Source organism: Anolis sagrei, chromosome 12, assembly GCF_037176765.1.
Source record: "Anolis sagrei isolate rAnoSag1 chromosome 12, rAnoSag1.mat, whole genome shotgun sequence".
Taxonomy (NCBI): domain Eukaryota; kingdom Metazoa; phylum Chordata; class Lepidosauria; order Squamata; family Dactyloidae; genus Anolis; species Anolis sagrei.
The window spans coordinates 10873643-11017821 of record NC_090032.1 but is presented as its reverse complement, the minus strand read 5'-3'; the positions used below and the strand labels follow the sequence as shown (position 1 = coordinate 11017821).

General features: G+C 44.1%; 3 protein-coding genes across 3 annotated transcripts; 2 read left to right on the top strand and 1 right to left on the bottom strand.

The window, feature by feature from the left end:
* The first annotated feature begins 41748 nt into the window (after positions 1-41748).
* Positions 41749-60098, top strand: LOC132764528 (lysosomal acid glucosylceramidase-like). The gene is made up of 9 exons (XM_067472672.1): positions 41749-41899; positions 45191-45337; positions 47439-47575; positions 52061-52233; positions 53481-53721; positions 56119-56343; positions 58018-58181; positions 59517-59642; positions 59745-60098. The coding sequence occupies exons 1-9, from the start codon at positions 41749-41751 to the stop codon at positions 59848-59850; spliced, it is 1470 nt and encodes a 489-aa protein (XP_067328773.1). The 3' UTR covers positions 59851-60098.
* A 7981-nt stretch (positions 60099-68079) lies between these two features.
* On the top strand, positions 68080-74630 carry LOC132764508 (C-reactive protein-like). The gene is made up of 2 exons (XM_060758537.2): positions 68080-68143; positions 74005-74630. Exons 1-2 carry the CDS (start codon positions 68080-68082, stop codon positions 74628-74630), a joined length of 690 nt encoding a protein of 229 aa, XP_060614520.2.
* An 8291-nt stretch (positions 74631-82921) lies between these two features.
* On the bottom strand, positions 82922-130957 carry SYVN1 (synoviolin 1). The gene is made up of 16 exons (XM_060758211.2): positions 130792-130957; positions 116462-116617; positions 114919-115011; positions 112821-112973; positions 110705-110753; positions 108738-108841; positions 104846-104972; positions 104607-104706; positions 100787-100852; positions 100398-100514; positions 97720-97886; positions 96310-96462; positions 95989-96108; positions 93369-93555; positions 90560-90720; positions 82922-87898 (listed from the first exon to the last, which is right to left on the bottom strand). Exons 2-16 carry the CDS (start codon positions 116591-116593, stop codon positions 87741-87743), a joined length of 1887 nt encoding a protein of 628 aa, XP_060614194.2. The 5' UTR covers positions 116594-116617; positions 130792-130957; the 3' UTR covers positions 82922-87740.
* Positions 130958-144179: the final 13222 nt, after the last annotated feature.

Below are 144179 nucleotides of genomic sequence, written 5' to 3'. Positions count from 1 at the left end.
CATGAGGTCACGAAGAGTCGGAGACGACTGAACGAATGAACAACAACAACAACAACAAAAACAGTAGAAACAGCAGTGGTTCCATACAACATATAACAATTGACTTAACACATTATCCATAAATTGCCAATAAGCAATTACAATGCACAATTATTACAAAAAACAACCGTACCCAATCTTCTCATCATCCAAGCGTAGTCCAGGTTCGTCGTCCATTGTTCCATTCCTATGTTCCATTACCAGATTGCACTAAATTACTCAAACGCCTGCACAAACATCCAAGTCTTCACCTTTTTGCGGAATACCATTAGAGATGGTGCTAGTCTAATGTCCGTAGGAAGGGCGTTCCACAGCCGAGGAGCCACCACCGAGAAGGCCCTATCTCTCGTCCCTGCCAGCCGAGCTTGAGAAGCAGGCGGGATCGAGAGCAGGGTCTCCCCGGAAGATCTCAAAGTCCTGGTGGGTTCATAGGCAGAGATGTGGTCAGATAGGTAGCTTGGGCCGGAACCATTTAGGGCTTTAAAGGCCAACGCCAGGACTTTGAATTCAGCCCGGTAGCAGATGGAGCCAGTGGAGTTGGCGCAACAGGGGGGTTGTATGCTCCCTGCGCTCCGCTCCCGTTAGAATCATGGCTGCCGAGCGTTGGACTAGTTGGAGCTTCCGAGCTGTCTTCAAAGGCAACCCCACGTAGAGAGCGTTGCAGTAGTCTAAACGGGATGTAACCAGAGCGTGGACTACCGTGGCCAAGTCAGACTTCCCAAGATGCTTTAGATGCTCTTAAGTCTTAAGGGTTGAAGCCTTTGTATAGGAGAAGCTTGTACACGTCCTGTACATTGACTTTCCTTGCTGAGACTGACTGAAAATGGCTCCCTTCCCTTCTCAATTGTCCTGAACAGGGGGCGGAACCAAACTTAACGATGATGGACAGGGGGCCTGCCCTATAACTGCAAACTTTAACAGGAAGCCACCCTTCTACAGAATCCCAAGCCTTGGGCTGCAAGCAAACACTTAATACAAAACAAATAAAGTGGGAGCTTCTGGTACAGCTGTACCAGCACAACCATCATCCTCGGACTACGAAGGATCGCCTAAGTAAGTAAACTGGTGCTTGGCCGCTGTGTTGGACTGGATGAGGGCTAACAAATTGAAATTGAATCAAGACAGAGGCACTCCTGGTCAGTCGAAAGGCCGAACAGGGCATAGGGTTACAGCCTGTGTTGGATGGGGTCACACTCCCCCTGAAGACGCAGGTTCGCAGCTTGGGTGTGATCCTGGATTCATCGCTGAGCCTGGAGCCCCAGGTCTCGGTGGTGACCAGGGAAGCATTTGCACAGCTTAGGCTCATGCGCCAGCTGCGCCCGTACCTCAGGAAGTCTGACTTGGCCACGGTAGTCCACGCTCTGGTTACATCCCGCATAGATTACTGCAACGCGCTCTACGTGGGGCTGCCCTTGAAGACTGCCCGGAAGCTTCAGATGGTCCAGCGTTCGGCAGCCAGGTTGTTAACAGGAGCGGCACTCAGGGAGCATACCACTCCTCTGTTGAGCCAGCTCCACTGGCTGCCAATCTGCTACCGGGCACAATTCAAGGTGCTGGCGTTAGCCTACAAAGCCCTAAACGGTTCCGGCCCCACTTACCTCTCCGAACGCATCTCCTCCTATGAGCCGACACGGACATTAAGATCTTCCGGGGAGGCCCTGCTCTCGGTCCCGCCTGCGTCACAGGCACGGTTGGCGGGGATGAGAGACAGGGCCTTCTCGGTGGTGGCCCCTCAGCTATGGAATGCCCTACCCATTGACATCAGACAGGCTCCTTCGCTGCTGGCATTTCGGAAGAAGGTTAAGACCTGGCTCTATGAGCAAGCCTTTGGCTAAACAGTGCAATTGAACATAGGAAGACGGTAAAATTGAACATAGGAATGACACAAGGATTATGAGAATGGATTTTGCTCTGTTATCAAGGCGTCATGAATTGATAATAATTGTGGATTTTACTATTGTGTATGATGTGTTTTTAACTGTTTATTGTTGTGATAACCTGCATTGTGTAAACCGCATTGAGTCGCCTAATTAGGCTGAAAAACGCGGTATAGAAATAAAGCAAATAAATAAATAAATAAATAAGCTACCGCCCAGTCTCCAACCTTCCGTTTCTGGGCAAGGTGGTTGAGAGGGCAGTAACGGAATAGTTGCAGCAGTTCCTAAATGACACAGCCGGACCTGATCCCTTCTAGTCCGGCTTCCTATAGTGGGCACGGGACGGAGACTGTGCTACTTGCCATCACAGATCAGCTTATCTGCCAGATGGATCAAGGCTCCATTATTTGCTTTGTATTAAACGTTTGCTTGCAGTCCAAGGTTCCTGGGATTCTGCAGATAGGTTGTGACGGCGCGAGTGGCGCCACCTATTTATAGAACTGTTAGTTGTAAGACTTAAACTGTTGTATCATGCTTAACCCTGCCCCTTTTTACACTGCTTGTGTACAGTTGTATGGATTGGTTGCTTGTAGCTGTCAATCAGTACTGTTTGGCTCCACCTCTTCCTGCAAGAGGGGAGAACTTCCTTTTCTTTTCATTCTGCCTTCAGAGATCATACCACATGGACGTGAGTAAAAGACTTCATACCAAAGGACCCTGATTTAAGTTACCTCTTAGTACCAGTTCTGAGGTTTTTTACCCTGGGGATTCATGCTTTATGTCCAGATCATCCTGGATAACATTGAGGAGACCCCAGCGCCTTCATACCAGTTCTTTTGACAACAGAGGAAGATCCTGAATCTTCAAGACATAGGCCATCTGAACTGGGGTTGTGGTTTGCTCCGGCATTCACAGCCATTGAGGAAAGAGGAAACCTGGTGAGGCTTCTCAGCTTCAAACCCCTTGGACCCAGGACTAATTGAGACTGTAAAGTATGTTTTCCTTCACCCTCTGAAGTTTTCCAGCTCATTGCTTTAAAGAAATGACTTTGTGTTCAATAAAACTCATTTTGAGCATTTTACAGTGTTTTGGGTTTCTGGGAGTTCCAGTTTCCTAAAGGAGGGCAAGAAGCAATCCCTTGGGGGGAAAGTGCCACGTCCATCCCTCCTTCATTAACACTAATAGCCCCCAAGCGCGACGGCACATAGGTGGCTTCTTTTGGTTGCAGTCATAGGATAAGTCACCTGTCCATCATCGTTAAGTTTTGGTTCCGGCCTCTGCTCAGGGTAATTGGGAAGGGATGGGTCTCAGCAAGGAAAGCTAATGTACAGGACGTGTGCAAGCTCCCCCTGTACAAAAGCTTCAACCCTTTAGACTTTCCGGGGGGGGGGGGGGGGGACAGTCATAAGAGTCTCCAAAGATTTCCAGGAAAACAGCCCTAAAGACCAAAGAACTCCAGCTGGAGAATATCTAAGCCTTTACTGGTAGGTCCACTCGGTGCTTCGAGATGCAGTTCGACCCGGTAGCGGAGCCCACATCAGTGAGAGTTAGATTACAGTCAGCCTGGGAGAAGTTAAAAAGGGGATTTTCCTTTAAAGTAAAGAAGAAGCTATTGAAGGCTGTCTTCAATACTCTGAGAACTTCTCCTTGGGCCCCCTGGCTTCCCGCTGGGCAAAGGTTGCACGTCCTGTTCTAAAGGAAATTCTTTACAGGTCCAGCACGTGACAGAACAACCACTATGGTGATTGCGTTGACGTGAGTACTGTGCGTCATTGGGCGAGTAAGTTTAAAGATGTTGAGGTGGGAACATCTGACTTGCATGACAAACAAAGAGTTGGACGTCCTGTGACAGCAACCACTGAGTTTCAGAAGCAAAAGGTTGACAGATTGATTCAGGACGATCGTCGTATCACTCAGAGAGAAATTTCAAGCATTTCACAAGAACGCGTGGGTCACATTATTGCTTTGCTTGGCTATTGGAAGATCTGTGAGACGCTGCTTGCGGAAACAGAGTGTCGACTTCTTCCGTTATGGCTTCAGAAAACTTGTTCATAGTTGGCAGAAATGTATCCAATTGTCTGGTGATTATGTGGAAAAGTGACTAGGTAAAGGTAAAGGTAGTCCCCTGACATTAAGTCCAGTCATGTCTGACTCTGGGGTGTGGTGCTCATCTCCATTTCTAAGCCGAAGAGCCAGCGTTGTCCGTAGACACCTCCAAGGTCATGTGGCCGGCATGACTGCATGGAGCACTGTTACCTTCCCGCCGGAGCGGTACCTATTGATCTACTCACATTTGCATGTTTTCAAACTGCTAGGTTGGCAGAAGCTAGGGCTGACAGCGGAAGCTCACGCCGCTCCCCGGAATCAAACCTGTGACCTTTCGATCAACAAGCTCAGCAGCTCAGTGCTTTAACCCACTGCGCCAAGAGCACATTCTAAGGATTATTTCTGTGTTTGACTGAGGGGTTCCACAGGGCTCAATTTTGTCTCCCATGTTGTTTAACATCTACATGAAGCCGCTGGGAGAGATCATCCGGAGTTTCGGAGTGCGATGTCATCTGTACGCGGATGATGTCCAACTCTGTCACTCCTTTCCACCTGCTACTAAGGAGGCTGTTCAGGTCCTGAACCGGTGCTTGGCCGCTGTGACGGTCTGGATGAGGGCGAACACATTGAAATTGAATCCAGACAAGACAGAGGTACTCCTGGTCAGTCGCAAGGCCGAACAGGGCATAGGGTTACAGCCTGTGTTGGATGGGGTCGCACTCCCCCTGAAGATGCAGGTTCGCAGTTTGGGTGTGATCCTGGACTCATCGCTGAGCCTGGAACCCCAGGTTTCGGCGGTGACCAGGGGAGCATTTGCACAGTTAAAACTTGTGCGCCAACTGCACCCGTACCTTGGGAAGTCTGACTTGGCCACGGTAGTCCACGCTCTGGTTACATCCCGTCTAGACTACTGCAACGCTCTCTACGTGGGGTTGCCTTTGAAGACGGCTCGGAAGCTCCAGCTAGTCCAACGCTCAGCAGCCATGATACTAACTGGAGCGGAGCGCAGGGAGCATACAACTCCTCTGCTGCACCAGCTCCACTGGCTGCCGATTTGCTACCGGGCTCAATTCAAAGTGCTGGCGTTGGCCTATAAAGCCCTAAACGGTTCTGGCCCAAGTTACCTATCCGAACGTATCTCTGCCTATCAGCCCGCCAGGACCCTAAGATCTTCTGGGGAGGCCCTGCTCTCTATCCCGCCTGCTTCACAGCTGCGGCTGGCGGGGACGAGAGACAGGGCCTTTTCTGTGGTGGCCCCCCAACTGTGGAACGCCCTTCCTATGGAGGTAAGATCAGCCCCCTCGCTAATGGTGTTCCGAAGAAGATTAAAAACTTAGATGTTTGAACGGGCATTCGGTTAAACAGTGCAATCATAGAATCATAGAATCAAAGAGTTGGAAGAGACCTCCTGGGCCATCCAGTCCAACCCCATTCTGCCAAGAAGCAGGAATATTGCATTCAAATCACCCCTGATAGATGGCCATCCAGCCTCTGTTTAAAAGCTTCCAAAGAAGGAGCCTCCACCACACTCCGGGGCAGAGAGTTCCACTGCTGAACGGCTCTCACAGTCAGGAAGTTCTTCCTCGTGTTCAGATGGAATCTCCTCTCTTGCAGTTTGAAGCCATTGTTCCGCGTCCTAGTCTCCAAGGAAGCAGAAAGGAAGCTTGCTCCCTCCTCCCTGTGGCTTCCTCTCACATATTTATACATGGCTATCATATCCCCTCTCAGCCTTCTTCAGGCTAAACATGCCCAGCTCCTTAAGCCGCTCCTCATAGGGCTTGTTCTCCAGACTTTTTATCATTTTAGTCGCTCTCCTCTGGACACATTCCAGCTTGTCAATATCTCTCTTGAATTGTGGTGCCCAGAATTGGACACAATATTCCAGGTGTGGTCTAACCAAAGCGGAATAGAGCATGGGGAGCATTACTTCCTTAGATCTAGACACTAGGCTCCTATTGATGCAGGCCAAAATCCCATTGGCTTTTTTTGCCGCCACATCACATTGTTGGCTCATGTTTAACTTGTTGTCCACGAGGACTCCAAGATCTTTTTCACACGTACTGCTCTCGAGCCAGGCATTGTCCCCCATTCTGTATCTTTGCATTTCGTTTTTTTCTGCCAAAGTGGAGTATCTTGCATTTGTCCCTGTTGAACTTCATTTTGTTAGTTTTGGCCCATCTCTCTAATCTGTCAAGATCGTTTTGAATTCTGCTCCTGTCCTCTGGACTATTGGCTATCCCTCCCAATTTGGTGTCGTCTGCAAACTTGATGATCCTGCCTTCTAGCCCTTCATCTAAGTCATGAATAAAGATGTTGAACAGGACCGGGCCCAGGATGGAACCCTGCGGCACTCCACTTGTCACTTCTTTCCAAGATGAAGAGGAAGCATTAGTGAGCACTCTCTGTGTTCGTCCACTTAACCAATTACAGATCCACCTCACCGTAGTTTTGCCCAGCCCACATTGGACTAGTTTCCTTGCCAGAAGGTCATGGGGGACCTTGTCGAAGGCCTTCCTGAAATCCAGGTACGCTTCATCCACGGCATTCCCCGCATCTACCCAGCTTGTAACTCTATCGAAGAAAGAGATCAGATTACTCTGGCATGACTTGTTTTTGATAAATCACAATGAATGTGATGATTACAGGAATGGAAATTTGGATGACGGATTGGATCACGACTCTAGTTATGAGATGCATTGTGTTGTCTATTGTTGTGTCAATATTGTATATTATGCTTTTATGGTTTTAAATTGTATATCGTTGATTGATTCTTATCCTTGTTGTGAACCACGTTGAGTCGCCTGTTGGGCTGAGAAACTGCGGTATACAAGTAAATAAATAAATAAATAAATAAATTCCCATCCAAAGCCAAGTAACGAAAGTGGAGGTGATATCGAGCTCTTTTGGGGGGTCTCCCAGCGGGAGAGATCCCTTAGGACAGCTCAAAAGGGTCCTCGAACCTCAGTGAGGCCAGCGGAAGCCAATCCAAAGAATATAAAAATATTTAAAATTAATCTCACCAGAGGCAGAAGAAGTTCAGTGACCGAGGCGTTTATTTTGCGATTCAGCTGAAAAGGATGCGATTGTAGTGATCATTCACATACAAGCATAATTTTACAGAATTTCCAAGCATTCTTATAGTGTGCAGACAAAGGAAAACAGTTTCAAAATTCCCGCCCGCCCTCTGCCGGCCGGCTGCGCGCTGATTGGCTGGCCACGGAACAGCTGGGAGGAGGCTTGGCGGCACGCCCCACCTCTGAACCAATCAGCGGGCTCCGCCGCCTCTGGGAGGCCAATCAGTGCCTTCCTAGCGCCTCTGAAGATGGACCAATCGGCAGCTAGGAGGCGGGACGAAGCTTGACAATGACTGAGGAAATGATGAGCCTAGGGGCATCCGCCAGCTGGAATGTGAGGCCTTTGTCCTCACTGGCGGGGTGTCAGATAGGGGAACAATGAGTTTCCTGGTCTGTGATGGGATTTGGAGGAAATATGAAAAGGCTTTGTCGATATCGGACCTCGGGGGGGGGGGGGTGTCAACGATACCTGGGTGATTTAATCAATCTTTTCTTTCTGAGTTTCTGTTGGCCCCCTCCCCTCACTGGTCTGCTCCGAGGGCCAGGGTTGGGGGAAACAACAGCATGGTCCATGCAAGTGAAACAATCAGGAAGGGTTTCGGGAGAACAAAGGAGTTTCTCCCCAAGACAGTAATCCCCAGGTCACATCCTTATGGGGCAAGGGTCAGCGGGAAAGGCGGGAAACGGGAACACAGTATACACTATATGATATCTCATTACATACATTTCATAAAACAATCCCATCCCCACCCCAAGCAAAGTTTATTAAAATAATTGATTTTTTATTATTTAAACAAAACGGGAACTTCATGATCCCTCAATGAAGGTGCGCGGAAACGGAGGCCGCCTGCACTCCAAGGCAGACCTTATCGGGAGGTTTGTGTCCAAGGATAATAAACAGTCCGAAGTGCGGAGCAGAAAGTCAATAGGAGAGGGCAAAAAGGAGTCCAAGGATAATTTCCGGGTTGAAATGGTGACAGTGTCCATTATCTGTCCTTTGGGAAACTATGTCTCTCCCGCCAGAGACTAGGGGCCCACGTCTGGCTGCCTTCCCAGGGTCTCCTATGGGTGACCACAGTGGGTCCCCGGTTGCTGGATCCAGGCAGGAGCGAGCAGCGCTGAGGAGAAACGGGCTGTCTTGGAAGAGACTGGTCAAATTGGCAAACAACTGATTTCTGTCAAATAAAATACTTGAAACAAAATCAATTTATTCTCGGGTGTAGAAGTCCAAAATGAGAAAAGGGAGATAGCAGTTAGGCTTAGGATTAGTAGCAGAAAAATACAAAATTGGAACGGCGGCGATCCGCCATTTTATGAGTTTTCGCGGATGCGAGGGTCCAAAATGGTGGTTTCCGTATCCGTGGTCTGGGCGGACGCAGATTCGGGGTCCGGGGGGCGCCCGGAGGCGCCTCCCGCGGGCTCACAGCTCTCCGGAGCCCGGAAAAAGGTTTATTTCAGTGTTGTTTTAGTCTGAGCCAGGGAAAGATACAAAAGTATCAAGCGGAGAGATTAAAAGTTGCAAGTTTCAAGTATCTTTATTAGGGGGATGATACAAAGTAGGGAGAGGGGAAAGCAAAAGGAAAGTTGCAGGCATTCCTGGCTTTGAGCTGGCTGCTGGGGCACACTCCATCTGTTGGTCCCCAAAACTTGACCCAGGAACTGCGGAACTCTCCGCTGCGGCTCACACCAACGTGAAGGCGGGGCTCCCTGCCGCGCTCGGGCTCAGAGGCATTACTTTTCATTCAACCCTCGTAAATGATAAACCACGGTTCACCATTATCTTGGTATCTGTATACTGAAAAGGGATGACTATAGATGCAATGCAAATGCAATCCAGATCCATGTCTTCTTTGGCCTTTTCTGGCAAGTTGTTCCTGCTTAAGTGAGCTTCTACCTGACTGGTAAACGGAGCTAATTATGGGTCTCTGGGTCCCTTTAGGGCAAAGGCGTGGGAAGCATCGCCAAAATTAAGTCAACAGGAATTTGAACACAAAGTGCCAAAGGAATGCTTTCTTCTAAGTTGGTTTAAAGCTGTGTTTGATACAATACAGGAGTTGGAAGGGACCCCAAGGGTCATCCAGTACAACCCCATTCTGCCAGGCAACAGGGCACCATCAAAACCTTCCCAACAGATAGCCATGCAGTCTCTGATTAAGAACCTCAGAAGAAGGAGACTCTATGAAACTCCAAGGTAGCATACTTCACTGCCGAAGAGCTCTTGCCATTAGCCAGTTAGCTAGCTGTGTTTCGGGCAGCTAATTTGACCCATAGTAATAATAGGGAAGTAATGCTACGCCTCTGTTCTGCTTTGGTTAGACCACACCTGGAATATTGTGTCCAATTCTGGGAACCACAATTCAAGAGAGATATTGACAAGCTGGAATGTGTCCAGAGGAAAGCGACTAAAATGATAAAAGGTCTGGAGAACAAGCCCTATGAGGAGCGGCTTAAGGAGCTGGGCATGTTTAGCCTGAAGAAGAGAAGGCTGAGAGGGGATATGATAGCCATGTATAAATATGTGAGAGGAAGCCACAGGGAGGAGGGAGCAAGCTTGTTTTCTGCTTCCCTGGAGACTAGGACACGGAACAATGGCTTCAAACTACAAGAGAGGAGATTCCATCTGAACATGAGGAAGAACTTCCTGTCTGTGAGAGCCGTTCAGCAGTGGAACTCTCTGCCCCGGAGTGTGGTGGAGGCTCCTTCTTTGGAAGCTTTTAAACAGAGGCTGGATGGCCATCTGTCAGGGGTGATTTGAATGCAATATTCCTGCTTCTTGGCAGAATGGGGTTGGACTGGATGGCTCATGAGGTCTCTTCCAACTCTTTGATTCTATGATTCTATGATTCTAGATTGGCAGAAGCTGAGGCTAACAGTGTAATTTAATGCTTTGAATTCTTCTTTGGTCATTTCTCCCTTTTTCCACTTCTTGTTTCTACTTAATGTGAATGTGGCAGTTTTTTTATATGTGTATTTGTAATATATACAAGGAGTCAATTTAGTTATTTTCATATTACCACAATCAGTGGATTTTGGTCTCCACAGTTTCAAGGGAACCAATTTTTCCTTTTTGGTTGGACTGGATGGGTGATTTTGGTTGTTGTCCAGTTTCCCAGAGGCTTCTGGGAAATCAAAGGAGGTGTATGTGTGCCCAGCTTCTGCCAGCCTAGCAGTTAAAAACATGCAAATGTTAGTAGATCAATAGATACCGCTTGGGTGGGAAGGGAACAGCGCACCATGCTGTGACTGTGAGAGCCGTTCAGCAGTGGAACTCTCTGCCCCGGAGTGTGGTGGAGGCTCCTTCTTTGGAAGCTTTTAAACAGAGGCTGGATGGCCATCTGTCAGGGGTGATTTGAATGCAATATTCCTGCTTCTTGGCAGAATGGGGTTGGACTGGATGGCCCATGAGGTCTCTTCCAACTCTTTGATTCTATGATTCTATAACAGTGGGCCTCCTGGTGGCACAGCGGGTTAAACTGCTGAGCTGCTGAATTTGCTTACTGAAAGGTCAGCAGTTCAAATTTAGGGAGCGGGGTGAGCTCCCGCTGTTAGGTCTAGCTTCTGCCAACCTAGAAGTTAGAAAACATGCAAATTTGTGTAGATTAACAGGTACCGCTCCGGCGGGAAGGTAACGGTGCTCCATGCAGTCATGCTGGCCACATGACCTTGAAGGCATCTGCGGACAATGCCGGCTCTTTGGCTTAGAAATGGAGATGAGTACCACCTCTCCAAAGTCGGACTCAACTAGACTTAATGCCAAGGGGAAATCTTTACCTAATAGTAATAATAATTGTCGAAGGCTTTCATGGCCGGAATCACTGGGTTGTTATAGGTTTTTTTGGGCTATGTGGCCATGGTCTAGAGGCATTCTCTCCTGACGTTTTGCCTGCATCTATGATGAGCATCCTCAGAGGTAGTGAGGTCTGTTGGAACTAGGAAAAAGGGTTTATATGACCATATATATGTGTGTGTGTGTGTGTGTGTGACCAGGGTGGGACAAAGGACTCTTGTCTGCTGGAGCTAGGTGTGAATGTTTCAACTGACCACCTTGATTAGCATATAATGGCCTGACAGTGCCTGGAACAAACTTTTGTTGAGAGGTGATTTTTCGTCTGCGACCATCTGCGCAGGGTTCCATACTTCGCACTTAAACAACGCAACTGTTCAATCCTAAGGCTTCCCACCAAAATGGAATTGTAGAGGAGAGTCTACTGAATAAGCCAGTACCTGCCGCATACCAGTATTGCTATCTGTTGAGGAGTTACAAAGCTGGAGGCATTACTTATCATTCAACCTTCGTATGATAATGCTGAAGTAGTGCTGCCACTTCATATTTTTCGTCTGCGACCATCTGCGCAGGGTTTCATACTTCGCACTTAAACAACGCAACTGTTCAATGCTAAGGCTTCCCACTAAAGGGAACTGTAGAGGAGAGTCTACTGAACAGCCAATACCTGCCGCATACCAGTACTGCCATCTGTGGAGGAGTTACAAAGCTGGAGGCATTACCTTTCATTCAACCCTCGTATGATAATGCTGAATTAGTGCAGCCACTTCATATTTTTCGTCTGTGACCATCTGCTCAGGGTTCCATACTTTGCACTTAAACAACACAACTGTTCAATGCTAAGGCTTCCCGCCAAAGGGAACTGTAGAGGTCTACTGAATAAGCCAGTACCTGCCACAAAGCAGCACTGCCATCTGTTGAGGAGTTACAAAGCTGGAGGCATTACTTTTCATTCAACTCTTGTATGATAATGCTGAATTAGTGCTGCCACTTCATACTTTTCGTCTCCAACCATCTGGGGAGGGTTCCATACTTCACACTTAAACAACACAACCGTTCAATGCTAAGGCTTCCTGCCAAATGGAACTGTAGAGGAGAGTCTACTGAATTAGCCAGTACCTGCTGCATACCAGCAGAGGTGGCCCTAGGTAATTTTCAATGGTAAGCAAACTGTATTTTGGTGCCTCCCCCCAACCAATCAGTGATATATATATTTTCTGTTTGTTGTGGGAGTTCTGTGTGCCATATTTGGTTCAATTCCATCATTAGTGGAGTTCAGAATGCACTTTGATTGTAGGTGAACTATACATCCCAGTAACTACAACTCGCATATGTCAAGGTGTATTTTCCCCCAAGAGCACCTCAAGAGCGCTCCTGGGCAAAATCAACTATACTGCAAATGCTTACTTTGCGTAATGGTTGAGCCGCCCCTGCATACCAGGACTGCCATCTATTGAGGCAGCAGGAGGCATTACTTTTCATTCACCCCTTGTATGATAATGCTGAATTAGTGCTGCCACTTCATATTTTTTGTCTGCGACCATCTGGGCAGGGTTCGATACTTCGCACTTAAACAACACAACCATTCAATGCTAAGGCTTCACACCAAATGGAATTGTAGAGGAGAGTCTACTGAATTAGCCAGTACCTGCTGCATACATTGCTTAAGTTGCATTGGCCGACCATCTGCACAGGGTTCCGTACCTTCCACTTTAACAACACAACCGTTCAATGCTAAGGCTTCCCGCCAAAATGGAACTGTAGAGGAGAGTCTACAGAACAAGCCAGTACCTGTCGCATACCAGTACTGCCATCTGTTGAGGAGTTACAAAGGTGGAGGCATTACTTTTCATTCAACCCTCATATTTCAAACAGAGAAGCGGTGAGGCCTCAAGCCTTTGGATGGAAGAATCTCTGTTTCCATCACGCTACGTAGTGTAATCATATCAGACCTGAATGGTGTTGGCAAAATTTCAATTTCAAGGTCGGACTGTGACGTCGCTTCGGGTTTCTCTCCCTTTCTGCTCTGAAATTAATTCAAATGGCAAAGAACCTTCGCCCAGCGCTTAGAAATGCCATCATTCTGGCTCAGCCAGAAAGACCATTCCATTCCTGCCTCCTCCTATGATCTGATTCCTCCCCATATACAGATATCTCCAGAATCCATCTTTGTCAGCGAGGAATCGAGGGTCAGAGATGTCTCCTTATTAACTCCTTGAGCTCTAGCAACGTCTCCGGGGTTTCCGGACTGTTTTCTTGGATGGCGCAGGTGATAACAGCCTTGGAGAGGTGATAACAGCCATCAGGTGAGTAGGATGCTGGATTTTCCCTGAACCGGAGTCTGCCATGCAAATAACTTGGCAGGCCTTCAAGGAGATAAAATATTATTTCAATCTTTTGGAATGATGAATGAGATAGTGTTGAGCCACCTTTAGAGATCTACTTCCTGTAAAATGGATGCAATGAAGCAGACAGATGTTTGTTTATCGTGTCAGGAGCAAGCCAAACAGTTGTACTGCAATGTATTGTCGAAGGCTTTCATGGCTGGAATCTCTAGGTTCTTGTGGGTTTTTTCGGGCTATATGGCCATGTTCTAGAGCAGGGGTAGGGAACCTTCGGCCCTCCAGGTGTGGTGGACTTCAACTCCCACAATTCCTTGAGGCTCGTGTAAGCCTTTGGGGCGCATGCCGAGCCTCAAGGAATTGTGGGAGTTGAAGTCCACCACACCTGGAGGGCCGAAGGTTCCCTACCCCTGTTCTAGAGGCATTTTTCCTGACGTTTCGCCTGCATCTATGGCAAGCATCCTCAGAGGTAGTGAGGTCTGTTGGAATTGGGACAATGGGTTTATATATCTGTGGAATGACTAGGGTGGGGCAAAGAGCTCTTCTCTGCTGAAGCTAGGTGTGAATGTTTCAGCTGACCACCTTCATTAGCATTTGAAAGCCTGGCTGAGCCTGGGAAAATCTTTTGTTGAGAGGTGTTAAGATGTGCCTGGTTGTTTCCTCTCTGCTGTTCCTGGACCATCTTAACAGCATCCACCCAAAAATCCAGTTCACAATGGAAAAAGAAAATGAAAGAAGACTGCCCTTTCTGGAGAACAAGCCCTACGAGGAGCAGCTTAGGGAACTGGGCATGTTTAGCCTGAAGAAGAGAAGGCTGAGAGGAGATATGATAGCCATGTATAAATATGTGAGAGGAAGTCACAGGGAGGAGGGAGCAAGCTTCTTTTCTGCTTCCCTGGAGACTAGGACGCGGAACAATGGCTTCAAACTATAAGAAAGGAGATTCCATCTGAACATTAGGAAGAACTTCCTGACTGTGAGAGCCGTTCAGCAGTGGAACTCTCTGCCCAGGAGTGTGGTGGAGGCTCCTTCCTTGGAAGCTTTTATGCAGAGGCTGGATGGCCATCTGTCAGGGGTGATTTGAATGCAATATTCCTGCTTCTTGGCAGGGGGTTGGACTGGATGGCCCATGAGATCTCTTCCAACTCTTTGATTCTATGATTCGATGATTCTATGATTCTATGTCCTAGTCATCCGCAAACCAGATCAACAATTGGGTCACACCGTCTACAGAAAACCCACACACACAGATAGATATCTACATCAAAACTCCATCCATCACCCAAGTCAAAAAAGAAGCACCATTAAAGCCTTGGCAGACCGTGCAAAAAGAATCTGCGAAGCCCACCTTCTCCTCCAAGAGGAACTGAACCACCTCAACTGGGCTCTCCAGGCCAATGGAGACTCCACCTCAGACATCAAAAGAGCTGCAAGACAACCAAGAACAAGCCACGAGAGTCAAGGTGGAGATCCACCCAGAGGAAAAGTGTTCCTGCCAGACATCAAGGGAACCACTGACCGCATAGGGAAGCTGATGAGGAAACACAACATACACACAATCTACAAACCCACCAAGAAAATCCAACAAATGCTACGTTCAGCAAAGGACAAGAGGGATCCTCTCACCTCTGCAGGAGTCTACCGTATACCATGCAGCTGTGGACACGTCTACATAGGGACCACCAAACGCAGCGTTGCCCAGACATGCATCAAGGAACATGAAAGGCACTGCAGACTCCTTCAACCAGAGAAGTCAGCCATAGCAGAGCACCTGAGGAACCAGCCTGGACACAGCATATTATTTGAGAACACAGAAATGCTGGACCACACCAACAACCACCATGTCAGACTACACAGAGAAGCCATTGAAATCCACAAGCATGTGGACAATTTCAACAGAAAGGAAGAGACCATGAAAATGAACAAAATCTGGCTACCAGTATTAAAAAACTCTAAAATTACAACAACAAAACAACAGAGAGGAAACAACCAGGCACAGATTAACACCTCTCAACAAAACATTTTCCCAGGCTCAGCCAGTAGGCTTGGGCGGTTTCGTTCGTTAATTTCGTAATTCGTTATTAATTCGTATTTAAATTAGCTTATGATCCAATATTGAGCCATGCAGGAATAGTGTGGGGAGTAAATTAGATTCGAAACAATTTTTTTCAATTTATTTCGTAATTATTTTGTTATTATTTCGTAATTATTTCGTAATTATTTCATAATTATTTTCGCATGTCTGGTGCAAGTTTTATAGTTGTTGTTTGTTTTATCACACCGACAGTCAACAACAGAGGGAGAGGGAAGCTTCAGAAGTTCCCCCTGTCCCATTTGGAGGTTTTTTTTAGCATATTGCACAATCGCATCCGCCATTAACGAATCGATTCGTAATTTTACAAAATTTCGTATATTTCGAAATTTTTAAAAGGAAAATTTCAGAATTATTTAAAAAACGAAACGGAAGGGCCCCCTAAAAACGAAACGAGTTTAGAACCAAATTTTTCCGTGGTTACCCAAGCCTATCAGCCAGGCCTTCAAATGCTAATGAAGGTGATCAGCTGAAACATTCACACCTAGCTTCAGCAGAGAAGAGCTCTTTTCCCCACTCCAGTCATTCCACAGATATATAAACCCATTTTCCTATTTCCAACAGACCTCACTACCTCTGAGGATGCTTGCCATAGATGCAGGCGAAACGTCAGGAGAGAATGCCTCTAGAACATGGCCATATAGCCCAAAAAAACCTCCAAGAACCTAGTTGTACTGCATTTTAAACAAACAAACAAACAAACAAAACACAAATTTTGCCAACTTGGTAGTTGATTAAATGTCCTTTGACCAGTATCTGGCCACTTGGAGTGCCTCTGGTGTTGCCGCAAGAAGATCCTCCATTGTGCATGTGGCAGGGCTCAGGGTGCATTGCAGCAGGTGGTCAGTGGTTTGCTCTTTGCACTTTGTAGCCCCCATTTCTGAAGGTTGGCTCTGCATCTCGTGGTGCCAGAGCGCAGTCTGTTCAGCGCCTTCCAAGTCGCCCAGTCTTCTGTGTGTCCAAGGGGGAGTCTCTCATTTGTCCATGAAAAAAATGTCCAAAGGTTGGCTCTGCATCTCGTGGTGCCAGAGCGCAGTCTGTTCAGCGCCTTCCAAGTCGCCCAGTCTTCTGTGTGTCCAAGGGGGAGTCTCTCATTTGTCCATGAAAAAAATGTCCAAAGATAAGGATCTTTTCATGATTGCTGATTGCTTTTCCAGAGGCAGGGCAGCTTCCTTGTAGATTTCCCCCAAGGAGTGGTGAAGGGGGCAAAGGGGTCAGGGCAAGGTCAAATACATGAAGGGAAGTATGGAAATACAGGAGAAAATATGAAAATATAGAAGTCATAACACAGAGAGTAAACTCAACTAACTTCCCCCAGTGTCCATAGCAGAGGCTGGGTGGCCATCTGTCAGGAGGGTTTTGATTGTGTCTTCCTGAATAGTAGAGGATTAAACTGCATGGCCCTTGGTCACCTATATTGTTATAGAGCAGGAATTTAGAGGTCTTTGCCAGGAGGCAGAGACCAATCAGACTCATCAAAGAGTTCATTACCCTGGCAAGACAGAGAGAAGCACCCAATCCCTGATTTTCCCCAATAAAAGGTCTCACCAAGTTGAAGGAAGTGCCACCGAGTTTTATTAGTGATTCAGCTGAAAAGGATGCAGAGCGGCAATCATTCGCCAAGCAGAGCATGTGGTTACAGAAGTAAAGGCCATTTTTATAGAAAATACAGAGTTGTGAGTTTCAAAATTCCCGCTCCCCCCTCCCGCCCAGCTCGAAAGGGATTGGCTGATGCGCAAACAGCTGGGAGGAGGCTTGGCCATCCCCCATGCATCAGAGCCAATCACAGGGCTTTCGCGGTGAGCCAGAGCCAATCAGGAGGCTCCTGCTGCCTTGACACTCCAGCGAATCAGAAGGGAGGGAGGCGGGATGAAGGGAGACAATGCATTCTGGAGTGGATTATGGAGTTTTAATGTCCTTAGGCTTATCGAGTCTGGAGATCGGCCTGCTAGAGAAGCCACTTTATTGTCCTGAGACGGGTCTGTGATAAGCAGTGATGGCTTAATCCAAGTTTTCCTCTTACAATCAGATAGGGCACAAAGGGGAAACTTTTGTGAATGTCCTTAGTGGGAAGATTGGAAAGAAAAGCGGCTTGGAGGAAAAGAGGACTTTCCTAAGGTCATATTCCCCCCATTGTTATATGATTAAAAAGTCTGCCAAACGGAAATCCTAAAGGATTGCAAAGAATGTTCAAAGAAGGATTTTTTCATGATTGCTGGTTGCTTTTCCAGAGGCAGGTTTAACCCGTATTATCCAGCCTGGCGTCCTTGCCCTTAGCAAAACTATAAGTTACTATCTCTTATGGGGGGGGGGGGGGTCATGTTCGACTTCGTTCCTATGTGTACAGATAGATAGAGGTCCTCTAATGAACTTCAATAGACCCGAAAGAAACTAAAAGTAACAATATAGTTGATTTGAAGTAGATACTATGCTATAAGCCACTTTTTATGATATGCAATACATAAAAGTACTATTCCATCTCTTGCAAATATGTAAATAAATAGTTCTTCCTTCTTATGTTACAGTTGGGATTAAATATATTATATGTTTCACTTACTAAATGAATAACAAAAAATATGGTATTTGTAACATATAGTTTCTAAGCCCTTTTCTATCTCCGGTTACTCCAGTTTGTTAATGTTATGATTATAAATGATGCTGTATTCATCCTCCTCTTCCTCCTCCTCTTCTTCTACTTCTCAGTTTCCTTCTTCCTCCTTTTTCTTCCTCTTCCTCCTCTGTCTTCTTTCTCCTTCTCCCTCTTCACCTTGTTCCCCTTCATCCTCTCCTCCTCCTCCTCCATCTTCTTTCTCCTTCTCCTCTCCTTCTCCTTCTCCTTGTTCCCCTTCATCCTCTTCTCTTCCTCCTCTGTTTTCTTTCTCCTTCTCTTCTTCTCCTTCTCCTTCTCCTCTTCTTCTCCTTCTCCTTGTTCGCCTTCATCCTCTTCTCCTCCTCCATCTTCTTTCTCCTTCTCCTCTTCTTCTCCTTGTTCCCCTTCATCCTCTCCTCCTCCTCCTCCTCTTCCATCTTCTTTCTCCTCCTTCTCCTCTTCTTCTCCTTCTCCTTCTCCTCTTCTTCTCCTTCTCCTTGTTCGCCTTCATCCTCTTCTCCTCCTCCATCTTCTTTCTCCTTCTCCTCTTCTTCTCCTTGTTCCCCTTCATCCTCTCCTCCTCCTCCTCCTCTTCCATCTTCTTTCTCCTCCTTCTCCTCTTCTTCTCCTTCTCCTTGTTCCCCTTCATCCTCTCCTCCTCCTCCTCCTCCTCCATCTTCTTTCTCCTTCTCCTTCTCCTCTCCTTCTGCTTCTCCTTGTTCCCCTTCATCCTCTCCTCCTCCATCTTCTTTCTCCTTCTCCTTCTCCTCTTCTTCTCCTTCTCCTTGTTCCCCTTCATCCTCTCCTCCTCCTCCTCCATCTTCTTTCTCCTTCTCCTTCCCTTCTTCTCCTTCTCCTTGTTCCCCTTCATCCTCTTCTCCTCCACCACCTTCTTTCTCCTTCTCCTTCTCCTCTTCTTCTCCTTCTCCTTCTTCCCCTTCATCCTCTTCTCCTCCTCTGTTTTCTTTCTCCTTCTCTTCTTCTCCCTCTCCTTGTTCCCCTTCATCCTCTTCTCCTCCTCCATCTTCTTTCTCCTTCTCCTTCTCCTCTTCTTCTCCTTCTCCTTGTTCCCCTTCATCCTCTTCTCCCCCTCCTCTGTTTTCTTTCTCCTTCTCTTCTTCTCCTTCTCCTTGTTCCCCTTCATCCTCTCCTCCTCCTCCATGTTCTTTCTCCTTCTCCTCTTCTTCTCCTTCTCCTTGTTCCCCTTCATCCTCTTCTCCTCCTCCTCTGTTTTCTTTCTCCTTCTCTTCTTCTCCTTCTCCTTTTTCCCCTTCATCATCTCCTCCTCTTCCTCCATCTTCTTTCTCCTTCTCCTTCTCCTCTTCTTCTCCTTCTCCTTGTTCCCTTCATCCTCTCCTCCTCCATCTTCTTTCTCCTTCTCCTTGTTCCCCTTCATCCTCTCCTCCTCCTCCATCTTCTTTCTCCTTCTCCTTCTCCTTCTCCTCTCCTTCTCCTTCTCCTTGTTCCCCTTCATCCTCTCCTCCTCCTCCTCCATCTTCTTTCTCCTTCTCCTTCTCCTCTCCTTCTCCTTCTCCTTGTTCCCCTTCATCCTCTCCTCCTCCTCTGTTTTCTTTCTCCTTCTCTTCTCCTTCTCCTTGTTCTCCTTCATCCTCTCCTCCTCCTCCATCTTCAGCTTCTCCTATTTCTTCCTTCTCTTTTCCTTCTTCGTGTTCCTCTTCATCCTTTTGATGGATGTTCACGTTTCTTATGTCAAGATAATTTTAATTGTTTAACTACTGATGTAATTTAGGTCCTATGTTTATAATTTGTTGTTTGATGTCGTGTAATTTTGGGATTTGGGTTGGGTCGCTTAATGTAGTTATGTTTATGACTGTCTTAAGGCCTTGAATGTTTACCTTTGTGTATTTGTTTGTTGGGATCCGTCCTGAGTCTCCTTGGGGAGAAAGAGCGGAATAAACAAGGGTTGAATGAAAAGTAATGCCTCCACTGTCATAACTCCTCAACAGATGGCAGTACTGGTATGCGGCAGGTACTGGCTTGTTCAGTAGACTCTCCTCTACAATTCCATCTGGCGGGAAGCCTTAGCATTGAATGGTTGTGTTGTTTAAGTGTAAAGTATGGAACCCTGCGCAGATGGTTGCAGACGAAAAATATGAAGTGGCAGCACTAATTCAGCATTATCATATGAGGGTGGAATGAAAAGTAATGCCTCCAACTTCGTAACTCCTCAACAGATGGCAGTACTGGTATGCGGCAGGTACTGGCTTGTTCTGTAGACTCTCCTCTACAGTTCCATTTTGGTGGGAAGCCTTAGCATTGAATGGTTGTGTTGTTTAAGTGTGAAGTATGGAACCCTGCGCAGACGGTCGCAGATGAAAAATATGAAGTGGCAGCACTAATTCAGCATTATCATATGGGGGTGGAATGAAAAGTAATGCCTCCAACTTCGTAACTCCTCAACAGATGGCGGTACTGGTATGCGGCAGGTACTGGCTTGTTCAGTACACTCTCCTCTACAGTTCCATTTTGGCAGGAAGCCTTAGCATTGAATGGTTGTGTTGTTTAAGTGTGAAGTATGGAACCCTGCGCAGACGGTCGCAGATGAAAAATATGAAGTGGCAGCACTAATTCAGCATTATCATACGAGGGTTGGATGAAAAGTAATGCCTCCAGCTTTGTAACTCCTCAACAGATGGCAGTACTGCAATGCGGCAGGTACTGGCTTGTTCTGTAGACTCTCCTCTACAGTTCCATTTTGGTGGGAAGCCTTAGCATTGAATGGTTGTGTTGTTTAAGTGTGAAGTATGGAACCCTGCGCAGACGGTCGCAGATGAAAAATATGAAGTGGCAGCACTAATTCAGCATTATCATACGAGGGTTGAATGAAAAGTAATGCCTCCAGCTTTGTAACTCCTCAACAGATGGCAGTACTGCAATGCGGCAGGTACTGCCTTGTTCAGTAGACTCTACAGTTCCATTTTGACGGGAAGCCTTAGCAATGGTTGTGTTGTTAAAGTGTGAAGTATGGAACCCTCAAGCAACATGTAGTCATTGAATTCTTGACCGCAGAAGGTGTCACCCCAAAGGAGATTCATCAGATAATGCAAGATGTTTATGGTGATTGTGGTGATGTGAGTACTGTGTATTTCGTTGGGAGAAAAAGTTGAAAGATGTTGAGGTGGGAACATATGACTTGTGTTACAAACAAAGAGTTGGATGTCCTGTAACAGCAACCACAGAGTTTCACAAGCAAAAGTTTGACAGATTGATTCAGGACGATTGTCGTATCACTCAGAGAGTAATTTCAAACATAATCGGCATTTCACAAGAACGTGTGGGTCACATTATTGCTTTGCTTGGGTATCGGAAGATCTGTGCATGATGGGTATCCTGGATGAGAGAACTGTGAAACGCTGGCTGCGGAAACAAGAGTGTCGACTTCTCCCGTGACAGCTTCATAAAACTTGTTCATCTTTGGCAGAAATGTATCCAATTGTCTGGTGATTATTGATTCTGGACAATCGTATCACTCAGAGAGAAATTTCAACCATAGTCGGCATTTCCCAAAAACGTGTGGGTCACATTATTGCTCTGCTTGGCTATCAGAAGATCTGTGCACAATGAGTTGCGGAAACAGTGTCGACTTCTTCCGTGATGGCTTCAGAAAACTTGTTGGCAGAAATGTATCCAATTGTCTGGTGATTATGTGGAAAAAATGAATAGTGGTAGTTAAAAAGCCCGTTCTAAGGATTATTTCTGTGTTTGATTTATTAAAATATTCCCATCCAAACCCAAATAACAAAGGTGGAGGCATTACTTTTCATTCAATCCTCGCAAATGAAGATTATTGTGGTATTGTCGAAGGCGTTCACAGAGAAGCCCCATGACCAATTGAACATATTGCAAGGATTAGAGGGAATGGACCTTGATTTTGGGATTTATAGTTCCCTTACATCCTGAGAAATTGTGACCCCCACCGACAATGGACTGGGACCAAGGTTGGCACAGAGAAGCCCCATGACCGACTGAACATACTGCAGGGATTAGTGGGAATGGACCTTGATTTTGTGAGTTATCGTTCACCTACATCCTGAGAAACTGTGACCTCTACTCACAATGGACTGGGACCAAGGTTGGCACAGAGAAGCCCCATGACCAACTGAACATACTGCAGGGGTTAATTAAAATGGACCTTGATTTTGGGAGTTGTAGTTCATCTTCATCCATAAAGCACTGAGCCCAACCAACGTCAGATCTGGACCAAACTTGGCACACAGACTGAACATGGCCAACTGTACACACAGGCCTGGTTTGGGGGTGATTGACCTCAGATCTGGGAGTTGTAGTTCACCCTTATCCAGAGAGCCCTGGCCAATCTGGACCAAACTTAACTGCTATTACCTAACATCCCAAAACAAACAATGCCTTCTAATAACCCAGGCACTGTTGGGTCCACAAGCTAGCTTACAAATAAAAACAAGTTCAGACTATTGAAAATATGATTTGGGACAAAACAATAAATAGAAAACTGTGTCTTAGTGCAGCGTAGGCAATCGCTTCATTCCTGTTTGCAGTGCCATGTTTGAATCATCACCTCATTTGACTCATTGACTCAAGGGTGGCAACTCATTACAGAGGCTAATAAGATGCAGATTTGCGGTTACGGATTAACCAGGGAAAAGCAGCAGGTGGAGATGAGGCTGGACCTGCTTCTACTGTACAGGTTGCAGCAGCATAACTTCCTTTTTTCAAAACTTAATAAAACCCATTGTATGAATCAGAATTTTTTAAATAATGTAGGCGCATACCTAAAGTTTTGTTTTACGTAGCTTTGAAGATCAAATTAGGTAAGTTCTCCATACACTGAGTAAACTGATGTCGGGCATTTGTCATGACACTTGCCAGCATCGCAGGCGTTCTGTTGGCGATTTCTTCCTGGATGTTGGTATTCCAATCTTGTAGAGTCCTTGGACGGTTCACATAAACACCGGATTTCCAAAAAACCCCATAGAAAAAAAATCACAAGGGGCCAAATCTGGAGAGCGGGCTGGCCACTCCAAATCCCCCTGAATTGAGATGAGGCTGCAGCTGGAGGTCAGCTGTGACCAACAGTGCTGGGAAGTGTTCCCTCAAAACAGCTACCGATTCTCTTGAAGTGTGTGCAGTTGCACCATCTTGTTGGAATCAAATGTCCCCTAAGTCCAACCCATCTAGCTGTGGGGAAAAAAATCCTGTAACATGTTTACACCCCGGTCCGAATTCAATGTCACTGCGACAACATTTTCCTCAAAGAACCAGGGACCAAGAATCATAGAATCATAGAATCATAGAATCATAGAATCATAGAATCATAGAGTTGGAAGAGACCTCCTGGGCCATCCAGTCCAACCCCATTCTGCCAAGAAGCAGGAACATCGCATTCAAATAACCCCCAACAGATGGCCATCCAGCCTCTGTTTAAAAGCTTCCAAAGAAGGAGCCTCCACCACACTCCGGGGCAGAGAGTTCCACTGCTGAACGGCTCTCACAGTCAGGAAGTTCTTCCTAATGTTCAGATGGAATCTCCTCTCTTGTAGTTTGAAGCCATTGTTCCATTGCGTCCTAGTCTCCAGGGAAGCAGAAAACAAGCTTGCTCCCTCCTCCCTGTGACTTCCTCTCACATATTTATACATGGCTATCATATCCCCTCTCAGCCTTCTCTTCTTCAGGCTTAACATGCCCAGCTCCTTAAGCCGTTCCTCATAGGGCTTGTTCTCCAGACCTTTTATCATTTTAGTCGCTCTCCTCTGGACACATTCCAGCTTGTCAATATCTCTCTTCAATTGTGAGGCCCAGAATTGGACACAATATTCCAGATGTGGTCTAACCAAAGCGGAATAGAGGAGTATCATTACTTCCTTAGATCTAGACACTATGCTCCTCTTGATGCAGGCCAAAATCCCATTGGCTTTTTTTGCCGCCACATCACATTGTTGGCTCATGTTTAACTTGTTGTCCACAAGGACTCCAAGATCTTTTTCACACGTACTGCTCTCAAGCCAGGCATTGTCCCCCATTCTGTATCTTTGCATTTCGTTTTTCCTGCCAAAGTGGAGTATCTTGCATTTGTCACTGTTGAACTTCATTTTGTTAGTTTTGGCCATTCATCTCTCTAATCTGTCAAGGTCATTTTGAATCCTGCTCCTGTCCTCTGGAGTATTGGCTATCCCTCCCAATTTGATGTCGTCTGCAAACTTGATGATCCTGCCTTCTAGCCCTTCATCTAAGTCATTAATAAAGATCCTGATCAGGACCGGGCCCCGGACGGAACCCTGCTTGTGGCACTCCACTCATCACTTCTTTCCAAGATGAAGAGGAAGCCTTGGGGAGAATCACCCTCTGGGTTCGTCCTTTTAACCAATTCCAGATCCACCTCACTGTAGTTTTGCCTAGCCCACATTGGACTCGTTTCCTTGCCAGAAGGTCATGGGGGACCTTGTCGAAGGCCTTCCTGAAATACAGGTACGCTACATCCACGGCATTCCCCGCATCTACCCAGCTTGTAGCTCTATCAAAGAAAGAGATCAGATTAGTCTGGCATGACTTGTTTTTTATAAATCCATGTTGACTACTAGCAATGACCGCTTTTGTTTCTAAGTGTTTGCAGACCACTTCCTTAACAATCTTTTCCAGAATCTTTTCCAGAATTCCAGCAAATGGCACACCACACTGGGATTTGAGGTGAATGCAAAGGCCTTGGATGCCATTCTCGAGGATTGTTGTCAGCCCAGTAGCGCATGTTTTGTTTGTTGACGGATCCACACAAATGAAATTGGGCTTCATCACTAAAAAAAAAAATAGCATCCTCAGGAACGACTTCAGGAAGAACCTCACACGCGTTCCTCCCTCCGAGAATTAAAATCACGTTCAGAAAGTTCCTGCACAATCGTCATCTTGTAGGGATGGAAATGAAGATCATCATGAAGAATTCTCCTCACAGAGCGATTGGAAAGTCCAAGGGCAGACACATGTTTGCGCGCAGAACGCCATGGTGATTGCAACGCTGAAGCTCTCGCTGCCTCAATGTTCTCAGGTGATCTCATGGGCCGAGGGGCATGCATATTCAGTAGCAAAGCACAAGGGCAGATGCCTTCACTGTGTCTGGTTGTGATCCCCAGGTTGTGCCAGTCAGCTTTCCTATTGCCATGTATCATGTTCTGCAGTTGTTGGTGGTTGGTGGTGGTAGGCCTAGCAGTTGGTGATGGAAGGGTTAATGTAAGTCTAAGTTCTAAAGGTTGAGTAATCTGTAAGTAAGAGTTCGTGAGTGAAAGCAATTAAGGGTGGAGGTATGCAAGAGATAGGCTGCAGCTGAGTGTTTCTTGGGAGTGATCTTTGGGAGAAAAGTATTTCTCGTATTTTGGTGGTAGATGCTGCTGGTTCCCCCCCCCCCCCCCCAGTTTATGGATTTTTGGTATCCTGACCTGTCTCCTGGATTCTTGGAATCCTGGAACCTTGAATCTCTGGACTGGCTGAGTGCTATGTTTATGTTTTATATTTTGGACTATTAAAACAGACAGAAAGTAAGTGCTGTTTTAATTACATTGTTTAGCACAAACGGGGAGTTTGTTTGGTTCATCTCTACCTGAATACGGCAGAGTCCTGTCATCGTGACACCTATGATATTATTTCTAGCACCCATTTTTGCTTGATATTAAAGCAGTGCTTTACTTATAAGTCAGAGCACAGTCCGGAGTGACCTCCGGGTATTGGGTGTGCTGCAATGCTCCAATGGGATTCCTTCCCAGGTAATCCTCAGAGCTCAAGATGCTAGTCTGTTCTTAAGATAAAAAGCACATGTCTGCATTTTGGGTGGATTACGAATCAGCTGGTTTTCCCTGTCATGGGCAGTAAGAGCACCTAAAGCTTTGGAGAGCTTCTGTTCAACCATTTCATAGCTCCCTGCTTGAGTGGTGATGGCACGATCGTCAGCATAGATGAAACTCTCTGGCTGATCATTTGTGGATGGAGCAAGTACGGATCTGGCCAAAGTGGTCCACGCCTTAGTCACCTCTAGACTGGATTACTGCAATGCACTCTATGTGGGGCTGCCCTTGAAAACGGCCCGGAAATTTCAGATGATCCAACAGGCGGTAGCCAGGTTGTTAACTGGGGTTCCTTACAGGGAGCGGTCATCCCTCCTGTTCAAGGAGCTCCACTGGCTGCCATTCATCTACTGGACCCAATTCAAGGTGCAGGTTCTTACCTACAAAGCCCTGAATGGTTTGGGACCTGCCTACCTGCATGACCACATCTCTATATATGAGCCCACACGATCCCTTCGATCATCCGGAGAGGCCCTGCTCTCGATCCCACCAGCATCGCAGGCACGATTGGTGGGGACAAGAGAGAGGGCCTTTTCGGTGGTGGCCCCTCAACTCTGGAACTCACTCCCTAAAGACATCAGACAGGCCCCAACTCTGGCAGTCTTCAGGAGGAGCTTGAAGATGTGGCTGTTCCAGTGTGCCTTCCTGGAATAATGACCCTATAGCACTTTGTCCTCCAAAGCACTTTACATTTCTTTAGATCTGCTCGTATGCCCTTCCACAAACATCAGTATTTATTTTATTTATTTATTTACTTTACTTGTATACCGCAGTTTCTCAGCCCGTAGGTGACTCAACGCGGTTCACAACAAGAGCAAAAATTCAATCCTAACAACATACACTATTTAAAAACAATTAACAGCGTAGTATACTAAGTAATTACACATCAGTAAACAACACATTAACATCTCGTAACTAGAATCGTGATCCAATTCGTCATCCGTAATTCCGTTTTCCTATATTCATTGTATTCATTGCAATGTTTATCCGTACGCCTGTTCAAATAGCCAGGTTTTCAGTTTTCTTCGAAACACCATTAACGAGGGGGCTGATCTAATGTCCATGGGGAGGGTGTTCCACAGCCGAGGGGCCACCACCGAGAAGGCCCTGTCCCTCGTCCCTGCCAGCCGTGCCTGTGATGCAGGCGGGATCGAGAGCAGGCCCTCCTCAGAAGATCTTAGAGTCCTGGTGGGTTCATAGGCGGAGATACATTCGGATAGGTAACTTGGGCCCGAACTGTTTAGGGCTTTATAGGCCAACGCCAGCACTTTGAATTGAGCCCGGCAGCAAATTGGTAGCCAGTGGAGCTGGCGCAGCAGAGGAGTTGTATGCTCCCTGCGCTCTGCTCCTGTTAGTATCATGGCTGCCGAGCGTTTAACCAGTTGGAGCTTCCGGGCCGTTTTCAAAGGCAACCCCACGTAGAGAGCGTTGCAGTAGTCTAAACGGGATGTAACCAGAGCATGGACTACCGTGGCCAAGTCAGACTTCCCAAGGTACTCAAGATGCCCAAATGTGCTCACTGGTAGAGTTTGGAGAAAATAGACCTTGCCATTTGGTAGTTGTAATTGTTGGGATTTATAGTTCACCCACAATGAAATAGTATTCTGAACCCCACCCATAGGATTGGACCAAACTTTCCACACAGAACCCCCATAATCAACAGAAAATACTATGTTTTCTAATGGTCTTTGGCGACCCCTCTAACACCCCCTCACGACCCCCACAGGGGTCCCGACCCCCAGGTTGAGAAACACTGTGTTAGTGTCTTGGCAAATTGACCAAGACTTAACCCCTTTGTGCAGCCTGGTACCCTTGCCCTTTGCAGAACTATAAGTTACCATTCTGTTTTCTCCACCTGCTTCTCTGACTCTGGAACTCAACAAAAAAGCTCTTGTTTTGTAGCAGATTTCTAATGAAGCGGATGACGTGGAAATCCTTTGTATACATTATACATTTTTCTCAGGAGGAGGCGGTGATTTACAGTGCCATAGGCTGCTGACAGGTCTATGAAGACACCTCCTGTAATCTGCTGTCTTTCAAAACCATCTTCTATGTGCTGAGTCAGGTTCAGAGTGACACTAGATAAGAATCCAACTCATTTAAGATTTAAAATCCCATAATCAATTAGATAATAATCTGTCTAGGAAGGAGGCCAGGTACCATTTGTGGTCATGGAGAGGCTTCATCAAAGCTTAGGTACAATTGCTGATACTCAGCGATAACACTGTTTCTCAATGTGAAGGCTTTTGGGTTGTCTACACCAGGGACAGAGGCGGTCCTAGGTAATTTTCAACGGTAAGCAAACAGTATTTTGCCCCCCCCCCCCCCCACCACCAATCATTGATATATATTTTCTGTTCGTCGTGGGAGTTCTGTGTGCCATATTTGGTTCAATTCCATCATTGGTGGAGTTCGGAATGCTCTTTTGATTGTAGGTGAACTATACATCCCAGTAACTACACTTGCCGCACTTGCTCCCTTGCCTGGACCGCTTTGGGTCCAGAGGCATGCCTGAAGACCCCGGCGTGTGCACCAAAAGTCACCTCTTCTCCTGACTTTCTCTTCAGCCATTGGGACCAAGAGAGAGAGAGAGAGAGAGAGAGAGAGGTGATGCCCACCTTTCCTGAAGGTAGGTGCAAAAACAAAGGAGGGAGCGGAGGTGGGAGATACTTCCAGCCGGAGGTGCTCTCTCTCTCTCTCTCTTGGTCCCAATGGCTGAAGAGAAAGTCAAGAGAAGAGGCAACTTTTGGTGCGCACACTGGGGTCTTCAGACATGCCTCCGGACCCGAAGCGGGCCAGGCGCGAAGCCCACCCACGGATTGAGGAGAGGAGAGGAGGCGGGTGGAGGGCCGGGGGATCAGGAAAGGGAGCCAGTCATGGGGAAGGGATCGAACGCAGAGAATGACTGAGTGCCAGCTCTGCTCGCACACCCGGTGGTCGGGTGGAGCAGGAACGAGAGGGGCCAGGCGAGGCTCAAGGGCCCGGCCCCTTTGGGAAGAGGATCGCCCAGCAGCGAGGCAAGAAAGCCGAGGCTCCCCCCGGACTGTTAGGGTTGTTGTGAGCTGAGGGGGCGCTCCTCAAGTGGCGGTCGAGGGGCATTTACAGAGGTGCCTCTGCGCCCCTGGCAAAAAAAAAGTGTTCTGCGACCGCTTACTTCGCATAATGGACGGGCCGCCCCAGACCAGGGAAATAATCCAGAGTAATCTGCACCAGATTTGTCCCATTGACTCGTAATACATCACACTGGCCCAATAAAAGGTAAAGGTTTCTCCTGACATTAAGTCTAGTTGTGTCCGACTCTGTGGGATGTTGCCCCACTCCATTTCTAAGCTGAAGAGCCGGCGTTGTCCATAGACACCACCAAGGTCACATGGCGAACATGACTGCATATTAATGTGGTGATTGTCTGGTTTCGCTACCCTAGAACATGCAATATATCATTGTCCTTCTTTAGGGGTCCCTTTCAAATCTATGATACTATATCTCTCTGTGTGTGAATCTATATCTATGGCTGGATGGCTCTTTGTCAGGAGGGCTTTGATTACGTTTTCTTGCCCTGATGAAGGGAGTTGGACTGGATGGCCGTAAGTATTTTCTGTTGGTCATGGGGGTTCTGTGTGGGAAGTTTGCCCCAATTCTGTCATTGGTGGGGTTCAGAATACTCTTTGATTGTAGGCGAACTATAAATCCCAGTAACTACAACTCCCAAATGTTAAGGTCTATTTTCCCCAAAACTCCATATGTGTTCGTATTTGGGTATATGGAATAGTCGTGCCAAGCTTGGTCCAGATCCATCATTGTTTGAGTCCACAGCGCTCTCAGGATGTAGGTGAACTACAACTCCTAAACTCAAGGTCAATGCTCACCAAATCCTTTTAGTGTTTTCTGTTGGTCATTGGAGTCCTGTTATGCCATGTTTGGTTCAATTCCATCGTTGGTGGAGTTCAGAATACTCTTTGATTGTAGGTGAACTATAAATCCCAGTAACTACAACTCCCAAATGTTAAGGTCTATTTCCCCCAAAACACCATATGTGTTCGTATTTGGGTATATGGAATATTCGTGCCAAGTTTGGCCCAGATCCATCCTTTTTTGGGTCCACAGCGCTCTCTGGATGTAGGTGAACTACAACTCCCAAACTCAAGGTCAATGCTCACCAAACCCATCTAGTGTTTTCTGTTGGTCATGGGAGTCCTGTTATGCCACGTTTGGTTCAATTCCATCGTTGGTGGGGTTCAAAATACTCTTTGATTGTAGGTGAACTATAAATCCCAGCAATTACAAAGTCAATTTTTTTGCCTGAAGGACATACATTGGGTTGTTAGGTGTCTTGTGTCCAAATCTGGTGTCAATTTGTCCAGTGGTTTTTGAGTTCTGTTAATCCCACAAACGAACATTACATTTTTATTTATATAGATCGAAGGAGCAGGAAGTGCTCTTAAGGTATACATGAATATATGCAATAATAAGGAAGAACACATCTGCTAGGAGAGGTCACGGTGGTTTGCTTCCGTCTGTTTTTGCTGTGTTAATTGGCGCAAAGTGGCATATAAATAAACATAAGCTTCATCATCACTGTCATCATTGTTTTACACTTTGAATTTTGAACTCAGCTTGCAACACGTGGGATGAACTGAGGACAATTAGGGGATTTGGGAAGAGGGAGGAACTGGGACATTCTATACGCCGCGGAGAAGGTGGGATTGCAGAGGATGAATTGTTTTGCTAAATGGAGGCAGTCTTTGCGAGCTTTGTCTTGAGTTTGTTGCTGGAGAGATTCCATACCATTGAGCTGAAAACTTTATTAGGTGTCACTTCGAAAGTCACCCTTGCCTTTGGGGCAGGCAGGAAGGCCAGGGAGAGAGAAATCCTTCTTTCCCCTTTCTTTCCTTTCCTTTCCTTTCCTTTCCTTTCCTTTCCTTTCTCTCTTCCCTCCCTCCCTCCCTCCCTCCCTCCCTCCCTCCCTCCTTCTTTCCCCTTCCTTTCTTTCCCTTCTTTTTCCTTCCTTCCTTCCTTCCTTCTTTCTTTCTTTCTTTCTTTCTTTCCCTTATTTTCCCTTCTTTCTTTTCTTTTTCCTTCCTTCCTTCCTTCCACCTTCCTTTCTTTCCCTTCTTTTCCCTTCCTTCCTTCCCCTTCCTTTCTTTCCCTTATTTTCCCTTCTTTCCTTCCTTCCTTCTTCCCCTTTCTTTTCTATCCGTTCATTTTCCTTCCTTCCTTATTTCCCCTTTCTTCCTTCCTTATTTCCCCTTCCTTCCTTCCTTCCTTCCTTTTCTATTTCCTTCCTTCTGTCTTCCTTTCTTCCCCTTTCTTTCCCTTTCCTCCTTCCTTCCTTCCTTCCTTCCCCTTCCTTCCCCCTTCCTTCCTTCCTTCCTTCCTTCCTTCCTTCCTTCCTTTCTTCCTTCCTTCCCTTCTTTTCTTTCCCATCTTTTTCCTTCCTTCCTTCTGTCTTTCTTTCTTTCTTTCTTTCTTTCTTTCTTTCCCTTCTTTTCCATCCCTCCTTCCTTCCCCTTCCTTTCTTTCCCTTCTTTTCTTCTTTCTTTCCTTCTTTCCCCTTTCCTTTCCCTTATTTCCTTCCTTCCTTCTTTCCCTTTCTTTTTTATCCCTTCATTTTCCTTCCTTCCTTCCTTTTCTTTTTCCTTCCTTCTGCCTTCATTTCTTCCCCTTTCTTTCCCTTCCTTCCTTCCTTCCTTCCTTCCTTCCTTCCTTCCTTCCTTCCCCTTCCTTTCTTCCCCTTTCTTTTCCCTTCCTTCCTTTCTTCCCCTTCCTTTCTTCCCCTTCTTTTCCCTTCCTTCCTTCCTTGCTTCCTCCCTCCCTCCCTTCCTTCCCCTTTCTTTTCTTTCCCATCTTTTTCCTTCCTTCCTTCTTTCCTTCCTTCTTTCCCTCTTTCTTTCTTTCCCTTCATTTCCCTTCACTTCTTCCTTCCTTCCCCTTCCTTCCTTCCTTTCTTTCCCTTCCTTCCTTCCTTCCTTCCTTCCTTCCTTCCTTCCTTCCTTCCCCTTTCTTTTCTTTCCCATCTTTTTCTTTCTTTCTTTTTTTCTTTCTTTCTTTCTTTCTTTCTTTCTTTCTTTCCTTCCTTCCCTCCTTCCCTTCTTTTCCCTTCCCTTGCCTCCTTCCTTCCTTCCCCTTCCTTTCTTTCCCTTCTTTTCCTTCCAACTTGTTTTGCAGCAGGGGGAGTAAACTGAAGACAATAGGGACATGGGGGGGGGGAAGGAACTGGGACAATTCATAAACAGCAGAGAGGGTGGGACTGCAGAGGATGAATTGTTCCTCCTAAATGGAGACAGACTTTGGTGGCTTTTTGACCTTCTCATCCCAGAGGCTGCTTTGCCTTGAGTCTGCTGATGGAGAGATTCCATGTCACTGCGTTGAACACTTTATGAGGTGTCACTCCGAAAGTCTCCCTTGCCTTAGGGGCAGGCAGGAAGGCGAGGGTGCAAGAAGTCAGCGTTTCTAAACAGGGAAGAATCCATCCTGGAGGAACCTGTCTGTGCAGATGGTCAAATGGCATGCCGTTGCATCTGTTTTATTTCTATTTATACCACCCTCCTTCCCAGAGGCCTTGGCGGAGTGGCTTGTGGCAGCACCGAAACCCGCAGCACAGCCCTGCAAGGGAGGACCGGCTTGGAAGGTGAGGGACTGCTGCCGATGGACCAGTGGGGCCACATCCAAGGAGGCGCCGCACTCAGTCGAAGAAGGACCTGCTTTGCAATCCAAGGCATTGACCCCTCCAGGTAAGACCAAGAAGGAGGTGCCTGGAACTCTATTTAGATAGCCAATTCTGAACCTTTTTCCAACGAAAGGACTCTTTTATACTATATGATAGCATCAGTGGATTTGTAGTTTGTGATGCACTGCAAGCTTTCTGGCAGACAATTCTTAATATTGTAATTTTTTTTTCACTTGTAAGACATCCACTAATCTCACTAATAGTTATTATCCATATAAATAAAAATGTAATGTTCGTTTGTGGGATTACCATAACTCAAAAACCACGGGACGAATTGCCGCCAAATTTGGCCACAAGACACCTACTAACCCAAGGAGTGACCATCACTCAAAAAAATTGTTGTTGTTATTTGGGAGTTGTAGTTGCTGGGATTTATAGTTTGCCTACAATCAAAGGGCATTCTGACCTCCACCAATGGCAGGGGGTTGGACTAGATGGCCCATGTGGTCTCTTCCTTTCTCTACCCTTCTTTATCTTTCTTCCCTTCCCTTCCCTCATACCTTTTTCTCTTTCCATTCTCTTCTCTCCTTCCCTCCTTTTTCTTTCTCATCCCCCCTTATCCTTCTTTTCCTTCCTTACTCCCTTCTTTCCTTCCTCGCTCCCTTCCTTTGTTCCTTTATTCCTTCCTTTATTCTTTTCTTCCTTCCATCCATCCATTCAATTCCCTTCCTTCTCTCCTTTTTCTTTCTTTTCCTCCATCGCTTACCCTTCTTCTTTCCTTCCTTCCTCCCCCTCTCTCTTCCTTCTTTCCTTTACTCCTTCCTTCCTTATTTGCTTTATTCTTTCCATCCTTCCTTCCTCCCTTCTTTCCTTTATTCCTTCCTCTCTTCCTTCTTTGCTTTATTCTTCCTTCCTTCCTTTCAATTCTATTCCTTCTTTCCCTCCTTTTTCTTTCTCTTCCTCCCTTTTCCTTCTTTTCCTTCCTTCCTCCCTTCTTTCCTTCCCCGCCCCTTTCTTTCATTCCTTCATTCCTTTGTTCCTTTATTCTTTTCTTCCTTCCATCCATCCTTTCAATTCCCTTCCCTCCTCTCCTTTTTCTTTCTTTTCCTCCATCGCAAATAAGGAAGGAAGGAGTAAAGGAAAGAAGGAAGAGAGAGGGGGACCTCTCTCTTCCTTCTTTCCTTTACTCCTTCCTTCCTTATTTGCTTTATTCTTTCCATCCTCCCTCCCTCCCTTCCTCCCTTCTTTCCTTTATTCCTTCTTCTCTTCCTTCTTTGCTTTATTCTTCCTTCCTTTCAATTCTCTTCCTTCTTTCCCTCCTTTTTCTTTCTCTTTCTCCCTCCCTTACCCTTCTTTTTTCTTTCCTACCTTCCTCTTTTCCTTCCTTCCTTCTTTCCTTCCTTCCTTTCTTCCTCTCTCTCTTCCTTCTTTCCTTCCTTCCTTCTTTGCTTTATTCTTTCCATCCTTCCTCCCTCCCTCCTTTCCTTTATTCCTTCCTATCTTCCTTCTTTCCTTTATTCTTCCTTACTTTCAATTCTCTTCCTTCTTTCCCTCCTTTTTCTTTCTCTTTCTCCCCCCATACCCTTCTTTTTTCTTTCCTACCTTCATCTTTTCCTTCCTTCCTTCCTTCCTTCCTTCCTTCCTTCCCTCCCCCCCTCCCTCTTTCTTTCTTTCTTTCCTTCTTCCCTTCCTTTCCCCTTCCTTCCTCTCTTCCCTTCATACATGTCCTGTAGCAGCAACTAATTCACTTTGCTCCCTTCTTTTCCAGTCAAAATGCAGAGGGACACTCCACCCAGCCACAGCTTTGTTTCTTTTCTTTCCTGATTTCTGGGCTCAAAAAAGGCGGCTCTTTTTAGTGTAAGCCTCTTAGTTGGACAATGCCGAGTCCGTGTGCCAAGTTTGGTCCAGCTCCATCAAGCCACGGAGGAGCCTTTGTGGTACAAACTAACCCACCAACACACATACATACTTCAACCTTTATATACCTAGATGGCGAATGGGTGGTTGCTCTGATCCATTGACCAGGGGTTCTCACCATGTTCTCCCTTCCGGATTCAGGTCTGCAGATTCCCTTGGGCTTTGACACCAAAACATGAGAGCTGCAATGCAGATGGCGGGAGCTGGCCTTGGGGTGCTTTCCCTTCTTGTCTGGACAATTGCAGAGACAACAAGTAAGTGACTACATCACCCATTGCTTTGCATGGAGAGCAGACGTCAGCGTTTCACTATTTTTTCCATGTCAGGACTACTTAAGAAACTGCAAGTCACTTCTGGTGTCAGAGAATTGGCCATCTGCAAGGACAGCTCCTGCGCAATGCAGGAGACACCCGGGTGTTTTGATGTTTTTTGCCATTCTTGTGGGAGGCTTCCCTCATATCCCTCCATGGGGAGCTGGAGCTGACAGAGGGAGCTCATCCATATTCCAAAAACCTGGGATTTACATGACAAGCAGTACCAGAGTGTGGACAAGGTGGCAAACATTATGAATGTTGAAGAGCACATTATTATTATTATTATTATTATTATTATTATTATTATTATTATTATTATTGGCTTCTCCTAATGACTAAGCACAGAAAGGGTTATTTCAGCCCACCATTTGTTTTCATCTTGGTGTCTCCATTGACTTTGTTTTCCTGGACTTCCTTGCTTAAGCTTACCAATAAAACCCAGGAAATGAGGCGGCTGTGGTTGCAATAAAAATGTCACTCCGCCCTCCCGTTCATTCCTATTCCTCTGACTGCTGCCACCTTCTTTGCAGAAGCCCAGCCTCTTAAGGTGTTTCCCTAACTAGGTGGCCCGTTTGAGAGGAAATGTGTCAGCAAGGAAGAAGGGCAAGAAAAGGACACAGTGTCGCCAGGATCATGTGTTTGGATGGATGCAGATCTAGGACAACTGGTAGAAAAACATGAGGAAGTCGGTGTCACCTCCTGACTCTACATCAGAGCTGTCCAAACTTTTCATGATCATGGGACACAGCAATTCAGTTTTACTAGTAAACTCCATCCATCTATCATCCATCTCTCTATCATCCATCCTCTATCCATCCATCCATCCATCCATCCATTCTCCAATCCATCCACCAATCTATTATTCATCTGTGTCTGTATATTAGCCATCTATCATCCATCTATCCATTATCCATCATTTATCTATCCATCAATCTTCATCCATCCATCCTCTACTCATCCTCCCATCCATCATCTGTCCATCCATCATCCATCCATTCATCCATCAACCATACATCACCCATCCATTTATCATCCATCTGCCTATCTACTGCCATCCATTAGCCATCCTCCATCCATGCATACATCTAGCATCTATTATCCACCACCCAACCTCATCTATGCTCCCATCTTTCCACCCGTTATCCATCTATCCATCAATTCATCTGTCTATCTATTACCACCCATCATCCATCCACCCATCCAACCTCATCTATCCTCCCATCTTTCTACCCATTATCCATCTATCCATCCATCCATTCATCTATCATCCATCTGTCTATCTATTAGCAACACATCATCCATCCATCCATCCATCCTCATCCATCCTCATCCACCCTCCCATCTCCCCAACCATTATCCATCTATCCATCCATTCATCTATCATCCATCTATCTATTAGCCACCCATCATCCATCCATCCATCCATCCACCCATCCAACCTCATCTATTCTCCCATCTTTCCACCCATTATCCATCTATCCATCCATTCATCTATCATCCATTTGTCTATTAGCCATCCATCCATCCATCCATCTATCTATTCATCCAACCATCCAACCAACCTCATCTATCCTATCTTTCCACTCGTTATCCATCCATCCATTCATCTATCATCCATCTGTCTATCTATTAGCCACCCATCATCCATCCATCCATCCATCCACCCAACCTCATCTATCCTCCCATCTTTCCACCCATTCTCCATCTATCCATCCATTCATCTATCATCTATATGTCCATCTATTAGCCACCCGTCATCCACCCATCCAACCTCATCTATCCTCCCATCTTTCCACCCATGACCCATCTATCCATCCATTCATCTATCATCCGCCTATCTATCCTCCCATCTTTCCACCCATTATCCATCTATCCATCCATTCATCTGCCCATCTATTAGCCACCCATCATCCATCCATGCATCCATCCAACCATCCAACCTCATCTATCCTCCCATCTTTCCACCCATGATCCATCTATCCATCCATTCATCTATCATCCACCTATCTATCCTTCCATCTTTCCATCTATTATTCATCTATCCATCCATTCATCTTCCATCTATTAGCCACCCATCATCCATCCATCCATCCAACCATCCAACCTCATCCATCCTCTCATCTTCCCAACCATTATCCATCTATCCATCCATTCATCTATCATCCATCAATCTATTAGCCACCCATTATCCATCCATTCACCCAACCTCATCTATCCTCCCATCTTTCCACCCATTATTCATCTATCCATCCATTCATCTATCATCCATTTGTCTATCTATTAGCCACCCATCATCCATCCATCCATCCATCTATCCATCCATCCAACCATCCAACCAACCTCATCTATCCTCCTATCTTTCCACTCGTTATCCATCCATCTATCATCCATCTGTCCATCTATTAGCCACCCATCATCCATCCATCCATTCATCATCTATCCATCCGTCATGCATTCAAACATTCATTCATCCATCCATTTATCAGTTTATCCATTCATCAACCATACATCACTCATCCATGATAATCCATCTGTCTGTTTATCAACCATCCATTAGCCATCCTTCCATCACCCATCCATCTAGCATCTATCTAATATCCATCCATCCATCCCCATCCATCCATCTCCATCCATCCCCATCCATCCTCCCATCTATTCACCCATTATCCACCTATCAATCTATTCATCCAACCATCATCCATCCATCCATCTATCAACAATTCCCTCTATCAGTCATCTATCAACCATCCATTTATTCATCCGTTCATCCATCCATCAACCATCCTTCACCCATCCATGTATCATCCATCGGTCTGTCTATCAGCCATCCATTAGCCATCCTCCCACCTATCCATCTATCTATCCATCCATTCATCCATCCAACCAACCATCATCCATCCATCTATCATCCATCTCTCCCATCCATCATCCATCTATTCATCAGTTCATCCATCTATCAACCATCCTTCACCCATCCATCTATCATCCATCTGTCTGTCTATCAGCCATCCTTTAGCCATCCTCCTACCATCCATGTATCTAGCATCTATCTATTATTCATCCATCCATCCTCATCCATCCTCCCACCTATTTCCCATTATCCATCTATCTATCCATCCAACCATCAGCCATCCTTCTCTCTGTCAGTCTATCAATCATCCATCATCCATCCATCCATCTATTCATCAGTTCATCCATCCAATAACCATCCTTCACCCATTCATCTATCATCCATCCGTCTGTCTATCAGCCATCCATTAGCCATGCTCCCATCATCCATCCATCTAGCATCTATCTATTATTCATCCATCCATCCATCCATCCTCATCCATCCTCCCACCTATCCACCCATTATCCATCTATCTATATATCCATCCATCCATTCATCCAACCATCTATCATCCATCTCTGTCAGTCTATCAATCATCCACCATCCATCCATCCATCCATCCATCCATCCATCCATCCATTTATTCATCAGTTCATCCATCCATCATCCATCAATCTATCATCCATCCATCTATCAGCCATCCATTAGCCATCCTCCTATCATCCATCCATCTAGCATCTATCTATTATTCAGCCATCCATCTTCATTCATCCTCCCATCTATTCACCCATTATTCATCTATCCATCCATTCATCCAACCACCATCCATCCATCTATCATTCATCTCTCATCCATCCATCAACCATCCTTCACCCATTTATTTATTTATTTATTTACTATATTTATATACCATCCCTCTCAGCCTACAGGTGACTCGGGGCGGTTTACAGTCTATCAGCCATCCATTAGCCATCCATCCATCTAGCATGTATCTATTATCTATCCATCTCCATCCATCCATCAATCTTCTCATCCATCCATCTAGAATCTATTATCCATCCATCCATCCTCCCATCTATCCACCCATTATCCATCTATTCATCCATTCATCCAACCAACCAACCAACCATCATCCATCCATCTCTCTGTCTATCATCCATTATCCATCCATCTATATACCTGTAATCCAGAGCTTTCCAAACATTTCATGTGGGTGGCACACTTTGTAGACAGGCATCGTTTTGCAACACACTCATTCAGTTTTACTAGCAAACTGGAAGCTAAACCAGCTCCTTATAAGAGATACGGACACAGAAATTAATTGGGTTGTTGTAGGTTTTTCGGGCTATATGGCCATGTTCTAGAAGCATTCTCTCCTGATGTTTCGCCTGCATCTATGGCAGGCATCTTCAGAGGTTGTGAGGTCTGTTGGAACTAGGAACTAGGAAATTATATATATGTAGAAAGTCCAGGGTGTGAGAAAGAACTCTTGTCTGTTGGAGCTAGGTGTGAATGTTTCAGTTGGCCACTTTGATTAGCAATGCCTGCCATAGATGCAGGTGAAACGTCAGGAGAGAATGCTTCTAGAACATAGCCATATAGCCTGAAAAACCTACAACAACCCAGTGATTCCAGTCATAGAAACCTTCGACAATACAGAAATAAATTGTAATAATGAGATGTAAGGAGGCACAACATAGCTGATGAACACCTTTCAATGATATATTTTTAAAAGGAGATGATTTATTGTTTATTTTGCATAGACTCTGGGGTTTCTCAGTGTTTTCACGTAACAGGTACACTGCAGCAGATACACCAACATGCCATGACACACAGCTTTGCTCCACATCAGGTATGAGTAAACTTGGGTCCTCCAAGTGTTTTGGACTCTAACTCCCAGCATTCATAACAGCCCCAGGCCCCTTCCTTTCCCCCCCGCAGAGAGTTTCATCTATGCTGATGATCGTGCCATTACTGCTCAAGCAGGGAGCTTTGAGATGGTTGAACAGAAGCTCTCCGAAGCGCTACGTGCTCTAACTGCCTATTACAGGGGAAACCAACTGATCCCTCATCCATCTAAAACACAGACATGTGCCTTTCACCTTAAGAACAGACAAGTATCCCGAGCTCTGAGGATTACCTGGGAAGGAATCCCACTGGAGCATTGCAGCGCAACCAAATACCTGGGAGTCACTCTGGAACATGCTCTGACCTACAAGAAGCACTGCCTGAACATCAAGCAAAAAAGTGGGTGCTAGAAACAATATCATACGAAAGCTGACTGGCACAACCTGGGGAGCACAACCAGACACAGTGAAGACATCTGCCCTTGCACTATGCTACTCTGCTGCTGAGTATGCATGCCCAGTGTGGAACACATCTCACCACACTAAAACAGTGGATGTGGCTTTTAATGAGACATGCCGCATTATCACGGGGTGTCTGCACCCTACACCACTGGAGAAATTACACTGTTTAGCCGGTATTGCACCACCTGACATCCGCCGGGAAGTTGCAGCCAATAGTGAAAGGACCAAGGCAGAGACATCTCCAGCTCATTCCCTGTTTGGGTATCAGCCAGCACGTCAACGACTTACATCAATAAATAGTTTTCTTAGATCTACAGAGACACTCGCTGGAACACCTCAGCAAGCGAGAGTTCAAAAGTGGCAGGCTCAAACCCAGCACCTCAATCCGTGGGTGATACCAGATGAGAGACTCCCCTCTGGGCACACAGAAGACTGGGCGACTTGGAAGGTGCTGAACAGACTGCGCTCTGGCACCACGAGATGCAGAGCCAACTTCAAGAAATGGGGCTACAAAGTTAAATCAACGACATGCGAGTGTGGAGAGGAGCAATCCACTGACCACCTGCTGCAATGCAACCTGAGCCCTGCTACATGCACAATGGAGGACCTTCTTGCGGCAACACCAGAGGCACTCCAAGGGGCCAGATACTGGTCAAAGGACATTTAATCAGCTACCAAGCTTGCAAAATTTGTGGGGTTTTTTATCTGTTTGTTTGTTTTGTTCTGTTAGAAATGTAATACAATGTTCTGGTTGCGGATGACACGATAAATAAATATCCCCCGCAGCTGCTTAAGCCTTTGTTTACATTCAGAAGTACAATCCCGGATGAAGCCCCATTTTTCACTTAAGCGGTTGAGGGCGGGGGGGGGGGGGGGAGGAAAGGGCATGAGGCTGTTAGGAATGGTGGGAGTTGAAGTCCAAAACACCTGGAGGGCCCATGTTTGCCCAGGCCTGTCCTACATCCTTCAAAAGAGCCATCCATGGTGCTGAACCATCCCTCTCAAGGAGGTTCAACACTGTGGATACATCCTTCAAAATGCAGAGTGTTGACATGGAAGCCATCTTTAACTGTGCCAGATAATTTCAAGGACCCATCTGCACTGCACGTTTCGTAGCTGCTTGGTACCACTTTGAGATGATTCCATCCTATCACCCCTGGGATATGGAGCATGTGCAGAGTCCACAAAATGCAGACTGTTGACATGGAAGCCATCTTTAACTGTGCCAGATAATTTCAAGGACCCATCTGCACTGCACGTTTTGTTGCCGCTTGGTACCACTTTGAGATGGTTCCATCCTATCACCCCCGGGATATGGAGCATGTGCAGAGTGCCTCCCCTTGTTATAGAGCAGGAATTTAGGGGTCTTTGCCAGGAGGCAAAGACCAATCAGACTCTTTAAAGAGTTCGTTACCCTAGCGAGACAGAGAGAAGGACCCAATCCCAGATTTTTCCCGCTAAAAGGTTTCACCAAGTGGAAGGAAGTGCCACTGAGATGTTTTATTTGCGATTCCGCTGAAAAGGATGCAGAGCAGCAATCATTCGCCAAGCAGAGCACGTGGTTACAGTAATAAAGGCCATTTTATAGAAAATACAGAGTTGCGAGTTTCAAATTCCCACTCCCCCCTCCCGCCCAGCTCGAAGGGGATTGGCTGACGTGCAAACAGCTGGGAGGAGGCTTGGCTGTCCCCCATGCATCAGAGCCAATGGCAGGGCTTTCGTGGGGCACCAGAGCCCATCAGGAGGTTCCTGCTATCTTGACGCTTCAGTGAATCAGAAGGGAGGGAGGCGGGATGAAGGAAGACAATGCATTCTGGAGTGGATTATGGAGTTTTAAGGTCCTTAGGCTTATCGAGGCTGGGGATCGGCCGGCCAGAGTGTCCTTGCCCTTAGCAAACTATAAGTTACTATCTCTAATGGGCGGAGCGGGGGGATCATGTTCGATTTCACCCTGAAAGGGACTAGCTTCTCCACTGAACTCTTTTCCCTCTCCTCTCTCATAGCCAGCCGTCCTTGTGCCCCCCGTTTTTTTGGCACCAAGGCCATGGTCTGCGTCTGCAATGCCACCTACTGTGACACAATGGACCCCGTCTCCATCCCCGATGTTGGCAGCTTTGTCAAATATGAGAGCACCAGGGCTGGGGGACGTTTGGAGCGCAGCGAAGGGGTGATCCATCCAAGCACCTCTGGTTCAGGTAAGCCCCTGGGATGGGGATTTGGAGGGTGGGGGTGGAAGGTAAGCCACTGCAAGAGGGATAGGCAACTCTAGCTTTCTGAGCCCTTGGACTTTCCTTCCTTACGGCACCATGTCTGGTGGCTTCCCAACTAGAAGGTTGCAGAAATAATCCAAATGCAGTGAATAACCAAAAGCCTTCAATAGAAAACTATGAACAGACTAGCCACTGCTAATCCACTTGAAAAGCTAGATATATCCTTAGAGACGAGGCCACTTGAAACAGGAGACTTGAGCTTGATTCCAAACGATGCCTGATCTGAAGATGATTCTCTAAGGGCCCAATTTAAGTTCCAAAACTGGTTTCTACTCCCCCCAGTTTTTGGCCTTAACTGCCGAATTCTTTCTGACCTGTGTAAACATTGGGCCTCTCAAGGGTTCTGGCTGATTTCCAGACGGCGGCTGGTCTTATCTATCTCCTCATTAACTCCACCAGGTGTCGAGCTATCTTGCAAACTCAAGTCTGGAGAAGGGAGTAAACTTTCTTCCCTTGCTCTGACAGAAACATTCTCATGAGAACTTAGCATTTCCCCTGACGCCTCTTGATCAGTGTCTGTAGTAACATTACTGTCCAAAGTGTCTCCATTTTGCACCTCATCCTCATTGATCACATCAGGCCCAGAAACATTAGGAGGGGGAAACACAATCACCAGTTCAGGCTCAAACACCGGCTGGGTCTCAACAGTGTTTTCCTTGAGAGCCTTCCATATCACTTAGCTCTTCATCCAACTCCTTATCTAATGTTGCAGTTTCTGGCCCCTCTGACTGACTTTGAACCCTGCACTTTCTGAGTCAGGTTTTCCCCAGAGAGAACCATCATTTTGTTAGAAACCCTAAATTGGGTCTTCTTAGGTCCACATCATGGGAGCACGTAAGGAAGGAGACAGTCCCCCCCCCCCCCAAAAGATCAAAAAATAAGTTTTATTTTAGTTTCTTCATGAAGAAGACAGACAGCCTGGCAGCATACGCAGATGCTACCCTTCAAGTGACTGCTGCGCCCCTCCTCTGTTTCTGCTGACCTTTATACTCAAGTAATAGGTCATGGAAAGTACTCTCTTTCCAGCCCCCCTCCCTTCACCTTTGGATGGAAAGTACCTTCTTGTACCTGCAGACTCTTCGCTTAACCACAACCTTTGGCTTAACCACAACACAACTCCCTATGTGAGTTTGAACTTTGTATGACCTCTACATGTCACATCTTGATTCTTAAAAACATTTTCTTCCGTGTTGCTCCTTTTCTACAGAGAAAGGGTATATTTCTCTTTTGCTGTTAATTTCATTCAAAGCCCCTTGCTTAGCATTTGCAAATTTTGCTCAAAGACCCTTTCAATTTCTCTGACTTGAATCTTCATCACTTTGTGCCCCAGGGAGACCTATAGAAAATCCCACAATCCTCTCTAAATCATCAGTGAACCCATCAGCCTCATTTAGCCAAAAAATTGAACATTAGTTTTGAGCAAATAGGAATGTCATATCGAGGAGGCTTGTTTTCTGCTGCTCCAACGACTAGAACACAATGGATTCAAATTGCAGGAAAAGTAATTCTACCTAAACATTAGAAAGAACATCCCAATGCTATCTGGGAGTCAGGTGGACTCTTCTTTTCTGAAGCAGAGGCTGGGTGGCCACCTGTCAGGAGGGTTTTGACTGTGTCTTCCTCAATAGTAGAGGATTAAACTGCATAGCCCTTGGTCACCTATATTGTTATAGAGCAGGAATTTAGGGGTCTTTGCCAGGAGGCAGAGACCAATCAGACTCATCAAAGAGTTCGCTACCCTGGCGAGACAGAGAGAAGCATCCAATCCCTGATTTTTCCCAATAAAAGGTCTCACCAAATGGAAGTGCCACCGAGGTTTATTAGTAATTCAGCTGAAAAGGATGCAGAGCAGCAATCATTCGCCAAGCAGAGCATGTGGTTATAGAAATAAAGGCCATTTTTATAGAAAATACAGAGTTATGAGTTTCAAAATTGCCGCTCCCCCCTCCCGCCCAGCTCGAAGGGGATTGGCTGACACGCAAACAGCTGGGAGGAGGCTTGGCCATCCCCCATTCATCAGGGCCAATCACAGGGCTTTCGCGGTGCGCCAGAGCCAATAAGGAGGCTCCTGCTGCCTCGTCACTCCAGCAAATCAGAAGGGAGGGAGGCGGGATGAAGGGAGACAATGCATTCTGGAGTGGATTATGGAGTTTTAATGTCCTTAGGCTTATCGAGTCCGGGGATCGGCCTGCCAGAGAAGCCACTTTATTGTCCTGAGATGGGTCTGTGATAAGCATTGATGGCTTAATCCAGGTTTTCCTCTTACAATCAGATAGGGCACAAAGGGGAAACTTTTGTGAATGTCCTTAGTGGAAAGATTTGAAAGAAAAATGGCTTGGAGGAAAAGAGAACCTTCCTAAGGTCATATTCCCCCCATTGTTATATGATTAAAAAGTCTGCCAAATGGAAATCCTAATGGTGGCCCAACTCTGAAGTCAAAAGGATTTCCTTGATTATTGTCCATGCAAAGAACGTCCAAAGATAAGGGTCTTTTCATGATTGCTGATTGCTTTTCCAGAGGCAGGGCAGCTTCCTTGTAGATTTCCCCCAAGGAAAGGGGAAGGGGGCAAAGGGTCAGGGCAAGGCCAATTACATGAAGGGAAATATAGAAATACAGGAGAAAATATGAAAATATAGAAATCATAACACAGAGAGTAAACCCAACTACCTTCCCCCAGTGTTCATAGTTCGTATTATTCATAGGAAGGTCCATAAAGGGAAAGAGAGTCCCTTGTTTGTGAGATGGGGGACCATCAGGAGCCCAGGTGTGTCTCAGATGGAAAAATTCAAATACTTTTGTGGCATGATTTTCAGTAATAAATTGGTTACCTTCTGCTGTAAACATATGAAAATAGGGTATAAAACCTTGATTAAATGATACACACCTAACTGACCAAGGCTTAACCCTTATTATCCAGCCTGGTGTCCTTGCCCTTAGCAAAACTATAAGTTACTATCTCTTATTTGGGGGGGGGGGAGGGTCATGTTTGACTTCAGTATGATTCTATGAACTTTTTAATGGGTTTTGCTCCACTTGAAAAAGCCAAGGTTCCTTTCCAAAGTCTTAAATAGTGCTGGGATTTATAGTCTCCCCCCCCCCCTTTTTTATAATCCCATCCATTCCTGGAAAGACACACTCAAGAACTTAACAGACATTGAATATCTCAGTGTTCCCCCAAATCTAACCAGCTTCTTCTCTTCTGCTCTCCTTGAAAGGCTTACGATATACGTACAATCCTTTTGTACACTACCAGCGCATCAAAGGTTTTGGCGGGTCCCTCACTGACGCTGCTGCGATCAACATCATGCGCTTGTCTACGGAAGCCCAGGACCACTTGCTCCGCTCTTACTTCTCTGAAGAAGGTAAGAGTGATAGCTTTTGCCTTGCAGCTGTCAAAAGTGTGTCTGGCCAAATGGTCTACCAATAAAACTCTAGCACCAACATATACAGATGTCTAAAGCACTGTATATCATTCTGTATCCCTTAATACCACAACTGGATGCCTCCATTGTGACATTTATGTCACAAGTGTCTGTATATAAAATAAGGATTTTATCTCCCTGATCAGGTGCCCCATCCCACAGTCATCTTCCTTTGAGTGTATCGGCATTAGGATTGGTGACCGGGACAGGATAGGGATTCTGTTAGTGTACCAACCACCCCGCTGCACGACAGTCTCCCTACCTGAGCTAGCAGAAGTGGTCTCGGACTTGGCTTTGAATTCTCAACGGCTTTTAGTCCTGGGAGATTTCAATGTTCATACCGAGCCCCCCCCCCCCCCCCAATTAGGTGCAGCTCAGGACTTCATGGCCACCATGGCAACCATGGGCCTGTCCCAATTAGTATTGGTCCCATCCATAGTGCCAGGTACACATTGGATATGGTTTTATGTCAGGGATGGGATGAAGGTGGCAGGGTGGAGGAGCTGACCATCGCCCCATTGCCATGGACCGATCACCACCTGATCAGGTTTAGACTCACTGTGCCTCTTACCCTCCGCAGGGGTGGTGGATCCATTAGAACGGTCTGCCTCAGGAGACTTATGGAATAAGCGCTCGAAATAATAAATAAATAAATAAATATATCACTCCATATTCCATAACTCAACAGTTGCATGCTTCTTGGGAGCCATGGTGGTGCAATGGATTAACCCCTTGTACTGCTGAACTGTTGGCCTGAAGGTCGGCAGTTTGAATCTGCAAGATGGGGTGAGCTCCTGTCTGTCAGCTCTAGCTCCTGCCAACCTAGCAGTTCGAAAGCACAATGTGAGTAGATAAAGAGGTACTGCTTCAGCAGGAAAAGGCAAAAGACGCTCCAAGCACACACCCAGGAGGTGACAACACAGACTCCTCAGCTTGAAAATGGAGAAAGCACCACCCCAGAGGCAGATATGAGCACTGTCTCCAGAAGCCAGAAATGAAAGGAGAAGCCTCTGCCTTTGCTTGTGTTTGTGTGTCTCATTGTATATTATTGTAAAGGCATTGAATGTTAGCTTATGTATTTAAGTGCTGTAATCCACTCTGAGTTTCCTAGGGGAGAAGTGTGGCATATAAATAGTGTATTGTTGTTGTTGTTCTTGTTCTTGTTGTTATTATTATTATTATTATTATTATTATTGGGTTGTTGTAGGTTTTTTCGGGCTATATGGCCATGGTCTAGAGGCATTCTCTCCTGACGTTTCGCCTGCATCTATGGCAAGCATCCTCAGAGGTAGTGAGGATGCTTGCCATAGATGCAGGCAAAACGTCAGGAGAGAATGCCTCTAGACCATGGCCATATAGCCCGAAAAAACCTACAACAACCCAGTGATTCCGGCCACGAAAGCCTTCGACAATACATTATTATTATTATTATTATTATTATTATTATTATTATTATTAGAAACACAACAAGATGAGTCTACAGCAGAATTGGATCACACGTCAGACACTTCCCAAGTGTCTAGGATTGTGTGATGTATCGGCGAATTATGCAAGCAGATCCCAGTAAGGTGGCCTTTTGCAGCTGGCAGATGGTAATTTTATCAGTGCTGATTGTGCTTAAGTGCAAGCCAAGGTCTTTAGGCACTGCACCCAGTGTGCTGATCACCACTGAGATCACCTTTACCAGAGTCTTGTGGCAGAGTCTTGTGCCAGAGTCTTTGCAGTTCGATCTTTAAATCCTCATATCGTGTCAGATTCTTCTTATTATTATCATTATCATTATTATTATTATTATTATTATTATTATTCTATGGAGGTTGGATGGCGATCTGTCAGGATGGCATTGTCTGTGTTCATGCATGGTAGGGAGTTGGACTGGATGGCCCTTGGGGTCTCTGCCAACTCTATGATTCTATCCATGGTGACATTTATATCACTATATATCCAATAACACAATAGTAGCTGCCATACATCAGAAATGACTTAGAGGCACATAACAACTGTATATCCCTAACCTTTTTGCTTCCCCCTGTATTTACAGGGATTGAGTACAACCTTTTGCGCCTGCCCATGGCATGCTCTGACTTCTCCACCCGAGCGTACAGTTACGCAGACCAGTGTGTGAATGACTACGACTTGAAGTGCTTCAGTCTGGCTTATGAGGACACTGAACTGAGGGTGAGTGATGCCAAGAGGAAAGAGACCTTCTCTCTGGCTCTCTTGTGGATTTCTTGCTTTCATGTCTGGACATGCTGCTGCATCCCTTTGTTATCAAATGGCCCCAAAACCTCCAGACAAGGAGATAATTCAACAGGTTTATTTGAGCAAATCACCCTGCTGGGTGAACAACTGCTGCACAAGACTGAGATGCAGCTCAGTTTTATCATCAATATTGTGAGCTTGTGTAAAGGCTTTTTTCTCCAATTCATGCCTCCTCTCTATCAATTCCTTTTGTTGCAACTGCTGCACAAGACTGAGATGCAGCTCAGTTTTATCATCAATATTGTGAGCTTGTGTAAAGGCTTTTTTCTCCAATTCATGCCTCCTCTCTATCAATTCCTTTTGTTCTCTTATGGCGCCTGCTCTTGGCAGTATTCCTGTGCCCACTTTTCCTCAGTAGCCGATTCCCCCTCCTGTACCTGCTTATAACTAGGCATTTCACTTTTGAACTTTCCCCTTGTCTGAACTCTCTGCTTTGACTGGTAATTTTCCACTCCAGGCCCCTTTGGTAAAATGTTGCCATTATCTTTTGGAAAATGTGAATCTCCATAACCATTTTGGAAATGGGATTCATAATCTTTTTGGACAACCACTGGTCAAGGAAAAGCATGACCAATTAGAAGTCACAAGCTTTTGCCAGTGCTCATGCAAGGCAACTAGGTCTCTCAGCTGTTAAAGGATGTACCTAGATATGCCTTCTCTGGTTTAAAACTGGCTTCTCTGATTTTGGCTGAGGCCAGGAAATTTCTTCCTTCTCTGGTTTAAAACTGGCTTCTCTGGCTTTGGCCGAGGCCAGGGATCAGAAGCTTGGAAAAGCAAGCGGATGAAATTCATTCCTTCTCTGGTTTAAAACTGGCTTCTCTGGCTTTAATACTGGCTTCTCTGGCTTGAGCCGAGGCCAGGAAATTCCTTCCTTCTCTGGTTTAAAACTGGCTTCTCTGGCTTGAGCTGAGGCCAGGAAATTCCTTCCTTCTCTGGTTTAAAACTGGCTTCTCTGGCTTGAGCTGAGGCCAGGAAATTCCTTCCTTCTCTGGTTTAAAACTGTCTTCTCTGGCTTTAAAACTGGCTTCTCTGGCTTGAGCCGAGGCCAGGAAATTCCTTCCTTCTCTGGTTTAAAACTGGCTTCTCTGGCTTGAGCTGAGGCCAGGAAATTCCTTCCTTCTCTGGTTTAAAACTGGCTTCTCTGGCTTGAGCTGAGGCCAGGTAATTCCTTCCTTCTCTGGTTTAAAACTGGCTTCTCTGGCTTTAAAACTGGCTTCTCTGACTTGAGCCGAGGCCAGGAAATTTCTTCCTTCTCTGGTTTAAAACTGTCTTCTCTGGCTTTAAACCTGGCTTCTCTGGCTTGAGCTGAGGCCAGGAAATTCCTTCCTTCTCTGGTTTAAAACTGTCTTCTCTGGTTTAAAACTGGCTTCTCTGGCTTGAGCCGAGGCCAGGAAATTCCTTCCTTCTCTGGTTTAAAACTGTCTTCTCTGGCTTTAAAACTGGCTTCTCTGGCTTGAGCCGAGGCCAGGAAATTCCTTCCTTCTCTGGTTTAAAACTGTCTTCTCTGGCTTTAAAACTGGCTTCTCTGGCTTGAGCCGAGGCCAGGAAATTCCTTCCTTCTCTGGTTTAAAACTGTCTTCTCTGGCTTTAAAACTGGCTTCTCTGGCTTTGGCCGAGGCCAGGAAATTCCTTCCTTCTCTGGTTTAAAACTGGCTTCTCTGGCTTGAGCCGAGGCCAGGAAATTCCTTCCTTCTCTGGTTTAAAACTGTCTTCTCTGGCTTTAAAACTGGCTTCTCTGGCTTTAAAACTGGCTTCTCTGGCTTTGGCCGAGGCCAGGAAATTCCTTCCTTCTCTGGTTTAAAACTGGCTTCTCTGGCTTGAGGTGAGGCCAGGAAATTACTTCCTTCTCTGGTTTAAAACTATCTCCTCTGGTTTAAAACTGGCTTCTCTGGCTTGAGCCGAGGCCAGGAAATTCCTTCCTTCTCTGGTTTAAAACGGTCTTCTCTGGCTTTAAACCTGGCTTCTCTGGCTTTGGCCGAGGCCAGGAAATTCCTTCCTTCTCTGGTTTAAAACTGGCTTCTCTGGCTTGAGCCGAGGCCAGGAAATTCCTTCCTTCTCTGGCTTTAAAACTGGCTTCTCTGGCTTGAGCCGAGGCTAGGTAATTCCTTCCTTCTCTGGTTTAAAACTGTCTTCTCTGGCTTTAAAACTGGCTTCTCTGGCTTTGGCCGAGGCCAGGAAATTCCTTCCTTCTCTGGTTTAAAACTGGCTTCTCTGGCTTGAGGTGAGGCCAGGAAATTACTTCCTTCTCTGGTTTAAAACTATCTCCTCTGGTTTAAAACTGGCTTCTCTGGCTTGAGCCGAGGCCAGGAAATTCCTTCCTTCTCTGGTTTAAAACGGTCTTCTCTGGCTTTAAACCTGGCTTCTCTGGCTTTGGCCGAGGCCAGGAAATTCCTTCCTTCTCTGGTTTAAAACTGGCTTCTCTGGCTTGAGCCGAGGCCAGGAAATTCCTTCCTTCTCTGGCTTTAAAACTGGCTTCTCTGGCTTGAGCCGAGGCTAGGTAATTCCTTCCTTCTCTGGCTTTAAAGCTGGCTTCTCTGGCTTGAGCCAAGGCCAGGTAATTCCTTCCTTCTCTGGCTTTAAAACTGGCTTCTCTGGCTTGAGCCGAGGCTAGGTAATTCCTTCCTTCTCTGGTTTAAAACTGGCTTCTTTGGCTTGAGCCGAGGCCAGGTAATTCCTTCCTTCTCTGGTTTAAAACTGGCTTCTCTGGCTTGAGCTGAGGCCAGGGACTAGAAGCAAGGAAAAGCTGAATCATTTCCGACTCACTTCATGAGTCATAACAAAAATGGTGGAGAAAGCTTCAGAAGGGCATAGAGACTTCCGGTTCTCTTAAAAACCTGAGGCCAGGTAATTCCTTCCTTCTCTGGTTTAAAACTGGCTTCTCTGGCTTTAAAACTGGCTTCTCTGACTTGAGCCGAGGCCAGGAAATTTCTTCCTTCTCTGGTTTAAAACTGTCTTCTCTGGCTTTAAAACTGGCTTCTCTGGCTTGAGCTGAGGCCAGGAAATTCCTTCTCTGGTTTAAAACTGTCTTCTCTGGTTTAAAACTGGCTTCTCTGGCTTGAGCCGAGGCCAGGAAATTCCTTCCTTCTCTGGTTTAAAACTGTCTTCTCTGGCTTTAAAACTGGCTTCTCTGGCTTGAGCTGAGGCCAGGAAATTCCTTCCTTCTCTGGTTTAAAACTGGCTTCTCTGGCTTGAGCTGAGGCCAGGAAATTCCTTCCTTCTCTGGTTTAAAACTGGCTTCTCTGGCTTGAGCTGAGGCCAGGTAATTCCTTCCTTCTCTGGTTTAAAACTGGCTTCTCTGGCTTTAAAACTGGCTTCTCTGACTTGAGCCGAGGCCAGGAAATTTCTTCCTTCTCTGGTTTAAAACTGTCTTCTCTGGCTTTAAAACTGGCTTCTCTGGCTTGAGCCGAGGCCAGGAAATTCCTTCCTTCTCTGGTTTAAAACTGTCTTCTCTGGCTTTAAAACTGGCTTCTCTGGCTTTGGCCGAGGCCAGGAAATTCCTTCCTTCTCTGGTTTAAAACTGGCTTCTCTGGCTTGAGGTGAGGCCAGGAAATTACTTCCTTCTCTGGTTTAAAACTATCTCCTCTGGTTTAAAACTGGCTTCTCTGGCTTGAGCCGAGGCCAGGAAATTCCTTCCTTCTCTGGTTTAAAACGGTCTTCTCTGGCTTTAAACCTGGCTTCTCTGGCTTTGGCCGAGGCCAGGAAATTCCTTCCTTCTCTGGTTTAAAACTGGCTTCTCTGGCTTGAGCCGAGGCCAGGAAATTCCTTCCTTCTCTGGCTTTAAAACTGGCTTCTCTGGCTTGAGCCGAGGCTAGGTAATTCCTTCCTTCTCTGGCTTTAAAGCTGGCTTCTCTGGCTTGAGCCAAGGCCAGGTAATTCCTTCCTTCTCTGGCTTTAAAACTGGCTTCTCTGGCTTGAGCCGAGGCTAGGTAATTCCTTCCTTCTCTGGTTTAAAACTGGCTTCTTTGGCTTGAGCCGAGGCCAGGTAATTCCTTCCTTCTCTGGTTTAAAACTGGCTTCTCTGGCTTGAGCTGAGGCCAGGGACTAGAAGCAAGGAAAAGCTGAATCATTTCCGACTCACTTCATGAGTCATAACAAAAATGGTGGAGAAAGCTTCAGAAGGGCATAGAGACTTCCGGTTCTCTTAAAAACTTCAAAATTGCTTCAAAAAGGTAATTTTTCCGACTTTTTTCCAAACTACGAAGATTCCGACGGTACCTAACTATGCCTAGTAAGCAATTATATAAGTGACAAATAACTAGTGGAGGCTTGAGAAAGTTGCTATTTCCAACGGTCCCTTCATTCATATCGATGGGATGGCCAACTAGTAATGGTTTTGGGTGGGGAGATGAAGTACGCTCATGCCTCTGCAATTGTGATCCATTTGCTGAGCTCTCTTCGTAGATCCCGCTCCTCCACCGCTTCATGGCCACCACGAAGCGGCACCTCTCCCTCATTGGCAGTCCATGGAGCGCTCCCGGCTGGCTGAGGACCAATAACCAAGTGATGGGCAAAGCGCGCCTGAAGGGAGAGCCAGGTGATATCCACCACAAGACCTGGGCCCGCTATTTTGTCAGGTATCGATCTCTTTGTTAGGGAATCAATTGCCCGTTGTCCAAGCCATTGATAAATATGTTAAATGTCAACTGAGTTGGGGGCAGAATATGATTGGGTCGGGGGACTCGTCTGCTACCATTTGGAGAAGGAAATTGTTTTTGTATAATTACTAGGATCATGATAGTGTAAAAATAACTAGTTGTGGCCATAGTGGCACAACGAGTTAAACCGCTGAGCTGCTGAATTTGTTGACCGGAAGTTTTGCAGTTTAATCCACGGGACAGGGTGAGCTCCTGCTGTTAGCACCAGCTCCTGCCAATCTAACAGTTTGAAAACATGCACATGTGAGAAGATCAATAGGTAATGCTTTTGTGAGAAGGTAATAGTGCTCCATGCAATCATGGCAGCCACATGACCTAGGAGGTGTCTACAGACAATGCAGGCTCTTTGGAGTTTTGGAGTTTTGGAGTTCGGAGTTTTGGAGTTCGGTGCCATCTGTACGCAGATGACACCCAACTCTACTACTCCTTTCCTCCTAATTCCAAGGAAGTCTCCCGTGCTCTAAACCAGTGTCTGGCAGCTGTGATGGATTGGATGAGGGCTAACAAGTTGACACTCAATCCAGACAAGACAGAGGTCCTCCTGGTCAGTTGGGGGGGGGGGGGCGATCGGGGCATTGGGTGGTAATCTGTGCTTGGTGGGGTTACACTCCCCCTGAGGACACAGGCCCATAGCTTGGGGGTCCTCCTGGACTTGACGCTGTCACTTGAAGCTCAGGTGTTGGCGGTGGCCAGGAGGGCCTTTGCACAATTCAAACTTTTGCACCAGCTGCGACCATACCTCATGAAGTCTAACTTGGCCAGGGTGGTCCATGCCTTGGTTACATCCAGATTGGACTTCTGCAATGCACTCAACATGGGGCTGCCCTTGAAGACACCCGGAAATTTCAACTAGTTCAACAGGCGGCAGCCAGGCTCCTAACCGGAGCAAACTATAGGGAATGTACAACGCCCCTATTGAAACAGCTCCACTGGCTGCCGATAAGTTGCCGAGCCAAATTCAAGGTGCAGGTGATGACCTATAAAGCCCTAAATGGTTCGGGCTCCGCCTATCTCCGCAATCGCATCTTCCTCCGAACCAGCGTAGATGCTAAGATCCACCGGGGAGGCCCTCATCTTGCTCCCCTCGGAAAGGTAGGGCGGAATACAAATAAAGTGTTGTTGTTGTTGTTAAAGTATACTCTAATCCTTTGCATCTTGGAATCCAGGTTCCTGGACGAATACGCCCGTCACAACGTCACCTTCTGGGCAGTCACGGCTCAGAACGAGCCGTCATCCTCAGTTTTCATTCCCATGAAGAATTTCCCCATGACCCAGTTTAGTCCGGAAACGCAACGGGATTTCATCATCCTGGATCTGGGCCCCGCATTGGCCGCCAGTCGCCATAAGGATGTCCTGCTCATCATTCACGATGACCAAAGGATCCACCTGCCCAATTGGGCCAACGTGGTAGGTGGTCAACCTGAGATCTTGACTGGGTTTACTAAAGATTGGTAGGATTGCCTAGATTACAACTGACCTCACAACCTCTGATGCCTGCCACAGATGTGGGTGAAATGTCACATCTGTGGCGTTACTTAGTTCAGCATTATCAGTCTAGAGATGGACTGATCTCTAGCCGGAATTGTCATGCTTCTGGAGCATGACCATCCAGCCTGGAAAACTCATAGAGATGGACTGATCTCTAGACGGAAGGGTCATGCTTCTGGAGCATGACCATCCAGCCTGGAAAACTCATAGAGATGGACTGATCTCTAGACGGAAGGGTCATGCTTCTGGAGCATGACCATCCAGCCTGGAAAACTCATAGAGATGGACTGATCTCTAGATGGAATGGTCATGCTTCTGGAGCATGACCATTCAGCCTGGAAAACTCATAGAGATGGACTGATCTCTAGACGGAATGGTCATGCTTCTGGAGCATGACCATTCAGCCTGGAAAATTCATAGAGATGGACTGATCTCTAGACGGAATGGACATGCTTCTGGAGCATGACCATCCAGCCTGGAAAACTCATAGAGATGGACTGATCTCTAGCCGGAATTGTCATGCTTCTGGAGCATGACCATCCAGCCTGGAAAACTCATAGAGATGGACTTATCTCTAGACGGAATGGTCATGCTTCTGGAGCATGACCATTCAGCCTGGAAAACTCATAGAGATGGACTGATCTCTAGACGGAATGGTCATGCTTCTGGAGCATGACCATTCAGCCTGGAAAACTCATAGAGATGGACTGATCTCTAGACGGAATGGTCATGCTTCTGGAGCATGACCATTCAGCCTGGAAAATTCATAGAGATGGACTGATCTCTAGACGGAATGGACATGCTTCTGGAGCATGACCATCCAGCCTGGAAAACTCATAGAGATGGACTGATCTCTAGACGGAATGGTCATGCTTCTGGAGCATGACCATCCAGCCTGGAAAACTCATAGAGATGGACTGATCTCTAGACGGAATGGTCATGCTTCTGGAGCATGACCATTCAGCCTGGAAAACTCATAGAGATGGACTGATCTCTAGACGGAATGGACATGCTTCTGGAGCATGACCATCCAGCCTGGAAAACTCATAAAGATGATCTCTAGATGGAATAGTCATGCTTCTGGAGCATGACCATCCAGCCTGGAGAACTCATAGAGATGGACTGATCTCTAGACGGAATGGTCATGCTTCTGGAGCATGACCATCCAGCCTGGAAAACTCATAGAGATGGACTGATCTCTAGACGGAATGGTCATGCTTCTGGAGCATGACCATCCAGCCTGGAAAACTCATAGAGATGGACTGATCTCTAGACGGAATGGTCATGCTTCTGGAGCATGACCATCCAGCCTGGAAAACTCATAAAGATGATCTCTAGACGGAATGGTCATGCTTCTGGAGCATAACCGTCCAGCCTGGAAAACACATAGAGATGGACTGATCTCTAGACGGAATGGTCATGCTTCTGGAGCATGACCATCCAGCCTGGAAAACTCATAGAGATGGACTGATCTCTAGACGGAATGGTCATGCTTCTGGAGCATGACCATCCAGCCTGGAAAACTCATAAAGATGGACTGATCTCTAGACTGAATGGTCCTGCTTCTGGAGCATGACCATCCAGCCTGGAAAACTCATAAAGATGGACTGATCTCTAGATGGAATGGTCATACTTCTGAAGCATGACCATCCAGCCTGGAAAACTCATAGAGATGGACTGATCTCTAGACGGAATGGTCATACTTCTGGAGCATGACCATCCAGCCTGGAAAACTCATAGAGATGGACTGATCTCTAGACGGAAGGGTCATGCTTCTGGAGCATGACCATCCAGCCTGGAAAACTCATAGAGATGGACTGATCTCTAGACGGAATGGTCATGCTTCTGGAGCATGACCATCCAGCCTGGAAAACTCATAGAGATGGACTGATCTCTAGACAGAATGGTCATGCTTCTGGAGCATGACCATCCATCCTGGAAAACTCATAGAGATGGACTGATCTCTAGATGGATTTGTCATGCTTCTGGAGCATGACCATCCAGCCTGGAAAACTCATAGAGATGGACTGATCTCTAGACGGAATGGTCATGCTTCTGGAGCATGACCATCCAGCCTGGAGAACTCATAGAGATGGACCGATTTCTAAACGGAATGGTCATGCTTCTGGAGCATGACCATCCAGCCTGGAAAACTCATAGAGATGGACTGATCTCTAGACTGAATGGTCATGCTTCTGGAGCATGACCATTCAGCCTGGAAAACCCATAGCAACCCAATGATTCCAGCCATGAAAGCCTTCGACAACACAGTGTCTGTATTATGTTGGTCTTTACACATACTCTCTGTTTTTCCAGGTCATTGGGAACAGCAGTGCTGCCAAGTATGTGGCTGGCATTGGGATCCACTGGTACCTAGACAGTGTGACCCCTCCTAAACTCACCTTAGAGGCCACCTACCTCCTCTATCCCAACTTCTTCCTGCTCTACACTGAATCCTGTAATGGCTTCCGGATCTGGGAGCCCAGAGTTGACCTTGGGAGCTGGGAGCGAGGCGTCCGATACTCCCAAAACATCCTGACGGTAAAACCTCCCCCAACTATTTCTGAGGACTGGACCCAGCAGACTTCTGAAACCCTCGTTCCATTCCACCAGGGCTTTCTCCTGCTCCACTTTTGACAATCACACTGACACATTGGGATTTCCATTGTTCCTTATTTCTAAAATGTTATTTCCAAATAGTATGCTGAGAAATACTTATATAGAGCATTGTCCGTTGACTGCAAGAGCCATTGGGGAAAGATGGTCAGATGGTGGTTTAGGACATGTTTTGCAGTGTGGTATCCATGTAGACATGTCCAGTGGGCATGGCCCCAGGGAGAAAATATAGAAAAGTGTCTTATGTGGAATCACACCATGGCTTACCAAGATCAGTATCATCTCTAGACTGATAATGCTGAACTAGGGAAGCCATGATCCAGTTCCAGCCTTGTGTGCCAAAGGTCCAGGTTTTGAACCTTGACATCTTCAGAGTCTAAAAGTTCAGAGGAGAATGTTTCATAGCCCTCTCTGGAAGCTAAAGTCTAGAAGTTCAGAGGAGGGCATGTACTAGCCCTCTTTGGAAGTTCAGAGGAGAATGGTTCATAGCCCTCTCTGGAAGCTAAAGTCTAGAAGTTCAGAGGAGGATGTTTCATAGTCATCTCTGGCAGCTGAGGACTCTAGAAGTTCAGAGAAGGATGTTTCATAGTCATCTCTGGAAGCCGAGGAGTCTAGAAGTTCAGAGGAGAATGTTTCATAGTCATTTCTGGAAGCTGGGAAGTCTAGAAGTTCAGAGGAGGATGTTTCATAGTCATTTCTGGAAGCTGAGGACTCTAGAAATTCAGAGGAAGATGTTTCATAGTAGTCATCTCTGGAAGCTGAGAAGTCTAGAAGTTCAGAAGAGGTTGTTTCACAGTCATCAGTGGAAGCTGAGGAGTCTAGAAGTTCAGAGGAGGTTGTTTCACAGTCATTTCTGGAAGCTGAGGAGTCTAGTAGTTCAGAGGAGGGTGTTTCATAGTCCTCTGGAAGCTGAGAAATCTAGAAGTTCAGAGGAGGTTGTTTCACAGTCATCTCTAGAAGCTGAGGAGTCTAGAAGTTCAGAGGAGGATGTTTCACAGTCATCTCTAGAAGCTGAGAAGTCTAGAAGTTTAGAGGAGGTTGTTTCACATTCATCTCTGGAAGTTGAGGAGTCTAGTAGTTCAGAGAGGGATGTTTCATAGTCATTTCTGGAAGCTGAGAAGTCTAGAAGTTCAGAGGAGGATGTTTCAGAGTCATCTCTGGAAGCTGAGGAGTCTAGAAGTTCAGAGGAGGATGTTTCATAGTCATCTCTGGAAGCTGAGGAGGAGAATGCTTCATAGCCCTCTCTGGAAGTTCAAGAGTCTAGACTCTAGATGTTCAGAGAAGAATGTTTCATAGCCAAGGAGTTTATAAGTCCAGAGAAATATGATTGGATTGACAATCCTACCAGACAGAAACCTGACAGTGAGGGATGATAGACTGCTATTCAATAACATTTCAGAGAGTCACAGTTTCGCACAGGACTAAAAGCTGCCTAAAGGGCATCCAAACATCTAGTACTTCCAATTTTGGGCCCCCTCTTTTCTAGTCCTTCCACACTCAGGAACTCTAGCTAACATGGCCAGTAGTGAAGGCTTTGGGGAGATGTTGTCTGGCAATATCATTACTGCTTGGGCCAACTATTGTCCTTGACTCCTGTAGAACCTCAACAGCTTTATTGTGGGTTGGATTGACTGGAACCTGGTCCTGGATATGGAAGGGGGACCTAACTATGTGAAGAACCACGTGGACAGCCCGATCATCGTGAATCCCCTCCGAGACGAGTTCTATAAGCAGCCCATGTTCTACCACTTGGCTCACTTCAGGTAAGCCAGGATCTATGGGATCTTGGGATGTGTATTTTGGGAAACCTTTGACCCTCTGAGATGTTTTAGCCTACATATCAGCCTCACACATTTAGTATGTGGGATCTGTGGTCCAACATATCAGGCATGAAGAAGACCTCCAGCCCTTGGCATATTGGATTGTTATTGAGCTAGAATTTGGAGGCTCCTGCCCAGGGGAGAGGAGCCCTTAGACCCACCAAAGAGAGTCCGAAACCCTTGGCAAGCGAAAGAGGAGTAAGGCCCAGAATTTTCCCTGATTTTTCCCAAATAAATCTCACCAAGGTTGAAGAAATGGCCACCAAGGCTTTTATTAGCAATTCAGCTGAAAATGATGCAGAGCCGCAATCATTCGCCAGCAGAGCATAAGGAAATACACCAATACAGTCATATTTATAGCAAATTCAAAGTTGTAGAGTTCAAACTTCCCGCCCCGGCTTCCCTGACATTCCCCGCCGTGATTGGGCGACGGGCGAACAGCTGGGAGGCGGCCCTCCTGCCCCCTGGGCTTCAGGACCAATCAGGAAGCTTCAGCGGTGCGTTGGATCCAATGGGAAGGCTCCTGCCGCCTAGTGGCGACAGCGAATCAGGGGAGAGGGAGGTGGGACAATAGAACACAAAGGAATCTGTCAATGAGTTTTGAAAAAATAATGCCATGTGGCTTGCGAGACAAAAAAGGAAGTCTCAAGCAGGGCTGATCTATTGTGTTTTGATTGGAATGAATCAACATGTGTATAGGAAAATCCGGCCAGCAAACATGAGGACAATGAGGGCGAACTGGGGTGAATGTTCCTTAGTGGGAAGTTAGTTAAATCAACCAGTGTGAAGGTGGGGGCTTTTCGAAGGTCCTCTGACCTCCAGGTAAAAAAATGATTAAAGTTTTAATATGTGTCCATAGTTCATAAGGGTAGAAATTCATAAGGGTTTGTCCTTGTAGAGGAAGGGAAATGTTTGTGGGGAGTGATAAAAGCATAAAATTCATAAGAGAAAGTCTCAGAGGTTCCACTGAGCCAGCTAAGGGAGACCCACCACATTGAGATCAACTCTGGTCCTTTGTCCTTGGAAAACTGTAACTCTTTCCAAGGGCTGGAGCCCAGGGACCAATCTGCTCCCTGAAAGCCTCCTGGGGTCTTTGTTGTTGTTAGTGTCTTGGCAAATTGACCAAGACTTAACCCCTATTGTGCAGTCTGGTGCCCTTGCCCTTTGCAGAACTATAAGTTACTATCCCTTATTGGGGTGGAGGGGGGGGATGCTCGCATCTTAGGTGGTAATCTGTTTCTATGCTGAGCGTGACAACTTTTCTCTTTTCTTTCCCAGCAAATTCATCCCTGAAGGCTCCATCCGGGTTGCCTTGACCAGCAATTTTGAAATTACCAGCTGCCAATTGCATAGTTCTGGCTTCCTACGTCCGGACAAGGTTGCCGTAGTAGTTGTGCTTAACAAGTGAGTAAGACAGATTGATAAGGGAAGCTACGACATCTTGTAAGCTCTCCACGCCTGGAAATATATGGTCGCTTAATGGCACAAAACTTTCCTTTCCTTCAGGTGCTCCTGGGATGTGGATTTCAGCATCGCCGATGACCAACTAGGCTACATTGAGGACATTGCTCCAGCCCAATCCATCCAAACCTACCTTTGGAAGAGGCGGTGAGACCAAATTATGGCTTCCCATCAAATCGGGATCCGGTTATGCCCAGAAGAAGAGGGACACCTTCTCCATACCATGAAGATGGGTTGGATGGACAGAGGAGAGTGCTACATTGCTGTCTAACTCAGTGTTTTTCAACCTTCCTAATGCTGTGACCCCTTACTATAGTTCCTCATGTTGTGGTGACCCCCAACCATAACATTATTTTTGTTGCGACTTTGTAACTGTAATTTTCCTACTGTTATGAATCGTAATGTAAATATCTGAAATGCAGATTCATTCACTGGACCAAATTTGACACAAAGACTCGATATACCCAAATCTGGGATTTATAATTCACCTACAATCAAAGAGCATTCTGAACTCCACCGATGATGGAATTGAACCAAACTTGGCACATAGAACTCCCATGACCGACACAAAATAGTGGAAGGGTTTGGTGGGCATTGACCTTGAGTTTTGGAGTTGTAGTTCACCTGCATCCAGAGAGCACTGTGGATTCAAACAATGATGGATCTGGACCAAACTTGGCATGTATACTCAATATATCCAAATGTGAACACTGATGGAGTTTGGGAAAAATATTTATTTTATATATTTATTTACAGCTTTTATATTCCGCCCTTCTCACCTTGCAGGGGACTCACGGCAGATTATAGTGTGCACATATATGGCAAACATTCAACGCCAATTTTTGACATACAAACATACAAACATATACAGAGGCTATTTAACTTTTTCTGGCCGCCAGGGGAGCTGTCGCTTTCATTGTCCATCTGCGACGCTGATGAAGCACTTCCACATTCCCCGCGTGCTTCCTCGCTGGAATGCTTTGCTGGAGTCTTCTTTATGGCCTCATAAATCAGTCAATTTAGCCTCCCCACACTTTAAGATGTTACCTAATTTTCCTACTTGACAGATGCAACTGTCTTTTGGGTTGCGAAGGTCGACAACAGGCTACACACAATTGGTTGGAAACCCACTCCAACCTGGGCTGGCTTCGAACTCATGACCTTTTGGTCAGAGTGATCTTAATGCAGCTGACACTCAGCCAGCTGCGCCACAATCCCATGACCAACAGAAAATAGTGGAAAGGTTTTGGTGGGCATTGACCTTGAGTTTGGGATTTGTAGTTCTTTACATCCAGAGAGCACTATGGATTCAAACAATGATGGATCTGGACCAAACTTGGCACGGATAGTCAATATATCCAAATGTGAACACTGGTGGAGTTTGGGGGAAATAGGCCTTGACATTTCGGAGTTGTAGTTGTGTTGTCGAGCACTTTAGAATGGCTGTGGATAGTGAGATCCAAGCCACTTTGGTTTAGCCTGGTGAGAAAAAAGAAGCCAATATTCCAGAATAAATTACACCAAGTTGAAGCAGAAGCCACCGAGGTATTTATTTCTGTTCCAGCTGGAAAAGGATGACGGCTGCAGTAATCTGCTAAAGAAACCACCATGGTTCCAATACAGAAAACTAAGACAATATATACATTTTTTTTCCATTCAAATTTCCCGTGCCCGCCTCCTGAGCCGGCTTTGCTGTGATTGGCTGTGATGTCAGCGAGCCAGGAGGAGCGGCCGGAAGCTGGTGCAGCTCGTCCAATGGGAGCCCAAGCCCTGCTTTGGCTGCTCAGCCAATGGTGTGCAAGGAGGCATCACAACAGTAAAACAAAGGAAAATAGTAGTGTGGGGGCAGTTAGGAGAAAATAAAGTAATAATAATGGAAAATCATAATAATTTAGAATAAAATAGAAGATTTAAGTTCTTACCTGATCCTTCGAAAAGGGAAAGAACATTTCTAATGAGGGAACTTGCAAGCCTGAGAAAACCTACAGATGGTAATGATCGTCACTGGACCTTGGTCAGTCAGAAGTTGATGTTTAGTTAGATACGAGGGTCAACAAGAGAAATTTGGCAGGACAAAGAGATCAATATTATCGATCCAAGACCTGGAACATCTAAGGTCATATGGTGAGAGAGCGCCATCTTCTGACCACTTAATGTAAATAGCAGGCAATTTCAGAAAATCTTTATCCTAAGTGATTCCTTCATTATCTTCATATTAAGAAATAAGTTATAATGAAGTTAAAAGGCTGAAATTAACTAAAGGAGATTGCCTTGATCAAATCTTATGTTATAAGCATATAAAAGTTGTAATTCAATTAGAGATTTAAGGAATTGACCATATAAGGATCACCTCAGGGTAACGGGTGAATGGTGGGATAAGTTACATAATCCAACAGATGTTTTGGTTCACAACATGGCTGCCAAGACCTGATAAAGATGTCCTTGGCAACTATACATAGAAGCACCTGTTAATGATTGTACTGTGTACAATCATTACAAAGCCTTGGCCTTTGTAAGCCGCATCGAGTCCTTCGGGAGATGCTAGCGGGGTACAAATAAAGATAATAATAATAATAATAATAATAATAATAATAATAATTGTCAGACTCTTTCTGCGTATGTTTGGAAAGGTTGATATTATGCTATAAATATTGAAGCGATTTAGACTTCAGTTGTAACAGTCCTTTGCTCTGTTCACCCTATCTTGCAAAGCCTTGGAAATCGGACATGCTGTCTCTCCATTCTCTTCCTTCTCATAAAGCACTCGAATGAATCTCCGGGTAACGTATTTCTGCAACACGGAAAGTACTCTCTTTCCAGCCCCCTCTTCCTTGACCTTTTGATGGAAAGTACCTTCTTGTACATGCAGACTCTGCACTTAAATCAACAACCTTTGAAGTTAACCACAACACATCCTGTGCAAGAAAGTACCTTCTTCTTGTACCTCTACACGTCACATCTTGTTTCTTAAAAACATTTTCTTCCGCATTGCTCTTTTTCTACAGGGAAAGGGTATATTTCTCTTTTGTTGTTGATTTCATTCAAAGCCCCTTACTTAGTATTTGCAAATTTCACTCAAAGACCCTTTCACTGGTACGGCTGTACCAGGAGCTTCAGCTTCATTTTCTTTCTATTGAGTGTTTGCATATATTCCAAGGTTCCATCCATTTGCAACAAGTTGGCTTCCCTTGGTTTGCATCATAGGGCTAGCCACCTGTCTATCATTGTTAAGTTTTGGTTCCGCCCCTTTCCCCAGGGCCATAGGAAGAGAGGGAGCCATTTTTAGTTCAGTCTTATAGTGGAAAGCTAAGTTACAGGATGTGGATTAGCTCCATCTGTAGAAAAGCTTCACTTCCTACAGCATTCGGGGCAGAAATTCCGAGGGAAAACAGACCCAAAGCTCTGGCTGGGAGCTTACAGCCTCTCAGCTTTACAGCATCTGAGAGAAACAGTCCTAAAGTTTCAGAAGAAAACAGTTCTGCAGACCCAAAGAACTCCAGCTGGAGAATCTACATAGCCTTGACTGGTAGGTCTACTCGGGACCCAAGACACAGATTGGAACCGGTAGTAGAACCCACATCAGCAAAACTTAGACAGTAGATTGCCTGGGAGGGGTTAATAAAGGGTTTTCCTTGTTAAAGAAAGAAATAGTTCTCCAAGCAAGGTGCCTGTCCATTTTGGGGCAAGTTAAGAAGCATTTGTTTAATCTGTTGAAGATCCAAGAAGTGTTTGTTGTTTTATTGAAGACCTAAGCAATAATAAAGGACTTTGTTAAACATCTCAAGCCTTCTAAAGACTGTGTATGGGAAAATCCTTGAAGGCCTCTCACCCTAGGCACCCCAACTCCCCACTGGGCACAAAGAGCACGTCCTGTTTAAAAAATCATTCCCTTTTGTTTGTAGGTAATTGACTGGTATGCGGGACAACTAGCACAGTCGTTAATGTTGTCGAGCAATTTAGCATGGCAATTTAGCATTCCTTCTTTCCGGTTTCTTTTCTTTCCCTTCCTTCTTTCCCTTTTTTCCTTCTTCCCCCCTTCCTTCCTTCGCCTTCTTTCCTTCCCCTTCCTTCTTTCCCCTTCCTTCCTTTCCCTTCTTTTTCCTTCCTTCCTTCCTTCCTTCCTTCTTTTCCCATTCCTTTCTTTCTTTTTCCTTCCTTTCACCTTCCTTTCTTTCCCTTCTTTTCCTTTCCTTTCCCTTCCTTCCATCCTTTTTTTCTTTTCTTTTTCCTTCCTTCCTTCTGCCTTCCTTTCTTTCCCCTCTTTTCCCTTCCTTCCCTCCCCTTCCTTTCCTTCCTTCCTTCTTTCTCCTTTTCTTTCCCTTCTTTTCCCTTCTTTCCTTCTTTCTTTCCCCTTCCTTCCTTTCTTTTCTTTTTCCTTTCTCCTTTCCCCCTTCCTTTCTTTCCCTTCCCTTCCCTTCCTTCCTTCCCCTTCTTTTCCCTTCTTTCCTTCCCACCTTCCATTTTTCCCCCTTCCTTCCTTTCCCTTCATTTCCCTTTCCTCCTTCCTTCCTTCCTTCCTTCCTTCCTTCCTTCCTTCCACTATCCTTCCCCTTCTTTTCCCTTCTTTCCTTTCCACCTTCCATCTTTCCTTTCTCTCTTTCCCGTCATTTCCCTCCCTTCCTCCCCCTTCCTTCCTTCCTTCCTTCCTTCCTTCCTTCCTTCCTTCCTTCCCCTTCTTTTCCCTTCTTTCCTTCCCATCTTCCATCTTTTCCCCTTCCTTTCTTTCCCTTCATTTCCCTTCCCTCCTTCCTTCCTCTATCCTTCCCCTTCTTTCCCTTCTTTCCTTCCCATCTTCCATCTTTTCCCCTTCCTTTCTTTCCCTCCTTCCTTCCTTCCTTCCTCCCTCCCTCCCTTCCTTCCTCTATCCTTCCCCTTCTTTTCCATTCTTTCCTTCCCATCTTCCATCTTTTCCCCTTCCTTTCTTTCCCTTCATTTCCCTTCCCTCCTTCCCTCCTTCCTTCCTCCCTCCCTTCCTTCCTCTATCCTTCCCCTTCTTTTCCCTTCTTTCCTTCCCATCTTCCATCTTTTCCCCTTCCTTTCTTTCCCTTCATTTCCCTTCCCTCCTTCCTTCCTTCCTCTATCCTTCCCCTTATTTTCCCTTCTTTCCTTCCCATCTTCCATCTCTCCCCCTTCCTTTCTTTCCCTTCATTTTCCCTCCCTCCCTCCCTCCCTCCCTCCCTCCTTCCTTCCTTCCTTCCTTCCTCTATCCTTCCCCTTCTTTTCCCTTCTTTCCTTCCCACCTTCCATCTTTCCCCCATCCTTTCTTTCCCTTCCCTTCCCTTCCCTTCCCTTCCCTCCCTCCCTCTTTCCTTCCTTCCTTCCTTCCTTCCTTCCTTCCTTCCTTCCTTCCTTCCTTCCTTCCTTCCTTCCTTCCTTCCTTTGTACTTGGTTTGCAGCAAGGGGAGTAAACCAAAGACAATAGGGAAACTGGGGAGAGAGAGAGGAACTGGGACAATTCATAAACAGCAGAGAGGGTGGGACTGCAGAGGATGAATTGTTCCTACTAAATGGAGACAGTCTTTGGTGGCTTTTTTGCCTTCTCATCCCAAAGGCTGCTTTGCCTTGAGTCTGCTGATGGAGAGATTCCATGAACACTTTATGAGGTGTCACTCCGAAAGTCTCCCTTGCCTTAGGGGCAGGCAGGAAGGCGAGGGTGCAAGAAGTCAGCGTCTCTAAACAGGGAAGAATCCATCCTGGAGGAACCTGTCTGTGCAGATGGTCAAATGGCATGCCGTTGCGTCTGTTTTATTTCTATTTATACCACCCTCCTTCCCAGAGGCCTTGGCGGAGTGGCCTGTGGCAGAGCCGAAACCCGCAGCACAGCCCTGCAAGGGAGAACCGGCTCAATGTCAAGGCCACACAAGTCGGGTCAGACTTAACAAGCTTCCTGGAGAAAGGTCATCTGCATGCCTTCCTGGAAGAGTAAATATGGAAACCAGCAAACCTTGTTCTTCCCGTGACAGCAGATACCTTCATTTTATTACTTAGGGCCCCCAATTTGTTTATTTATTTACCCCTTTTTTCGTGTCAGGAGCAATTGAGAAACTGCAAGTTGCTTCTGGTGTGAGAGAATTGGTCGTCTGCAAGGACGTTGCCCAGGGGACACCCGTATGTTCATGATCCATGTCAGCTTTATATTCAAACATTTCTGGGTATGGGCTTTTCCATAGGAAGGTAAGACCGAAAGATACATAGGGGAGAGACCCCTATGGGCCATCTAGTCCACTCCCATTTTGGCAGCAATCAAAACATTCCCGACAGATGACCATCCACCTTCAGGGAATAAGATGCCATCAGACTCCCAGGCAACATATTCCTCTAAGCATCAGGACATTATGTTGTCGAAGGCTTTCATGGCTGGAATCACTGGGTTGCTGTGAGTTTTCCAGCCTGTCTGGCCATGTTCCAGAAGCATTCTCTCCTGACGTTTTGCCCACATCTATGGTAGGCATCCTCAGAGGTTATGAGGTCTGTTGGAAACTAGGCAAGTGGGGTTTATATATCTGTGGAATAATGTCCAGGGTATGAGAAAGAACTCTTGTCTGTTGGAGGCAAGTGGGAATGTTGTCATTGGCCAGCTTGATTAGCATCAAATAGCCTTACAGCTTCAAAGCCTGGCTGTTTTATGCCTTGGTGGGAGGTGTTAGCTGGCCTTGATTGTTTGCTGTCTAGAATTCCCCTGTTTCCTGAGTGTTGTTCTTTACTTGCTAGGCTTTGGAGCTGCTTTGATTTGGTCATTTGGGAGTTATAGTTTCTGGGATTTATAGTTCACCTACAATCAAAGAGCACTCTGAACTCCACCAACGATGGAACTCAAACACTGATGGAGTTTGGGGAAAATAGACATTTGGGAGCTTTAGTTGCTGGGATTTATTGTTCACCTACAATCAAAGACCACTCTGAACTCCACCAATGATGGAATTGAAACAAACTTGGTACACAGAACTCCCGTGACTGACAGCAACGGTTTGGTGGGCATTGACCTTGAGTTTGGGAGTTGTAGATCACCTACATCCAGAGAGCACTGTGGACTCAAACAATGATGGATCTGGACCAAACTTGACACAAATATTCAATGTTCCCAAAGTGAATACTGGTAGAGTTTGGGGGAAATAGACCTTGACACTTGGGAGTTGTAGCTGCTGGGATTCACCTGAACTCCACCAACAAAGGAACTGAAACAAACTTCGTACACAAAACTCCCATAAAACTACTGGAAGGGTTTAGTGAGCACTGACCTTGAGTTTTAGAGTTGTGGTTCACCTATATCCCAAGAGCACTGTGGATTCAAACATGATGGATCTGGACCAAACTTGACACAAATATTCAATTTTCCCAAAGTGAACACTGGTGGAGTTTGGGGAAAATAGACCTTGACATTTGGGAGTTGTAGTTACTGGGATTTATAGTTCACCCACAATCAAAGAGGACTCTGAACTCCACCAACAATGAAATTGAACCAAACTTGGTACATAGAACTCCCATGATTCACAGAAAATACTGGGTTTGGTGAGCATTGACCTTGAGTTTTGGAGTTGTAGTTCACCTACATCCAGAGAGCACTGTGGACTCAAACAGTGATGGATCAGGACCAGACTTGGCATGAATACTCAATATGCCCAAATGTGAACACTGGTGGAGATTGGGGAAAACAGACCTTGACATTTGGGAGTTGTAGTTGCTGGGATTTACAATCAAAGAGCATTCTGAACCCGGCCCGCAATGGATCTGCACCAAACTTGGCCAACATTGAATACTGGTGGGGTTGAGGGGCCACTCTATGAAGGTCATTTTGGATCATGATCCTGTCTTCGGGGTATTAGTATCCCTCCCAATTTGGTGTCAGGTTTGATCATATATGGTCATTGGTCAGCCATACATGTCCCCATTTTTCGGCTTCGAAAAGATGAAAAATAGACATTTTGAAAATCTTTTTCTACTCCAATATTTTCTCCATTGTCCAAGACTCTCTCTCTCCTCCACGATCTGCTGACCATCTTTGACCCCAACCCTCCATGGGAGAGCAGATAACTCATCGTTAGACACGCCATACAAACATTCCTTCTCCAAACCATCTGCCAACAGAGCAACGAAACCTGTTTTGATCTGATCTTGAATGTCTCCATGGGTTTAAATCTCTTAAAGTTGGGGAAGAGGAAGAGGAAGGAGAGGGGCGGAATGTGATGGAATCGATTTGGTGGGAAAGCCCCTCGGAAGGGCTATCTGCTGCTGCCATTTTAGTAAGGAATTTGGAGACGTTTTTATGAGGTTTCCCATTGGGGAGATTGGTTCGATCAGGAGAAAGAAGTCCACCAGAGAAATAAAAGGCGAAACAGAGCTAGAAATCCCATCCAGGTTGTTCAGTCTAGAAAGAACCACGATGGAGGTCCTTCACGTCTTTGTCCTCATCTTTGCTGGCTTTATGGGGTCCTTCGCCCAGGAAGGTGAGTATTGTGATGAGATATACCAGCGTTTCTCAACCTGGGGGGTCAGTATCTTGGGGGGGGGGGGGTCACCAAAGACCATTAGGAAACACAGTATTTTCTACCTCACTACCTCTGAAGATGCTTGCCATAGATGCAGGCGAAACGTCAGGAGAAAATGCCTCTAGAACGTGGCCATATAGCCCGAAAAAACCTACAGCAACCCAGTGATTCCGGCCATGAAAGCCTTCGATAATACACAGTATTTTCTGTTGGTCACGGAGGTTCTGTTTGGGAATTCTAGCCCAATTCTATCCTTGTTGGGGTTCAGAATGCTCTTTGATTGTAAGTGAACTATAAATCCCAGCAACTACAACTCCTAAATGTCAAGGTTTATTTTCCCCAAACTTCACCAGTATTCACATTTGGGCATATTGAGTATTCGTGCCAAATTTAGTCCAGATCCATCATTGTTTGGGTCCACAGTGCTCTCTGGAAGTAGGTGAACTACAACTCTAAAACTCAAGGTCAATGTCCACCAGACCCTTCCTGTATTTTCTATTGGTCATGGGAGTTCTGTGTGGCAAGTTTGGTTCAATTCCATCATTGGTAGCGTTCAGAATGCTCTTTGATTATAGGTGAACTATAAATCCCAGCAACTACAACTCCCTTTCTGGATGTAGGTGAAGTACAACTCTAAAACTCAAGGTCAATGCCCACCAGACCCTTCCAGTATTTTCCATTACTCGTGGGAGTTCTGTATGTCAAGTTTGGTTCAATTCCATTGTTGGTGGAGTTCAGAATGCTCTTTGATTATAGGTGAACTATAAATCCCAGCAACTACAACTCCCAAATGTCAAGGTGTATTTTCCCCAAACTCCACCAGTATTCACATTTGAGCATATTGAGTATTCGTGCCAAATTTGGTCCAGATACATCATTGTTTGAGTTCACAGTCCTCTCTGGATATAGGTGAACTACAACTTCAAAACTCAAGGTCAGTGCCCACCAAACCCTTCCAGTATTTTCTGTTCATCGTGAGAGTTGTGTGTGCCAAGTTTGGTTCAATTCCATTGTTGGTAGAGTTCAGAATACTCTTTGATTATAGGTGAACTATAATTTTGATTACAGGTGAACTATAAATCCCAGCAATTGCAACTCCCAAATGTCAAGGTTTATTTTCCCCAACCTCCACCAGTATTCACATATGGGCATACTGAGTATTCGTGCCAAATTTAGTCCAGATCCATCATTGTTTGAGTCCACAGCGCTCTCTGGATGTAGGTGAACTACAACTCTCAAACTCAAGGTCAACGCCCACCAGACCCTTCCAGTATTTTCCATTACTCGTGGGAGTTCTGTATGCCAAGTTTGGTTCAATACCATTGTTGGTGGGGTTCAGAATGCTCTTTGATTTCAAGTGAACTATAAATCCCAGCAACTACAACTCCCAAATGTCAATATTTATTTTCCCCAACCTCCACCAGTATTCACATTTGGGCATATTGAGTATTTGTGCCAAATTTAGTCCAGATCCATCATTGTTTGAGTCAACAGTGCTTTCAGGATGTAGGTGAACTACAACTCTAAAACTCAAGGTCAATGCCCACCAGACCCTTCCAGTATTTTCTGTTGGGAGTTCTGTGTGCCAAGTTTGGTTCAATTCCATCATTGGTGGGGTTCAGAATGCTCTTTGATTGCAGGTGAACTATAAATCCCAGCAACTACAACTCCCAAATGTCAAGGTTTATTATAAACTCCACCAGTATTCACATTTGGGCATGTTGAGTATTCATGCCAAATTTGGTCCAGATCCCTCATTGTTTGGGTCCACAGCGCTCTCTGGAAGTAGGTGAACTACAACTCTAAAACAGAAGGTCAATGTCCACCAGACCCTTCCAGTATTTTCTGTTGGTCGTGGGAGTTCTGTGTGCCAAGTTTGGTTCAATTCCATCGTTGGTGGGGTTCAGAATGCTCTTTGATTGTAGGTGAACTATAAATCCCAGCAACTATTTATTTATTTATTTATTTATTTGGTACACTTGTATACCGCTAATATCTCAGCCTATACGGCGACTCATTGCGGTTTACAATATATTTAAAACAACAATATTCCGATTTAAAAATATAAAATAAAATATAAAATACATACATATACATACACAGTATTGGGCCACCAATCCAGACCGGTACATCTCATAATAACTACAACTCCCAAATGTCAAGGTTTATTTTCCCCAACCTCCACCAGTATTCACATTTGGGCATATTGAGTATTCGTGCCAAATTTGGTCCAGATCCATCATTGTTTGGGTCCACAGCGCTCTCTGGAAGTAGGTGAACTACAACTCCCAAACTCAAGGTCAATGCCCATTAAACCCTATCATATCATGTATAGATAGTCCAGTAGCTGTGAAAGGAATACAAGTTAGAGCAATAGAGGCAATGTATTATCGAAGGCTTTCATGGCCGGAATCACTGGGTTGTTGTAGGTTTTTCGGGCTATTTACTTTACTTTCTTACTTAGGCGATCCCTCGTTGTCTGAGTAAGATAGTCTTCCAAGATCAGTGTCCTGGAGGTGGGTCCGTAGGTGACTGTGGAACCCTATTCTTGACCTGCATATTCTCCCGCAGTGAGGGCATTGGTTTCCGGTCGGGTTGGCTTGACGTGCCTTCCTCTTGGCACGTTTCTCTCTGTCGCCCTCCATTTGTGCCTCTTCAAATTCTGCAGCACTGCTGGTCACAGCTGACCTCCAGCTGGAGAGCTTCAGGGCCAGGGCTTCCCAGTTCTCAGTGTCTATGCCAGAGTTTTCAAGGTTGGCTTTCAATAAGTAAGTAAGTAAAAGTGCAGGTTTATCCGGCTATATGGCTATGTGGTTCTCAACCTTCCTAATGCCGTGACCCCTTAATACAGTTTCTTACGTTGTGGTGACCCCCAACCATATAATTATTTTGCTTGCTACTTCATAAGTGTAATTTTACTACTGCTAAGAATCATAATAAAAATACCTGATTTGCAGGGTGTATTTTCATTCACTGGACCAAATTTGGCACAAATACCGAATACTGGTAGAGTTGGAAAGGGGTTGGTTTTGTCATTTTGGAGTTGTAGTTGTTGGGATTTATAGTTCACCTACAATCAAAGAGCATTCTGAACTCCACCAACAATGGAATTGAACCAAACTTGGCACACAGAACTCCCATGACTGACAGAAAATACTAGAAGGGTTTGCTGGGCATTGGCCTTGAGTTTGGGAGTTGTAGTTCACCTACATCCAAAGGGCACAGTGGACTCAAACAATGATTGATCTGGACTAAACTTGGCATGGATACTCAATATGATGTGAATACCGGTGGAGTTTGGGGGAAATAGACCTTGACACTTGGGAGTTGTAGTTGCTGGGATTTATAGTTCACCTACTATCAGAGCATTCTGAACTCCAACAATGAGAGAATTGGGCTAAACTTCCTACACAGAATCCCCATGACCAACAGAAAATACTGTGTTTTCTGATGACCCCTTAGACACTCCCTCGCGACCCCCCCAAGGGGTCCTGACCCCACTGTTCTAGAAGCATTCTCTCCTGACATTTCACCTGCATCTATGGCAGACATCTATGGAGGAATTATTTTTTAACCCACCCGTGTGTGTGTGTGTGTGAATGCGCACGTGTGCACACACACACACACTCTTTGGATAGCATAGGGAAAGGTGAACAGAACATCCCTGTGGATTTTGTTTACTGTCTCTGTGTCTCTGTCCAGAAAATTTCGCCCGACTTTGTGTCCTTGTGGTACTTGCATTTTGACAAATTTGGCTTGTTGTGGAAACTAGGACTGCAGATAAAGACACTATGCTCCTATTGATGCAAAGGTCAACAACAAGCTACACAACTGGTTGGAAGCTCACCCTGACCCGGGCTGGCTTTGAATTCATGATCAGAAGTGATCTTATTGCAGCTGACAACCAGCCAGCTGCGCCACAGTCCCAGTGCGACATGCCCAGCTCCTTCAGCCGCTCCTCATAGGGCTTGTTCTCCAAACCCTTGATAATTTTAGTCGCCCTCCTCTGGACACATTCCAGCTTGTCAATATCTCTCTTCAATTGTGGTGCCCAGAATTGGACACAATATTTCAGGTGTGGCCTAACCAAGGCGGAATAGAGCATGGGGAGCAGGACTTCCCTGGATCTAGACCAGGGGTTCTCAATTTCCCTAATGCCGCGACCCCTTAATACAGTTCTCTCATGTTGTGGTGACCCCCAACCATAACATTATTTTTGTTGCTACTTCACAACTGTAATGTTGCTGCTGTTATGAATCATCATGTAAGTATCTGATACGTAGGATGTATTTTCATTCACTGGACCAAATTCAGCACAAATGCCTGATACACCCAAATTTAAATTCTAGTGGGGTTGAGGGGGAGATTGATGCTGTCATTTGGGAGTTGTAGTTGCTGAGATGTATAGTTCACATGCAATCAAAGAGCATTTTGAACACCAACGACTGAATTGAACCAGTCTTGGCACACAGAACACCTATGACCAACAGTAAATACTGGAAGGGTTTGATAGGCATTGACCTTGAGTTTTGGAGTTGTAGTTTACCTAGATCCAGAGAGCACTGTGGACTCAAACAATGATGGATCTGGACCAAACTTGGCACGAATACTCAACATGCCCAAACGTGAACACAGGAGGTTAGAGGAAATAGATCTTCACATTTGGGAGTTGTAGTTGCTGGGATTTATAGTTCACCTACAATCAAAGAGCATTCTGAACTCCAACAATGAGAGAATTGGGCTAAACTTCCTACACAGAATCCCCATGACCAACAGAAAATACTGTGTTTTTCTGACACTCCTCAGACACTCCCTCACAACCCCCCACCCCCAGGTTGAGAACCACTGTTCTAGAAGCATTCTCTCCTGACATTTCGCCTGCATCTATGGCAGACATCTATGGAGGAATTACTTTTTGACCCACCCATCTGTGTGTGTGTGCACCCGTGCACACACACTCTTTGGATAGCATAGGGAAAGGTGAACAGAACATCCCAGTCAGGAAGTTCTTCCTCATGTTCAGATGGAATCTCCTTTCTTGTAGTTTGAAGCCATTGTTCCATTGCGTCCTAGTCTCCAGGGAAGCAGAAAACAAGCTTGCTCCCTCCTCCCTGTGGCTTCCTCTCACATATTTATACATGGCTATCATATCTCCTCTCAGCCTTCTCTTCTTCAGGCTAAACATGCCCAGCTCCTTAAGCCGCTCCTCATAGGGCTTGTTCTCCAGACCCTTGATCATTTTAGTTGCCCTCCTCTGGACACATTCCAGCTTGTCAATATCTCTCTTGAATTGTGATGCCCAGAATTGGACACAATATTCCAGGTGTGGTCTAACCAAAGCGGAATAGAGGGGTAGCATGATTTCCCTAGATCTAGACACTATGCTCCTATTGATGCAAAGGCCAACAACAAGCTACACAATTGGTTGCAAGCTCACCTACAATCAAAGAGCTTTCTGAACTCCAACAATGAGAGAATTGGGCTAAACTTCCTACACAGAACCCGCATGACCAATAGAAAATACTGTGTTTTCTGATGGTCTTTGGTGACCCCTCTGATACCCCCTCGTGACCCCCTCCCCCGGGGTCCCTACCCCCAGGTTGAGAAACACTGATCTACACACTATAGAGGCCAAAATCCCGTTTGCTTTTTTGGCCGCCGCATCACATAGTTGGCTCATGTTTAACTTGTTGTCCACGAGGACTCCAAGATCTTTTTCACACGTACTGTTCTTGAGCCATGTATCTTTGAATGTATTGCCTTTGGATGTATGAAACACCCCTGGTGAGACAAATGTTGCCTGTGTTGCCTTTCCGCAGATCTCCAGAACCAGGTGTTCGTGTTCCCCGTCGAATCGGACTCGGCCGCCGTGGTCCTGAAGGCCACGATCCCGCACCCGCTGACCAGCTTCACCGTCTGCCTGTGGCACTACACCTTCCTGAACCGGGAAATCACCTTTTTCTCTTACGCGACGCCGACCACCGACAACGACATCATCCTCTTCAAGCCCAAGCCAAACCAATACACGGTTTACGTCGGCAACGCATTAACCACGTTCATCCTTCCCGAGCAGCAGCATGGCAAACCCGCTTGGGAGCACCTCTGCGCCAGCTGGGAGTCGTCCACGGGGTTGGTGTCCCTGTGGGTGAATGGGAAGCTGCTTCCCCGAGCGGGCCTCCAAAAGGGATACTCGATAAGCAACGAAGCGTCCATTGTCCTGGGGCAAGATCAGGATTCTATTCTGGGCGGTTATGAAGCCAAGGAGTCATTTGTCGGGGAGATGAGGGAAGTGTCTATGTGGGATAGGGTCCTCACGCCAGCAGAAGTGTGCCTAGCCTTCAGCGGCTGCAATCTTTCTGACTATCTGATTAACTGGAGAGCGTTAAGTTACGAAATCCAGGGATATGTTGTTGTCCAGCCTTACTTTACTTCTTGCCCGCGCTGAGGAATGCTGTGATAATTCCGTATGTGCGTCTTCTGCACCAATAAAGAAAGATCGCACCCAACCCATGCTCGGTCTCAATTATTTCTTATGAATTTTGTAAATCAGTGTTTTTCAACCTTCCGAATGCTACAACATCTTAATAGAATTCCTCATGGTGTGGTGACCCCCAACCATAAAACTATTTTCGTTGCTACTTCATAATCATAGAATCAAAGAGTTGGAAGAGACCTCATGGGCCATCCAGTCCAACCCCATTCTGCCAAGAAACAGGAATATTGCATTCAAATCACCCCTGACAGATGGCCATCCAGCCTCTGTTTAAAAGCTTCCAAAGAAGGAGCCTCCACCACACTACAAGGCAGAGAGTTCCACTGCTCAACGATTCTCACAGTCAGGAAGTTCTTCCTCATGTTCAGATGGAATCTCCTTTCTTGTAGTTTGAAGCCATTGTTCCGCGTCCTAGTCTCCAAGGAAGCAGAAAACAAGCTTGCTCCCTCCCCCCTGTGGCCTCCTCTCACATATTTATACATGGCTATCATATCTCCTCTCATCCTTCTCTTCTTCAGGCTAAACATGCCCAGCTCCTTAAGCCGCTCCTCATAGGGCTTGTTCTCCAGACCCTTTATCATTTTAGTCGCTCTCCTCTGGACACATTCCAACTCTTGAATTGTGGTGCCCAGAATTGGACACAATATTCCAGATGTGGTCTAACCAAAGCGGAATAGAGGGGTAGCATGACTTTCCTAGATCTAGACACTATGCTCCTATTGATGCAGGACAAAATCCCATTGGCTTTTTTTGCCGCCACATCACATTGTTGGCTCATGTTTAACTTGTTGTCCACGAGGACTCCAAGATCTTTTTCACACGTACTGCTCTCAAGCCAGGCATTGTCCCCCATTTTGTATCTTTGCATTTCGTTTTTCCTGCCAAAGTGGAGTATCTTGCATTTGTCACTGTTGAACTTCATTTTGTTAGTTTTGGCCCATCCCTCTAATCTGTCAAGATCGTTTTGGATCCTGCTCCTGTCCTCTGTAATTTTGCTTCTGTTATGAATTGCAATGTAAATATCTGATATGCAGGATGTACTCACCGGACCAAATTTGGCACAAATACCTGATATGCCCAAATTTGTATACTGGTGGGGTTAGGAGTGATTGATTTTGTCATTTGGGAGCTGTAGTTGCTGGGATTTATAGTTCACCTACAATCAAATAATAATAATAGCCCAGAGTCTGGCTTTAGGCCAGGACATGGAACTGAAACAGTCTTGGTCGCCTTAGTGGATGATCTACGCCGGGAGCTAGACAGGGGGACTGTGTCCCGGTTGGTTCTGCTGGACCTTTCAGCAGCCTTCGATACCGTCAACCACGGTATCCTTCTGGGACGCCTCGGAGGAATGGGCCTTGGAGGCACTGTTCTGCAGTGGCTCCAGTCATTCCTAGAGGGTCGATCTCAGAAGGTGTTACTGGGAGACGCCTGTTCAACACCACAACCTTTGTCTTGTGGGGTTCCTCGGGGCTCAATATTGTCTCCCATGCTGTTTAATATCTACATGAAGCCGCTGGGAGAGATCATCCGGAGTTTCGGGGTACGGTGTCATCCGTACGCGGATGATGTCCAACTCTGTCACTCCTTTCCACCTGCTACTAAGGAGGCTGTCCAGGTCCTGAACCGGTGCTTGGCCGCTGTGACGGTCTGGATGGGGGCGAACAAATTGAAACTGAATCCAGACAAGACAGAGGTACTCCTGGTCAGTCGCAAGGCCAAACAGGGCATAGGGTTACAGCCTGTGTTGGACGGGGTCACACTCCCCCTGAAGATGTAGGTTCGCAGCTTGGGTGTGATCCTGGACTCATCGTTGAGCCTGGAACCCCAGGTTTCAGCCGTGACCAGGGGAGCATTCGCACAGTTAAAACTTGTGCACCAGCTGCGCCCGTATCTTGGGAAGTCTGACTTGGCCACGGTAGTCCACGCTCTGGTTACATCCTGTTTGGACTACTGCAACGCTTTCTATATGGGGTTGCCTTTGAAGATGGCTCGGAAGCTTCAATTGGTCCAGTGTTCAGCAGCCAGGTTGCTAACAGGAGCTGCACTCAGGGAGCATACTACTCCTCTGTTGCGCCAGCTCCACTGGCTGCCAGTTTGCTACTGGCACAATTCAAAGTGCTGGTACCTATCTGACCGCATCTCGGCCTATGAACCCACCCGGACTTTGAGATCTTCCGGGGAGGCCCTGCTCTCGATCCCGCCAGCCTCTCAAGCACGGTTGGCGGGGACGAGATAGGGCCTTCTCGGTGGTGGCTCCTCGGCTGTGGAACGCCCTTCCTGTAGACGTTAGGCTGGCACCATCTCTCATGACATTCCGTAGAAAGCTGAAGACCTGGATGTTTGTGCAGGCGTTTGAGTAATTCAGTGCAATTTTGGTAATTTGAACATAGGAACGGAACAATGGACGACGAACTTGGATCACGCTTGGATGATGAGGCGATCGGGGATGGGATTGTGATACTTGTGTATTGATGATTGTTTATTAGTTAGTAATGGAAATGTGTAATTTAACTGTTTTTGCATATTAATTATTGCTGTTTTTATTGTCTTGCTATTTGCTGTCTGGAAACCGCTGTGAGCCGCCCTCGGGCTTGAGATATAGCGGTATACAAGAATAGTAAATAAATAAATAAATAATAAATATTAGCCTATAAAGCCCTGAATGGTTCTGGCCCTACTTACCTCTACTTAAGGCCATCCAGTCCAACTCCCTTCACCAGGGCAAGAAAACGTAATCAAAGCCCTCCCGACAAAGAGCCATCCAGCCATAGATATAGATAGATATATATGATTCACACACGCACAGAGATATAGTATCATAGATTTGAAAGGGACCCCTACAGAAGGGCAATGATACGTTTCATGTTCCAGAGTTGGCAAAGACAATCTCCACATCATATATATATTAGAAACCAAGACTTTCTCATTACTTTATTTCCCAGATCACCAGACTGGCGCTACCACCTCACCCGCCTCATAGGAAACCTGCTACAAAACAGGAGCTTTTTTGTTGAATTCCAGGGCCAGAGAAGAAGATGGCGGAAACAGAAGAACGGCCTGCCTCAGGGGAGCGTGCTTGCTCCATCCATGTTCAACATCTACACAAATGACCAGCCACTGCCAGAAGGGATGGAGAGTTTCGTCTATGATGATGATTGTGCCACTACCGCTCAAGCAGGGAGATTTGAGATGGTGAAACAGAAGCTCTCCGAAGCTCTAGCTGCTCTTACTGCCTATTACAGGGAAAACCAACGAATCCCTAATCCATCTAAAACACAGACATGTGCCTTTCACCTTAAGAACAGACAAGCATCCCGAGCTCTGAGGATTATTACCTGGGAAGGAATCCCACTGGAGCATTGCAGCACACCCAAATACCTGGGAGTCACTCTGGACCGTGCTCTTACCTACAAGAAGCACTGCCTGAACATCAAGCAAAAAGTGGGCGCTAGAAACAATATCATACGAAAGCTGACTGGCACAACCTGGGGATCACAACCAGACACAGTGAAGACATCTGCCCTTGCGCTATGCTACTCTGCTGCTGAGTTTGCATGCCCAGTGTGGAACACATCTCACAACACTAAAACAGTGGATGTGGCTCTTAATGAGACATGTCGCATTATCACAGGGTGTCTGCGCCCGACACCACTGGAGAAATTACACTGTTCAGCTGGTCTTGCACCACCTGACATCCACCGGGAAGTAGCAGCCAATAGTGAAAGGACCAAGGCAGAGACATCTCCAGCTCATCCCGTTTGGGTATCAGCCAGCATGTCAATGACTTAAATCAAGAAATAGTTTCCTTAGATCTACAGAGACACTCGCTGGAACACCTCAGCAAGCGAGAGTCCAAAAGTGGCAGGCTCAAACCCAGAACCTCAATCCGTGGGTGATACCAGATGAGAGACTCCCTTCTGGGCACACAGAAGACTGGGCGACTTGGAAGGCGCTGAACAGACTGCACTCTGGCACCATGAGATGAAGCCAATCTTAAGAAATGGGGCTACAAAATGGAATCCACGACATACGAGTGCGGAGAAGAGCAAACCACATACCACCTGCTGCAGTGCAACCTGAGCCCTGCCACATGCACCATGGAGGACCTTCTTGCGGCAACACCAGAGGCACTCCAAGTGGCCAGATACTAGTCAAAGGACATTGAATCAACTACCAAGTTTGCAAAATTTGTGCTTTTCTTATCTGTTTGTTTGGTTCTGTTAGAAATGTAATACAATGGTATGGTTGCTGATGACACGATACATAAATAAATAACCAGACTGGGCCACAGCAATGCGCGGCAGGGCATGGCTAGTCTTCAATAAAAGGATTGTTTAGGTTCTTGTGGGTTTTTTCGGGCTATAGGGCCATGTTTTAGAGGCATTTCTCCTGACGTTTCGCCTGCATCTATGGCAAGCATCCTCAGAGGTAGTGAGGTCTGTTGGAAATAGGACAATGGGTTTATATATCTGTGGAATGGCTGGGGTGGGGCAAGGAGCTCTTCTCTGCTGGAGCCAGGTGTGAATGTTTCAACTGACCACCTTTGAAGGCCTGGCTGAGCCTGGGAAAATGTTTTGTTGAGAGGTGTTAAGATGTGCCTGGTTGTTTCCTCTCTGCTGTTTTACTGTTGTAATTTTAGAGTTTTTTAATACTGGTAGCCAGATTTTGTTCATTTTCATGGACTCCTCCTTTCTGTTGAAATTGTCCACATGCTTGTGGATTTTAATGGCTTCTCTGTGTAGTCTGACATGGTGGTTGTGCGAGTGGTCCAGCTTCTCCAATAATATGCTGTGTCCAGGCTGGTTCATCAGGTGCTTTGCTATGGCTGACTTCTCTGGTTGAAGTAGTCGGCAGTGCCTTTCATGTTCCTTGATGCGTGTCTGGGCAATGCTGCGTTTGGTGGTCCCTCTGTAGACTTGTCCACAGCTGCATGGTACACGGTAAATTCCTGCAGAAGTGAGAGGATCCCTCTTGTCCTTTGCTGAACGTAGCCTTTGTTAGATTTTCTTGGTGGGTCTGTAGATAGTTTGTATGTTGTGTTTCCTCATCTAATCACCTCTCAACAAAAGTTAGCTCCAGGCACTGCCAGGCAATCAAATGTACTGGTAGCCAGATTTTGATTGCCTGGCAGTGCCTCCTTTCTGTTGAAATTGTCCACATGCTTGTGGATTTCAATGGCTTCTCTGTGTAGAGAGAACAACAACAGAGAGGAAACAAACAAGGACATCTAATCACCTCTCAACAAAAGTTTGCTCCAGGCACTGCCAGGCCAGTTCAGAATGCTTTTTGATTGTAGGTGAACTATAAATCCCAGCAACTACAACTCCCAAATGTCAAGGTCTATGTTCCCCAAACTCCACCAGTGTTCACATTTGGGCATACTGAGTATTTGTGCCAAGTGTGGTCCAGATCTATCATTGTTCACAGTGCTCTCTTGGTTGAGGTGAACTACAACTTCAAAACTCAATGTCGATGCCCATCAAACCCTTCCAGTATTTTCTGTCCGTCATGGGAGTTCTGTGTGGCAAGTTTGGTTCAATTTCATTGTTGGTGGAGTTCAGAATGCTCTTTGATTGTAGGTGAACTATAAATCCCAGCAACTACAACTCCCAAATGTCAAGGTCTATGTTCCCCAAACTCCACCAGTGTTCACATTTGGGCATACTGAGTATTTATGCTGAATGTGGTCCAGCTCTATCATTGTTTGAGTCCACAGTGCTCTCTGGATGTAGGTGAACTACAACTCCAAAACTCAAGATCAACGCCCACCAAACCCTTCCAGTATTTTCTGTCTATCATGGGAGTTCGGTTCAATTCCATTGCCAGTGGAGTTCAGAATGCTCTTTGATTGCAGGTGAACTATAAATCTCAGCAAGATGGGGGCCTTTCAACAGAAAGGAGGAAACCATGAAAATGAACAAAATCTGGCTACCAGTATTAAAAAACTCTAAAATTAGAACAGCACAACAACAGAGAGGAAACAAACAAAGACATCTAATCACCTCTCAACAAAAGATTGCTCCAGGCACTGGCAGGCCATCAAATGCTAATCAAGGTGGTCAGTTGAAACATTCACACCTAGTTCCAGCAGACAAGAGTCCTTTGTCCTACCCTGGTCATTCCACAGATATATAAACTCTTTTTCCTAGTTCCAACAGCCTCACTACCTCTGAGGATGCTTGCCATAGATGCAGCGAAACATCAGGAGAGAATGCCTCTAGACCATGGCCATATAGCCTGAAAAAACCTACAACAACCCACTGATTCCGGCCATGAAAGCCTTCGACAATACATTGAGCAAGAAATACTGTTTACTCACAAAAATAAAGAAATTACATATATTAGAAACCAAGACTTTCTCATTACATTATTTCCCAGATCACCAGACTGGGCCACAGCAATGCGTGGCAGGGGACGGCTAGCCTTCAATAAAATGATAGTTTTTTTCCTATTCAACGTGTGGTGTTGAAAATCAGTGGATTATTCCTGTTCTGGAGTGCAACATTATTATTATTATTATTATTATTATTATTATTATTAAATTTTATTTGTACCCCGCTAGCATCTCCCGAAGGACTCGATGCGGCTTACAAAGGCCAAGGCCTCAACACACAACATAACAATACAACACCTAAAGCAAATTAAAACAATTAAAGCAATATAAGCAACAAACAATAAACAATACACTAAGACACAATAAAACTGGGCCGGGCCAGAGTAATGGGTACAGGATTAGAAGTGCTGATGTGACAGGTGATATGTAAGGATTATAGGGTAAGTGCAGTGTGCGGTGTGCAGCAGTCTTAGTTTTAATAAAGTGCTCATGGGACTTGGTATTGGAGATTCCTATTCTGGGAAGGCACATCGGAACAGCCAGGTCTTCAAGTTCTTTGTAAAGACTGCCAGTGTAGGGGCCTGTCTAAGATCTTTGGGGAAAGTGTTCCAGAGTCGGGGGGCCACCACGGAAAGGCCCTGTCTCGTGTCCCCATCAAACGCACTTGCTACGCAGACGGGATCACGAGCAGGGCCTCTCCAGATGACCAAAGTGAACGCGTGGGTTCGTAGACTGAGATGTGGTCACGCAGGTAGGCTGGTCCCAAACCGTTCAGGGCTTTGTAGGTAAGCACCTGCACCTTAAATTGGGCTCGGAAAATAAACGGCAGCCAGTGGAGCTCCTTGAACAGGAGGGTTGACCTCTCTCTTTAAGGAGCCCCAGATAGCATCCTGGCTGCTGCTCGTTGGACCAGTTAGACTTTCCGAGCCATTTTCAAGGGCAGCCCCACATAGAGCACATTGCAGTAGTCCAATCTGGAGGTGATCAAGGCATGGACCACCCCGGCCAGATCAGCTTTCGCGAGGTACGGTCGCAGTTGGCGCACAAGTCTCAATTGTGCGAAAGCCCTCCCAGACACCGCCGACGCCTGAGCCTCAAGCGTAAGCGATGAATCCAAGAGGACTCCCAAACTGCGGACCTGTGGCTTCAGGGGGAGTGTAACCCCGTCCAGCACAGGTTGCCACCCTATACCCCGGTCAGGTTTATGATCGGCCAGAAGGACCTCTGTCTTGTCGGGATTGATCTTCAGCTTGTTCCTCCTCATCCAGATAGACACAGGGCCAGGCACTCGTCCAGCACCTGAGAGGCCTCCTTGGAGTTAGGTGGAAAGGAGTAGTAGAGTTGTGTTTCATCTGCATAGAGGTGGCACCTAACTCCAAAACTCCGGATGACCTCTCCCAGTGGTTTCATGTAGATGTTAAAAAGCATGGGAGACAGAATAGAGCCTTGCGGGACCCCACATTCAAAGGCCAGGGGTCCGAGCAGGCATCTCCCAGCTTCACCATCTGGGTTCATCCCTCCAGGAAGGACCGGAGCCACGACAGAACCGTGCCCGAGACCCATCCCAGAGAGCCGACCCAGAAGGATACCATTATCGATGGTTTCGAAAGCCGCTGAGATGTCCAAGAGAACCAACAAGGTCACACTCCCCCTGTCCAGCTCTCTACGGAGGTCATCCACCAAGGCGACCAAGGCTGTCTCGGTACCATGACCAGGCCTGAAACCAGACTGTGACTGATCTAGGTAGTTGATGTCATCTAAAAAGCCCTGGAGCTGGGAGGCAACCACCCGCTCCAGCACCTTACCCAAGAAAGGAAGGTTGGAGATCGGTCTGAAATTGTTCAGCACCGTGGAGTCAAGGGAAACCTCTGAAACCCCCTCGCGACCCCCAGGTTCAGAAACGCTGTTTTAACGCAAGGTTTTTTTATTTGCTGTATATACACAATCCAAGCTATTAAAAATTATACAGTATTTACAAACAATTAAATAATTACCCAGAACTTCCTTCACCTCCATGAGAGGAACACGAGAGGTCGACAGCCTCTCATGGATCGACGTGGAAAACATTTTCCTTGCAAAGGTTAGAACAAAAGTTAAGATTCTTCTTTCTTCTCGAAGTTCTGTTCTCCCTGCAGAGAAATTCTGAAAACAATGTTTACTTTGGGAGGGGAAAAAAAACCAGGAACAAAACTATCAGAACGAAACCCTGCCTTTCTCTGTGTCATCACAGACTTTCATCGCCGAGAGTTAAGCTTGATGGGAAATCCAGGAAAGGAGTTTCGGGCTATTGCTTTCGTCTTAAGACATTGAAAAAAAATGGAAAATAAATTCTTAAGGGAGGATGTGTTGCGGAAATGCCTGCAATGAAAGGGAATAAATAATGGAAGCAGCCAAAAGGCAACAGCGATTCAAGCTAGCCACATTCAAACAGACAAAAACGGAAGGATGAAGGAAACTGGCTCTTGCGATGGGAAGGGGAAGCTTTGAAATTCAAGAAAGATGGCTACCTGGCTTCAGAGTGATATGAAAGGCATTAACTTTTCGTCTCGAGATTTGGTTCCTCCCAAACTATGAAACATGCATTCATGAAAAAGTGGAAATAATCGAAGGCCAGACTGTGACCTATAGAATGGCAGAGAAGGAAGGACAAAAGGAAGGAAGGGAAGGAATGAGGAAAGAAAGGAAGGAAAGACAAAACGGTGGAAGGGAAGGATGGAAGGAGAAATCTGGAGAGGGAAGGAGGGAGGAAAAAGGAGAAGGATGAAAAGGAAGGATGAAGGAGAAGAGGGAGGTGGAAAGGAAGGATGGAAGGAAAGGAAGGATGAAAGGAAAAAGAAAAGGAGGGATGAAGAGAAGGATGGATGGGAGGGAAGAATAAAGGAACTAGAGAAGGAAAAAAAACAAAAGGAAAGGAAGGAGAAAGAGAGGGAGGAAAGAGCAAAGGATGAAAGGGTGGAAAGGAAGGATGGAAGGAGAAATCAGGAGAAATCTGGAGAAGGAAGGAGGGAGGAAAGAGGGAGGGAAGGAAGGATGAAAAGGTGGAAGGATGGAAGGAGAAAGAGGGAGGTGGAAGGGAAGGAATGGGGAAAGAGAGGAGGCAAAGACAAAACGGTGGAAGGGAAGGATGGAAGGAGAAATCCAGAGAGGGAAGGAGGGAGGAAAAAGGGGAGGAAGGATGAAAGGATTGAAGGGAAGGATGAAAGGAGAAAGAGGGAGCTGGAAAGGAAGGATGGAAGTAAGGGAAGGATGGAAGGAAAAAGGAGGGATGAAGAGAAGGATGGATGGAAGGAAGGGAGGGAAAAATAAAGGAACGAGAGAAGGAAAGAAAGGCAAAAGGAAAGGAAAGGAAGGAGAAAGAGAGGGAGGAGAGAGCAAAGGATGAAAGGGTGGAAAGGAAGGATGGAAGGAGAAATGTCAGGATTAATTTAGTGTTTTTCAATGTGCTTCTATGTATTGCCAAGATGGATGCCACTGTGATTTGAAAATGCCATGCAGAAATGTTTATACTTTGAGGCTGTGATTAAGTGAACTTGAAAAAGCAAGATCAGGTTTGTTCTTGCTGAGAACAGAAGGGAGTAGCCAGTCTCAGCAAGCGAAGATAAGCACATGTGAAGAGGCTTTCAGTTTTGACTAGTTCTTTGTTGTTTTTCCTGAATTGTAGCTCGCTGTAGAAAGACGTGTCTGTTGTATGTACTTAATAAACTTAGTTTCTTTTGTAACTCAAAGCCTGCAGAGTCCTTATTTTGCAACTCAGTGTCTGCTTGATCGAGCTTCCCTTCCGCTGGGTATCGTCAATCTCTGTCAGAATTAAGGAACGAGAGAAGGAAAGAAAGACAAAAGGAAAGGAAAGGAAGGAGAAAGAGAGGGAGGAAAGAGCAAAGGATGAAAGGGTGGAAAGGAAGGATGTAAGGAGAAATCTGTAGAGGGAAGGAGGGAGGGAAGGAAGGACGAAAGGGTGGAAGGGAAGGATAGAAGGAGAAAGAGGGAGGTAGAAGGGAAGGATGGAAGGAAGGAAAAAGAGAAGGAAGGGATGAAGAGAAGGATAGATGGAAGAAAGGGAGGGAAGCATAAAGGACCGAGAGAAGGAAAGAAAGATAAAAGGGAAGGGAAGGAGAAAGAGAGAGAGGGAGGAAAGAGCAAAGGATGAAAGGGTGGAAAGGAAGGATGAAATGAGAAAGAAGGAGAAGACAGGGGAAGGGGAAGGAAAGAGGTGGAAGGGAAGGAAGGGAAAGAGGAAGGAAAAAAGAAGGAAGGAAGAGAAAAGGAAAGGCAAAAGGAAAGGAAGGAAGGAGAAAGGGAGAGAGGGAGGAAAGAACAAAGGATGAAAGGGTGGAAAGGAAAAATGGAATGAGATAGAGGGAGGGAAGGAGGAGAGACAGACAGGACAGGAAAGGCCCAAAACATCTGGAGACCCCAGGTTGAGAACCACTGACCTAGATGTTTTGTCCTTCAACTCCCAGAAATCCTAACAGCTGGTAAATGGCTGGGATTTCTGGGAGTTTTAGGCCAAAACATGGGACCCACATTGCAAAACAAGCCATTTCCATGAAGAGAGAGGACCAACAAGCTCGGGAGCACATCTGGTTGAAATTACAACAACCAGTCGACCTGATGGAACGTTTGGTTTGAAACCATCGGGTTTATGGACCAGTTTGCAGTTGCATCCGACATTCATCTCATCCCAGTCTTCCAGAAAAGAAGAAAATATGGATTTTATTCTTTTATTCTCCATGTTTTCTTCTTTTCTGGAAGACAGGGATGAGATGCAAGTTGGATGTAACTGTAAACTGGCCCATAAACCCGATAGTTTCAAACCAAATGTTGGTAGACCGGCATATGGATGCATTACGCTCTGGGTGCCACCCAAGACCACATAATGTTTCCATCCAAACAAGTCAAACTTGACACAACATACTACAGACTCCCCAATCTTTACCTTTTCCTACTTTCGGGAGGGTTATTTGTGTTTAATACATTGCAAAACATGAAGAGAGAGGACCGACAAACTCCGGAGCACGTCTGGTTGAAATAACAACAACCTTTCCCTTGATCCCATCGAAAGAAAGAGCCACGTCTTCTTTTGAAGGAGGTTCAAGTCATGAGAAGTGCCGCCGCCTATGCCTTTTGCCAGTTTTGGCTCAAAAAGTGACCAGAAAGAAGTTGAGTCCAAGTCTACGGCAATGCTAGGATCACGGCACAAGGTTCTCATATCTCTGCGATCTCACAATGCAATGCCAGCCTACCAATGTTTGGTTTGAAACAATCGTGTTTATGGACCAGTTTGCAGTTACATTCAACATTCATCTCATCCAAGCCCTCTAGAAAGGATCACAGCACGAGGTTCTCGTATCTCTGCGATCTCACAATCCAATGCCTGTCTACCAACGTTTGGTTTGAAACCATCGGGTATATGGACCAGTTTGCAGTTGCATCCAACTTGCATCTCATCCCAGTCTTCCAGAAAAGAAGAAAATATGGATGCATTACGCTCTGGATACCACCAAAAACCACATAATGTTTCCATCCAAACAAATCAAACTTGACACAACATACCACAGACTCCCCAAACTTTACCTTTTCCTACTTTCAGGAGGGTTATTTGTGTTTAATACATTGCAAAACAAGCCATTTCCATGAAGAGAGAGAAATCTACGGCAATGCTTGGGATCACGGCACAAGGTTCTCATATCTCTGCGATCTCACAATGCAATGTTTGGTTTGAAACCATCAGGTTTATGGACCAGTTTGCAGTTACATTCAAGATTCATCTCATCCCAGTCTTCCAGAAAAGAAGAAAATATGGATGCATTACGTTCTGGATGCCACCCAAGACCACACAACGCTTCCATCCAACAAATCAATTTTGACACAACATACCACAGACTCCCCAATCTTTCCCTTTTCGTACTTTCGGGAGGATTCTTCATGTTTAATACATTGCAAAACAAGCCATTTCCACGAAGAGAGAGGACCGACAAGCTCGTGAAATAACAAAAGCCTTTCCCTTGATCCTCTTGAAAGAAAGAGCCCCCTCTTCTTTTGAAGGAGGTTCCAGTCATGAAAAGTGCTGCTGCCTATGCCTTTTGCTAGTTTCGGCTCAAAAAAAGCGGCCAGAAAGAAGTCAAGCCCAAGCTTATGGCGGACGCCAAACTCTTTCACTTGGGAAGAGAACTCACGGAGCTCCTTCCTTTCCCTCCCAACTTTTGCTTAGGAAAGAAACAAGAAAAAATAATAATAATCTAACCATAAAACTAGAGAACTAAAGTAACAGAAATCTGTGTAGAAGAAGCCACCCGCACCCTGTTTATTCCCGTCAATGCTTCCTTGCTGTTGAGATGGCATCCCAAGCCAGGAAGAAGGGAAGGAAGACCTTTTGGAGGGCTGTATTGTGGAGTATGAATGTCTGCCCAGTCGAGATCAAGATACAAAAAGGATCGTTGCCCCCATCTTGCTGCGACAGGATCAGCGCCGTGGTTTCCTCCTCCGACATATAAACCAAGGCATCTCAACCACATCCCCCTTCCTGTCCTGGTAATCTGCGCCCCCAGCAGTCTTCGCATCCACATTGGCACTTGATGGTGCAAAAGTTTTAAAATGCCCAGTCTCGTTCGTCCTGTCCCTTCCACTGAATGCTGCATTTCTTCTTACTATTTATTATTATTTCCTTAAATGATTTAACTCATCAGGCATAGGGCAAGGCTCGCTCCATGGGGGCTGCAGGGCTATCAATGGGAAGAGGGCGAGGGCAGTTCTAGTTTTTGGAGCCGGCGCCGGCGCAGCTCCGCTGTGTCTGGCTCCTCCGGCAGCAAAGAGTTCTCTCCGTCCGGTTTGTGGTCAGAGGAGGGCTCTGTGTAACCTTCGGCACCGCCCTCCAAGAGGGGACCTGAAAGGACAAAAGGCAACATCCGTAAGAAGCGGGAGGGAAAAATCATACTTGAACCTGTTTGGGTTTTTTAGCAACAAGTTTCTAGTCCATATGGCCCAAAGCTGTTTGAAGTTCTTTCAAGGAACTGGGCTTTGGGTTGTTGTAGGTTTTTCCGAGCTATATGGCCATGCTCTAGAGGCATTTTCTCCTGACGTTTCGCCTGCATCTATGGCAAGCATCCTCAGAGGTAGTGACGTCTGTTGGAAGTAGGAAAATGGGTTTATATATCTATAAACTAGGCTTGGGCAATCCATGGTTCTAAATGGTTCTAAAGTACTTACAAAACTAAAGTTCTGGTGGTGAAAATTTCAGAACTCTAACAAAACTCTCAAAATTTCATAATAAATGGCAGTTCCTAATTGGTTCTGTCATTAAAATCACCAATAATGAAATAATAATTAAATTTTGAAAGTTTTGTTAGAGTTCTGAAATTTTCACCACCAGAACCTTAGTTTTGTAAGTACTTTAGAACCATTTAGAACCATGGATTGCCCAAGCCTACTATAAACCCATTTTCCTACTTCCAACAGACCTCACTACCTCTGAAAAAAACCATTCACACCTAGCTCCAACAGACAAGAGTCCTTTGTCCCACCCTGGTCATTCCACAGATATATAAACCCATTTTCCTACTTCCAACAGACCTCACTACCTCTGAGGATGCTTGCCATAGATGCAGGCGAAACGTCAGGAGAAAATGCCTCTAGAATATGGCCATATAGCCCGGAAAAACCTACAACAACCCAGTGATTCCGGCCACGAAAGCCTCTGACAATATATAGAGAGGAAACAATCAGACACATCTAATCACCTCTCAACAAAAGATTGCCCCAGGCACTGCCAGGCTATCAACTGCTAATCAAGGTGGACAGTTGAAACATTCACACCTAGCTCCAATAGACAAGAGTTCTTTGTCCCACCCTGGTCATTCCACAGATATATAAACCCTTTTTCCTAGTTCCAACAGACCTCACTACCTCTGAGGATTCTTGCCATAGATGCAGGCAAAACGTCAGGAGAAAATGCCTCTAGAACACGGCCATATAGCCCGGAAAAACCTACAACAACCCAGTGATTCCGGCCACGAAAGCCTTCGACAATACATTGAACTGGGCTTTGTTTTTCATATTTATTTATTTTATTATTTAGTTATGACATTTACATGCCGCCCTTCTCACTCCGAAGGGGATTCAGAGCAGCTTACAAGGTATATACACATATAATATATTATTAAGATAGTACAATATCACTTTTAAATATTGCTATATTGTACTATACCAATTATACTGTAATATTATTAGTAATATAAATATATAATTATAATATCATATTATTATTATTAGTATTATATTGCATTACATTATAATATAAATATTATATGTATATACAATACATTATATATTATATTATATTATATTATATTATATTATTATATTATATTACCGCATATACTCAGGTAGAAGCTGACCCGAGTATAAGCCGAGGCACCTACGAGGGTTGAATAAAACATATTCCGGCATATAAGACGACTGGGCGTATAAGACAACCTCCAACTTTTCCAGGTAAAATATAGAGTTTGGGATATACTCACCGTATAAGACTACCCCTCTTGCAACGCACACCAAATAAAATTTTAAAAACATCAGATTTGATTTCAATTTGGTAATTTTCCTATTACTGTCCCTCCTTCTCTGCCTCTCAGATTTCGCACTTATACGCCAGAATATTTTTTATTCAACCCTCGTAGGTGCCTCACAATTGGGAACGCATAAAGTCCACGAATCCTGATGAATGGATTTTCTTCTGCCGTGCTTGTACAGCGTCGCCGTTAATGCTTTCATATAGTAGCTGCATACAGCAGGGACATGGCCACTGGCATTTTTGAGCTCCCCCCACAATATGCGGCAACCACAGATTCTCCAAGCTTTTAAACAGAGGCTGGATGGCCATCTGTCAGGGGTGCTTTGAATGCAATATTCCTGCTTCCTAGCAGGGGGTTGGACTGGATAGTCCCACTCTATGATAAGTAGGAAATTTAGGTACCACTTATGTGGTGAGGCTAATTTAACTAATTTACGAGGCCATAAAAATCTCCAGCAAAGTATGCAAAGAATGAGGAAATACTTCATCTGTGTCACAAATGGACGGTGAAGCGACATCTCCCCTGGTGGCCAGAAGCTGGAATATTAAATAGCCTCTGAGTGTTTATATATGTGGTGTCTCTGGCATTGAATGTTTGCCATGTATATGTACATTGTAATCCGCCCTGTGTCCCCTGCAGGTGAGAAGGGCGGAATATAAATACTGTATTTATTGTAAATAAATGTATTGTAAATAAATTGTATTTATTGTAAATACCGTATTTATTAAATATTGGTTTCCAAAGTGATCAGCTTTGGTGACCCTTCTATCGACACAATCCAGCTTTTCAATATCCTTTTTGAATTGTAATGCTCAGAACTTAGGAATTACAGAAGGGTGAGATAAATCACGTATAATATCTACAGAATGACCATGGTTCAGAATATGAAAAAGGAAAGTGATGGACGAGAGTTTATGAAAAGGGCGACACTGGAGGCCCAAACAGGACATGTTACCAAACTAAGAGGCTCCACTTACCTGCTTGGCTTGATGCCTCTGTCTCTGCTGGCAATGAAGAGGCGCTCTCTGCAGATTGGAAGACAGTGGTGGGCTCAGTGGAGTCGGGCTCAGGGCTGGGGGTCTTTGGAGGGGACGTCGAGGGGGGTGGAGCGCTTGGGGGCTGTGCGGGTCGAGGTGTCCTATAAGGGGGGGAAAAGGGTGCAGAGTAACATGTCAAGCCTTGAGAGATCAAAGTTTCATGACCCTTGAGAGACCGGTACAGCCGCACCAGGAGCTCCAGTTTATCTTGCTATTTGTTGATTACTGCATGCATTTTTAAGTTCTATGCCTTTGCAGTTAGATGGCTTTCCTTAATTTGCTTTTATTGGATCTATGACCTGTCAATTATCATTAGGTTCCCTGGTCCCGCCCCCTTTTTGGGTTTTGGAGGGAATAGGAGCCATTTTGGGTCAGTCCACACAGAGAAGTCTTTCATACAGGACATAAAACCAGGAGCTCCTGTAGAAAGCTTTGTCTTTTACAGCTTGGCCGGGGAGATATACAGCCCCATAGCTTGGCCAGAGAGATACAGTCTCAGCACAGCTCTTTTGCTGAGGATTTTACAGCCTTACAGCTCCTTTGCTGAGGGAATCCAGTCCCACAGCGCTTCAGCCAGCCATCACTGAAACCTGAACACCTTCTTTTCCCCTGGAAGTCTACAAAAGACTCTGTTTGGTAAGGGCCACTTGCAGCAGCCAAAAGCACTTGGTACCGGGTGCAGGGGCTCCACGCCAACAGAGGCAAAGACAGACTGCCCAGATAAGAGGTTAAGAATTTCCCCATTAGTCAAAATACAGTTATGAAGATAGTGCCTGTCCCCTGTGGACAAGATTGGAGAGAGAGCCAATAGACTATTAAGAAAGCCTTGAAGTACTTGTTTGATTTCAATAATAAAGAACTTTGTTGAACCTTTAAGCAATCTAAAGACTCTGTTTAAAGAAATCCAAAGGCCTTTAATCTGAGGCAGCCCAGCGTCCCGTTAGGCACACAGAATTTATGTCCTGTCTGCAGTCTTTTGTACAGGCCCAGCGTGCGACAGCATGGCCATCCACCCTCCCTTTGAAAGGAAGAGAGTTCATCTCCTTCTGGGATAGTCTTTGTTACAATCCAAGAAAACCCAGATGGTGGGAGTTGTAGTTCACCCCACACCCAAAGAGCCGTATGACTCCAATCAATGACTGATCGGGCCCAAGCCTGGCACATACCCACCATGACCGGGCTGTAGCACAGCTAGTTAGTAGTGTGTAAGTGTAACATGCACAGATATCCATGACAACGAACACAGAAAATGCTCTGTGTGTAATGAGTATCTTAAAAACAAAAGAACCAAGGAACAAAATCACACCAAATTTGGCAACAAAACGTCTCACAACACAAGGAGTGACCATCACTCAAAACATTATGATTTTGTTATTTGGGAGTTGTAGTTGCTGGGATTTATAGTTCACCTATAATCAAAGAGCCTCTGTGTCTGTCTATATATGTTGTATATCTATGGCTTTAAATGTTTGCCATGAAAATGTGCGTTGTAATCCACCCTGAGTCCCCTGCAGGGTGAGAAGTGCAGAGTATAAATACTGTAAGTAATAATAATAATAATAATAATAATAATAATAATAATAAATTCAGACAGACAGAGTTCTGGAGCCCAACACTCCTCACCTCACAATCCTGTTAAAAAACAAAGTTTGGACTGTCGATGTCGCAATCCCAGGTGACAGCAGGATTGCAGAGAAACAACAGGAAAAGCTGACACAATATGAGGATTTAAAGATCAAACTGCAAAGACTCTGGCACAAACCAGTCAAGGTGGTCCCAGTGGTGATCGGCACACTGGGCGCAGTGCCTAAAGACCTTGGCCTGCACTTAAAAACAAATGGCGCTGACAAGATTACCATCTGCCAGCTGCAAAACGGCCACCTGGGATCTGCGTGCATTATTAGCCAATACATCACACAGTCCTAGAAACTTGGGAAGTGCCCGACGAGTGATCCAATACAACAGCCAGCAGTGTCTGCTGTGGACTCATCTTGTGGTGTTTCAAATAATAATAATAATAATAATAATAATAATAATAATAATAATAATAAACAAGGACATCTAATCACCTCTCAACAAAAGTTTGCTCTAGGCACTGTCAGGCCATTATATGCTAATCAAGGTGGTCAGTTGAAAAATTCACACCTAGCTCCAGCAGACAAGAGACCTTTGTCCCACCCTGCTCATTCCACAGATATATAAACCCTTTTTTCCTAGTTCCAACAGAACTCACTACCTCTGAGGATGCTTGCCATAGATGCAGGCGAAACGTCAGGAGAGAATGCCTCTAGACCATGGCCATATAGCCCGAAAAAACCTACAACAACCCAATAATAAACTTTATTTATACCTCGCCACCATCTCCCCAAAGGGGACTCGGAGTAGATTATATGAGGCCAAGCCCAGAGGTACATTACAGCAAAATAAAATATAAACAACAAAATGACATCACAATATAATAAATAAACCAATCAGGTCAAATAAACAGTGCTAAATAATATAATGGAAAATCAAACACAGTGGGCAGGCCAAATGCAGGACATAAAATGATAAAATTCTGGATAAGATAGCAATGAAAAAGGTATTTGGGGGGGGGGGGGGGGGAATAAAGCCCAACGTAAAATACTGGAGAGGTTTGGAGGGAAGGACGCATAAAGCCAGCATGTATAAGAGGGAAGTATGAAGAGGTTTCCACTTCTGTTTCGTGTTTCTCCTTATCTGCATTACATAACTTGTAAGGATAATTTACCCGATAGTCGCCAACACGGTGAGGTACTGGTTGATTTGCAGCATGGCTGCGTCGAGAAGAGTGTGGATGTTCTGCAGGCACTGGAGCCGGGCTTCCAAGTGCTGCCGTTCGTGGCCTTCCATGGCTTGCAGTTCTTCTTCTGTCAGCCCTGCAAACCCAGAGGGAGGCACTGGCATCGGAGGGAAGCCTTTGAGGGGGGAAAAGGAGAGAGGTGGCTATGTGCAAGAAATAAACCAGATCGCAGGCAAAGCAGTTACTGTATATACTTGAGTATAAACCTAGTTTTTCAGCCTCCTTTTTTAGGCTGAAAAAGCTCCCCTCGGCTTATACTCGAGTCAAGGTTATTTATTATTTTACTCTGTTATTAGTATTATTTTTATTTCATGTAGTATTTTACTCGATTATTATTACATTTACAGTATTTTGCCCTATTATTACTATTACATTTAATACTCTATTTATTATTGTTATTGCATTTATTATTTTACTCTATTATTACTGTTATTATTGCATTTCCATTATTTTACTCTATTATTATTATTATTATTATTATTATTATTACATTTATTATTTTTCTCTATTATTGTTGGAAGGATACGTACCGTATATACTCGAGTATAAGCCGACCCAAATATAAGCCGAGCCACTTAATTTTACTACAAAAACTGGGAAAACGGATTGACTCAAGTATTAGCTGAGGGTGAGAATTCAGAAGATACTGGTCCATTTCAAAATGAAAATAGATACCAATAAAATTACATTAATTGAGGCATCAGTAGGTTAAATGTTTTTTGAATATTTATATAAAATTGTAATTTAAGATAAGACTGCCCTAACCCTTTTCAATGTAAATGTGTTTACGTATCCTTGCAATAATAATAAAGACAGTAAAATAATAAATAGAATAATAATAGAGTTAAATAATAAATGGAATAATAACAATCATAGAGTTAAATAATAAATTTAATGATAACACTTATAAAATAAATTAATAAATGTAATAATAAAGTAAAATGATAACAACAACAATAATAATAAATTGAGTAAAATACTAAATACAATAATAATAATCATAATGACAGAATAAAATAATAAATAACCTTGACTCGAGTATAAGCCGAGGGGGACTTTTTCAGTTTAAAACAAGGGTTGAAAAACTAGGCTTATACTTGAGTATATACAGTAAGTACATTTACACTGAAGAAGGTTAGAATAATTATTTAATCTGAGTTGGACAGTCTTAATCTCAAATGACACTTTAATGTAAATATTCAAAAACATCAATTAATTTTATTGGTATCTATTTTTATTTTGAAATTTACTCGTAGCGGCTGCATTTCCCACTCTCGGCTTATAGTCGAGTCAATACGTTTTCCCAGTTTTTTGTGGTAAAATTAGGTGCATCGGCTTATATTCGGGTCAGCTTATACTAGAGTATATACGGTATATTAGTACCAAAAGGGTTATGAATTAGTTTTTGGTTTGGTTATTTGGGGTGCTGATTCAGAAAATTGCATTGGATAGACTACATCAGCTCTGGTTTCTGATACAGAACATATGCCGCGTCCAGAAGTCGCCATCTGCTCACCCACAGAAAACCATATTTAATAAGCCTCGGCACTGTAAGAGGGATTCGTGAGACCAATACTCCTAATAATACTAATATTAATATTATTATTATTATTATTATTATTAATAATAATAATGCTTCATTTATATTCAGTCCTATCTCCCCGGAGGGACGTTACATATGTTATAATTTCAGTTGGACCTGATCATAAATATAGTTGTTCCAATTTTCCATAATTCCTTCTTTTCCATGCTATCACTGTCTGTCTTGCTAGAATCAAAATTTTAAAAGGTCCTGTTCTTTTGTATTGATCTTATTATTCCCTAATACTCCCATTAATATCAGTTCTATATTCACTTGAGAGGGGCCATGAGGACGCAGCGAGTTAAACCACTGAGTTACTGAACTTGCTGACCGGAAAGTCAGCAGTTCAAATTCATAAGGCGGGGTGAGCTCCCGCTGTTAGTCCCAGCTTCTGCCAACCTAGCAGTTCGAAAACATGCAAACATGAGTCGATCAATAGGTATCGCTTCTGTGGGAAGATAACGGCGCTCCATGCAGTCATACTGGCCACATGACCTAGAAGGAGTCTACGGACAGCGCCGGCTCTTCAGCTTAGAAATGGAGATGTGCAGCACCAGAGTCGGACTCAACTAGACCTAATGTCAAGGGGAAATCTTAACTTTACCTATATTCACTTGGAGTGGTATTTAAAATATTTTCCACTATTCCCCCCCCCCCCCCATTTATTTTTACTTTTAAGACATTTCCACCACATATGAGCATAGGTAGGTAGTCCCCTGACATTAAGTCCAGTCATGTCTGACTCTGGGGTGTGGTGCTCATCTCCATTTCTAAGCCGAAGAGCCAGCGTTGTCCGTAGACACCTCCAAGGTCATGTGGCAGGCATGACTGTATGGAGCGCTGTTATATGAGCATATGAGCATACCATCCTTTATTTGTATTTGGCTAGAATAAGTGACACAGCCCCTCTGTTGTAGAACCCATTCTCTGAAATCCAGCTATGCAGCTTTGGGTCCCAAAACTTACCAAAGAGAGGCGGGAAGGGCATCCCCATCCAAGGGGGAGGGAAGGGAAAACCGGGAACTGTCCCAGTGGAGGCTGTAGCATCAGAAGTGGAGGCTGAATCACTCCTGGGTCTTGAGGTTCCTGGTGGAAGCATAACATCAAACCATTGACATTAAAACCATTGAGATTAAAAAACATTTTTAAAGTTCAAAAAGTATTCATGAAACATTCGCCTCAAACCAAGGAAAAGACACAACCAAAGCACCATGGCTGTTCACACTAGAGCAGGCAAGGTGAGTGTGCGGCCCTGCCAAGTGCTCTGACTTGCGAGGCATTTCTCACCTGCTACTTGGGCTCCTGATGTGGAAGGAGCGGCCGTTGAAGCATTTTCTGCATTGTTTTGTGGCTGAACGCCAGGCACTGGAGGGAACGGAGCCATGGGAGGCCACAGGGGGAACATCCCTGGGGGAAAAGGTGGCAGGATGCCTTGGGGAACTGCAGAGGGAGGGAAAGAAATACATGAAATACAACAAACCGAGATTTCTGAAAATCAGAATTATTGACAAAGATAAATTGTCTTGTTTGTGTATAAAACGGCACTGAATGATTGCCACATATGTATGTTCTTTGATCTGCCCTGAGTCCCCTTCGGGGTGAGAAGAGCGGAATATAAATACTGTAGTTAAGTAAATCGTTCAAAACACATCTGAAACAGTTTTTTTTGGGCTATATGGCCATGGTCTAGAGGCATTCTCTCCTGACGTTTCGCCTGCATCTATGGCAAGCATCCTCAGAGGTAGTGAGGTCTGTTGGAACTAGGAAAATGGGTTTATATATCTGTCGAATGACCAGGGTGGGACAAAGGACTCTTGTCTGCAGGAGCTAGGTGTGAATGTTTCAACTGACCACCTTGATTAGCATATAATGGCCTGACAGTGCCTGGAGCAAACTTTTGTTGAGAGGTGATTAGATGTCCTTGTTTGTTTCCTCTCTGTTGTTGTGCTGTTGTAATTTTAGAATTTTTTAATACTGGTAGTCAGATTTTGTTCATTTTCATGGTTTTCTTTCTGTTGAAATTGACTACATTTTCAATGGCTTCTCTGTGTAGTCTGACATGGTGGTTGTGAGAGTGGTCCAGCATTCTGTGTTCTCAAATAAGATGTTGTGTCCATGTTGGTTCCTCAGGTGCTCTGCTATGGCTGACTTCTCTGGTTGAAGTAGTCTGCAGTGCCTTTCATGTTCCTTGATTCATTTCTGGGCAATGCTGGAGCACTCTCACAACCACCATGTCAGACTACACAGAGAAGCCATTGAGATACACAAGCATGGGGACAATTTCAACAGGAAGGAGGAAACCATGAAAATGAACAAAATCTGGCTACCAGTATTAAAACCTATAAAATTACAACAGAGAGGAAACAAACAAGGACATCTAATCACCTCTCAACAAAAGTTTGCTCCAGACACTGTCAGGACATTACATGCTAATCAAGGTGGTCAGTTGAAACATTCACACCTAGCTCCAGTAGACAAGAGTCCTTTGTCCCACCCTGCTCATTCCACAGATATATAAACCCTTTTTTCCTAGTCCCAACAGACCTCACTACCTCTGAGGATGCTTGCCATAGATGCAGGCAAAATGTCAGGAGAGAATGCCTCTAGACCATGGCCATATAGCCCGAAAAAACCTACAACAACCCAGTGATTCTGGCCATGAAAGCCTTCGACAATACATCTGAAACAACTGCTTACAGTTTGGGGGCTGGGGGATCAGTGGAGTCTGATGGGGCGGCTGCTGCTGCTGCCCGCCGTCCTGCTGTTCGGGGGCAGCCTGAGACTGAGTGGGGAGGGAGGCGCGGAGGACATCCATTCGACAAGTGGGGCAGGTCTGCTGGCGCTGGAACCACGACCGCAGGCAGCTAAGGAAGAGGCAGCATTTGTTATACTTATTCTGCCTTTAAACCCAAGAAACTCACACTGGTGTGAAAATTAGTATTATTATTAATATTATTTTACTGACACAAAAACACAGTATGTCACAGCAAACGAGATCTATATGCTGGATTTCGTATCACAAAATCACAAGTCAAACACTTCCCAAGTGGGCAAGCAGATGGCAACTATAATATAATATACTAGCCATCCCCTGCCACGCGTTGCTGTGGCCCACATGGGGGTTCTGTGTGGGAGGTTTGGCCCAATTCTATCGTTGGTGGGGTTCAGAATGCTCTGATTGTAGGTGAACTATAAATCCCAGTAACTACAACTCCCAAATGCCAAGGTTAATTTCCCCCAAACTCCATCTGTGTTCATATTTGGTCATATTGAGTGCTTGTGCCAAGTTTGCTCCAGATCCATCATTCTTTGAATCCACAGTGCTCTCTGGATGCAGGTGAACTACAACTCCCAAACTCAAGGTCAATGCCCACCAAACACTTCCAGTATTTTCTATTGCTCATGGGAGTTCTGTGTGCCAAGTTTGGTTCAATTCCATCGTTGATGGCATTCAGAATGCTCTTTGATGGTAGGTGAACTATAAATTACAGCAACTACAACTCCCAAATGGCAGAATCATAATTTTTTGAGTGATGGTCACTTCTTGTGTTGTGAGACGTTTTGTTGCCAAATTTGGTGTGATTTTGTTCATTGGTTCTTTTTTTTTAAGGTACTCATTATACACAGAGCATATATATATATATATATATATATATATATATATATATATATATATGCATGCTAGCAGTCCCCTGTCACGCGTTGCTGTGGCCCACATGGGGGTTCTGTGTGGGAGGTTTGGCCCAATTCTATCACTGGTGGGATTCAGAATGCTCTGTGATTGTAGGTGAACTATAAACCCCAGCAACTACAATTCCCAAATGTCAAGATTCTATTTTCTCCAAACTCCACCAGTGTTCACATTTGGGCATATTGAGTATTCGTGTAGAGTTTGGTCCAGATCCATCATTGTTTGAGTCCACAGTGATCTCTGGATGTAGGTGAACTACAACTCCCAAACCTAAGGACAGTGCCCACCAAACCCTTCCAGTATTTTCTGTTGGTCATGGGAGAACTGTGTGCAAAGTTTGGTCCAATTCTATTGTCGGTGGGGTTCAGAATGCTCTTTGATTGTAGGTGAACTATAAATCCCAGCAACTACAACGCCCAAATGACAAAATCTTTTTTTTTTAGCGAAGGACATACATTGGGTTGTTAGGTGTCTTGTGTCCAAATTTGGTGTCAATTCATCCTGTGGTTTTTGAGTTCTATTAATACCACAAACAAACATTACATTTTTATTTATATAGATTGTAAGTACATATAACTTGTAAGCCACTCTGAATCCCCTTCGGGATGAGAAGAACGGAATATAAATGTCGCAAATAAATAAACTACTGGATAGTATATGTTCTGTATCAGAAACTAGAGCTGATGTGGTCTACCCAATCCAATTTTCTGAATCAGCACCCCAAATAACCAAACCGAAGATAAAGTTGACCAAAAACTGATTCGTAACTCTTTTGGTACTAATGTTGGAGAGTGAGTGGTCCCTGGTTTAAAAAAAGTTGGGAACCATTGTTATAACTGTTCCATGTATAAAGCCACCATGGCACATTCGGGGGTATTAAAAATGCGGGCTTTACAAAATAACACCAAGTCATCCTTTAGGCCCTTGCGCTATGCTACTCTGCTGCTGAGTATGCATGCCCAGTGTGGAACACATCCCACCACACTAGAATAGTGGATGTGGCTCTTAATGAGACATGCCGCATTATCACAGGGTGTCTGCGCCCTACACCACTGGAGAATTTACACTGCTTAGCCAGTATTGCACCACCTGACATCCGCTGGGAAGTAGCAGCCAATAGTGAAAGGACCAACGCAGAGACATCTCCAGCTCATCCCTTGTTTGGGTATCAGCCAGCACGTCAACGACTTAAATCAAGAAATAGTTTTCTAAGATCTAGAGAGACACTCACTGGAACACCCCAGCAAGCGAGAGTCCAAAAGTGGCAGGCTCAAACCCAGCACCTCAACCAATGGCTGATACCAAATGAGAGACCCCCCGGGCACACAGAAGACTGGGCGACTTGGAAGGCGCTGAACAGACTGAGATGCAGAGCCATCCTTCAGAAATGGGACTACAAAGTTGAATCCACGACATGCGAGTGTGGAGAAGAGTGAACCACTGACCACCTGCTGCAATGTAACCTGAGCCCTGCCACATGCGCAATGGAGGACCTTCTTGCGGCAACACCAGAGGCACTCCAAGGGGCCAGATACTGGTCAAAAGACATTTAATCAGCTACCAAGTTTGCAAAATTTGTGTGGTGTGTTTTTTTTATCTGTTTGTTTGTTTTGTTCTGTTAGAAATGTAATACAATGTTCTGGTTGCGGATGACACGATAAATAAATCCTTTAGGCGGGTTCACCTGGTATGGAAGATGTGGTTGCAAGGCAGGCGTTTTGCCCCCGTCACCATCTCCTCTCGGCAAATGATGCACACGTTATCCATGGCTTGCAGCTCTTCTGGGGTGGCATCAGGGTACCTGATGAAAGGGAAAGGGTCTTCCATAAGAGGGAATTGGGAATTCTGATTGATGTGAGTTACTGCTCCAATAAAGATTGAAATATAATAAAACAACGTTTGAGGAAACCCCCACAATTAACAACTTGTTCCATTACTGTCTGCTGGGTTGCCTAGGCCTTCCTAACTGGTTCCTTCATACAAAACCGCTGTCATAGCTGTTCATTCAGATGGCTGGTCAACCAAAGGAAATCATCAGAGTCCACTGTGAAAAAAGGCATAGCAAATACTCACAAGGTGTTCATATTGCGGATGGCGCGGCGGGACATGATGGCGTCCGTCACAGCTTTCTTGAATTGCCTGGATGGACAGAAGCAAGAGACAAGTCAGAACATTTGCTAGGAAGGAACACCAAGCTCATTTCAGATTTCACTGACACCTCTCAAAAAACGAGTGTGAGAACAACAGGTTCAAAGAAGAAAAAGAAAGTTTTATGTACCTGGGGAAAACTGTTCTAATAAAACATTAAATTTGTTATACACTAACTAATTATTAATTACAAATTATTAATTATTTTAAAAGAGCCTCTTACTCCTAAGTCAATTTGTAAATGTTTCGTTTTTTGATATAAACCAAGAATGACACCTTAGGCAATCCCTTGCTGTCCAAATATGATGGCATTACAAGTTTGTTTGTTTTTTTGTTGTGTCAGGAGTGACTTGAGAAACTGCAAGTCGCTTCTGGTGTGAGAGAATTGGCCGTCTGCAAGGATGTTGCCCAGGAGTCGCCCAGATGTTTTGAAGTTTTATCATCCTTCTGGGAGGCTTCTCTCATGTCCCCGCATGGGGAGCTGGAGCTGACAGAGGGAGCTCATCCACACTCTCCCCGGATTCAAACCTGCAACCTGTCGGTCTTCTGTCCTGCCGGCACAGGGGTTTAACCCACTGCGTCACTGGGGGCTCCACCTTACCACTGTAGTGTCCTAATGATGGATATGTGGGTGACTGCGGAGCCCTATTCTTGATCTGCATCTTCTCCCACAGTGAGGACATTGGTTTCCAGGTGGAAGGTGGTCCCGGTCGGGGTTGGCTTGACACGCCTTCCTCTTGGCACATTTCTCCCTTTCACCCTCCATTCGTGCCTCTTTGAATGCCGCAGCACTGTTGGTCACAGCTGACCTCCAGCTGGAGCGCTCAAGGGCCAGGGCTTCCCAGTTCTCGGTCTCTATGCCAGAGACTTTAAGGTTGGCTTTGAGGCCATCTTTCAATCTCTTTTCCTGTCCTCCAACATTCTGTTTTCCGTTCTTGAGTTCGGAGTAGAGCAACTGCTTTGGGAGATGGTGGTCGGGCATCCGGACAACATGGCTGGTCCAGCGGAGCTGATGGCGGAGAACCATCGCTTCAATGCTGGTGGTCTTTGCTTCTTCCAGCACACTGACATTTGTCCGCTTGTCTTCCCAAGAGATTTGCAGGATTTTCCGGAGGCAGCGCTGATGGAATCATTCCAGGAGTTGTATGTGACGTCTGTAGTCTATGCCACTGTTTTAAGGTTAGCTTTAAGCTCACATCTTGAAATCTCTTTTCCTGTCCACCAACATTCCATTTTCTGCTCTTGAGTTGGGAGTAGAGTAACTACTTTGGGAGGCGGTGATCTTTGGGTTTGACATTTGGACAACGTGGCATTCCATAGCCAAAGGAGGGCATTCCATAGCCAAGGGGCCACCGCTGAGAAGACCCTGTCTCTCGTCCCTGCCAAACGTATCTGCGAGGAAGGCAGGATCGAGAGCAGGGCCTCCCCAGACGATCTTAAAGTCCTAGATAGAATCATAGTTGGAAGAGACCTCAGTCCAAACCCCTGCCAAACCCCTGCCAAACATCCAGTCCAAACCCCTGCCAAAAAGCAGGACTATTACATTCAAAGCACCCCCAACAGATGGCCATCCAGCCTCTGTTTAAAAGCCTCCAAAGAAGGAGCCTCCACCACACTCCGGGAAAGAGAGTTCCACTGCTGAACGGTTCTCACAGTCAGGAAGTTCTTCCTCATGTTCACATGGAATCTCCTTTCTTGTAGTTTGAAGCCATTGTTCCATTGCGTCCTAGTCTCCAGGGAAGCAGAAAACAAGTCTGCTCCTTCCTCTCTATGACTTCCTCTCACATATTTTATACATGACTATAATGTCTCCTCTCAACCTTCTCTTCTTCAGACAAAACATGCCCAGCTCTTTAAGCCGCTCCTCATAGGGCTTGTTCTCCAGACCCTTGATCATTTTAGTCGCCCTCCTCTGGACACATTCCAGCTTGTCAATATCTCTCTTCAATGGTGGTGTCCAGAATTGGACACAATATTCCAGGTGTGGTCTAACCAAGGCAGAATAGAAGGGTTCCTAAGGAGAGATACATTCGGATAGGCAAGCCAGACCGGAACCGTTGATATGGCATCAGATTCCAGATATGTGAACTAGATAATAAATGTGTCCACCGGGACCGTGGCACAGCTAGCTGAGTGTTTTTATGAGCTCCCTGCAAATAACCTGCTCCTATTTTTATCTCATTAGAGTCTTTTAATCATTTCATTCTGTACATGTGGCCCTCCCACTGTTATTGTGATTGTGTTTATTGGAATATTATTTTGTTACTGTGTTTATACTTTTTTCCCTATGTAATTTTGATGATGTTGCTTGTTGTTGATGTTCTGGTTTTATTTTGCTGTAACATGTTGTCCAGGCTTGGCCCCATGTAAGCGGCTCCAAGTCCCCATTGGGGAGATGGTGGCGGGGTAAAAATAAAAATTATTATTATTATTATTATTATTATTATTATTATTAAGATCACTTCTGCCCAAAAGGTCATGAGTTCGAAGCCAGCCCAGGTCGGGGTGAGCTTCCAACCAATTGTGTAGCTTGTTGTTGACCTTTGCAACCTGAAAGACAGTTGCATCTGTCAAGTAGGAAAATTAGGTACCACCTATGTGTGGGGAGGCTAATTTAACTAATTTACAAGGCTATAAAAAAGACGCCAGCAAAGCATGCGGGGAATGCGGAAGTACTTCATCAGTGTTGCAGATGGACAATGAAAGCGACAGCTCCCCTGGTGGCCAGAAAAGTTAAATAGCCTCTGACTGTTTGTCTATATGTGTTGCGTGTCTATGGCATTGAATGTTCGCCATGTCTGTGTACATCTGCCCTGAGTCCCCTGCGGGGTGAGAAGGGCGGAATATAAATAATGTAAATAAATGAATTAATTAATAATACGTGTGAAAAAGATCTTGGAGTCCTCGTGGACAACAAGTTAAACATGAGCCAACAATGTGATGTGGCGGCAAAAAAAGCCAATGGGATTTTGGCCTGCATCAATAGGAGCATAGTGTCTAGATCCAGGGAAGTCATGCTACCCCTCTATTCTGCTTTGGTTAGACCACATCTGGAATATTGTGTCCAATTCTGGGCACCACAATTCAAGAGAGATATTGACAAGCTGGAATGTGTCCAGAGGAGGGCGACTAAAATGATCAAGGGTCTGGAGAACAAGCCCTATGAGGAGCGGCTTAAGGAGCTGGGCATGTTTAGCCTGAAGAAGAGAAGGCTGAGAGGAGATATGATAGCCATGTATAAATATGTGAGAGGAAGCCACAGGGAGGAGGGAGCAAGCTTGTTTTCTGCTTCCTTGGAGACTAGGACGCGGAACAATGGCTTCAAACTACAAGAGAGGAGATTCCATCTGAACATGAGGAAGAACTTCCTGACTGTGAGAGCCGTTCAGCAGTGGAACTCTCTGCCCCGGAGTGTGGTGGAGGCTCCTTCTTTGGAAGCTTTTAAGCAGAGGCTGGATGGCCATCTGTCAGGGGTGATTTGAATGCAATATTCCTGCTTCTTGGCAGGGGGTTGGACTGGATGGCCCATGAGGTCTCTTCCAACTCTTTGATTCTATGATTCTATAATTGTTCTTCCAAACTGTGGGCAACGGCCTGGTGATTTTGTCCTTTTTATGGAAACAGAGTATTTAAAAAAGCTTATAAACCCTGTCATAAAAGTTTTTACGTGAATGCAATCCAGGTCAAATAACTTAGATTCCATCAGTGCTTGAACACACACAACGTTAACCAAAACCTGTCTTACCTCATAGCTAGGTACATGGGACGGATGGCAAACAGTGGGAAGGTGTGCACTTTAATCATTATGGTCATGAAGGCCACATACAACAGGACCTTGATGAAACCTAGGAAAAGAGAAAGAGGGTTCACAAACTGTTAAATTGGTGCCCCCCATGAGGAGAAGCTGCCTGAGACACATTTCTGTTGAAATCACATAAGTGGCCCAAGTTCTCTCCCACTTGCCTCTTCCTCGGATTCCCTCACCTGTGAAGAGCTCCGTATAAAGCATATAGACCGCCTTGTTGTCCCAGGGGTTTTCACTCTGGAGGTCAATGGAGTGCAGGATGTACTTGATGAAAATAGTGAGCACCATGGTCATCAAAATGGCATACTGCAAGAGTGACAGAGAAAACCTCACATCAGCTGGTAGAACTCCTGCTGGTGTTTCTCAATCTGGGGGTCGGGACCCCTGGAGGGGTCGCGAGGGGATGTCAGAGGGGTCACTAAAGACCTCCAGAAAACACAGTATTTTCTGTTGGTCATGAAGGTTCTGTGTGGGAAGTTTGGCCCAATTCAATTGTTGGTAGGGTTCAGAATGCTCTTTGTTTGTAGATGAACTATAAATCCCAGCAACTACAAATCCCAAATGTCAAGGTCTATTTTCCCCAAACCCCACATTTAGGCATATTGAGAATTCATGCCAAGTTTGGTCCAGATCCATCATTGTCTGAGTCCACAGTGCTCTCTGGATGTAGGTGAACTACAACTCCCAAAACTCAAGGTCAATGCCCACCAAACCCTTCCAGTATTTTCTGTTGGTCATGGGAGTTCTGTGCGACAAGTTTGATTCAATTCCATCGTTGGTGGAGTTCAGAATACGTTTTGATTGTAGGTGAACTATAAATCCCAGCAATCACAACTCCCACAGGACAAAATCAATACCCTCCCCCAATTCCACCAGTATTCAAATTTGGGTGTATTGGGTATTTGTGCCAAATTTGGTCCAGTGTATGAAAATACATCCTTCATATCAGATAATAATAATAATAATAATAATAATAATCATAAACATTATTTATACCCTGCCTCCATCCCCCCAAGTAGAATTGAGGCGGCTTACATAAGGCCACGGCCATCAATACAGTAAACGCAATATAAACACAAAGAACACAACAGATAATCAAAAAATAAATTACATAAAATGCAAAACCGTATTTTCATTACTATTCATAACAGCAAGAAAATGACAGTTACGAAGTAGCAATGAAAATAATTTTATGGTTGGGGGTCACCATAATATGAGGAAGCGTATTAAGGGGTCGTGGCATTAGGAAGATTGAGAACCACTGCCCTATCTCCATCCTCATAAAAGGCAGACAGCAAGATGGGGGTCTTTCACAAGGCCTCCCCCCCCCCCCCATTCTACCATCACTACAACACTGCTTTTAGGAATTATTAAAGAGTGATTCAATGTGTTTTGAAACATGTTTTATTCCTATATTGCTTTTTATTTGTCTGTTGTGAAGTGGGAGGCAATACAGAAAACTCGTTGCCCTCCAGATCATGTCAGAGCTGCCAGCGCATTAACATCTATTAATGTTCAGCCATAAGTATATTATTATTATTATTATTATTATTATTATTATTATTATTATTTGATGCACAAGATTAGTACACAGCAAACAAAATCACTATGCTGGCTTTACTGCAGATGGGGATAACAATAACAACAACAATAATAATAATCTATTATTATTATTATTGTTGTTGTTGTTATTATTAGAAAAACAAGATGAGTCCACAGCAAACAAGATCACACGTTGTATTGGATCACACGTCAGACACTTCCCAAGTGTCTAGAACTATGTGATGTATTGCGAATAATGCATGCAGATCCAAGTAGGGTGGCCTTTTGCAGCTGACAGATGGTAACTTTGCCAGCGCCGATTGTTTTTAAGTGCAGGCCAAGGTTTTGAGGCACTGCACCCTTTTGTGTGCCGATTACCACTGGGACCACCTTGTGCAGTTTGATCTTTAAATCCTCATATCATGTTTTTCCAGTTGCTTCTCGTCAATCCTGCTGTCACATAGGATTTATTATTATTTATTTATTTACAGCTTTTATATTCCGCCCTTCTCACCCCGCAGGGGACTCAGGGCGGATTACAGTGTACACATATATAGCAAACATTCAATTCATTTGACATACGAACATATACAGACATACACATAGGCTATTTAACTTTTTCTGGCCACTAGGGGAGCTGTCACTTTCATCGTCCATCTGCGACGCTGATGAAGTACTTCCGCATTCCCCGCATGCTTCCCCGCTGGAATGCTCTGCTGGAGTCTTCTTTATGGCCTCATAAATCAGTTAATTTAGCCTCCCCACACTTTAAGGTGGTACCTTATTTTCCTACTTGACAGATGCAACTGTCTTTTGGGTTGCAAAGGTCGACAACAGGCTACACACAATTGGTTGGAAACCCACTCCAACCCGGGCTGGCTTCGAACTCATGACCTTTTGGTCAGAGTGATCTTAATGCAGCTGACACTCAGCCAGCTGCGCCACAATCCCGGTGCAACATCCACGATCCATACGTTGTTTTTGTTTTTTTCACGATTGTGAGGTCAGGAGTATTATGCTCCAAAACTCTGTCTTGTCTGAATTCGGAAATCCCATAGTAGTATGATGTGTTCATTTTCTGTAACTTTTTCCGGCTTGTGATCCCACCAGTTCTTTTTCACATGCAAACGGTATTCGTGACACAAGTTCCAATGAATCATCTGAGCCACGGTGTTGTGCCTCTGCTTGTAGTCTGTCTGCGCAATCTTCATGCAGCAGCTGAGGATGTGATCTATTGTTTCACCTGCTTCCTTGCAGAGTCTACACTTGGGATCTGTCATCAACTTTTCAATTCTGGCTTTGATGGCATTTGTTCTCATGGCTTGTTCTTGGGCGGCAAGAACCAGACCCTCCGTCTCCTTTTTCAAAGTTCCATTTGTGAGCTACAGCCATGCTTTTTCCTTGTCCATTTTGCTGTCAACTGTCCATAGAAAGGCTTCTTTTGGTTCCCCGCCCAGATCATAAGCCAGTTCTGCCAGCATGTTAACATTTATTAATGTTCATCCATAAGTCTATTATTATTATTATTATTATTATTTGATACACAACAAGATTAGTACAGTTTTCTTTCCTGCGATGCATTATATTTTTACGGTATTCACTTTATTATTGTTGTTGTTATAATATTTTAAGGGAGAGTTTAAAAAGCTTTAAATAAATAAGTAGGGGGAAACCTCAACTTAAAGTTTTCCCTTTCTCAATAGTCTAATGGAAGGGAGGAGGGATGATATGAAGCTTGTGACCCAAAATCTGGGCCAGAAAACAAAGAGCTACTTATACGATGTGTAAGGAGCTTGGTAGGAACTTTGGAGTGAAATATCTTTATTTTTCTCTTTGAACAGTAGACAGGCTATTTGACTTTTCAACCCCCAAAACAGTTCTGGCACATGACTGGGGATGCACATACAGTACAGAATGAAAAGAGTTTGACACTGCTATGGTTCAAACTGAATCTTGGCAGGCAAGCAGCACTCTTTAGCAGAGAAGGATAAAGGTAAAAGTTTTCCCCTGACATTAAGTCTAGTCGTGTCCAACTCGGGGGGGGGGGGGGTGTTCATCTCCATTTCTAAGCCAAAGAGCCAGCGTTGTCCATAGACATCTCCAAGTTCATGCGGCTGGCATGACTGCATGGAGAGCGGTTACCTTCCCACCAAAGTCTACTCACATTCGCATGTTTTCGAACTCCTGATTCTTGGACTGGATGGCCCATGAGGTCTCTTCCAACTCTATAATTCTATGATTCTAACTGCTAGGTTGGCAGAAGCTGGGCCTAACAGTGGGAGCTCACTCCGCTTCTCAGATCTGAACCACCAACCTTTTGATCAGCAAGTTTGAAAGTTTAATCGGCTGGGATAAAGAGATTACGTCCTGTGATTCCATGTCTGGAGAAAGAGAAAGGTGATGCCTGCCTGCGGTCCCTTTGGTTCATTATTTGCATGTGTTCACTGGTCTGCAATATGCGTGCCACAACAAAAGGATCCCAAGAAACCACCATTAATGGTACAGTCCTACACAGTCACCCTCACTGACCTCAAACCCAAAGACCAGCTGGACCGAGGCTCCCCGCGTGAGGATGCTGTGGTACGCATGGCTGACAAACAGGAAGTCCAGGATGCCCAGGAGAACCATTAAAGCTGAAAAGAGCAAATTGAACGATCAAGAGAAGAAGAAACCACAGAGGACACAGTGCCCACTCACCCACCATAGTCCCAATATTTTAACAACCTCCTAACAGAAATTCATATAGTAAACAGTTAAATAATAATAATAATAATAATAATAATAATAATATTTATTTATACCCCACCACCATCTCCCCAATGGGGGGAGGAGATCTGGAACCTGCATCAATAGGAATCTAGTGTCTAAATCCAGGGAAGTCATGCTCCCCATGCTCTATTCTGCCTTGGTTAGATTACACCTAGAATATTGTGTCCAATTCTGGGTACCACAACTGAAGAGAGATATTGACAAGCTGGAATATGTCCAGAGGAGGGGAACTCAAATGATCAAGGGTCTGGAGAACAAGCCCTATGAGGAGCGGCTTAAAGAGTTGGGCATGTCTAGCCTGTCCTATTCTGGGCACCACAACTGAAGAGAGATATTGACAAGCTGGAATGTGTCTATCGGAGGGTGACTAAAATGACCAGGGGTCTGGAGAACAAGCCCTATGAGGAGCGTCTGAAAGAGCTGGACATGTTTAACCTGAAGGCTGAGAGGAGACATGATAGCCATGTATAAATATGTGAGACGAAGTCACAGGGAGGAGGGAGCAAGCTTGTTTTCCGCTGCCCTGGAGACTAGGACGTGGAACAATGGCTTCAAACTACAAGAAAGGAGATTCCATCGGAACATCAGGAAGAACTGATTATATTATATTATATTATAATGTAATACAATACAATACTACTAATAATATGTTATAATTATATATTTTATAGTACATGTAATATTACTAATAATATCACAATATAATAGTATAGTAAAATATAGTAATATATGTCCGTTTTTACAATGTATTGTAATGTAATATAGCTGAGTCATAATTCTATTGGAAATGCTGAATCATGCATTAACTGTATATAGAACTTCATTTGGGGAATGTGTTCTGGCCTAGTCCAGGTGATTGTGAATGATGTAATCCTGGGTCTGAGTTACGTTAATGAGTTGGGAACCAATCAGAGATTGCTATGTGTAAAAATAATTGTATAGAATTGTATATAAGGAAGTCATGTACAGTGTATATTTCTCCTTGTGATGTGATGTTGTTTGTCAAAGGCTATATGTAATTAAAAGAACTTGTCTGCTAAGACAAGATATAACTGTGTGCTGTGGTAAGTCTGTAATATCATCTAGACTGGGGGAAAGACAATGGTAAAACTTACAATGGCCGGGCATGTGCTCAAGTGTATGTAAAAGGTTCCAGAGTGACCGCAGGCTGTGGGAGAAGTTGCCTGAAAATACTGTGCAGGAAGAAGCTACTGGAAAGCGCCGAAGTTGTGCAACTGATCTGCTGCTGAATTGTGAAGTTAATCTCAACAATATATAATAGCGATATTGTACTATGCTAATAATAGTACAATATGAGAGCTGTTCAGCAGTGGAACTCTCTGCCCCAGAGTGTGGTGGAGGTTCCTTCTTTGGAGGCTTTTAAATAGAGGCTGGGTGGCCATCTTGTCGGGGGTGCTTTGAATGCAATTTTCCTGCTTCTTGGCAGAATAGGGTTGGACTGGATGGTCCATGAGGTCTCTTCCAACTCTATGATTCTATGAACCTGTGACCCTCCAGATGTTGGTGGAATAAAAAGCCCATCATCCTGGACTACCAGCCATACTGACTGAGACCAATGGAAGCTGGAGTCCTAAACATGTTGCATAATTAAGATGTACGGCTCCAGAAGTCTCATAACAATTTTGGAGAAATAACAGAGAACTTTGCAAAGGGAAAAGTAAACCAAGATGGAGAAGGAAAGACTGAAGAAAAGGGCTGATACTTACAAACAATGCGGAAGTGAAAGAGCCATGAAATGTTAGGACTTCTCTCCATCTAGAAAAAGAAAAACACCCCAAAGTCATATTGCACTTGTTAGTGGAGCAAGTCAAGTAGAAAGTGAAATATTTCCTAAATACTAGCCATGTTTACTTCTGCTTCCCATCACAAACATGGGGAAATTGTGACCTTCAAGATGGTTGGGACTGTCACTGAGATTGATGGATGTTACAAGCCCACCCATTACGCAGTGCTCTGTTTTCTTTGCAGAGACTGTACAACGTCTTTCACCCACATGAATCTCAAGTAGGCAAAGCTGAAACCCTTAAAGTTATTTGATCCCGGTTTACACAAAACAAACTCCGCCCAGCACCAACTGCTGCTCTGGGCCAGAGTGAAGAGGAAAGGGGTCAGGGGACAGTTCCACCTTGTCTCCTCTGCTATGCTAATAATATAATATAATATCTATATAAATAAAAATGTAATGTTCATTTGTGGGATTAACATAATTCAAAAACCACTGGACAAATTTACACCAAATTTGGACACAAGACACCTCTAAGGCCAAAGAGTGACCATCACTCATAAAAACACTGAAAAACACAGCGGAAGAGACGTAAAAAGCCAAAAAACAAGAAATACATTACAACACATGCACAAAACCACACACACACACATATATATACACATATACACAAACACACATATATACACACATATATGCATATACACATACAAAACACATACACGGAAGGAAGGAAGGAGAGAAGGAGGGAAGGAGAGAAGGAAGGAAAGAAAGAAGGGTAGAGAAAGAAGGAAGGAGAGAAGGAGGGAAAGAAAGAAGGGTAGAGAAGGAAAGGAGGAGAGAAGGAGGGAGAGAAAGGAAAAGGAGGGAAGGAGAGAAAGAAGGAAAAAAAGAAAGGTAGAGAAGGAGAAAAGGAAATAAAAAAGTGAAAGAGGGACGGAAGGAGAGAAGGAACCGAAGATAGAAAGAGGGAGGGAAGGAAGGAAGGAAAGAGACAAGGAAAGAAGGAACCAAAGAGCAAAGAAAGTGAGATAAGAAACAGAGAAGGAAGGAGGAAGAAGGGAAAGAAAAAGAGGGAAGGAAGGAATGAGAGAAAGAAAGGAGAGAAAGAGGGAGGGAAAGTTGGTCACAGCAACGCATGGCAGGTACAGCTAGTAATATAATATAATATAATATAATATAAATATACATATACTATTTATAATATTATAATGTAACACAATATAATACTACTACTACTACTACTACTAATAATAATAATAATATGATATTATAATTATATATTTTATAGTACATTTAATATCTATATAAATAAAACTGTAATGTTCATTTGTGGGATTAACATAACACAAAAACCACTGGACGAATTGACATCAAATTTGGACACAACACACCTATCAGGCCAACAAGTGACCATCACTCATAAAAATACTGAAAAGCAGAGCAGAAGAGACTTAAAAAGCCAAAAATTAAAAAATATATTACAATGTATACGCACAAACATACATATATACACATATACACACAAACATATATGCATATATACACACACAAAACACATACACAGAAAGGGGGAAGAAAGAAAGGCGAGAAGGAGGGAGAGAAAGAGGGAAAGAAGGTGGAATTGAGAGAGGGAAGGAAAGAAAGAAAGGTAGAGAAGGAAGGAAGGAGAGAAGGAAATAAAAAAGTGAAAGAAGGAAGGAAAGAGAGAGGGAAGGAAGGAAAGATACAAATAAGGATGGAACCAAAGAGCAAAGGAAGGGAGGAAAGAAACAGGTAGAGAAGGAAGAAAGAAAAAGGAAAGAAAAAGAGGGAGGGAAGGAGCGAGGGAGGGAGGGAAGGTTGGCCACAGCAATGTGTGGCGGGTACAGCTAGTTGCTAATAATATCACAATATAATAGTATAGTACAATATAGTAATATATAATAGCGATATTGTACTATGCTAATAATCAGAGTGAGAAGGGCGGCATATAAATGTCGTAAATAAAATAAACAAACAAACAAACAAACTACATTGTTTGGTTGTAACAGAAAAATCAAGGCAACCAAATCCTAACAGCTCTAAGCAGTAAGAACGTTTTAATCTCTCGTACTCACAAAGTCCACCCGATCCTCAGCCAGCCAGTGGAAGCACTTGAGGAACAGAAGGAGGGTGAACAGGGCCACAAACCGGGGACTGAAATCATCCCTGAAGACTGTGAAGGCAAGGCAGGTCTCGGTCACGGCGTACCACGATCGCTCAAGTAGATGCTGTGTGAGAGAACAACGGTCCATGATTTTTGTCTACAAGCAGCTCTCTCCAATTCTGGATCCCTCTTCATGTCACTCTAAAAAAACTGCAACCTTCTTTATTTGACATTCAGAAAGATGCTGCCCTACTGACAGCTTAAGGATGACTATATATTCAACTTTACAGCAGTAAACCTATACTTGAAGGAAAAAAAAGAATATCCAATAGGCCAAAAGTAACAACAGCAGAAGGGACAAACAAATATGTTTGAGAACTTCAGGTCAGATACTTTAAATATCCAACTACAAGTCTCACTTTGCTACATCAATGGGACTTACCGTATATACTTGAGTATAAGCTGAGTTTTTCAGCCCTTGCGTATAAGCCCCCCTTGGCTTATACTCAAGTCAAAGTTATTTATTATTTCGCTCTATTGTTGTTGTTATTATTACATTTATTATTTTGCTCCATTTATTATTATTATTATTATTATTATTACATTTACATTATTTTACTCTTTATTATTATTACATTTATTATTTTACTCTCATTATTTACTCTTATTTATTATTTTTCCATTTTTATTATTACACTATTTTATTCTATTATTACTTTATTATTACACTTCCATTATGTTACTCTATTATTATTTTATTACATTTAGTATTTCACTCTCATTATTATTGGAAGGCTACGTCAGCACATTTACATAGAAGGAGGTTAGAATAATGGTTTAATAGAGTTGGACAGCCTTATCTTAAATTAGTTTTATGTAAATACTAGCTGTCCCCTGCCATGCGTTGCTGTGGCCCAGTCTGTATATATGTATTTGTGTGTGTATATATATATGTGTTTATAGGTGTGTATATATTTGTGTTTGCATATATATGTGTGCATGTGCATATGTGTAGATGTGTATATATGTGTGTATATATTTGTGTGTTTATATGTGTATATGTGTGTGCTTGTCTATATGCATATTTGTGTTTATATAATGTGTGTATGTATGTGTGCATGTGTATATTGTGTGTGCATGTATATATGTATATATATGTGTGTATGCAGATGTACGTGTGTGTATATTTGTGTGTGCTTTGGTATATATATACGTATGTGTATGTATGTATGTGTGCATGTGTTTATGTATGAGTGTGTGAGAGTGTGTATACATATATGGTGCGTTTTGGGGGGTTTTAAGTCTGTTCTGCTGGGGGGGGTTGTATTTTTAGATTTTAGAGGTGATGAACACTCGTTGGACTGTTAGGTGTATTGTGTCAAAAATTTGTGTTAATTTGTCCAGTGGTTCCTGAGTTATGTTAATCCCACAAATGAACATTACATTTTTATTTATATAGATTCAAAAACATTTTAACCTACTGATGCCTCAATTAATGTCATTTTATTGGTATCTTATTTTTTATTTTGAAATTGATGAGTAGTTGCTGCATTTCCCACCCTTGGCTTATACATGAGTCAATACGTTTTCCCAGTTTTTTGTGGTAAAATTAGGTGCCTCAGCTTATATTTAGGTTGGCTTATACTTGAGTATATATGGTACTTAAGTGTTAATTTATCACTCAGTAACTGATTCGATAGGTCCGCTCTAGTTTGTCTTTGACGACAACCAAGTTAAACGTCTCTCCCTTCGTAAATTAAAACCCTCAGCTCCATGAATATTTATGTTAATTATATATAACTGTGACTTTAAAAAGGAATGATGTAAACAAGTGGTGTTTTGGCCTACAACTCCCAGAAATCCCAGCCAATTTACCAGCTGTTAGGATTTCTGGGAGTTGAGGGCCAAAACATCTGGGGATCCAGAGGTTGAAAGCCACTGATGTAAACCATTTTGAGATGATCACTGAAGAACACTTATCAAAATAACACTATTTCCCCTCTAAATGAATAGAAACAAACTTCTGGGTCCTTTCTGAAGCATGTCTATCAAGACCCAGCAAGGCTCACCTCCATTTCCGCTGCTCGGAGCTGTCCAAAGAAAACCTTGCCCATGAATTTTCCCAACAGGAATACCAGAACAAAAGCTTGAATGTATAATACCTGGTTCAAAAAGGAAAGAAATGACAATGAGTTCAGAAATTTATCCTCTTTGTTTTGCCTTTGTTTCTGCCCAACACTGGAACGTGGCCATTAAAAATGTGTTTGAAACTGAATTTAGCCATTGGTCGAACAGATGATCCTCCACCTTATAATACTAGATACCAGTATTTTAAAAAACTCTAAAATCGGGAGAGTAAATAAAGAGCAACACTCAGAAAATGGGGGGATTCCAGACAAGAAACAATTAGGGCCAGCTAACACCTCCCAACAAAGGATTCCCCCAGGCAGGAAGCAACAAGGTTTTGAAGCTGAAAGGCTAATCAATGCTAATCAATTTATTTATATTTTATTTTACTACATTCATTTCTATCCTGCCCTTCTCCTCACAAGGGGACTCAGGGTGGCCTTACATAAGCATCCGATGATGCTATCAACATATACACCAATAAAATTACAATTAAAACAATAAAATCCATTTAAAACATTATACAGATTCAACAAATCAATTCATTAACAATAAATGAATGTGTCAATTGCAACAGTCACGCTTGCCTCCAACAGACAAGAGTTCTTTCTCCCACCCTGGACATTATTCCACAATATTGTTTTGTTATTGTTATTTTTAAAGCTAATTGTATTGTTTTAATCTGCTTCTGTAAACTGCTCCGAGCCAAATTGGGAGTAGCGGTATACAAGTTAAATAAATAGAAATAGATACATAAACCCAATTTCCCTGGTTTCCAACAGACCTCACAACCTCTGAGGATGCCTGCCATAGATGTGGGCAAAACATCAGGAGAGAATGCTTCTGGAACATGGGCATACAGCCCAAAAAACTCATAGCAATCTAGTGATTCCGGCCATGAAAGCCTTCGACAACACATACCCCACCTTTGTTATCCAATGCTGTATTATCAATCAGTTGGGAGCCCTCCCCGCCCCCAGCACCAACTGCTGCTCTGAGTTCAGAGTGAAGAGAGGGGCCAGGAAGGCAGTTCCATCTTGTCTCTTGCACTGTCTTTATAATATAATATATATAATATAATATAATATAATATAATGGAATATATTGTGTATACATATAATATTGATAATATTATAATGTAATACAATACACTACTAATAATATATTATAATTATATTAAATGTAATATTACTAATAATATTACAGTATAACATTATAATACAATGTAATATATAATATTAATATTGTGCTATGATAATAATATAATATATTGCATTTACTTTTTACTTGTAAGCCTGAGTCCCCTTCGGGGTGAGAAGGGCGGCATATAAATGTCGTAAATAAATGAATATTATTGTCTTGGATTGACTAATGCCGCTAGTATAGACAATTTGAGATTCTCACAAATCAGAAATGATATAATAATATTTTTAATAACATGTTATCACAATTCTGGTTGTCCCATCCTCCCTTCAAATAACATACCGCCATGCTGGGGCTGGACTTGGTCAGGTACACAACGGTGGGATAAAACTGGTGCTTGAGATAATAGGCATGAGCCACCACAGCGGAAGTCAGGGCCAGGCTGGCAGCCATCATGATGGCTGTTCGTAACATCTCCCTGGTCCCACGTCCAGCAGCCTGAAAGAAAAGGGAGAAAGAAACCACTGAAGTGTGTGAAGTCTTGTAGGAAAAAAAAATATTATGAACCACTCAATTTGCATTGTAATGGTCTGCTGCACCCACACTGGTGCTCATCTACATTTCCAAGCCAAAGAGTGGGCGTTGTCCGGAGACGTCTCCAAGGTCATGTGGCTGGCATGACTGCATGGAGTACCATTACCTTCCTGCCGAAGCAGTACCTATTGATCTACTCATATTTGCTTGCATGTTTTCGAACTGCTAGGTTGGCAGTAGCTGGACCTAACTGTGGAAGCTCACTCAGCTCCCCGGATTCGAACTGCCAACCTTTCGGTCAGTAAGTTCAGCAGCTCAGCAGTTTAACCTGCTGCACCACTGGGGACTCTTTGATTGTAAGTGAACTATAAATCCCAGCAACTACAACTCCCAAATGTCAAGGTCTATGTTCCCCAAACTCCACCAGTGTTCACATTTGGGCATACTGAGTATTTGTGCCAAGTGTGGTCCAGATCTATCATTGTTTGAGTTCATAGTGCTCTCTTGGTTGAGGTGAACTACAACTCCAAAACTCAATGTCGATGCCCCCCAAACCCTTCCAGTATTTTCTGTCCGTCATGGGAGTTCTGTGTGGCAAGTTTGGTTCAATTTCATTGTTGGTGGAGTTCAGAATGCTCTTTGATTGTAGGTGAACTATAAATCCCAGCAACTACAACTCCCAAATGTCAAGGTCTATGTTCCCCAAACTCCACCAGTGTTCACATTTGGGCATACTGAGTATTTATGCTGAATGTGGTCCAGATCTATAATTGTTTGAGTCCACAGTGCTCTCTGGATGTAGGTGAACTACAACTCTAAAACTCAAGGTCAATGCCCACCAAACCCTTCCAGTATTTTCTGTCTATCATGGGAGTTCGGTTCAATTCCATTGTCAGCGGAGTTCAGAATGCTCTTTGACTGCAGGTGAACTATAAATCTCAGCAAGATGGGGGCCTTTCAACAGAAAGGAGGAAACCATGAAAATGAACAAAATCTGGCTACCAGTATTAAAAAACTCTAAAATTAGAACAGCACAACAACAGAGAGGAAACAAACAAGGACATCTAATCACCTCTCAACAAAAGATTGCTCCAGGCACTGCCAGGCCATCAAATGCTAATCAAGGTGGTCAGTTGAAACATTCACACCTAGCTCCAGCAGATAAGAGTCCTTTGTCCCACCCTGGTCATTCCACAGATATATAAACCCTTTTTCCTAGTTCCAACAGACCTCACTACCTCTGAGGATGCTTGCCATAGATGCAGGCGAAACGTCAGGAGAAATGCTTCTAGAACATGGCCATATAGCCCGAAAAAACCTACAGCAACCCAGTGATTCCGGCCATGAAAGCCTTCGACAATACAATACAAAAATTACATATACTGTAAACCAACACTTTCTTATTACTTTATTTTCCAGATTACCAGACTGGGCCACAGCAACGCGTGGCAGGGGATGGCTAGTAAATAAATAAAATCTCTCAAGGAAAAGCAATAAAACTAGAAACATTTTGTGAAAAGATAGCTTGTTTTAAATTTATTTATTTATTTATTTACTGCGCTTATATACCGCAATTCTCAGCCCCCAAGGGCAACTCATTGCGGTGTACAACATGAAAAAATAAGTGCAATCTACAAAGCATAGTGCAAAACAGTGTACAATTCATCATAATCATAAAAACATCTTAACAAATTTACTACTACATTCCGAATCGTCTCATCGTCAAGCCACAATCCGATCTCATTTCCGGTGTTCCATTCCTATGGTCAATTGCCAGTCATTGCACTATTGATCAAATGCCTTCTTAAATAGCCAGGATTTAGCTTCCTGCGGAATATTAGCAGGGAGGGGGCTAGCCTGATGTCCACGGGAAGGGTGTTCTACAGCCGAGGAGCCACCACCGAGAAGGCCCTATCTCTCGTCCCCACCAGCCGTGCCTGTGAGGCATGTGGAATCGAGAGCAGGGCCTCCCCGGAAGATCTCAAAGTCCTCGTGGGCTCATAGGCCGAGAGGCGGTCAGTTAGGTATTTTGGGCCGGAACCGTTTAGGGCTTTATAGGCCAATGCCAGCACCTTGAATTGAGCCCGGTAGCAGATCGGCAGCCAGTGGAGCTGGTACAGCAGGGGAGTTGTATGCTCCCTACGTCCCGCTCCTGTTAGTGTCATGGCTGCTGCAAGTTGGACCAGTTGGAGCTTCTGGGCCATCTTCAAAGGCAACCCCACGTAGAGAGCGTTGCAGTAGTCTAAGCGGGATGTAACCATAGCGTGGACTACCGTGGCCAAGTCAGACTTCCCGAGGTACGGGCGCAGCTGGCGCACGAGCGTAAGCTGTGCGAATGCTCCCCTGGTCACCGCTGAGACCTGGGGCTCCAGGCTCAACGATGAGTCCAGGGTCACACCCAAGCTGCGAACCTGTGCCTTCAAGGGGAGTGCGACCCCATCCAGCACAGGCTGTAACCCTATGCCCTGTTCGGCCTTGCGACTGACCAATTAGTAGCTTGGGGGTCTTTCAATATGTCTCCTTGGTCAGTGATTTCTGAAGACATTCTGGAACTGAACTCTCTGACACATGAATGAAGCAGAGTGAAGATTGGTGCACCTGTTGATCTACAAGACCAGTTCCGCTTCGATTAACCACAGAGAAAAACATTACTATTTTTACAGTTACAGTAATGTGATGTCTCATATAGGCTCTGGTGAGGAAGGCCAGAATGCAGATCACGTAAATAAGAAATACCAACACAATGCAGAACACTCAAATACGCAACATCTCCCTGTCAGCTCAGCTCTCCCACCACAGATCTACGATTTCACAAGTACTGCCCACACGTTTTCAAGCTTCTTCTTAAAGCCAGGAGGGATAGAAATCTGGTTCTGCAAAGAAAATCATAACTGTGTGCCTTCTGGCACAATTCTAAACAGGGGACACAAACATCCTAAGAGGAAGAAACAGAGGAATGTGGCAGCTCTGTGATATAACTATAGTTAAATTCCAGGGCCAAGGGCAATATGTAATACTTCTTCAGAGGTTTGGTAACAAGAACTCTTGCATATCTACATGTTCTTTTTTCATATTTATTAGAGTAGTGTTTCTCAACCTGGGGGTCGGGACCCCTGGGGGGGGGGGAGGTCACCAACAGCCATCAGAAAACACAGTCTTTTCTGTTGGTCATGGGGTTTTTGTGTGGGAAGTTTGGCCCAATTCTATCACTGGTGGAGTTCAGAATGCTCTTTGATTGCAGGTGAACTATAAATCCCAGAAACTACAACCAGGGGCGGCTCAACCCATTACGCAAAGTAAGCATTTGCAGTATAGTTGATTTTGCCCAGGGGTGCTCTTGAGGCGCTCTTGGGGGGAAATAGACCTTGACATATGCGAGTTGTAGTTACTGGGGTGTATAGTTCACCTACAATCAGAGAGCATTCTGAACTCCACCAATGATGGAATTGAACCAAATATAGAATCATAGAATCATAGAATCAAAGATTTGGAAGAGACCTCATGGGTCATCCAGTCCAACCCCATTCTGCCAAGAAGCAGGAATATTGCATTCAAATCACCCCTGACAAATGGCCATCCAGCCTCTGCTTAAAAGCTTCCAAAGAAGGAGCCTCCACCACACTCCGGGGCAGAGAGTTCCACTGCTGAACGGCTCTCACAGAACTCCCATATGGCACACAGAACTCCCACAACGAACAGAAAATATATATCAGTGATTGGTTGGGGGAGGGGGGGGGCAAAACACTGTTTGCTTACCATTGAAAATTACCTAGGGCCGCCTCTGACTACAACTCCCAAATGCCAGGGTCTATTTCCCCCAAACTCCACCAGAGTTCACAGTTGGTCCCATGACTGACAGAAAATACTGGAAGGGTTTGGTGGGCAGTGCCCTTTGGTTTTGGAGTTGTAGTTCACCTACATCCAGAGATCACTATGGACTCAAACAATGATGGATCTGCACCAAACTACACGAATACTCAATATGCTCAAATGTGAACACTGATGGAATTTGAGGAAAATAGACACTGACATTTGGGAATTGTGGGTGCTGGGAGTTTTAGTTCACCTGCAATCAAAGAGCTTTCTGAACACCAAAGATGGAATTGAACCAAATTAGCACACAGAACTCCCATGATCAACAGAAAATACTGGAAGGGTTTGGTGGGCATTGACCTTGAGTTTGAGAGTTGTAGTTCATCTACATCCAGAGAGCACTGTGGACTCAAACAATGATGGATTTGGACCAAACTTGGCACTGATATTCGAAATGCCCAAATATGAACACAGATGGAATTTGGGGGAAATCGACCTTGACATTTGGGAGTTGTAGTTACTTAGATTTATAGTTCACCAACAATCAAAGAGCATTCTGAAGCCCACAAACGACAGAATTGGGGCAAATTTCCCACACAGAACCCCCATGACTAACAGAAAATACTTAAGGCCATCCAGTCCAACGTAGAAAACGTAATCAAAGCTCTCCTGACAAAGAGCCACCCAACCATAGATATAGATTTATTTTTTTTGGTCGTATCAGGAGCGACTTGAGAAACTGCAAGTCGCTTCTGGTGTGAGAGAATTGGCCGTCTGCAAGGACCTTGTCCAGGGGATGCCTGGATGATTTGATGTTTTTATCATCCTTGTGGGAGGCTTCTCTCATATCCCCGCATGAGGAGCTGAAGCTGACAGAGGGAGCTCATCCACCTCTCCCCGGATTTGAACCTGCGACCTGTCGGTCTTCAGTCCTGCCAGCACAGGGGTTTAACCCATTGCGCCACCGGGGGCTCCTATATAGATAGAAATATGATTCACGCACAGAGAGATATAGTATCCTAGATTTGAAAGGGACCCGTAAGGAAGGAAAATAATATGTTGCATGTTCCAGAGTAGGCAAACCAGACAATGTCCATATCAACACTGACAAAGAAACAGCTGGAATGTGTCCAGAGGAGGGCGACTAAAATGATCAAGGGTCTGAAGAACAAGCCCTATGAGGAGCAGCTTAAGGAGCTGGGCATGTTTAGCCTGAAGAAGAGAAGGCTGAGAGGAGATATGATAGCCATGTATAAATATGTGAGAGGAAACCACAGGGAAGAGGGAGCAAGCTTGTTTTCTGCTTCCTTGGAGACTAGGACGCGGAGCAATGGCTTCAAACTACAAGAGAGGAGATCCCATCTGAACATGAGGAAGAACCTCCTGACTGTGAGAGCCGTTCAGCAGTGGAACTCTCTGCCCTGGAGTGTGGTGGAGGCTCCTTCTTTGGAAGCTTTTAAACAGAGGCTGGATGGCCATCTGTCAGGGGTGATTTGAATGCAATATTCCTGCTTCTTGGCAGAATGGGGTTGGACTGGATGGCCCATGAGGTCTCTTCCAACTCTTTGATTCTATGATTCTATGGTAGCAGGGTACAAATGAAGTGTTGTTGTTGTTGTTATTATTATTATTATTATTATTATTATTATCATCATAGATTTGAAAGGGATCCCTAAAGAAGGACAATAATATGTTGCCTGTTCCAGAGTAGGCAAACCAGACAATTTCCACATCAACACCGACAAAGAAACAACAAGAAATACTGTTTACCCACAAGCATCAAGAAATTACATATATTAGAAATCAATACTTTCTCATTACTTTATTTCCCTGATTGGATCACAGCAACGCGAGGCAGGGGATGGCTAGTTATAACTGAATAAGATGCAGCATGGCAATTCTTAAAGCAGTTCCTTGAGTATAATCAGGTGATCAAACTTCTACTCAGAAACATTAACAGAAAGCCATTGTCATGGGAATTCACTCTGGAATCCTGTAAATCAGGGCTGGGGAAACACAAGGCCTCTAAACCTTCCAATCAGTCCTATGCGCTTCAGGCAATAGGGACAGAACATGGGAGTCGCACTTTATCATTTCAAGAGCCATACGTTCCCTGGTCCTGCTGTAGTCTCTATTTTAATCTGAGTAACTCAATCTTAACACCAAGAGTCATCAATATTATTTTGGTAACCAAGATGGAAGCCAAAATAGCATCTAGCCCTTAGGAAGCTTCCCTATATGTCAGATAATATAGCGGGATACAGAGTTTACCCTAACATTTCAACAAAGCAGAACTTTTGGACTTCTAGATATTTTCGAAGTTCATCTTTGAAAAGCCTTAGTAAGAATGACCAATGGTAATAACTGGAGCCTCTCGTGATGCAACAGGTTAAACCCTTCTGCCGGCAGGACTAAAGACTGACAGGTTGGAAGTTTGAATCCAGGGTGTGTGGATGAGCTCCCTCTGTCAGCTCCAGCTCCCCATGCGGGGACATGAGAGAAGCCTCCCACAAAGATGGTAAAACATCAAAACGTATGAGCGTCACCTAGGCAATGTCCTTATTATTTATTTATCTATTTATTTATTTGCAGCTTTTATATTCCGCCCTTCTCACCCCGCAGGGGACTCAGGGCGGATTACACTGTACACATATATGGCAAAAGCTCAATGCCAATTTTTGACATACAAACATATACAGACATACACAGAGGCTATTTAACTTTTTCTGGCCGCCAGGGGAGCTGTTGCTTTCATCGTCCATCTGCGACGCTGATGAAGCACTTCCGCATTCCCCGCATGCTTCCCCGCTGGAATGCTTTGCTGGAGTCTTCTTTATGGCCTCATAAATCAGTTAATTTAGCCTCCCCACACTTTAAGGTGGTAACTTATTTTCTTACTTTACAGATGCAACTGTCTTTCGGGTTGCAAAGGTCGACAACAGGCTACACACAATTGGTTGGAACCCGGGCTGGCTTCGAAAAGGTCATGAGTTCGAAGCCAGCCCAACCCGGGCTGGCTTCGAACTCATGACCTCTTGGTCAGAGTGATCTTAATGTAGCTGACACTCAGCCAGCTGTGCCACAATCCCGGTCCTTGCAGACGGCCAATTCTCTCACACCAGAAGCAACTTACAGTTTCTCAAGCTGCTCCTGACTCACACACACAAAACAGTGGTACTGGATTGTGGGATTCAGAACACCAAATTCTTTTTTGTTGATTGTGTCAGAAGCAACTTGAGCAACTGCAAGTTGCTTCTGGTGTCGGAGAATTGGATGTCTGCACGGATGCTGCCCAGGGGACGCCCAGAAGTTTTATCACCCTGTGGGAGGCTTCTCTCATATCCCCACAAGGGAAGCTGGAGATGACAGACAGAAGCTCACCCCATCTCACGGATTCGATCACCGACCTTCGGGTCAGCAGCTCAGCAGGCACAAAGGTTAAACCATTGCACCGCCGTAGCAAATTCATATAAACTCAGCATAAGTCATCTGGGGAGGCCCTGCTCTCTGGGGAGGCCCTGCTCTCAGTCCCGCCTGCACCACAGGCGCGCCTGGCAGGGACGAGAGACAGGGCCTTCTCAGTGGTGGCCCCTCGGCTGTGGAACGCCCTTCCTACAGATATCAGATTGGCCCCTCCCTGTTGACATTTCGGAGGAAAGTGAAGACCTGGCTGTTCGAACAAGAATTCGATTAAGCAGTGTAATTGAATATAGGAATACGGAATAATGGATGATGAGACTGGATTCTGATTTTACTGATGAGATGCTAATGATTGTTATATTAATGTTTAATCGTTGATGATGTTACTGTTTTTAACTGTCCCATATTCGTTTTGTGATGTTTTTGCATTGAATTTTGCTGTTGTTAACCGCTTTGAGTCGCCTGAAGGCTGAGAAAAGCGGTATATAAATGAAATAAATAAATAAATAAATAATATTTTAAAAGTTTTTTCTGTTCCTTAATTCTGTAAAGGTAAAGGTTTTCCCTGACATTAAGTCTAGTCGTGTCCGACTCTGGAGGTTGGTGCTCATCTCCATTTCTAAGCCAAAGAGCCGGCATTGCCCATAGACCCCTCCAAGGTCATGTGGCCGGCATGACTGCATGGAGCGCCGTTACCTTCCTGCCGGAGTGGTTCCTATTGATCTACTCTCATTTGCATGTTTTTGAACTGCTAGGTTGGCAGAAGCTGGGCCTAATAATGGGAGCTCACTCCACTCCCCGGATTCAAACCCCCAACCTTGTGGTCAGCAAGTTCAGCAGCTCAGCAGTTTATCCTGCTGCCCTTTTAGCAGGTCTGTGCAATAATGATCATAAACTCTGCAAACCATAATCAGATGCTCAGGAGGCAAACTGCGGCAGCTACAGATTTATCTTTTTGAAAATCTCATTAAAATAATTTTAAATATATTTACTAGATTGCATGCTGTCAGTCACTTTGGGTGTGTCAAAGCATACAACAGCACACCACTTGAAATAATTATTACTATCAAGAAATCGTCTGCACAAAACTAAGCTTCTGCCATTCACTGAAGAAGTATTGCTTAGTAGCCTTGACCTAATGTTCCCATTTGAACTATGTCTACCTTCAGTGGTATCAATTTATCTTCTAGGCATGTTGCAAACCCATCCTGGAGAAGAAATTACTTGAAATGTATATTTTGATGAGATGTGTTTTATTGTTTACATGTGCAGCATTTAATTTTTGCCGGATTTGTAAGCCGCCTTGAGTTTCTTCTGGGGTAGAGAAAGGTGGGGTAGAAATGAAGTAAATAATAATAAATAAATGATGTGCGTGTGTGTGTATATGTGTGTGTATATATATGTGTGTGTGTGTATCTATCTGTTTATATAATAAAAGTGAATATTTGTATGTATGTGGAGGATGGTGTATGTGACAGCTTTCCCATTTTCACAGGCCACTGTGACCAGCACGGGTGACAGACCTGGAACAAACTCGCACACATAACCCCCATGACCCCCTTTACGTCCTGGTGAGGTTTGGGGAGGGCGGAAAATGGATGATGGGATTTGTAATACTTTCAATCCCTTCTGTTTCCACAGACCACTGTGGCCCACAACAAAGACTGTTAAAGACCAAACTTGGCACATAGAGCCCCCATGGCCCACTCTACATCCTACTGCAGTTTGGAGGAGGGCGGACCGTGGATGATGGGACTTGCAGTACCTTCACTCACATCTTGAGAGTACTGCGACCCTCATCCAATGACCGATAAAGACCAAACTTGGCACACTGAGCCCCGTGACCTACTCTACATCCTGGTGCAGTTTGGAGGAGGGCAGGCCATAGATTATGGGACTTGCAGTACCTTCACTCACATCTTGAGAGCACTGCAACCCTCATCCAATGACCGATAAAGATCGAACTTGGCACACAGAGTGCCCATGACACACTCTACATCCTATTCTGGTTTGGAGGAGGGTTGACCACGGATGATGGGAATTGCATATCGGAGTTATAGTTCACCTCTACCCTCTAAATCCAGCTGACACTGGATCTAGACTAAACTTGGGGCACAAACAATGCCTTTCTCTAATAACCCTTCACTCACATCTTGAGAGCACTGCGACCCTCATCCAATGACCGATAAAGACCAAACTTGACACACAGAGCACCATGACCCACTCTACATCCTGGTGCAGTTTGAAGGAGGGCAGACCATGGATTATGGGACTTGTAGTACCTTCACTCACTTCCTGAGACCACTACAACCCACACCATTGACTGATCAAGATCGAACTTGGCACACACAGTCCCCAAGACACACTCTACATCCTATTCTGGTTTGGAGGAGGATTGACCACGGATGATGGGAATTGCCTATCGGACTTATAGTTCACCTGTACCCCCTAAATCCAGCTGACACTGGATCTAGACTAAACTTGGAGCACAAACAATGCCTTTTTCTAATAACCCGGGCAGCGCCGGGTCTCCAAGCTTGTGTGTGTGTGTGTATGTGTACGTATGTATGTTTGTGTGTGTGTGTGTGTGTATATATGCATGTCACTACACCCCTATCACATATTGCTGCTATTTTAATCACTGTTTTACTGATAATGTTGTATTTAGTCAGCCATATCCAGAAGTGGTAAACCGTTGGTGAGCAATCAAGATGAAAATCAGGAAGTCTCAAGTTAGAATCTTAACCCTGTCATGCATGGGCTAAATACACTTTAAGCTTAAAATACGTTAGTGCAAATGTGATAAAGCAGCATGCAGCCTGTTTGCTCTTCATATAATCCTCTAATTGGAAAATACCCCAAGGACCATCCAGTCCAACCACATTCTGCCAGGCAGGAACATACAACCAAATCTCTCCCAACAGATGATCATCCAGCCTCTACTTAAAACCCTTTAGAGAAAGAGACACCACAACTACACTATTCAAAGTTTATGCTGTACCTGCCAGATGTATCCAGAACTAGTATAAGCCAGTTAGAGCAGGTGCACCCTCTTATTGTTTAGCAAACTATTCCTGCTTCTATTGTTCCTTTGTTTTCTTAGTTCTTCGGTCTGTGGCCTTGGCTGGTTTAAAAATTGTGGGTCATCATATAAATGTGTGTGTGTGTCAATGTTTTGGTGGCATCATCTCTTCTACATCTAATGTACCATCCCACCTGGACACCTCTCTTGACGTAATCAGTTATGTATTCAGCATGGAAAGAGTGACAGTTAAAGAGATTAAAGGTGCCATATGTCAACACTGGTAGTTAAAGAGATTAAAAGTGCCACGTGTCAACATCTAAACCTGGCATCCTCAAAAACAGTGGCCCTCCAGCTGTTTGGGCCTCCAACTCCCAGAATTCTTGACTATTGAACAAGATGGCTAGGACTTCTGTGAATTGGAGGCCCAAACAGCTGGAGGCTCGGAGTTTGAGGATGCCTAAATTACATCATTGACTTGTTGATGGAATACAGAGGAGAGTCTTTCAAATTTTTAGATGACACCAAACTGGGAGAGGTAGCTAATACCCTAGAGGGCAGGATCAGGATCCAAAAAGGGCCTTCTCAAGAAATATTTTTTTTAGGAAAAAATTAAAAACATGGTTTTGGGACCAGGCCTTTGGGCAGTAGAAACAAATCTATGCAGCATTTTGGAAAGACAATGACTGGAACGGTGATTTGACAGATGAGACTGTTTTAATGATTGTTTTACTGTTTTGGATGTATTTTAATTTGATTTATGTCTCACTGTAATTGTATAATTGTAATTGTTTCTGCTGGCATTGAATTTTGCCATTACCTATGTGGGGAGGAGCCACAGGGAGGAGGGAGCAAGCGTGTTTTCTGCTTCCCTGGAGACTAGGACACGGAACAATGGCTTCAAACTACAAGAGAGGAGATTCCACCTGAACATGAGGAAGAACTTCCTGACTGGGAGAGCCGTTCAGCAGTGGAACTCTCTGCCCCGGAGTGTGGTGGAGGCTCCTTCTTTGGAAGGTTTTGAACAGAGGCTGGATGGCCATCTGTCAGGGGTGATTTGAATGCAATATTCCTGCTTCTTGGGAGAATGGGTTTGGACTGGATGGCCCATGAGGTCTCTTCCAACTCTTTGATTCTATGTGGAAATACGTTCCTTCTATCTTTCCACATTTCCAGCATTTAGTGTTTATATTCTTGTAGCATTTTCCAAGTTTCTGGGGTGTCATGTACCATCTGTGTGTGACTTTACCGTTTAGGGCTTTATAAGTCATGACCTGCACCTTGAATTTGGCTCGGCAACTTATCAGCAGCCAACAAAGCTGTTTTAATAAGGGTGTTTATGCTCCCTATAGTTTGCTCCAGTAAGGAGCCTGGCTGCTGCCCATTGTACCAGTTCAAACTTCCAGGCCGTCTTCAAGGGCAGCCCCATGTAGAGTGCATGGCATTATTATTATTATTATTATCATTATTATTATTATTAACAACTTTATTTGTACCCCGCTAGCATCTCCCGAAGGACTCGATGCGGCTTACAAAGGCCAAGGCCTCAAAAACACAACATAACAATACAACACCTAAAGCAAATTAAAAACAGTTAAAGCAATATTAAACAACAAGCAATAAACAATACATCAAGACACTATAAAACTGGGCCGGGCCAGAGTAATGGGTACAAGATTAAAAGTGCTGATGTGACAGGTGATATGTAAGGATTATAGGGTAAGTGCGGTGTGCAGTGTGCGGCAATCTTTGTTTTAATAAAGTGCTTATGGGGCTTGTTATTGGAGATTCCTATTCGGGAAAGGCACATCGGAACAGCCAGGTCTTCAAGTTCTTTCTAAAGACTGCCAATGTAGGGGCCTGTCTAAGATCTTTTGGGAGGGTGTTCCAGAGTCGGGGGGCCACCACAGAAAAGGCCCTGTCTCGCGTCCCCACCAAACACACCTGTGACGCAGGCGGAACCACGAGCAGGGCCTCTCCGGATGAACGAAGTGAGCGCATGGGTTCATAAACGGAGATGTGGTCACGCAGGTAGGATGGTCCCAAACCGTTTAGGGCTTTGTGGGTAAGCACCTGCACCTTAAATTGGGCTCGGAAAATAAACGGCAGCCAGTGGAGCTCCTTGAACAGGAGGGTTGACCTCTCTCTGTAAGGAGCCCCAGTTAACATTATGGCTGCTGCCCGTTGGACCAGTTGGAATTTCCGAGCCGTTTTCAAGGGCAGCCCCACGTAGAGCGCATTGCAGTAGTCCAATCTAGAGGTGACCAAGGCATGGACCACCCTGGCAATAGTCCAGTTTATTATTATTATTATTATTATTAAACTTTATTTGTACCCCGCTAGCATCTCCCGAAGGATTCGATGCGGCTTACACAGGCTGAGGCCTCAACACACAACTTAACAATACAATCTAAGCAAATCAAACAATTAAAACAGAATAAAGCAAAGTGAACAACAGGCACAATACACTAAAACACAATAAAACTGGGCCGGGCCAGAGTAATGGGTACAAGAATTAAAAGTGCTGATGTGACAGGAGGTGTATATAAGGCTTCTAGGGCAAGTGCAATGTGCAGCAATCATTGGTTCTGATAAAGTGCTTATGGGACTTGGTAGTGGAGATTTCCTAATCTGGGAAGGCGCATCGGAAAAGCCAGGTCTTCAAGTTCTTTCTGAAGATAGCCAATGTAGGGGCTTGTCTAAGGTCTTTGGGGAGGGTGTTCCAGAGTCGGGGGGCCACCACGGAAAAGGCCCTGTCCCGTGTCCCCACCAAGCACGCTTGCAATGCAGGTGGGGTCACGAGCAGGGCCTCTCCAGATGACCGAAGTGAACGTGTGGGTTCGTAGATGGAAATGCGGTCACGCAGGTAGGCTGGTCCCAAACCGTTCAGGGCTTTGTAGGTAAGCACCTGCATCTTAAATTGGGCTCGGGAAATAAACGGTAGCCAGTGGAGCTCCTTGAACAGGAGGGGTGACCTCTCTCTGTAAGGAGCGACAGTTAACATCCTAGCTGCTGCCCGTTGGACCAGTTGGAATTTCCTAGCCGTTTTCAAGGGCAGCCCCACGTAGAGCGCATTACAGTAGTCCAATCTAGAGGTGACCAAGGTATGGACCACCCCGGCAAAAGTCCAGTTTGGATGCAACCAAGGTGTGGCCAAGTCAGATTTCATGAGGTATGGTTGCAAAGGTCCTCCTGGCCACTGCCGACTCCTAATAATAATAATAAACTTTATTTATACCCCGCCACCATCTCCCTGATGGAGACTCGGAGCGGCTTACATAGGGCGAAGTATGAACAAGTAAATAATAATAATAATAATAATAATAATATATTGCAGTTCAATGCAGAAAATGTGGGATTTTATTCAGCTGTGTGTGGAAGGGGCCTAACACATAAAATAAACTCTAACACATATGGATGGAAGACTTCCTACAAGTGTTACTAAGTGGGGATTTCTCTGTTGACTCCACGTTTTGATTGGAGCAGCTCATGGGTTTTTCCCCTCATTCGTTGTATTATTATTCATCCAATAAGAAGAAGCATGGAAGTTGATTCCAGACTCCATCTAAACATTAGGAAAGAACTTCCTGACGGTAAGAGCTGTTTGGCCTTGCAATAGGCCTCCCTGGAGTGAGCTGGGGTCTCCTTCTCTGGAGGTTTTCAAGGCAGAGGCTGGAAAGGATGGCCATCTGTCGGGAGGGCTTTGATGGTGTGCTCCTGCCTGGCAGAAGGGGGTTGGGCTGGATGGCCCTTGGGAGTCCCTTCCAACTCTAGCATTCTGTGTGGAGCACACTCAGAGACAGCCATGGCAACCGCAAAGAAGGCCTGGCTTCTCCCTCCTCCCCACTCCTGCCCCACTTCTGCCCCTCCGGAGGCCACTCACCCGCAACCCGGCCGCCCGGGACCTCACGCGCCCAGCTCCCCTGACAGCAACTCCTCTCTTCTCTCCAAACCGGAAATCCCGACGCTCAGGAGACACCTCACTTCCGCTTGGAATGTACCAAGTGTCTTTCCTTCAACGCTTGCCTTTTTTCTCCCCTCAGAAGCATTTCCAGACTTCCTTTCAAGCATTTCCTCACTTTCTGTGGGAAAAAACAGCTTCCTTTTGTCTCCCTTTTCCAACAACTCCTCTTTCTTTACCACTTCTCTCCCCCCTCTTTGAAGTGCCTAATGGTACGGCCCAAACTGCCTCCGCTTCGTGTTGTCTCCTAACGCGGGACGGGCAACACAGGGTCCCGTGGCTCACCCTGATTGGTCCAAAGTCAACACTCTCGTCCAATCAGAAAATTGTTGCCGACTTTCGCCGCCTGCGATGGAGCGGGCGTTGCTAACCGGACAGAGGCAGGGTTTGGAGTTCGAGTCCTGATTGGCCACGTGACCCTCGCCTGGCTCATTATGACGTATTGATACAGAAAATGCTTGGGATCACAAGGTTTTTTTTGAAATTAAGGATTTGTTTCCTGATTTGTATCCCAGTAAATAAAAAGAAACACTAATAAAATAAACAGAGGAATTCCAGACAGGAAACAATCAGGACCAGCTAATCACCTCCCAACAAAAGAGTTCTCCAGGCAGGCAGCAGGCAGGCTTTGAAGCTGCAAGGCTATTCAGTGCTAATAAGACTGGCCAATTGCAACATTCACACTTGCCTCCAACAGTCAACCTAATAATAATAATAAAATAAAAACATTAAATTATAAATTAATCAGTAATAAATATACATTAATTTAATTATTAATTAATTAATTAATTATTACTACATTTATTTAAGGTCTCAAGGCTGCTAACAAATGCACAACCTTTTATATATATATATATATATATATATATATAATTAAAAACATTAAAATGAATAATTAATGATATTAATTAATTTAATTCTTAATTAATTAATTAATTATTACATTTATTTAAAGACTCAAGGCTGCTAACACACACAACCATATATATATATATATATATATATATATATATATATATAATTAAAAACAAATTAAAAATGAATAATTAATAATATTAATTAATTTAATAATTAATTAATTATTACATTTATTTAAAGACTCAAGGCGGCCTGCAACTACACAACCTCTTAATATATATTTTAAAAATAAATAAAAATGAAAATAAATTCTAAATTAATCAGTAGTGATGTCTCTTAATTAATAAATAATATTAATTTAATTATAATTTAATTATTAATTATTACTCACTTTATTTAATGACTCAAGGTGGCTAACAACCACACAACCTAGTAAGAAAAAATGTAAAATGAATACAAAAACGAAAAATTAATCATTCATAATTAATACATAATATTAATTTAATTATAATTTAATTATTAATTACTACTAACTTTATTTAATGCTTCAAGGTGGCTAACAACCACACAACCTAGTAAGAAAAATGTAAAATAAAAACAAAAATGAAAAATAAAATTAATCATTAATAAATATTAAATAATATTAATAAATATTAATTTAATTATAATTTAATTATTAATTATTACTAACTTTATTTAATGACTCAAAGTGGCTAACAACCGCACAACCTAGTAATAAAAAATGTAAAATAAATACAAAATTGAAAAATATAATTAATGATTAATAAATAATATGAATTTAATTCTAATTTAATTATTAATTATTACTACCTTTATTTAATGACTCAAGGTGGCTAACAACCACACAACCTAGTAAGAAAAAAATGTAAAATAAATACAAAAATGAAAAATAAAATTAAGCATTCATAAATAATATTAATTTAATTATAATTTAATTATAAATTATTACTTGATTTAATTATAATTTAATTATTATTACTAACTTTATTTAATGACTCAAGGTGACTAACAGCCACACAACCTAGTAAGAAAAAAATGTAAAATAAGTACAAAAATGAAAAATATAATTAAGTATTAATAAATTATATTATTAGATTTAATGATAATTTAATTATTAATTATTACTAACTTTATTGAATGACTCAAGGCGGCTAACAACCACGCAACCTAGTAAGAAAAAATGTAAAATAAATACAACAATTAAAAATAAAATTAATCATTAATAAATATTAATTAATATTAATAAATATTAATTTAATTATAATTTAATTATTAATTATTAACTTTATTTAATCACTTAAGGCGGCTAACAACCACACAATCTAGAAAGAAAAAAATTGAAAATAAATACAAAAATGAAAAATAAAATTAATAAATAATATTAATTTAATTATAATTTAATTATAAATTATTACTTGATTTAATTATAATGTAATTATTATTACTAACTTTATTTAATGACTCAAGGCAGCTAACAACCACACAACCTAGTAAGAAAAAATGTAAAATAAATACAAAAATGAAAAATATAATTAATCAATCAATTAATTAATTCAGTTATTAATTAATTATTAATTAATTAATTCAGTTATTAATTAATAAATATTAATATGGAATTCCTAGATTCCATAGCATTGATCCAACTGGAATATGTAGGCTGTTTGATAGGAAGGAACAGACAAAACCACCTCTGCCTAAGAAAACCCTAGGCAGGCTTTGATTGACAGCCTTCCCAGGGGATGAAAGGGCGGGACAAGCTTTGATTGGCAGCCACACACACCCTTCCCTGGCGCGAGGGGGCGCGGCATGTGTGATAGAAGGCTATCCCTTTAATCCCGCCTTCTTTCTCGTCCTCGGAGACGCGATTGGTTGAGAAGGAGCCTATAAAAAGCAGGGCTGGGCAGCTGGGCGCGGTCTGCGTGCTGTTCCCTGCTGTTCCGCTAGGTGGCGCTTCCAGTTCACTGGGTTGGGTTTCCTTCTCACTCAAAATGAGAAAATGAGCAGAAAAATGCCTTCAGCCTGCTTTTGCAGTTTCCAAAATTAGTATATTTGTCTAAGATTGCACTTTTTCTAATTTATAGTTGTGTGTGTGTATATATATAGAGAGAGTTAAGCTGTTTGGTAGTGGACTGTGTTGCTTTTGGAGGTTTATAAACAGAAGCTGGATGGCCATCTGTTGGGAGGGTTTTGATGGTGTCTTCCTGCCTGGCAGAAGGGAGAGGGACTGGATGGCCTTTAGTGTTCCCTTCCAGCTCTAGATTGCCTTAGGGGGGTGGTGGAGTTGCCTCCTCTGGAGGGTTTTAAGCAGAGGCTGGATGGCCATCTGTTGGGAGGGTTTTGATGGTGTCTTCCTGCCTGGCAGAAGGGAGAGGGACTGGATGGCCTTTAGTGTTCCCTTCCAGCTCTAGATTGCCTTAGGGGGGTGGTGGAGTTGCCTCCTCTGGAGGGTTTTAAGCAGAGGCTGGATGGCCATCTGTTGGGAGGTTTTGATGGTGTCTTCCTGCCTGGCAGAAGGGAGAGGTACTGGATGGCCTTTAGTGTTCCCTTCCAGCTCTAGATTGCCTTAGGGGGATTGTGGAGTTTCCTCCTCTGGAGGGTTTTAAGCAGAGGCTGGATGGCCATCTGTTGGGAGGGTTTTGATGGTGTCTTCCTGCCTGGCAGAAGGGAGAGAGACTGGATGGCCTTTAGTGTTCCCTTCCAGCTCTAGATTGCCTTAGGGGGGTGGTGGAGTTGCCTCCTCTGGAGGGTTTTAAGCAGAGGCTGGATGGCCATCTGTTGGGAGGGTTTTGATGGTGTCTTCCTGCCTGGCAGAAGGGAGAGAAACTGGATGGCCTTTAGTGTTCCCTTCCAGCTCTAGATTGCCTTAGGGGGGTGGTGGAGTTGCCTCCTCTGGAGGGTTTTAAGTAGAGGCTGGATGGCCATCTGTCGGGAGGGTTTTGATAGTGTGTTCCTGAATGGAAGACTGGGGATGGCCCTTGGATCCAATAATCAGCAGCATCAGCAAATGTGTTTTGTATTAAGTTTCATTTGTTATGTTTTACTGTTGCACATTGATATTGATTGAGGTTATTGTTGTATAGTGATGATTAATTAATAATAATTAATACAATATAGTAATAATTAATACTCCTATATTAATATAATATAATACTCATATAACGTCAGGAGAAATGCCTCTAGAACATGGCCATATAGCCCGAAAAAACCCACAAGAACTGAATACTCATATTGTTCTATGCTAATAATATAATATATTGTATGTGTGTGTGTATATATATATATCCACACATACAATATACTAATTTTACTAATTACTAATTAAATTACTAATATTAATTGATTGATTAATAATATTACTAATAATATTGAAGTATAATGTTATAGTACAATGTAATATATAATATTAATATTGTGCTATGGTAATAATATAATATATTGTATGTATATATATATATATTATTGCTAATATTAATTAATAATATTACAGTATAATGTTATAGTACAATGTAATATATAATATTAATATTGTGCTATGGTAATAATTTAATATATTTTGTGTGTGTATATATATATATATATTATTACTAATATTAATTAATAATATTACTAATAATATTACAATATAATGTTATAGTACAATGTAATATATAATATTAATACTATGCTATAGTAATAATATAATGTATGTATATATATATTGTTATTACTAATGTTAATAATATTACTAACAATATTACAGTATAATGTTATCGTAAAATGTAATATATAATATTAATATTGTGCTATGGTAATAATATATTATATTGTATATATATTGCTAATATTAATTAATAATATTAATAATATTACAGTATAATGTTATAGTACAATGTAATATATAATATTAATGTTGTGCTATGGTAATAATATGATATATTGCATCTATCTATATATATATATATTATTACTAATATTAATTAATATTACTAATAATATTACAGTATTATGTTATAGTACAATGTAATATATAATATTAATATTGTGCTATGCTAATAATATAATATATTGTATGTTTATATATTATTACTAATATTAATTAATAATGTTACTAATAATACTACAGTATGATGTTATAGCACAATGTAATATATAATATTAATATTGCATTATGTTAATAATATAATATATTGTATATATATTTATATATATATATATATTATTACTAATATTAATTAATTACTAATATTACCAATAATATTCTAGTATAATGTTATAGTACAATGTAATATATAATATTAATATTGTGCTATGGTAATAATATAATATATTGTATTTACTTTTTACTTGTAAGCCGCTCTGAGTCCCCTTCGGGGTGAGACGGGCGGCATATAAATGTCGTAAATAAATAAATAGTTTATGTTGTTCTTTGTTGTATTGTTTTTGTTTTGTAAGCCACATCAAGTACCTTTGGGGAGATGGGGCAGAATATATATTATTATCATTATTATTATCTTTGATAGCGTTGAACATGATGGAGTTTCCTCAGGAGATTTTAAGTAGATGTCGGATGGCCATCGGTCAGGATGGCTTTATTTATTTTTATTTATTTACGACATTTATATGCCGCCCTTACAAGATATATATATATACAATACATTACAAGATATATATACATACAATATATTACAAGATATATATACACACAATATATTACAAGATATATATACATACAATATATTACAAGATATATATATATACACACAATATATTACAAGATATATATACATACAGTATATTACAAGATATATATATATATACACACAATATATTACAAGATATATATACATACAGTATATTACAAGATATATATATATACACACAATATATTACAAGATATATATACATACAGTATATTACAAGATATATATATATACACACAATATATTACAAGATATATATACATACAATATATTACAAGATATATATATATATACACACAATATATTACAAGATATATATACATACAGTATATTACAAGATATATATATATACACACAATATATTACAAGATATATATACATACAGTATATTACAAGATATATATATATACACACAATATATTACAAGATATATATACATACAATATATTACAAGATATATATATATATATACACACAATATATTACAAGATATATATACATACAGTATATTACAAGATATATATATATACACACAATATATTACAAGATATATATACATACAGTATATTACAAGATATATATATATATATACACATACAATTTATTTATTTATTATTCAAACTTATATGCCGCCACTCCCCTGGGGCTCGGAGCAGCTTACAAGAACAAGATATATATACATACCATATATTATATTATTAGCATAATAATATTCCAGTATAATGTTATAGTACAATGTAATATATAATATTAATATTGTGCTATGATAATAATATAATATATTGTATTTATTTTTTACTTGTAAGCCGCTCCGAGTCCCCTTCGGGGTGAGAAGGGTGGCAAATAAATACAAAAATGAATAAATAGTACAATAACAGTATTATATATTACTATATTGTACTATACCATTATATTGTAATATAAGTAATATTACATGGAATATAAAAATATAATTATAATATCATATTGGGTTGTTGTAGGTTTTTTCGGGCTATATGGCCATGGTCTAGAGGCATTCTCTCCTGACGTTTCTCCTGCATCTATGGCAAGCACCCTCAGAGGTAGTGAGGTGTATTATAATACAATATAATATGAATATCATATTATTAGTATTATATTGTATTATATTCTAATATTATAAATATTTTTATAGCAGAATGGGGTTGCACTGGATGGTCCCTTTGGTCTTTTCCATCCCTAGGATAATAATACTAATAATAATTAACTTTTTTTGTACCCGACCCCTCTCCCCAAAGGATTGAGAGCGGCTTACAACAATCAACCAATACAGAAAATAATATAGACAAGAAACAATAATAAACAATAAGAAAGGAGTGTTGTCGAAGGCTGGGTTGCTGTGAGTTTTCCGAGTTGTCTGGCCATGTTCCAGAAGCATTCTCCCCTGACGTTTCTCCCACATCTATGGCAGGCATCCTCAGAGGTTGGGAGGTCTGTAGGAAACTAGGCAAGTGGGGTTTATATATCTGTGGAATGATGTCCAGGGTGGGAGAAAGAACTCTTGTCTGTCTGAGGCAAGTGTGAATGTTGCAAATGGCTACCTTGATTAGCATTGAATGGCCTTGCAGCTTCAAAGCCTGTCTGGTTGCTGCCTGGGGGGAATCCTTGGTTGGGAAGTGTTAGCAGGCCTTGATTGATTCCTACTTTTTTGTGTGTTGCTTTTTATTTACTGTCCTGATTTTAGAATTTTTTTAAATAGTGGTAGCCAGATTTTGTTCATTTTGATGGTTTCCTCCTTTCTGTTGAAATTGTCCACATGGTTATGGATTTCGATGGCTTCTCTGTGTCATCTGACGTGGTTGTGAGAGTGGTTCGGGACAGAAAATAAAGAGCAACACTCAAAAAAGAGGGGAATTCCAGACAAGAATCAATCAGGGCCAGCTACTTACATAGGCGAGCCTTCGTGTACTGGTGGTGGGTCCGTAGGTGACTGTGGAGCCCTATTCTTGACCTGCATGTTCTCCTGCAGGGAGGGCATTGGTTTCCAGGTGGAAGGAGGTCCCGGTCGGGGTTGGCTTGACGTGCCTTCCTCTTGGCACGTTTCTCTCTCTCGCCCTCCATTCATGCCTCTTCAAATTCTGCAGCACTGCTAGTCACAGCTGACCTCCAGCTGGAGCGCTCAAGGGCCAGGGCTTTCCAGTTCTCAGTGTCTATGCCAGAGTTTTTAAGGTTGGTGGGGGAGGGCAGCTAAAACCTTCCAAGAAAGGATTCCCCCAGGCAGGAAGCAACCAGGCTTTGAAGCTGCAAGGCCATTCAATGTTAATCAATTGCAACATTGGATGGATAATATCATTGAAGTGACTGGAGCTGAGGGTAGCGACAGCCGACAGGGAGCTCTGCCGTGGGCTGGTCTATGTAGTCACAAAGAGTTGGAAGCAACTGAACGAATGACCAACAAACTTTGCAACATTCCCACTTGCCTCAAGCAGACAAGAGTTCCTTCTTCCACCCTGGACCTCCAGGTCGGTTCATCAGGGCAGACTACTTCAACCAGAGAAGTCAACCATAGCAGAACACCTGATGAACCAACCTGGACACAGCATATTATTTGAGAACGCAGAAATGCTGGACCACTCTCACAACCACCAGGTCAGACTACACAGAGAAGCCATTGAAATACACAAGCATGGGGACAATTTCAACAGAAAGGAGGAAACCATGAAAATGAACAAAATCTGGCTACCAGTATTAAAAAAAACTCTAAAATTAGAACAGCAAAACAACAGAAGGGAAACAATCTGGCACATGTAATCACCTCTCAATAAAAGATTGCTCCAGGCACTGCCAGGCAATCAAATGCTAATCAAGATGGTCAGTTGAAACATAAACACCTAGCTCCAGCAGACAAACGTTCTTTATCCCACCCTGGTCATTCCACAGATATATAAATCCTTTTTCCTAGTTCCAACAGACCTCACTACCTCTGAGGATGCTTGCCATAGATGCAGGCGAAATGTCAGGAGAGAATGCTTCTAGAACATGGCCATATAGCAAAAACAAAAACAAAAACAAAACCCTACAACAACCCAGTGATTCTGGCCATGAAAGCCTTCGATAATAGATCCATCATTGAGTTGTTGTAGGTTTTTTCAGGCTATATGGCTATGGTCTAGAAGCATTCTCTCCTGACGTTTCGCCTGCATCTATGGCAAGGAGAGAATGCCTCTAGACCAATGGTGGGCAATCTTTTGAACTTGGTGTGTCAATATTTGCCAAAAAACTAGCATAACTTGGGTGGGGTGTCACTTCGAGAAAAAAACATAATTTAATTATATTTATAGTTTAATAACAAAAAATATATTATTGTAATATATAACTGTATTTAATAAACCAAAAACTAATTATTCAACTTACCTGCTTTTTCTATAATGCCATATATATCGGCATTATAGAAAAATGCTGGTGTAGGAGCCGAGGATGAAATGTCCTTCTTGGGATGCGGCCCCATCTTCTCTGTATGCGGCCGCATGCGGCTGTGTGTCATCGAAAATGGCTACGCGTGTCAGTGCTGACACACGTGTCATAGGTTCACCATTATGGTTCTAGAGGCATTCTCTCCTGACGTTTCGCCTGCATCTATGGCAAGGAGAGAATGCCTCTAGACCATGGCCATATAGCAAAAAAAAAACCCCTACAACAACCCAGTGATTTTGGCCATGAAAGCCTTCGACAATAGAGCCATTTCACGGATATATAAACCCATTTTTCCTAGTTCCAACAGACCTCACAACCTCTGAGGATGCTTGCCATAGATGCAGGCGAAACATCAGGAGAAATGCCTCTAGAACATGGCTCTATAGCCCGAAAAAACCCACAAGAACCTAGTGATTCCAGCCATGAAAGCCTTCGACAATACATAGATCCATCATTGTTTGAGTCTTTCGTGCTCTCTGGATGTAGGTGTACTACAACTCCCAAACTCAACGTCAGTGCCCACTAAACCCTTTCAGTATTTTCTGTTGGTCGTGGAGTCCTGTGTGCCTCATTTGGTTCAGTTCCATCATTGGTGGAGTTCAGAATGCTCTTTGATTGTAGGTGAACTATAAATCCCAGCAACTACAACTCCCAAATGAAAAAATCAATTTTTTTGAGTGAAGGACATACATTGGGTTGTTAGGTGTCTTGTGTCCAAATTTGGTGTCAATACGTCCAGTTGTTTTTGAGTTCTGTTAATCCCACAAACAAACATTGCATTTTTATTTATATAGATAATAAAATATATTTTCATATTATATTATAATATAATATAATATAATATAATATAATATCTTGACTATTGAAGGAAGAAGAGTTTGGACAATAGATGCCAAATTCGGACACTTCATTGCTGATCCCAAACTTGGCCTATGTATATATTTTTTTCCTTCCCCAGAAAGGTAATTTTTAAGCGGCTTCTTCTGTTCCCATTTGGAAAGGGGAAAAAAGGAAATGAGAGACCACCAGAAGACTTGTGTCCTGCCTGCGGTCACTACGGGGGTGAAGCCAGGGGGCACAAGGTGGAAGGGGCCCAAAGCGCCGGACGTCAGCAGGAATCAAGAACCTGAGAACGAGATCTCTGCCGCAGTTTCGCCACCGCCTTTTTGCGTTCTGGACTCGGAAGAGCACGAGGCCTTCTTCGACCTCCTGGGTGAGATCCCCTGACCATCCTAACTGCTCAGTTGGGCACCTCTTTCAGTATTTTTCCACATTATTATTATTATTATTATTATTATTATTATTATTATTTCTGTATTATTATCTATATATATAAATTTGTTAGGGGCATCCAACGGAGCCACAAAACTAAAAAAAAAAACCCAACGAAACTTAACCAAAATTCCCATACCCATAACACAACCCACAAGGTACAAACATATCTACTCAAAATGAAAAACAACACAACAACACACTCACAAAATGGCAAAACTGAGCATGCGCATTGGCGCCCAGCCGCAAGTTCCCTGGCGCGCGCACACGGCCTTCCAGCCAACGTTCCCTCTGCAGAAGCCATGCCCACTCCAAGCGCCGCTGCGCTGCTTCCTGCACACACACACTCCCTGCCGCACACACACACACACAACCCCATGCTCCATCACTCCCCCCGCCGCCGCACACACACGCAACCCCACACTCCATCACTCCCCCCGCCACCGCACACAAACACACAACCCCACGCTCCATCACTCACCCCGCCGCCACACACACGCAACCCCACGCTCCGTCACTCCCCCCACCGCCGCACACACACACGCAACCCCACGCTCCATCACTCACCCCGCCGCCGCACACACACACGCAACCCCATGCTCCATCACTCCCCCCGCCGCCGCACACACACACGCAACCCCACTCCCCCCGCCGCCGCACACACACACACGCAACCCCACGCTCCATCACTCCCCCCGCCACCGCACACACACACGCAACCCCACGCTCCATCACTCCCCCCGCCGCCGCACACACACACGCAACCCCACTCCCCCCGCCGCCGCACACACACACACGCAACCCCACGCTCCATCACTCCCCCCGCCACCGCACACACACACGCAACCCCACGCTCCATCACTCCCCCCGCCGCCGCACACACACACGCAACCCCATGCTCCATCACTCTCCCCACTGCCGCACACACACACACAGCCCCACGCTCCATCACTCCCCTCGGCGCCGCACACACACACGCAACCCCACTCCCCCCGGCGCCGCACACACACACGCAACCCCACGCTCTATCACTCCCCCCACCGCCGCACACACACACACGCAACCCCACGCTCCATCACTCCTCCGCCCCAATCTTACCTCCTTTTACTTCACGCCACCTCCAGACCCCACCCCGCCCCTTCCCGCCCTGTCAAAATCCAGGAAAGACGGGAAGGAAGGAAAGAAGGAAAAAGAGAAAGGGAGGTAAAGAAAAAGGGGTTAAGGAAGGAAAGTTAGAGAAAGAAGGAGGAAGAAAAGGAAAAAGGAAAGATGGAAGGAAAGAAAAGAGAGACAGCAGAAGAGAAAGAAAAAGGGGGAAGGAAGGAAGGAGAGAAGGAAAGAAAAAAGGGAATGAAGGAAGGAAAGAGGGAGTGAAGGAAGGGCAAAGATGTAGAGAAAGAGGGAGGGAAGGAAAGAAGGAAAGAGAGAAGGAAGAAAAGAGACCAGAAGAGAAAGAAAAAGGGGGAAGGAAGGAAAGAGATAGAGAAGGAAGAGAAGAAGGAAAGATGGGAAGGAAGGAAGGAGGGAAAGAAGGAGAGAAAGAGGGAAGGTTGGCCACAGCAACGCGTGGCGGGTAAAGGTTGTTATTTCTATGATTATTATGATGCTATTCTTCCTCTGAGACCCTTTTAGGGGGAATGGGAGAGGTGTCAGGTCCCGGAGGCAATGCATTGCATTATTGTTATTGTTATGATGGTGGTGAAATAAAAGGAAATAAAAAGAGAAAGAAGGAAGCAAACAGGGAGGGAAGAAAGGCAAAGGAAGAAAGGGGGAGGGAATGAAGGAAAGAGAGAAGGATGAAACCCAGTAGTGAAAGAAGGAAAGAAAGAAAGAGGTAGAGAAGGAAGAAAGGAGAGAAAGGGGGAGGAAAAGGGGGAATAGGTAGGGACCTCTCTTTCATAATAGTCCAGATATCTAACTCAACTTTTACTATAGGCCACAGCAACGCGTGGCAGGGCACAGCTAGTTATTATTATTATTATTAGGTCAAGGTTTTCCCCTGACATTAAATCCAATCGTGTCCAACTCTGGGATGTGGTGCTCATCTTCATTTCTAAACAGAAAAGCCGGTGTTGTCTGTAGACACCTCCAAAGTCATGTGGTCAGCATGGCTGCATTGAGCGCTGTTACCTTCCCACTGGAATGGTACCTATTGATCTACTCACATTTACATGTTTTTGAACTAAGTTGGCAGAAGCTAGGACTAACACGCCGCTCCTCGGATTCAAACCTGCAACCTTTCAGTCAGCAAGTTCAGCAGATCAGCGGTTTAACCTACTTCCAATAATAATATGACAAGACAGAGGTCCTCCTGGTTGATCGTAAACCGGATCGGGCTATAGGGTGGCATTACAAGGATGGTAAAACATCAAAACATCCGGGCATCCCCTGGGCAATGTCCTTGCAGATGGCCAATTCTCTCACACCAGAAGTGACTTGAGGTTTCTCAAGTCACTCCTGACATGAAAAAAAAGTCCATAATATTTATTTTATTATTTATTTGCGGCATTTATTATAATATATTTTCCTACAATATATTATATTATTAGCACAGTACAATATTAGTATTATATATTGCTATATTGCACTATACCATTATATTGTAATATTATTAGTATATATAATATACTAATATAATCTATATAAATAAAAATGTAATTTTCGCTTGTGGGATTAACATAACTCAAAAACCACTGGGCGAATTGACACCAAATTTGGACACAAGACACGTATCAGGACAACAAGTGACCATCACTCATAAAAACACTGAAAAACGCACCAGAAGGGACTTCAGAAGCCAAAAAACAAAAAAATACATTACAACACAAGCACAAAACCACATATATGCACACACAAAACATACACAGAAAGGGAGAAGGGAGGAGAGAGAGAAAGAGGGAAAGAAGGAGGGAAGGAGAGAAGGAAAGAAAGAAAGGTAGAGAAGGAAGGAAGGAGAGAAGGAAATAAACAAGTGAAAGAGGAAAGGAAGGAGAGAAGGAACAAAAGAGAGAAAGAGGGAGGAAGGAAGGAAAGAGAAAAGTAGAGAAG

Excerpts from the sequence above, each read along its gene's own strand:
- SYVN1 (XM_060758211.2), bottom strand. The coding sequence starts at position 116,593 with ATGTTACGAACAGCCATCATGATGGCTGCCAGCCTGGCCCTGACTTCC. Across the intron at positions 100,853-104,606 it reads CCCATGTACCTAGCTATGAG|GCAATTCAAGAAAGCTGTGA; the intron begins GTAAGACAGGTT and ends CTGTCCATCCAG. Across the intron at positions 87,899-90,559 it reads AGAGGCATCAAGCCAAGCAG|GTCCCCTCTTGGAGGGCGGT; the intron begins GTAAGTGGAGCC and ends TTGTCCTTTCAG.
- LOC132764508 (XM_060758537.2), top strand. The coding sequence starts at position 68,080 with ATGGAGGTCCTTCACGTCTTTGTCCTCATCTTTGCTGGCTTTATGGGG. Across the intron at positions 68,144-74,004 it reads GGGGTCCTTCGCCCAGGAAG|ATCTCCAGAACCAGGTGTTC; the intron begins GTGAGTATTGTG and ends GCCTTTCCGCAG.
- LOC132764528 (XM_067472672.1), top strand. The coding sequence starts at position 41,749 with ATGGTCTGCGTCTGCAATGCCACCTACTGTGACACAATGGACCCCGTC. Across the intron at positions 41,900-45,190 it reads TCCAAGCACCTCTGGTTCAG|GCTTACGATATACGTACAAT; the intron begins GTAAGCCCCTGG and ends TCTCCTTGAAAG. Across the intron at positions 47,576-52,060 it reads ATGAGGACACTGAACTGAGG|ATCCCGCTCCTCCACCGCTT; the intron begins GTGAGTGATGCC and ends CTCTCTTCGTAG.